Source organism: Schistocerca gregaria, chromosome 11 (assembly GCF_023897955.1).
Source record: "Schistocerca gregaria isolate iqSchGreg1 chromosome 11, iqSchGreg1.2, whole genome shotgun sequence".
NCBI lineage: Eukaryota > Metazoa > Arthropoda > Insecta > Orthoptera > Acrididae > Schistocerca > Schistocerca gregaria.
This window is the reverse complement of record NC_064930.1, coordinates 79295680-79439858: the sequence shown is the minus strand read 5'-3', so window position 1 is coordinate 79439858 and position 144179 is coordinate 79295680. Positions and strand designations below refer to the sequence as shown.

The 144179-nt window shown below is 42.9% G+C and overlaps 1 protein-coding gene and 1 non-coding gene across 2 annotated transcripts; one reads left to right on the top strand and one right to left on the bottom strand.

The window, feature by feature from the left end:
• Positions 1–36297: 36297 nt before the first annotated feature.
• LOC126295145 (speckle-type POZ protein-like) lies at positions 36298–134747 on the top strand. The gene is made up of 5 exons (XM_049987431.1): positions 36298–36388; positions 76499–76621; positions 102750–102866; positions 120733–121309; positions 134452–134747. Exons 1-5 carry the CDS (start codon positions 36355–36357, stop codon positions 134480–134482), a joined length of 882 nt encoding a protein of 293 aa, XP_049843388.1. The 5' UTR covers positions 36298–36354; the 3' UTR covers positions 134483–134747.
• Trnas-uga (transfer RNA serine (anticodon UGA)) lies at positions 38251–38325 on the bottom strand. The gene has a single exon. It is a non-coding gene; the product is annotated as a tRNA-Ser (tRNA).
• Positions 134748–144179: the final 9432 nt, after the last annotated feature.

The following is a 144179-nucleotide window of genomic DNA, read 5'->3' as shown; positions in this document are numbered from 1 at the left end:
GCCGTGCGGATAAGATGCCTGTCATCTCGACTGGTAGTGATACGAGGCCATTGGGATCCAGCACGCTGTTCCGTATTACCCTCCTGAACCCACCGATTCCATATTCTGCTAACAGTCATTGGATCTCGACCAACGCAAGCAGCAATGTCGCAATACGATAAACCGCAATCGCGATAGGCTACAATCCGACCTTTATCAAAGTAGGAAACGTGATGCTACGCATTTGTCCTCCTTACACGAGGCATCACAACAGCGTTGCACCAGGCAACGCCGGTCAACTGCTGTTTGTGTATGAGAAACCGGTTGGAAACTTGCCTCATGTCAGCACGTTGTACGTGTCGCCACCGGTGCCAGCCTTGTGGGAATGCTCTGAAAAGTTAATCATTTTCATATCACAACATCTCCTCCCTGTCGGTTAATTTTCGCGTCTGTAGCACGTCATCTTCGTGGTGTAGCAATTTTAATGGCCAGTAGTGTAATAAACTTAATATACCACTGTTTCAGAATTCTGTCGCAATTGTGTGTGCTCAACATGTTGGTGAGGTGAGACTGTGTAATCTCCGCTGAGGTTTGGCAAAAGAAGCAAATTTTAACTGGGCAACCAAACAAAGTTGTAGGTTTTACTCGAAATTCACCACTGGTGACGCTTCTCTGAAATTGTTTTTCGAGGAACAGACAGCAAGCATTCAAATAATTGGTAAACCCAGCTGGGCAACGGATCCACTTCCTTCAGTGCTTAGCCACAAATACACCTTGTAGTAACATCAGTAGAACATTACGTAGGTAATCCGCATACATTGCGCCATTTAGATTGCCATCGATAAAATGAGGGCCAATTATCCTTCCTCCCATAATGCTGTACCATACATTAACCCACCAAGGTCGCTGATGTTCCACTTGTCGCAGCCATCATGGATTTTACGTTGCCCAATAGTGCACATTATGCCAGTTTACATTACCGATGATGGTGAATGACTTTGCCACTAAATAGAATGCATGCAAAAAACCTGTGATCATCCCGTAATTTCTCTTGTGCCCAGTGGCAGAACTGTACACAATGTTCGAAGTCGTCGCCATCCAGTTCCTGGTGTATATAAATATGGTACGAGTGCAGTCAATGTTGATCTAACATTCTCAACACCAACATTTTTGAGATTCGCAATTCTCACTCAGTTTGTTTGCTACTGATGTACGGATTAGTCGCAACAGCATCTGAAACACCTACTTGGGCATCATCATTTGTTGCAGGTCGTGGTTGACATTTCACATATGGCTGAACACTTCCTGTTTCCTTAAATAACGTAACTATCCGGCGAACGGTCCGGACACTTGGATGATGTCGTCCAGGATACCGAGCAGCACACATAGCACATGCCTGTTGGGCATTTTGATCACAATAGCCATACATCAACAAGATATCGACCTTTTCCACAATTGGTAAATGGTCCATCTTAACCCAGGTAATGTATCACGAAACACTGGCAGAATGTTACGTGATACCAAGTACTTAAACATTTGTGACTATTACAGCACCATCTATCACAAAGCGAAAAAAGAGGTCCATATTTCTTTACATACTACACAAATATTGCTATTTTAAAAAAAACGCAGTTGATATCTGTTTGACCTATGGCAGCGCCATCTAGCAGGCCAACCATAGCACCATCTGGTTTCCCCTTTCAAGATAGACAAGTTTCATTCTTTGTAGTTTTTTCATTTGATGCTTATTTCGTGAGATATTTGGCCTGGTCACTACCAATGGATGTATAGAAACCAAGCAGATACTAAATCTTTTAAAATGGTCACCATGCAAAAAATGTGAGCTTCAATTTAAAACGGCGCTTCCCCTCCAGTGCTCGGCATTTCCCCTACAGCGCCTGCCTGCAACCCCCACCACTGCCGCCCTCGCCACACTGCCGACTGCACATCTACTGCCGACAGTATTCTGTGTGGTGTCTACCTCACCTCTCCTGCGCATTTAGACGCAAACGCCAGCTGTGTGGCGTTGTCATGCATACTGTTGTGCTCTCTCTTGCAAGTTTTTCTGTCGTTTGGCTACAGTACATGATGGGATAGTGGCCTTCTCTCTCGTACATGCTTATCAGCCATCTGCAGTACATGTCACCATCACCACCATGGTGGAATTTACAGACTGAAGCTTATGATTGATTGGCTGCATTAAAAAAAACATAAGAGGCTGATTTAGAAAGGAACTGAAGAATGTTTCTGACCATAAGTGTCGTGGCATGTCTCTCGATTATGTTTATGTGCCAACTTTGTTGTATTACAATTTACTTTTGTTTACTGCACATCAAAAGTGGCTGAGGGTTTCTGAAAACGTTGGCTACACGGACTGACTCATATGGTAATAATATATGCAAAGTCCGTTTGTTACCAGCGACATTCCATGCTTCAGCACATTTTTCTCCATTCTCTTCTCCTGCATCTGCGAGGTACCACACTTCTTTTCAGGTCAATGCACTGTTCCCATCAATATCATACCACATAGTAGTAACGGTGGCGTGTCTTTCCACCCACTTTAAGCAATGATGTCGTAAAAAAATTTATATTCGCGCAAATAAAGTTGACACTCGGCGCCATCTGGCTCATGGGGGAGAACTGTAAATGGGAAACGCCTTTACGTGTGTCCCACCAGCTACCACATTGAGTCTCAAACTTCTGTGGCCCTAGTGCATCATAGAGTAGCTAGCATGTCTCGTGAATTGTATTAGACACCAATGATGGGGAAAGAGCTGTAGCAAATTTAACCTTTGAGGAAGTCACCCATTGCTAGAAATCTGAGACCATTTTTAGTACGTTCCTTTGCAGAAATGCTCTTCCCCATGTGTCATTGTAGCTGATTTTGTCTTTCTTGATGTCTGGCAATATATCGTTCCTAAAAGGAATAGGAATTAAAATCTGCCGAGGACAAATAAAAATTTGAGGTTTGCCAATGACATTGTAATTCTGTCAGAGACAGCAAAGGACCTGAAAAAGCAGCTGAACGGTATGGACAGTGCCTTGAATGGAGGATATAAGATGAACATCAACAAAAGCAAAAGGACGATGATGGAATGTAGTCGAATTAAATCAGATGTTGCTGAGCGTATTAGAAAATGAAACACTTAAAGTAGTTAACGAGTTTTGCTATTTGGAGTAATAACTCAGGGTGGTCAAGTAGAGAGGATGCAAAGTTTAGATTAGCTATGGCAAGGGAAGCGTTTCTTAAGAAGAGAAATTTGTTAACAACGAGTATAGATTTAAGTTTCAGGAATTATCGGCATGTATGGAAGTGAAACGTGGAAAATAAACAGTTTAGACAAGAAGAGAATAGAAGCTTTCGAAATGTGGTGCTACAGAAGAATGCTGAAGATTAGATGGGTAGATCACATAACTAATGAGCAGATACTGAATAGAACTGGGGAGGAGTTTGTGGTACAATTTGACTAGAAGAAGGGATCGGTTGGTAGGACATGTTCTGAAGCATCAAGGGGTCACCAAGTTAGAGCTGGAGGGCAGCGTGGAGGGTAAAAATGGTAGAAGGAGACCAAGAGATGAATACACTAAGCAGATTCAGAAGGATGTGGGCTGTAGTTGGTACTGGGAAATGGAAAAGCTTGCACAGGGTAGAGTAGCATGGAGAGCTGCATCAAACCTGGCACAGGACTGAAGACCACAACAACAAGAAAAGATTTCGATAACTGCATATCTTGCCACAGCTCTTTGATCTAAGAAGTATGATTGTGACAGTGACTGTTCAAATGGTTCAAATGGCTCTGAGCACTATGGGACTTAACTTCTGAGGTCATCAGTCCCCTAGAACTTAGAACTACTTAAACCTAACTAACCTAAGGACATCACACACATCCATGCCCGAGGCAGGATTCGAACCTGCGACCGTAGCGGTCTTGCGGTTCCAGACTGTAGCGACTAGAACCGCTCGGCCACTCCGGCCGGGGACAATAACTGTATTCGTTAATCCCAGTGCTGCTCTTTTTTCGGTTTACGTTCGTGTTCACAACTGCAACATCTACTGCTATACTACTGACAGTTACAGGTCTTCAATCCGTTTTTGCACGGAACATGGCTGCAACTAACACACTAGCCGCGCAAGATTTTAGAACTGATCCAATTCGACACGCCATGCTTACGAGCAGATGCATCCCGCTCACTCGCATGGTTAAAACGGGAAATGTGAGGGCCCTTTATTCGTGAATCGCCATCTGAAATGCATTTTGGAACGTTATGGAGTTCCATTCCGTCAACTGAATGAAGTGAATGGGATATTGACTAGGAGCATTTATCCAAAACTCGGTATGTGCATATTTCTCGATTTCCTGAAAGCATTTGACAAGGTACCCCATTGCAGGCTGTTAACAAAGGTACGAGTGTATGGAATTAGTTCAGAGATATTTGAGTGGCTCAAAGACTTCTCAAATAATAGAAGCCAGAATGTTGCCTTTGACGACAGGTGTTCATCAGAAACAAGGGTATCGTCAGGAGTGGCTCAGGGAAGTGTGCTAGGACCACTGTTGTTCTCTGTATACATAAATGATTTGGCGGGCAGGATGGGCTGTATCTACAGTAGTTTCCTGATGATGCCATGCCGTGTCCGGTAAGGTGCCGAGTGACTGTAGGAAGATACGACTTAGACAATGTTTCCATTTGGTGTGACAAATAGCAGTTAGGACAAAATGTGGAAACATATAAGTTAATGCGGATAAATAGGAAGGTCAAAACTCTAATGTTCGGGTACAGTATTATGAGGGTGAATCAAAAGAAAACCTTATTTTTAAAAAATATTATTTATTGCGCTGAAGTGGTACAGAGCTGTATCACTTTTAAACATAATCTCCCCCACGCTCAATGCAAGTCCGCCAGTGCTTACAAAGTGCGTATATCGCTTTAGAAAAATTCTTTTGGTAGTCTGCACACCCACTTGCGCACTGCATGGCGTACCTCTTCATCAGAACGGAACTTCTTTCCTCCCATTGCGTCTCTGAGTGGTCCAAACAAATGGAAATCACTTGGGGCAAAGTCTGGTGAGTATGTTGGATGAGGAAGGCACTCAAAATGCAGGTCTGTGATACTGTACGGGCAGTGTGGGGCCTCGCATTGTCATGTTGGAAAAGGACACCTGCTGGCAGCAATCCACGTCGCTTTGATTTGATCGCAGGCCCCAGATGACCTTTTAGGAGATCTGTGAACGATGCATTGGTGACGGTGGTCCCTCTAGACACGTAATGCTCCAAAATGACGCCTTTTTCGTCCCAAAAGAGAGTCAGCATAACCTTCCCTGCTGATGGTTCTGTTCGAAACTTTTTTGGTTTTGGTGATGAGGAATGGCGCCATTCCATGCTCGCTCTCTTCGTTTCCGGTTGGTAGAAGTCAACCCAGGTTTCGTTCCCAGTAACGATTCTTGCAAGGAAGCCGTCACCTTCTCGGTGAAAGAGCCCAAAATGTCTTCACAAACATCGACACGTCGTTCTCTCATTTAAGAAATCAGCTGCCGTGGCACCCATCTTGCAGACACTTTGTGAAACTGGAGCACATCGTGCACAATGTGCTGTGCTGACCCGTGACTAATCTGTAGACATGCTGAAGTGTCATTGAATGTCACTCGGCGGTTTTCCTTCACTACGGCTCCAACTACTGCAATGTTCTGAGGAGCCACAACTCGTTGTGCCTGACCTGGACGAGGATCATCTCCCACTGAAGTCACACCATTTGCGAACTTCCTACTCCATACGTAGACTTGCTGCTGTGACAAATATGCGTCACCGTACTGAACCTTCATTCGTCGACGAATTTCAATAGGTTTCACACCTTCACGACCGAAAAACCGAATAACCGTACGCTGTTCTTCCCTGGTGCAAGTCGCAAGTGGGGCGGCCATCTTTATAGTGATACTGAGACGGTGTGTGTGCATCTGCACTATGCTGCCACCTACAGGCCATTCTGCACGGTGTTTGTAGCAGGCTTACCAACTTACAGGATAACGGCGCGAAAATTCGATTTGTTGTTACAAATTTAAGGTTTTCATTTGACTCACCCTCGTACTAACGTCCTGCTTGGCAAAGTCAAGTCGTCTAAATATCTGAGTGCAACGTCGTAAAGCGATATGAGGTGGAACGTAGCATGTGGGAACTGTGGTACGAACGGCGAATGGTCGACTTCCGTTTATTGGAAGAATTTTAGGAGAGAGTCGTTCATCTGTAAAGGAAACGGCATATAGGACGCTGGTGCGACCTGTTCTTGAGTACTGCTCGAGTGTTTGGGATCCGTACCAGGTAGGATTGCAGGAAGACATCCAAGCAGTTCAGAGGCGGGCTGCATGATTTGTTACCGATACGTTGGAACAACACGTAAGTGTTTTGGAGATGCTTCGGGAACTCAAAGGCGGCGTTCATTTCGGGAAACAATATTGAGAAAATTTAGACAACCGGCCTCTGAAGCTGACTGCCGAGCGATTCCGCTCTCGCCAACATGCATTGTACCTATGGACCACGAAGGTAGGAGAAATTAGGACTCGTACGGAGGCGTATACAGTCGCTTTTCCAATGCTGTATTTGCTGGGTGGACCAGGAGGGGAAATGACAAGTTGTCACCTTGCGGTGGCTTGCGGAATATCTACGTGGAGGAGATGCAAAAAATTTCACAATTGAGTTTGGCATGGTAGCGGCGTAATGCTGGCCTTTTGCATCAACCCCTGAACGAAGTTTTATCAAAAGCCGACTACTGCTGTGTGTACGAACGCTCCAAATCACAAGGTTTTGGCAAAACACGGAATAAGCATTCTTACAGTTACAATAAAACTCGACAAGTACAATGTAATTACTTTCTAGTGTGTCCGCTCTCTTTCTGCAGCAATCAATCAACGGTAATGGAGTACATTGGTAGCCTTAAGCGTTGTTACTCATTGTTGCAGCAATGTCTACCGGCGGGAACAGATTTCCAACCAGACTTCACTGGCGCCGTAACACCTGCATCTTACTTTTACACGAATATTCACCTGACGCTCATGTGTACGTCTACAAAAGAAGTTTTGTAAGTGGGAGCTGAATAGATGGCGATTCTAGTGATCCAGGAAATGGCATACAGATCAAAGAACGCTCCGGTGGTAGAAAATGCCGATTCAAGAAGGGCTACCGCGGACATGAAACGCAAAGCAAAAAGTGTATGTAGGGACTTATCATTAAATGCAATCATAGTCTTGGGGTTTGGCCTTGAAGAGCTAAAGGAACGAAACAGTCCATTGCTGCTGATCACTGCTACGAAGATGCTTCCCTCTTCCACCATCATGTAACATCATTCAATAAAATGGATCGAGATAAGTTCCTGTTATAATTTCTTACTACACTATGTGATCAAAAGTATCCGGACACCCCCAAAAACATACGATTTTCATATTGGGTGCATTTTGCTGCCACCTACTGCGAGGTACTTCATATAAGCAATTTCAGTAGTCATTAGATATCGCCAGAGAGCAGAATGGGCCGCTCTGCGCAACTCACGGACTTCGAACGTGGTCAGGTGACTGGGTGTCACTTGTGTCATACGTCTGTACGAGAGGCATCCACTCTCCTAAACATCCCTAGGTCCTCTGCGATATGTGATAGTGAAGTGGAAACGTGAAGGGACACGTACAGCACAAAAGCGTACAGGCCGACCTCGTCTGTTGACTGACAGAGACCGCCGAGAGTTGAAGAGGGTCGTAATGTGTAATAGGCAGACATCTATCCAGACCGTCACACAGGAATTCCAAACTGCATCAGGATCCACTGCAAGTACTATGACAGTTAGGCAGGAGGTGAGGAAACTTGGATTTCACGGTCGAGCAGCTGCTCACAAGCGCACATCACGTCGGTAAATGTATAACGACGCCTCGCTTGGTGTAAGGAGCGTAAACGTTGGAGGATTGGACAGTGGAAAAACGTTGTGTGGAGTGACGAATCACGGTACATGATGTGGCAGGGTTGGGTACGGCGAATGCCCGGTGAACGTCATCTGCCAACGTGTGTAGTGCTTAACAGTAAAATTCGAAGGCGGCGGTGTTATGGTGAGGTCGTATTTTTCATGGACGGGGCTTGCACTCCCGTTGTTTTGTGTGGCACTATCACAGCACAGGCCTACACTGATGTTCTCAGCACCTTTTTGCTTCTCACTGTCGAAGAGCAATTCGGGGATGGCGATTGCATCTTTCAACACGATCGAGCACCTGTTCATAATGCACGGCCCCTCGCGGAGTGGTTACATGACGATAACATCCCTGTAATGGACTGGCCTGCACAGAGTCCTGACCTCAGTCGTATAGAACACGTTCGGCATGTTTTGGAATACTGACTTCGTGCCAGGCCCCACCGATCGACATCGATACCTCTCCTCAGTGCAGCACTCCGTGAAGAATGGGCTGCCGTTCCCCATGAAACCTTCCAGCACCCCACTGAACGCATGGCTGGGAGAGTGGAAGCTGTCATAAAGGCAAAGCGTGGGCCAACGCCATATGGAATTCCAGCATTACCGATGGAGGGCGCCACAAACTTTTAAGTCAGTTTCAGCCAGGTGTCCGGGCACTTTTGATCACATAGTGTTTTTCTTCACTTCAGTGCAGAGTAATGGATACTCAGAATGCAAAAAGGAAGAAATCGGTGACAGTGCAGTATACCATTCGAAAAAGGTAGAGTGAAGTTGCAACTGTTAGTACTGCCACTTTCCAACGATTATCTGGCACGTCAAAGGATAGTTTGCCCTACCTAGGAAGCAGTTTCCATGAAGGAAGAAGGTTGCGATACTAAAGGAGAGTAGGGATCACTTTATTGTCATTATGAAACAAAAGGTGTAAACTTACAGAGAGGCACTATGTGTGAGCAGGTGATACATACTCCGGATATCAGGTATAAGTTGACATCCTGAGACAAAAGCAACCATCCCATCCAACAGTACTAACATCTACACTTTTACTAAAACAAAATATGGGACGCAAAGAAAAGGAGAAATATGTCTCTGCTTTGCTAAAGTATTTTGAAATTCCTGATAGTGCAAACGGGTTTTCTAAAGATGAACTTGACGAATAGTGTATAGATGTAAGAGGGAAAACTTGACAACAACAATGTGTTTGTAACACACAAATCTTTTCGTATTGTTCATTTCGTACTTCGTGTACTATTGATAATAATGATACAAGCTACACAAATTATGTCACAATAATTATCACTGATACTATTGTATTATGACACTGTATTTCTGTTATTGTTCTTTGTATTCCCAATGAATTCAAAAACCACAAATTTAAAAACATGCTACATAATGCACTCAAAAATATGCATTTTACAACAATGCACGCATTAATAAGCGATATAGCATATAAAAAATTTTGCTGTGGAAAAAAATACACGGAATTAAAGAAGGCAGCATAACTGACACCGGCAATAATTGTAAGCATTTATCGATTTTTGAAAACTTTTGTTGTTGTGGTCTTCAGTCCTGAGACTGGTTTGATACAGCTCTCCATGCTACTCTATCCTGTGCAAGCTTCTTCATCTCCCAGTACCTAGTGCAACCTCCATCCTTCTGAATCTGCTTAGTGTATTCATCTCTTGGTCTCCCTCTACCATTTTTACCCTCCACACTGCTCTCCAGTACTAAATTGGTGATCCCTTGATGCCTCACAACATGTCCTACCAACCGATCCCTTCTTCTGGTCTAGTTGTGCCACAAACTTCTCTTCTCCCCAATCCTATTCAATACTTCCTCATTAGTTATGTCATCTACCCATCTAATCTTCAGCATTCTTCTGTAGCACCACATTTCGAAAGCTTCTATTCTCTTCTTGCCCAAATATTTATCGTCCATGTTTCACTTCCATACATGGCTACACTCCATACAAATACTTTCATAAATGACTTCCTGACACTTAAATCTATACTCGATGTTAACAAATTTCTCTTCTTCAGAAACGCTTTCCTTGCCATTGCCAATCTACATTTTATATCTTCTCTACTTTGACGATCATCAGTTATTTTGCTCCCCAAATAGCAAAACTCCTTTACTACTTTAAGTGTCTCATTTCCTAATCTAATTCCCTCAGCAGCACCCGACTTAATTAGACTACATTCCATTATCCTCGTTTTGCTTTTGTTGATGTTCATCTTATATCCTCCTTTCAAGACACTATCCATTCCATTCAACTACTCTTCCAAGTCCTTTGCTGTCTCTTACAGAATTACGATGTCATCGGCGAACCTCAAAGTTTTTATTTCTTCTCCATGGATTTGAAAACTGAGACTGGAAAAAATCACAAATCGTTCAAATGGCTCTGAGCACTATGGGACTTAACATCTGAGGTCATCAGTTCCCTAGAACTTAGAACTACGTAAGCCTAACTAAGCTAAGGACGTCACACACATCCATGCCCGATGCAGGATTCGAACCTGCGACAGTAGCGGTCACGCGGTTCCACACTGAAGCGCCTAGAACCGCTCGGTCACGGCGGCTGGCGGAAAATCACACATTAATATACTGTCATACAAATATCTAGCAGTCGCATTTACCGCAGTGTGGAAGAGAGCGACCGAATTAGGGAGCTGTGCGGTAAGCCCGGATCAGCGATACTTCCGAACCGGGGCAAAAACTTGATACTGTACTGCATCCGCCTCCCCCCCGAGCGTTTGAGATAGGACGTAAATTTTTTTTAAAAAACATAGATTTTTCGAAAATATGTTCATCTTTCTGAGCGTTTGCTGCATAAAACATATATGTTCGAGGAAGTGTAAGAATGTTTTTCCGTCTTAAAGTGTGCCACTCGTCTTCATACTCCATTCCCCTGCCGCACATGACTGTATTTCGCTCTGTGGAATTCAAAAGTGTGGACTTTGTAATGGAAGCCATCAAAGCTGCACTACTGGCCATTAAAATTGCTACACCACGAAGGTGACGTGCTACAGACGCGAAATTTAACCCACAGGAAGAAGATGCTGTGCTATGCAAATGATTAGCTTTTCAGAGCATTCACACAAGGTTGGCGCCGGTGGCGACACCTACAACGTGCTGACACGAGGAAAGTTTCCAACTGATTTCTCATACACAAACAGCAGTTGACCGGCGTTGCCTGGTGAAACGTTGTTGTGATGCCTCGTGTAAAGAGGAGAAATGCGTACCATCACGTTTCCGACTTTGATAAAGGTCGGAATTGTAGCCTGTCGCGATTGCGGTTTATCGTACCGCGACATTGCTGCCCGCGTTGGTCGAGATCCAATGACTGTTATCAGAATATGGAATCGGTGGGTTCAGGAGGGTAATACGGAACGCCGTACTGGATCCCGACGGCCTCGTATCACTAGCAGTCGAGATGACAGGCATCTTATCCGCACGGCTGTAAGGGATCGTGGAGCCACGTCTCGACCCCTTAGTCAACAGATGGGGACGTTTGCAAGACAACAACCATCTGCACGAACAGTTCGACGACGTTTTGCAACAGCACGGACTGTCAGCTCGGAGACCACGGCTGCGGTTACCCTCGACTCTGCATCACAGACAGGAGCGCCTGCGATGGTGTACTCGACGACGTACCTGGGTGCACGAATGGCAAAACGACATTTTTTCGGATGAATCCAGATTCTGTTTACAGCATCACGATGGTCGCACCCGTATGTGGCGACACCGCGGTGAACGCACATGGCAAGCGTGTATTCGTCATCGCCGTACTGGCGTATCACCCAGCGTGATGGTATGGGGTGCCATTGGTTACACGTTTCGGTCACCTCTTGTTCGTACTGACGGCACTTTGAACAGTGGAAGTTACGTTCCAGATGTGTTAAGACCCGTGCTCTACCCTTCATTCGATCCCTGCGAAACCCTACATTTCAGCAGGATAATGCACGACCGCAAGTTGCAGGTCCTGTACGGGCCTTTCTGGATACAGAAAATGTTCGACTGCTGCCCTGACAAAACATTCTCCAGATCTCTCACCAAATGAAAACGTCTGGTCAATGGTGGCCGAGCAACTGGCTCGTCACAATACGCCAGTCACTACTCTTGATGAACTGTGGTATCGTGTTGAAGCTGCATGGGCAGCTGTACCTGTACACGCCATCCAAGCTCTGTTTGACTCAATGCCCAGGCGCTTCAAATCCGTTATTACGGACAGAGGTGGTGGTTCTGGGTACTGATTTCTCAGGATCTATGCAACCAAACTGCTTGAAAATGTAATCACATGTCAGTTCCAGTATAATATGGTTTGTCCAATGAATACCCGTTTATCATCTGCATTTCTTCTTGGTGTAACAGTTTTAATGGCCAGTAGTGTAGATTGACGCCAGTGCTAATTAAAATGTCCTGTGGTGCCTCTGCTGTTCTCAGTCGGCCGGTTTGACATCCTGACACCCTTAAAAAAAAAGCTCACAGTTAATACTCGGTGGCATTATTTGCGGAAGGGGAATAAGAAATCGTCAGAAAATTTGCACTTTTTTATTGCGTATTAGCTAATAACTTTGTCCTCTGTATGACATAAAATTAAATATAGGAAACATAAACGTTTTTGCTACATAACAAATCAAAGTAAAAAGTTGTTAACACGAATAGTACCTGCGACTGGTGTGGTTTCTGCATTTGATTACGTCTATTTTTTCACTGTCTGCTACATCAGACGAAATAGACATTTCTAATATTGCGGTAATTGTAACATACGCCACATAAGCGAGACTGTTTTGGCTCAAATGGCCATCTTTATGTACCTGAGTTACAGAAATAACACGACGGTACACAATCGACGAAGTACCAATGTCAAGTGACTATTATGCCTTATACATCCAAAACGTTTTGTGATAAGAAACAAAACAAAAAATGCTTCAAATGGCTCTGGGCACTATGGGACTTAACATCTGAGGTCATCAGCCCCCTAGAACCTAGAACTACTTAAACCTAACTAACCTAAGGACATCACACACATCGATGCCCGAGGCAGGATTCGAACCTGCGACCGTAGCGGTCGCGCGGTTCCATACTGAAGCGCGTAGAACCGCTCGATCTTACCGGCCGGCGTTAACAAACAGTTTCACCTTTCATTTATACGTTCCAGTTTCTCAACCATCAGATCGAAAATAATACTAGTACGAAATTTTTGTATAAATTTGGAATCGTCACATTCTTCCTTATAATCTGTGTGTTGTCCCGGTTTTTTCTGCTTCCTCATTCTAACAAACAATCCCGTCATCACTAATTTTGTAACTGTTTCTGGCGTTGCCAAAACTTGTTCTCCAGTTAACTTCACTATCCTTGCCAGAATCAGCGAAACAGTTATCTCGTGTTTATTCTCCGGTTAGGATTATTATGTGTTCGTACGCCGCGTTTTCTGCGCTATTGCGAGAATAGAACTCAAAGCGACTGCTAACTGGGGACTGTACAACTGGTACGGTAGTGTAGGATTTGGCAAAAATTTTCTATCAAAATTTTGTTTTCTTGGATACACCTAGATATATCCATAATTGAAACGGACGACTTGGGACGTCAGCTAGTACAATATATGTTAAAAAATGACGGAATTCCTCCAGCTGTATGTGTTGGTTTTATTAGCAAGTAGTTTCGATGTTGTTACACCATCTTCAGGCCCAAACTTGTTGACAGTAACCGTATGTAGTCAGTGGTGAGATAGGCGTGTTCCATCACGTATATCTCACCACTGCCTACATACGGTTACTGTTAACAAGTTTGGGCCTGAAGATGATGTAACAACATCGAAACTACTTGCCAATAAAACCAACACATACAGCTGGAGGAATTTCGTCATTTTTTGACATATAGAAGGTAATATGTGATCTTTCTGATCTGTTATTCCTGTTATAATCCGTTCATCATAAGAATAAACCTGATGTAACCAAACACAAACATGATGACTGATCAGAAGCCGTAGCAGACGTACACTGGTGTTGTTACGCTCTTGGAAGTAGGTCCTACTTATGTATTACATATATTATTACTAAGTTACGTTAAATGAAACTTAAAGATATTCAAATGTAGTAACGGCCATCAATGTTTCTCTTAATCACGATTTAGCTACCTAGTTTTTATTTCAAACATTGTGTACATTCACTGCCTGTGCAGTGTTGTCCTCTGACTGTCGCGCTGTTGCTGCGCAGAATGAAAATGGCTGAGGCTGCTTTTTGCTCAGTAGTGAAACACGCGCGTGGAACACGGTTAAAAAGTGGCGAGAAACAGGCTGTTCGTAATGTTTTTCATAAATATACGGAGATAATCGGCGTTGAAGTTTCCCCAGCGCTGTATACAATACAGTTTATAAAAACAAATAGGATAACTGAAAGTATAGCTTAACCGGTGCCGGCACGGTAACTCAGCGTGTTCGGTCAGTGAGTTAGCTGCACTCTGTAATGAAAATACTGAGTTAATGGGTCAACGACGAATTAAAACGGGTGTCTTGCAACGTCCGCCACGAGCAATTACAACGAACGAAAGCGAACAAAATGGGATTACCGTAATGGAAAGTGAACGAAATACGCTTATACATTCTCACCAATACCAAATTGTTTTCTTGTTCCATTTGAAATACGTACATCTCGTAATTATAAAACTCATCAAATTTTTTTTTATGGGCAATGCAGGTCTTCTTGTTTCTAATTACATATTGGACGCGAGATTCCTGTTTCCATTTCAAACACAAATTCTTCATTATCGATTTTTATGGAAGACTGTTCATACACGTTGTTTAAATTAAGGAAACTCAATAATTTATTTTTTAAGGCAAAAATGAAAAACCAAATCCTCTTTATTTGGACTACGTCCATCATTTTATACCACAGAGGTACAAAAGTATCGTAGAAACATGAAAAACAATCATTTTGACAGCATCGAGCACATCATAAAAATGCTGCATTTTTAGATTTGCCACTGTACGATAACAATATGAACCTAACAGAACTGATCTGGAGCCGAGCTGCGGGATTTGACCCGACAAGTAACGAGACTGTTAAGACGTCAGACGTACCGGAACTAACGCACGCAGCTTTTTCACACGTCTCTGCCGAATGCTGGCGGGATATAGAACGGCTCGTCATAAAAGGAGAAGAGAAAATGGTGCGCCTAGTTAACATCGTGGATTATGTTGTTGACAGGCTCATTGTCAACGTAGCAGGTGACATTTCCGAAACTGAAACGTATTTCCGGGATTAGTATAAGGAAGGAGATAAGAGATGTTCAAAATATGTGTGAAATCTTATGGGACTTAGCTGCTAAGGCCATCAGTCCCTAAGCTTACACACTACTTAACCTAAATTATCTTAAGGACAAACACACACACCCATGCCAGAGCGAGGACTCGAACCTCCGCCGGGACCAGCCGCACAGTCCATGACTGCAGCGCTTTAGACCGCTCGGCTAATCCCGCGCGGCGGATAAGAGATTACCAGACGAGTGACTGTAAATAATACCTTCAGTGGTTTCAGTGTTTAACTTTACGGTGAAGTCTATCAATTCTGTCTTACGTTACACACACCTTAGGCAGAAAAATTACCCTGTGGTTAAGTCAGCAATTTTCATCGCCCTTTTTTTTAATTACAGAAGTACGTCAGCTAAAAACGATAAAATGTTGCCGCTTTCGTCTAGTCATCTAAGGAGCATACTGAGGAAGATTTGCAGTGTATTATTTCATTCTGCTTGAAAATTAAATGACATTCGAAGCTATATTGCTCCTCTGCTCGTCTCTTTTTACGTGTGAACTGCAGCTGGCCCCGCCACTGCAAGCTAGCTGTACCAGCTGACCGGCCAGTGCTGTCCAAGTTAAATGCACCGGTAGAGCTGTTGTCCCGTATTATCGATGAGTCGATATGCGCGTAAAGCACAGCACAAAACGTACTCTTTAATATCATACTTGACAGTAGTGATGGGCTAAACTGCGATTTTCCGATATCAGTGATTTCTGTGAATGCTGCTTTTCAGTATCTGCTATTCTTAATTGTGATTTGTCGCAGTTAAGAGTCGCAGTTAAGGAACGTAGGTTGCGTATCCCTCCGCCACTGCTATTTCTGCTACTTCCGCGATTTCTGCGACTTCTGCGATTTTTCTGACTTCTGCTACTTCTGCGATTTCTGTGACTTCTGCTACTTCTGCGATTTCTGTGACTTCTGCGATTTTTGCGACTTACCACCGTATGAAAAAGTTACATCTGCCCACACAGAAAATTGCATCTCAACAAATCTGTCATTGGTAAGTAAGTTTTACGTTTGTTCTTCCGTTGGCTTTAATTATGTATTAAAGAAACAACTGTGAAAATATTAATAGTGTAATTAATATGTAAGTAGCCATACAGTAGCGTAATAGTTCGTGTTTAGAAAATGAATTCTAACATATTGTTATGTTCACAGGTACCCGAACTACATTTCAGTCACTCAGTAAATTGATAACTGAAAATATCATTGTCACCAGATCTGGAGAAATTGCCACTGCGTCTTTAGACCGTTTTCGTCAGACGAGAGGAAAGTTTCTAAGTGTTTCGATGGACTTGATTACTTCAGTGAGATCGTTCTTGCAAATGTGAAATATACCCCATTGAGTGGCTTTCATTACAGCAAATATTAGCAATCTACTCTGTCAATTATATTTCTTGTAATTAGTGACAGCAAAAATTGTTTAATAATCCTTGTGATTTTGCAGACACAGTTCTGACTCTTGATTACTGGTTGCTGTACGTATCTATCCACATCAAGGCAATTGAGAGAGACTTGTGAAGATTCAAGGCAGCTCTTAGAGGATTTGCAGTTTAAAAGTGACATAATTGTGAAATAAGTGTGCAGATGAGTGATTAAACTGTGTTTTATTGAATTTATTATGCGATTTTAAAGAAATAATAAATGTTAAATACAGTGATTGAATAATGAAAATCTCATTTTCCACATGTCCTATACCCGTAATTTTCCGCCACATATTTACTGGTAAACACTAGTTGAAGAGTGACATGTCGCCCCCCCCCCCCTTTCTCCACCATCTTGGTGTGACACTGACCTGTAGCATAGCCCGAGGTATAGAATATGCATTTTGAAGCTGTTGATATGAAAGTGGGAAGTACAGATCTTCCAGTTAAATCAGGAATAGCTTAAGTGCAGTACTTGAAAGTAACACAGGAAAAGCTAACTTATGTAGGTGGTTGTAGTGTCGGCAAAAAGTTCGTGTGTGTGAAGTTGCCATGTAGAACACCAGGGGCAAAACTTTTATCCCGAGTCTTGAACTGTGCCGGAATAAAAGTGAGGCATTCATATGACTCAATAATGCTGTTTTCATTTCACTACACTTATGCAGAGGTCTGAGTTCTGCTGTGTTAACATTGCAAAGTCCTGTAGACATGTGGAGTATTAACCAAAATTGTCACATTGGAAGCAGAATCACATCTGTTACGTTACTTGATATTTTCAGGAGAAAAAGGCAATGTTGCTTCTTATTAATATAATACATTCAGAGTCACAGCTGTGTTTGACCAATCATAACTGATGCTGATTTTGCATGTCGTAATATAATGTGAAGGGCTTATTTCATAGTGGTACAAGTCCATTACCTCCACTTTTCTGTCTATAATGCTTCTGAAATTAATGATCCAAACAAACATTAATAAAGGTTCATTTCTAGCAAGAAGCCATATGCTTCAATATTTCTGGTATCTCAACTATTGATTTTTCAGCGCTCATTTAACTTTACGACTCCGTATCTCAAAATGAACAAAAATGGACTTGTACCACTAATGAAATAAGTCCTTCATACGCACACACAGCACACCGATCTCTTGAGGCACAAGGCTCTTATAACGAAGTACGTACGTCGTTCAACAGATGGCACTAGGAAAAGAATGTTAACTGCGCTTTTTAGTTGCTACTTGTGACTCTTAGTTGCGATTTGTCACGGAAATCGCAGTTTGACTCGGTAGCGAATAGCATAGTATGAGCTTTGCTCAACAGATGGCACTGCTAACTGCGCTTTTTAGTTGCTACTTGCGACTCTTAGTTGCGACTTGTCACGGAAATCACAGTTAGACTCGATAGCGTGTCGCAGTTAGATTTTGTAAAGTTGTTGCTGTGATATCGTTGTTGTTGTTGTTGTCTTCAGTCCTGAGACTGGTTTGATGCAGCTCTCCATGCTACTCTATCCTGTGCAAGCTGCTTCATCTCCCAGTACCTACTGCAACCTACATCCTTCTGAATCTGCTTAGTGTACTCATCTCTCGGTCTCCCTCTACGATTTTTACCCTCCACGCTGCCCTCCAATGCTAAATTTGTGATCCCTTGATGCCTCAAAACATGTCCTACTAACCGATCCCTGCTTCTAGTCAAGTTTTGCCACAAACTTCTCTTCTCCCCAATCCTATTCAATACCTCCTCATTAGTTACGTGATCTATCCACCTTATCTTCAGTATTCTTCTGTAGCACCACATTTCGAAAGCTTCTATTCTCTTCTTGTCCAAACTAGTTATCGTCCATGTTTCACTTCCATACATGGCTACACTCCAAACAAATACTTTCAGAAACGACTTCCTGATACATAAATCTATATTCGATGTTAACGAATTTCTCTTCTTCAGAAATGCTTTCCTTGCCATTGCCAGTCTACATTTTATATCCTCTCTACTTCGACCATCATCAGTTATTTTACTTCCTAAATAGCAAAACTCCTTTACTACTTTAAGTGTCTCATTTCCTAATCTAATTCCCTCAGCATCACCCGATTTAATTTGACTACATTCCATTATCCCCATTTTGTTTTTGTTAATGTTCATCTTATATCCTCCTTTCAAGACACTGTCCATTCCGTTCAACTGCTCTTCCAAGTCCTTTGCCGTCTCTGACAGAATTACAATGTCATCGGCGAACCTCAAAGTTTTTACTTCGTCTCCATGAATTTTAATACCTACTCCAAATTTTTCTTTTGTTTCCTTTACTGCTTGCTCAATATACAGATTGAATAACATCGGGGAGAGGCTACAACCCTGTCTCACTCCTTTCCCAACCACTGCTTCCCTTTCATGCCCCTCGACTCTTATTACTGCCATCTGGTTTCTGTACAAATTATAAATAGCCTTTCGCTCCCTGTATTTTACCCCTGCCACCTTTAGAATTTGAAAAAGAGTATTCCAGTCAACATTGTCAAAAGCTTTCTCTAAGTCTACAAATGCTAGAAACGTAGGTTTGCCTTTTCTTAATCTTTCTTCTAAGATAAGTCGTAAGGTCAGTATTGCCTCACGTGTTCCAACATTTCGACGGAATCCAAACTGATCCTCCCCGAGGTCTGCATCTACCAGTTTTTCCATTCGTCTGTAAAGAATTCGCGTTAGTATTTTGCAGCCGTGGCTTATTAAACTGATAGTTCGGTAATTTTCACATCTGTCAGCACCTGCTTTCTTTGGGATTTGAATTATTATATTCTTCTTGAAGTCTGAGGGTATTTCGCCTGTCTCATACATCTTGCTCACCAGCTGGTAGATATCTGTGACTTCTCAATCACTGTGATTTCTAACAGATACGCGATTTCCTGCCCACCACTACTTGACAGTACTCGAGACAGGTTGGCTGTAGTCCCATGTGATACGGAAATACAATAAAGTTCCAGCAAACACGGAAGAATGGATAGTGCAATGTTTACATCAGGTTTATTCTTATGATGAACGGATTATAGTCGGTTATTTCGACTCTGGTAAACTGAATCTATGGATTTCGCTAACAATTACAATGACGCTGACCATTGGCACACCCAATCAACCATATGAACAAACCGCGATCATTCGGCTGAGCTGGTGCTGCCCCGTCCCGTTTTTTATTTCTAGATGCGGCGGGGATTCCCCTGGCAGACACATCGCCTGCACTATGCTCCAGATGGGAAGCGTTTCAAAATTATATGCGTAACCGATACACTGACGTGTGCTGCATACTAGGCGCTTTGTGAAACAATTTTTTTCTACATGTACATCATACTCCGCTACCCACCTAATGGTGTGTGGCGGAGAGTACTTTCGGTACCACTGTCTGATACCTTCGACCCTGTTCCACTCGCGAACAGTGCGGTCAGACTCTGTATTGGCTCTAATTTCTCTAATTTTCTCCTCGTGGTCAACACGTGAGATTCATGTTGGGAGAACTAATATGTTGTCCAACTCCTCCGGAAAAGTGCTGTCCCGAAATTTCAGTAACAAATCTATCCGCGATGCACGACGCCTCTCCTGTAACGTCTACCAGTGGATATTACAATATATTGATAATTTTTACTTATCGACCGTCTGACAGCAACTGAATAACACACAATTTTAGTGCGATACGCGTTTTGCCTTTATTTTCTGCAAGGCATCATCAGTGGCCTGGAATATGTACATACGTTTGCTTTTTAATTTACATTTTTGTCACTGTACATATAGGTTATAAGCAGTCCTGGTGGTTGGTATTTCCTATTAAGTAGTAATGTTTTGAACTGTACTTACAGGTTGCGTGGACAATTTTTTACATATTACTCTCCTGTTGCATTTTTGTTGTTGTTCTCCTTGTAAAGAGTGCCAATTTGCGTTTTTTCCCCCACATTCCACAGCACTACGAACTAAACGCTTGTTTCAATGCAATGTTTTGGTTTCTGTTGCCGACTGTCAAATGTTTTTGCCAAAGACCGAATGTTATTGCCAAACTTTCGAGCGTAATTACTGAAGTATCTGCAATCTGTTCGTGTATGCATTTGTGTGTGTGTTTTTTGGTATATATATATATATATATATATATATATATATATATATATATATATATATATATATAATGAAAGGAGAAAATATAAAAATGCAGTAAATGAAGCAGGCAAAAAGGAATACAGACATCTCAAAAATGAGATCGACAGGAAGTGCAAAATGTCTAAGCAGGGATGGCTAGAGGACAAATGTAAGGATGTAGACGCTTATTTCACTAGCGGTAAGGTAGATACTGCCTACAGGAAAATTAAAGAGACCTTTGGAGATAAGAGAACCACTTGTATGAATATCAAGAGCTCAGATGGAAACCCAGTTCTAAGCAAAGAAGGGATAGCAGAAAGGTGGAAGGAGTATATAGAGGGTCTATGCAAGGGCGATGTGCTTGAGGACAATATTATGGAAATGGAAGAGAATGTAGATGAAGATGAAATGGGAGGTACGATACTGCATGAAGAGTTTGACAGAGCACTGAAAGAGTTGAGTCGAAACAAGGCCCCTGGAGTAGACAACATTCCATTGGAACTACTGACGGCCTTGGGAGAGCCAATCCTCACAAAAATCTACCATCTGGTGAGCAAGATGTATGAGACAGGTGAAATACCCTCAGACATCAAGAAGAATATAATAATTCCAATCCCAAAGAAAGCAGGTGCTGACAGATGTGAAAATTACCGAACTATCAGTTTAATGAGTCACAGCTGCAAAATACTAACGCGAATTCTGTACAGATGAATGGAAAAACTAGTAGAAGCCGACTTCGGGGAAGATCAGTTTGGATTCCGTAGAAATGTTGGAACACGTGAGGCAATACTGTCCCTACGACTTACCTTAGAAGGTAGTTTAAGGAAGGCCAAACCTACGTTTCTAGCATTTGTAGACTTAGAGAAAGCTTTTGACAATGTTGATTGGAATACTCTCTTTCAAATTCTGAAGGTAGCAGGGGTAAAATGCAGGGAGCGAAAGGCTATTTACAATTTGTACAGAAACCAGATGGCAGTTATAAGAGTGGAGGGGCATGAAAGGGAAGCAGTGGTTGGGAAGGGAGTGAGACAGGGTTGTAGCCTCTCCCCTATTTTATTCAATCTGTATATTGAGCAAGCAGTGAAGGAACAAAATAAAACTTCGGAGTAGGTATTAAAATCCATGGAGAAGAAATAAAAATGTTGAGGTCTGCCGATGACATCGTAATTCTGTCAGAGTCAGCAAAGGACTTGGAAAAGCAGTTGAACGGAATGGATAGTGTCTTGAAAGGAGGATATAAGATGAACATCAACAAAAGCAAAACGAGGATAATGGAATGTAGTCGAATTAAGTCGGGTGATGCTGAGGGAATTGGATTAGGAAATGAGACACTTAAAGTAGTAAAGGAGTTTTGCTATTTGGGAAGTAGAGACGATATAAAATGTAGACTGGCAATGGCAAGGAAAGCATTTCTGAAGAAGAGAAATTTGTTAACATCGAGTATAGATTTAAGAGTCAGGAAGCCATTTATGAAAGTATTTGTATGGAGTGTAGCCATGTATGGAAGTGAAACATGGACGATAAAGAGTTTGGACAAGAAGAGAATAGAAGCTTTCGAAATGTGGTGCTACAGAAGAATGCTGAAGATTAGATGGGTAGATCACATAACTAATGAGGAAGTATTGAATAGAATTGGGGAGAAGAAAAGTTTGTGGCACAACTTGACCAGAAGAAGGGATCGGTTGGTAGGACATGTTCTGAGGCATCAAGGGATCACCAATTTAGTATTGGAGGGCAGCGTGGAGGATAAAAATCGTAGAGGGAGACCAAGAGATGAATACACTAAACAGATTCAGAAGGATGTAGGCTGCACTAGGTACGGGGAGATGAAGAAGCTTGCGTTAGATATAGCATGGAGAGCTGCATCCACCCAGTCTCAGGACTGAAGACCACAACAATATATATATATATATATATATATATATATATATATTGTGGGCTCTGCTTGTGTGTGTGTGTGTGTGTGTGTGTGTGTGTGTGTGTGTGTGTGGCAGAGGGTCCATAAGTAAAAATTATCAATATACCGTAATATTACACGCAACTGAGGAAGACAGGACTGCAAAAGTTGAAAATGTCTACCAGTGGAGTTTGTTTAGCATCTCCGTAACACTCCCTTGCCAGCAAAACCATCCCGTGACGAAACACTCCGCACGTCGTTGGATCTTCTCTATCAGCCCTACCCGATAGTGGTCCCAGATAAATGAACAGTAGTCAAGAATCGGGGGAACTACCACCTTATAAGTCACTTCTTTCGTAGATGAGCTACATTTCCTTAAGATTCTTCTGATGAATCTATTGTCTGCTTTTCCCACTGTTTCATAAGGTCATTCCACTTAAGGTCGCTCCGGATAGTTACGCCTAGATATTTTAGGGCAGACGCTGTCTTCAGCTGTTTGTCATCAATACTGTAGCTGTACAGTAGTGGATTTCTTTTCCTATGTATGCGCAGAGTGTTACATTTATTCATGTTCAGGATCAACTGCCACAGCCTGCACCATTCATCAATTCTCTGAAGGTCGTTGTGCAAATTCTTGCTATCTTCTACATCTGCATCTACATCTACGTGATTACTCTGCTATTCACAATAAAGTGGATGGCAGAGGGTTCAATGAACCACCTTCAAGCTGTCTCCCTACCGTTCCACTATCGAACGGCACGCGGGAAAAACGAGCACTTAAATTTTTCTGGGCAAGCCCCGATTTCTCTTATTTTATCGTGATGATCATTTCTCCCTATGTAGGTGGGTGCCAACAGAATGTTCTTGCAATCGGAGGGGAAAACTGATGATTGAAATTTCATGAGAAGATGCCGTCGCAACGAAAAAGTTTTTGTTTTAATGATTGCCACTCCAACTCACGTATCATGTCTGTGGCCTTATCTCCCCTATTTCGCGATAATACAAAACGAGCTGCCCTTCTTTGTACTTTTCCGATGTCATCCGTCAGTCCCACCTGATGCGGATCCCACACCGCACAGCAGTACTCAAGAACAGGGCGGACAAGCGTGGTGTAAGCAGTCTCTTTAGTAGACCTGTTGCGCCTTCTAAGTGTTCTGCCGGTGAATGGCACTCTCTGGTTTGCTCTACCCACAATATTATCTATGTGATCGTTCCAATTTAGGTTATTTGTAATTGTAATCCCTAAGTATTTAGTTGAATTTACAGCCTTCAGATTTGTGTGACTTATCGGGTTGCTACTTTGGCACAGACAACTGCATCAGCGAATAGCCTTAAAGAGCGCCCGACGCTTTCTACTAGATCATTTATAAATATATATATTGTAAACAGCAACAGTCTTATCACACTTCCCTGCGCTACCCCGAACATTACCTTTACATCTGTCGATTTAGTTACCTCAAGAGCCACGGTTTGAGTTGTATCTTCAAGAAAGTCTTGACTCCAATCGCAGGTCTGCTCCGATACTCCATAAGTTCGAATTTTTTCATTAAACGGCAATGCGGGACGGTGTCAAATGCCTTTCTGAAATCGTACCCAGTTTTCGGTCGTGCGGTAGCGTTATCGCTTCTCGCGCCCGGTTTCCCGGGTTCGATTCCCGGCAGGGTGAGAGATTTTCTCTGCCTCGTGATGACTTGGTGTTGTGTGCTGCCTTTAGGTTAATTAGGTTTCAGTAGTTCTAAGTTCTATGGGACTGATGACCATAGCTGTTAAGTCCCATAGTGCTCAGAGCCATTTGTACCATTTTTAGCCTTACTGAAATCAAGAAACACGGCATCAACCTCAGCGCCGTTGTCCACTGTGCTGTGGATCTCACGGGGGAACAGAGTTTCGCAGGACCTCTGTTTGCGGAATCCAAGTTGATTTTTATACAGGAGGTGTTCATTTTCCAAAAACGTCATAATTCTTGACATGCTATTTTTTCCTAGTCGTTAGGTGCCTTTAGTTGCTCAAGAAACCTGCGACAGATTACTGCTAGAAGGGGAGCAAGTTCTTTGGCATAATCTTTGTACAATCTTACAGCTATCTCATCTGGTCCTGAAGCCTTTCCACTACTAAGCGATTGTAGCTGCTTTTCAGTTCCGCGATCAGTTATATCAAGATCTGCCGTTTCGATGATCGTACGACTATTGAAAGGAGGGACAGTGTTACAATCTTCCGCGGTGAAACAAATTCGGAAGATCGAAATCAGTATTTCGGCCTTCTCTCTGTTATCTTCCGTGTCGGTGCTGGTGTGGTCACTGAGAGAATGAGTACATGATTCTGACACACTTACTGATTTTACATACGACCAAAATCTATCAGGGTTTTTACTCAGATCGGTCGACAACGTCTTACTTTCGAAATCATTGAACGCTTCTCTCGTTGCTCTCCTTACGCTCATTTTCGCTTCGTTCAGATTTTGTTTGCCAGCTGGGTTTCTACTTGGCTTGAATCTGAGATGAAGTGCTCTTAGTTTACGCAGTGCTCTTCTAACACGACTATCCCTTAAAACCTTACTCTGAACATGCTAGTCTAGGGCGTATTGAACGATGCCTTTGAATTTTTTCCATGTGTTCTCCACATCTTCGTGCTCATCACCGAATATTCGATGCTGACACCTGAGATATTCTGAAATTTGTATCCTGGCACCCTTGCTGAGCAAATATATGTTCCTACCTTTCCATGTAGGACCCATCGTTATAGATGCTGTCACAGCCTTATGGTCACTGATACCTTCCTCTAAGTTAAGTTGCCAGGAGGTGTAAGATGTTAACCCTCACGAGTTGGTTCTCTAACTATCTGCTCAAGATAATTTTCAGACAAGCCATCCGGAACAATGACACACGAATCGTTGTATCTGACAATAGTTTTGATGGCATAACACTTCCGATCTATACCTGGCAAGTTGATGTTACCCCCCCCCCCCCCCATGGTCAGGCAAATTACTAATGATATTCTGCAAAATTCTGTCTGAACCACTTTATAACTACAGATCCTGACCCAGGTGGTGTATAAAAGTATACAATCACCATTTTTGACCTTTCTTTGATAATCATTTCGCCCAGATTGATTCACACTCGGAACTCGTCAGGAATATGGATTTGGCGCCCCCTGAAATCGCCGCCCAAGGCAGATACACTGGTTGCCCCCCCCTCCCCCCCTCCCCCCCTCCCCCGCCCCATCCAGATCCGGGCCTGCGAAGCTGGTATTACACTGTCAAATTTCTTTGTCAAAAATCTTTCTCAAAGATATTTGATGGTGTAATAGGAACTTTGTCAAATGTCGTGCAATATTTGATGAAATCTGGGGCCTCGCTGTAGATTTGATCAAAGAAATCGCTTGTCTTCTCTTCACTGCAATGTGACATGTTACCACGTGCAGCGCTAGCACCGCTGCAGCGTTCTGTCGTCTGTAGTGTGTTTCTAAACATTGGCGGTAAATACAATTGGTGTGTGTGTCGACAACTACAACATTAATAGAGATGAATGGAGCTGATGAGGCACCCTGAATACAAAAATAGATTAAGAAGACTATAGACCACAGCTGACCTAACCTAACCTAACCTAACATAACCTAACCTAACATACCATCTCCTGTAGCAAGGAATCGGAGTACTACAGGGAGCCTGCCTTCTGAAGATGTAGCAGCTCTTAAGTGAATATTGTGCTTCGTGATATGAGGATACACTTCGCTCAGTAAATACTGAAATGTATGCTCATCCATTCTTAAGTAATTGATGTACTACTTGACATCTTCCACTGTAACCTCACATAACAAGTTTTGTTGAATGCTTTTATCGTGTCGTCGTAAAACCCACGGCTCCACCCAAATTAGATTAGTTTTTCGTTCCATAGATCCGTGCTTAGGAGATCCTCGTGGATGTCGAATATGTCAGTTTATTTAACCTGAAACAACAATGCTAATACTATGAATAAATACAATACATCATTTGTTTCTCTTACAAAATTCGTCAGTGGAGTAGAAGGAGTTGGCCACTAGTAAGTGTTTCAGGCTCCTTTTAAACTGATCTTTATTTGTAACTAAGTTTTTTATGTTTGCTGGCAAACTATTGAAGATGAGTGTTCCTGAGTAGTGGAGCCCTTTCTGAACTAAAGTAAGTGCTTTTAAGTCCTTGTGCACATCAGTTTTGTTCCTGGTATTGTATGTATGAACTGAGCTGTTTTTTTTTGGAAAAAGAGATATATTATTTAGGACAAATTTCATTATGGAGTAAATATACTAAGAGGCAGTAGTTAGTGTACCCAGTTCTTTGAAGAGGTTTCTGTAGAACATCGGTAAATTGACTCCACAAATAATATGTATTACACACTTTTGGACCCTGAAAACTTTTGTTTGACTTAAAGGTCTACCCCAAAATATTATACCATATGACATTATGGAATGAAAGTAGGCAAAGTATGGCAGCGTTTTGATTTTTATGTTGCCTTAGTCTGCCAACACTCGAATTGCAAATACATATTTGTTAAAGCGTTTCTGCAGTTCTGTGGTGTGCTCCTCCCAAATGAATTTATTATCAAGTTGTAATTCCAGGAATTTAAGACTGTCAACCTCGTATGTATGGTTCCTTTTTTTTCCCCACTTCTCTTCCGCATATGCACACAGTGAAACTGTGGTACATGTAACTGCTATGGTTAATAACAAGATGTTGTTGTCAGCCATCCTGAACTTTGACGAAAAATATGATGACCGTGTAATACCCCTTCTAGCGCTACATCAAAGATCTTTATCAAATATATTTGACGGAATATTTGATCACATCTTTGATCAAATCTTTGACAAAGAAATTTGATAGTGTAATACCGGCCTTTTAAGCGGTGTGGAGCTCGTGTGAACTTGTTACAGGACTGTGAAACCAGAGCAGTTGCCAGCGGGCGCGTGCGCATGCGCAGATGTGAACTCGCTTAGGCCGGTATTACACTATGAAATTTCTTTGTCCAATATCTTTGTACAATATCTTTGTCAAAGATATTTGTTGGTGTAATAGGGACTTTGTCAAATGCCGTCCAATATTTGATCAAATCTAGGGCTTCACTGTAGATTTGATCAAAGAAATCGCTTGTCTTCTGTTCACTGCAATGTGACATGTTACCACATGGAGCGCTAGCATCGCTGCAGCGTTCTGTCGTCTGTAGTGTTTTTATAAACATTGCCGGTAAATACAATTGGTGTGTGCCGACAACTACAAAATTAATAGAGATGTATGAAGCTGATGAGGCGCTTTACAACGTGAGGCACCCTGAATACAAAAATAGATTAAGGAGATTGGAGACCTGACTTGACCTAACCTAACCTAACATAACATAACCCTTTCCCGCAGCAAGGAATCGGAGTGTTACAGTGAGCCTGCCTTCTGAAGATGTAGCAGTTCTTAAGTGAATATTGTGCTTTGTGATATGAGGATACACTTCAGTGAGCACATACAGAAATGTATGCTCATCCATTCTTAAGTAATTGATGTACTATTTGACGTCTTTCACTGTAAGCTCAGGTAACAAGTTTCGTTGAATGCTTTTATCGTGTCGTCGTCAAAGATCTTTGTCAAATATATTTGACAGAATATTTGATCAAATCTTTGACAAAGACGTTTGATAGTGTAATACCGGCCTTATGAGCATCGCCTTCCCCCCGCTTCTGGGTACTTACTTGAAGCGTGGCTCTTTGCCGTACGAGCAGTAGCAGCGAGTAGCCAGATGCAACCCGGAAAAAATTATTCCGGCGCGCCCAAGCTGCCGGATTCGCGCATGCGCAGAGCAAGCTGAGTTATACGAGCGCTGGGTGAGGGGGCGACTTTCTCCACGTGAGCCGTGTGTATGTTCCGTGATATTGCTGGTCTCTCTTCGTTTACAGCTCCCACGTCAAATGAAACCATAACAGATTTCTGTGGCCGGGAGCCATCAAGTTAATTAATATGGATTCTCGTAATCATGAAAGACCAAAATAAGTTAGAAGTTTCAATTTTCTGATTTTAATTTATTTCCACGTTGAAATGAAATGAAGTGAGCGTATGGCATCGTTCGCCGGGTGGTCCCATACGGGGCAGTTCGGGTGCCATGTGCAAGTCTTATTTCAGCCGACGCCACATTGGGCGACTTACGCGCCGATGATGAGGTTGAAATGATGATGAGAGCAACACGACACGCAGACCGCGAGCGGAGAATATCTCCAACCCGGCCGGGAATCGAACCCTGGCCCGCTTGCATGAGAGGCGAGCACGTTACCACCCAGCTAAGCAGACGGACTATTTCCACGTTATTAGCAAATCAACCATTAATGTCTTAATGAAGCTATTTCTGTCAGTTTTCTAGAGAAATTTGCTTCTATTAATTTTTTTCCGCTCAGGCAGTTAGTTTATTTGAAAACTAAGTGTTTCATTCCGCACTATTTGCTACTTTCAATTTCGTTCAATTCCAAGTGCAAATTTTCATTTTCTCGGTTGAATGACATTATAACATAATAAAGAACCAACATGTGAATAGAGCAGTGGACCAATAAAATCTCAAGAACCACAAAGAAAAGCTGAATATCAGGTACTTCAGAGTCAGCATCTGGACATAGAAATGTGCAATTAGAGAGGAATGAAGCATTTTAGTGTGGTTCATGAAATTCCGATGCTGGCTGGAGTTGTCTCTGATGTCCTGTTCCTTTTATGACACTGTAAGATCTCTTAATGCTATATGGGTACGAACACACGTAAACACTAACTTGAAGCTGACGAAGCAGGCAAATTTGGTCAGCAGTTTTGAACTAAATATTTTGTTTCAAATATAATGACAGCTGTAGCAGAATTTACAAATCCGCCTTCTGCGAAAGTGTTTTTCGATCACAAGGCACTTGTCTAGTACATCCTCTAGACCTGAAGTTATTTCTTAATTTGTGTTGCTTACATCTTAAATTTATACAGGGTGTTACAATTGGTACGGCCACACTTTCAGGAAACATTCCTGAAACACAAATAAAGAAAAAATGTTATGTGGACATGTGTCCGGAAACGCTTAATTCCATGTTAGAGCTCATTTTAGTTTCGTCAGTATGTACTTCAACGTGATCAAATTGTAAATTTTCACTATCGACATGTGTGGGCTCACGAGAATCCCCACGCAGTTGTGCAATCACGTCATCAACACAGATTTTCTGTGAACGTTTGCGCAGACATTGTTGGTGATGTCTCGATTTGGTCCCCAAGTTCTTCCACCTACGCTCAATGGAGCACGTTATCACGATTTCATACGGGATACTCTACCTGTGCTGCTAGAACATGTGCCTTTACAAGTACGACACAACATGTGGTTCATGCACGATGGAGCTCCTGCACATTTCAGTCGAAGTGTTCGTACGCTTCTCAACAACAGATTCGGTGACCGACGGATTGGTAGAGGCGGACCAATTCCGTGGCCTCCACGCTCTCCTGACCTCAACCCTCTCGACTTTCATTTATGGGGGCATTTGAAAGCTCTTGTCTACGCAACCCCGGTACCAAATGTAGAGACTCTTCGTGCTCGTATTGTGGACGGCTGTGATACAATACGCCATTGTCCAGGGCTGCATCAGCGCATCAGGGATTCCGTGCGACGGAGGGTGGATGTATGTATCCTCGCTAACGGAGGACATTTTGAACATTTCCTGTAACAAAGTGTTTGAAGTCACGCTGGTACCTTCTGTTGCTGTGTGTTTCCATTCCATGATTAATGTGATTTGACCTTTATTGTATGATTATATGATAGCGGAACAAACACTGGTAGCAGTTACTTCTGTAAAATATCTGGGAGTATGAGTGCGGAACGATTTGAAATGGAATGATGATATAAAATTAATTGTTGGTAAGGCGGGTACCAGGTTGAGATTCATTGGGACAGTCCTTAGAAAATGTAGTCCATCAACAAAGGAGGTGGCTTACAAAACACTCGTTCGACCTATACTTGAGTATTGCTCATCAGTGTGGGATCCGTACCAGACCGGGTTGACGGAGGAGATAGAGAAGATCCAAAGAAGAGCGGCGCGTTTCGTCACAGGGTTACTTGGTAAGCGTGACAGCGTTACGGAGATGTTTAGCAAACTCGAGTGGCAGACTCTGCAAGAGAGGCGCTCTGCATCGCGGTGTAGCTTGCTCGCTAGGTTTCGAGAGGGTGCGTTTCTGGATGAGGTATCGAATATATTGCTTCCCCCTACTTACACCTCCCGAGGAGATCACGAGTGTAAAATCAGAGAGATACGAGCGCGCACGGAGGCTTTCCGGCAGTCTTTCTTCCGGCGAACCGTACGCGACTGGAACTGGAAAGGGAGGTAATGACAGTGGCACGTAAAGTGCCCCACGCCACACACCGCCGTTGGGTGGCTTGCAAAGTATGAATGTAGATGTAGATGTAGATGCTTTGAAGAGAAGTAATAAAATGAGCTCTAACATGGAAAGTAAGCGTTTCGGACACATGTCCACATAACATATTTTCTTTCTTTGTGTGTGAGGAATGTTTCCTGAAAGTTTGGCCGTACCTTTTTGTAACACCCTGTAGAATGCCATTCTATGCTAAATAGTAGACTGGCAGCATACCGTGTATTATGGTGCAATCTCCCTACATAACTTTATATTTATTCCTGTAGTAGTTTCTTTGCCCCACAAACAACCTTGTTAATTTTTTACGCATTTTGAAACAATCATGAAATTTAGTGTCCTTTATTCTGGTGCAAGTTACTCAAGGAACTGTTTTTCTTTCCTTCTATTTTTTCTTTTTTGCTAGAATTTTGTATTCTTTCTTACTAGCTTTTTGAAGTGCTGTGTAGATGTAAACCTGATTGAAAATGCTACAAAACAATATTGCAGAGTGTGAATTAAAAAATCTGTCATGCACCACATAGCAAAATGTTATGGTATTGTATTGTATGTTTACCTGGGGTCTGGAAACGACGGAGAGACGCCGTCTCCACCGCAGCCGCAGTGGTCGACAACCCCACGCCGACTACCACAGTCCACTTCACCCCTCCGCCACCCCACACCGAACCCAGGGTTATTGTGTGGTTCGCTCAGATAGTGTCAGACCATCTATGTTGTGACGCACATGAGGGTCTCAGCGGCAGCAATAAGTTGCTTATTTTTGTAATCAACATCACTGAAATCCCACAAACACCTATTCAAAGCATATACAGGGTGAGTCACCTAACGTTACCGCTGGATATATTTCGTAAACCACATCAAATACTGACGAACCGATTCCACAGACCGAAACGTGAGGAGAGGGGCTAGTGTACTTGGTTAATACAAACCATACAAAAATGCACGGAAGTATGGATCAAAATGGTTCAAATGGCTCTGAGCACTATGGGACTTAACATCTATGGTCATCAGTCCCCTAGAACTTAGAACTACTTAAACCTAACTAACCTAAGGACAGCACACGAGGCAGAGAAAATCCCTGACCCCGCCGGGAATCGAACCCGGGAACCCCGGCGTGGGAAGCGAGAACGCTACCGCACGACCACGAGACGTGGGCACGGATGTACGGTTTTTAACAAAAACCTACGTTTTTTTTTACATGGAACCCCGTTAGTTTTGTTAGCACATCTGAACATATAAACAAATACGTAATCAGTGCCGTTTGTTGCATTGTAAAATGTTAATTACGTCCGGAGATACTGTAACCTAGAGTTGACGGTTGAGTACCGCTCCTCTGCTGTTCGATCGTGTGTATCGGAGAGCACCGAGTTACGTAGGGATCCAAAGGGAACGGCGATGGACCTTAGGTACAGAAGAGACTGGAACAGCACATTACGTCCACATGCTAACACCTTTTTATTGGTCTTTTTCACTGACGCACATGTACATTACCGTGCTAATCTGTCCTGTGCAAGCTCCTTCATCTCCCAGTACCTACTGCAACCTACATCCTTCTGAATCTGCTCAGTGTATTCATCTCTTGGTCTCCCTCTACGATTTTTACCCTCCACACTGCCCTCCAATGCTAAATTTGTGAACCCCTGATGCCTCAGGTCACGTCCTACCAATCGATCCTTTCTTCTAGTCAAGTTGTGCCACAAACTTCTCCCCAATCCTATTCAATACCTCCTCATTAGTTACCTGATCTAGCGACCTAATCTTCAACATTCTTCTGTAGCACCACATTTCGAAAGCTTCTATTCTCTTCTTGTCTAAACTCTTTATCGTCCATGTTCCACTTCCATACATGGCTACACTCCATACAAATACTTTTCAGAAATAACTTCCTAACATTTAAATCTATACTCGATGTTAACAAATTTCTCTTCTTCAGAAACGCTTTCCTTGCCGTTGCCAGTCTACATTTTATATCCTCTCTACTTCGGCCATCATCAGTTATTTTGCTCCCCAAATAGCAAAACACCTTTACTACTTTAAGTGTCTCATTTCCTAATCTAATTCCCTCAGCATCACCCGACTTAATTCGACTACATTCCATTATCCTCGTTTTGCTTTTATTGATGTACCTTTTATATCCTCCTTTCAAGACACTGTCCATTCCGTTCAACAACTCTTCCAAGTCCTTTGGTGTCTCTGACAGAATTACAATGTCATCGGCGAACCTCAAAGTTTTTATTTCTTCTCCCTGGATTTTAATACCTACTCCGAATTTTTCTTTCGTTTCCTTCACTGCTTGCTCAATATACAGATTGAATAGCATCGGGGAGAGGCTTCCTGCTTGCAGGAAATAGAAATTAATCCTAAAAGCTGCAAGTTACCTGCAGATACTTCTCGCGTGGTGTTCACACTGGAAGCGGAAAACGTGCAGCAAGTCACTTCCGCAATAAATTGCTACGGTCGCAAGTCGACTTGGCGATATGTTTACACTCGCAAATCGCGCGGCAAATTCCTCCGCGCTAGTAAATTGCTGCCATAACTTGCTAGTGTAAACCGAGCGTTAGCTGCGCATGCGCAGTACGGCCTGTTGTCTGGAGCTCAAACGAACCGTGGTAGTGGGTGCGGGAGCGGGCGATACAGTGAGAGCGGCTAGCATTCATCTCACGCTAGGTGAGGGGAGCCCTGTTTCACGAGTTGTCCTATCGAGTGTTGTGTGCATTCTGTATATATCGACTGTTGTGTGCGTCTCGAATCTGCACTGTTATTTGTTTATGTGCTTTCATTGCTTTCCGAAATTCCTTCACCAGGGAAGACGAATGGAATATTCCAGAATTTGAAACACGAACATCTGCTAGCATGAGTTTCTTAGAAGTAGATACCTTAGGGGTTGCGAAGCAACTCAAATCGCTTGATACGGGCAAGTCTTCAGGTCCAGATTGTATACCGATTAGGTTCCTTTCAGATTACGCTGATACTATAGCTCCCTACTTAGCACTCATATACAACCGCTCGCTCAACGATAGAACTGTACCTACAGATTGGAAAATTGCGCAGGTCGCACCAGTGTTCAAGAAGGGTAGTAGGAGTAATCCATTTAACTACAGACCTATATCATTGACGTCGGTTTGCAGTAGGCTTTTGGAGCATATACTGTATTCAAACATTATGAATCACCTCGAAGGGAACGATCTATTGACACGTAATCAGCATGGCTTCAGAAAACATCGCTCTTGTGCAACGCAGCTAGCTCTTTATTCGCACAAAGTAATGGCCGCTATCGACAGGGGATCTCAAGTTGATTCCGTATTTCTAGATTTCCGGAAAGCTTTTGACACCGTTCCTTACAAGCGACTTCTAATCAAGCTGCGGAGCTATGGGGTATCGTCTCAGTTGTGCGACTGGATTCGTGATTTCCTGTCAGGAAGGTCGCAGTTCGTAGTAATAGACGGCAAATCATCGAGTAAAACTGAAGTGATATCAGGTGTTCCCCAGGGAAGCGTCCTGGGACCTCTACTGTTCCTGATCTATATAAATGACCTGGGTGACAACCTGAGCAGTTCTCTTAGACTGTTCGCAGATGATGCTGTAATTTACCGTCTAGTAAGGTCATCCGAAGACCAGTATCAGCTGCAAAGCGATTTAGAAAAGATTGCTGTATGGTGTGTCAGGTGGCAGTTGACGCTAAATAACGAAAAGTGTGAGATGATCCACATGAGTTCCAAAAGAAATCCGTTGGAATTCGATTACTCGATAAATAGTACAATTCTCAAGGCTGTCAATTCAACTAAGTACCTGGGTGTTAAAATTACGAACAACTTCAGTTGGAAGGACCACATAGATAATATTGTCGGGAAGGCGAGCCAAAGGTTGCGTTTCATTGGCAGGACACTTAGAAGATGCAACAAGTCCACTAAAGAGAGAGCTTACACTACACTCGTTCGTCCTCTGTTAGAATATTGCTGCGCGGTGTGGGATCCTTACCAGGTGGGATTGACGGAGGACATCGAAACGGTGCAAAAAAGGGCAGCTCTTTTTGTATTATCACGTAATAGGGGAGAGAGTGTGGCAGATATGATACACGAGTTGGGATGGAATCATTACAGCATAGACGTTTTTCGTCGCGGCGAGACCTTTTTACGAAATTTCAGTCACCAACTTTCTCTTCCGAATGCGAAAATATTTTGTTGAGCCCAACCTACATAGGTAGGAATGATCATCAAAATAAAATAATAGAAATCAGAGCTCGAACAGAAAGGTTTAGGTGTTCGTTTTTCCCGCTCGCTGTTCGGGAGTGGAATAGTAGAGAGATAGTATAATTGTGGTTCGATGAACCCTCTGCCAAGCACTTAAATGTGAATTGCAGAGTAGTCATGTAGATGTAGATGTATGGTTGTGTGTTGCTAGTGTGTACGTCATTCTGAACACGGGCTCTAACGGAGATGGGAGAACTTTCGAGCAGATCCATGAAGATAGTCTGAAAGATTTCACTATCTTTCTTAGTTGATTCACAACACGAAGGCAAAATTAAATGCAACTAGATGGTTTAATGTTTCTAGCAACATTCGGAATTATCTTCAGAACCACTTCAATTTCTCAGTTTAACGTTTCTGCGCACATGAATTATGTGGAATTCATTGGATTTTATAAAAATAAGGAACACTTTAATTTCTTCCTATTTCACGTTTTTATCCACATGATTTATTCAATATTAATCGGATTGAAAACATGACGAGACACTTTTTTAACTTTCGTTATGGTTATGACTCCTTCATTCAGATATTTGTTATGTTCACGAAACACACAATAACATCCCACATTCTTTGGATTGCACCTTAATAATTAATTACTTCCCTTTTCTGTTTACACGATTTATGCACGATTCATTGGATTTTTGAATGACAAGCTTTTTTTTATTTCGTTATGGCTCCTTCGCTCAGACATTAATTATGTTCATGAAATACACAATAACAGCGCAAATTATTGGGATTACATTTAACAATTCATTCAGCTGGGATGAACGTAACAGGTAACTCCGGTCACTTCGCTCGTACACACGTATTTACATTTAGCTTTCACGTTATCGGTACAACTGCAAAGATCGATATACGTTCTCATGTAGTCGATTTAGGATAGTTACGTCACGATGACGTAGCGTTACGTCATTATGAGGTAGCGTTCTCCTCACCTAGCGTGAGACGAATGCTACCCTGAGAGAGCTGACAACGTAGCGCACCGGCGTGTGACGTCACACGTTGGCCTCGAGCTGCCGCTAGAGCAGTTGCGGCACAGCAGTGGACTCGCTCTGCAGTTGCTGGCGAGAGGTACAGCTGTGCAGCTGAAGCATGTGCGCGGAGCCAGCTGAGCGGAAGGCAGAAGGTGAGTGCTCACAGCGGCAGCCTTCTAACAACACCTGTCCGGAAAGCTCCCGGACCATCAAGAGGCGTGATTTTCATGTAACTATAGGACCTTACACATGCGCCAGCCGACTCACCGACCAATTTCGTGTGCTGCCTGCACGTGTCCCGAAGCGAATGGACTCTGCGATTACAGCACCACAGTCACAAACGACGTACTTTTATCGGGAGTCTGCCTAAAAAAAAAAATAAAGGTAGGCGCCCTATAGGCTTCTCAGACCCACGTAAACGATCAAACGTTTTGACAAAACCGCTCTTGTCTAGTATCAACGAAACAAAAACGAGGATAATGGAACGTAGTCAAATGAAATCAGCTGATGCTGAGGGAATCAGATTAGGATATGAGGCGCTTAAAGTAGTAGATGAGTTTCTAGAATGAAATTTTCACTCTACAGTGGAGTGTGCGCTGATATGAAACTTCCTGGCAGATCAAAACTGTGTGCCGGACCGAGACTCGAACTCGGGACTTTTGCCTTCCGCGGGCAAGTGCTCTACCATCTGAGCTACCGTAGCACGACTCACGCCCCGTCCTCACAGCTTTACTTCTGCCAGTACCTCGTCTCCTACCTTCCAAACATTACAGAAGCTCTCCTGTGGTAGAGCACTTGCCCGCGAAAGGCAAAGGTCCCGAGTTCGAGTCTCGGTCCGGCACACAGTTTTAATCTGGCAGGAAGTTTCAACGTCTGCAATCTTGTCAGCCTTCCCGTCAATCAAAAATTCCCGTCAAACTCGTTCTATGCTTGGAAAGCACGTCAAACAGCAGCGTACACCGTCAAATGTTCAGGAAGCACGGTCGAGTTTGACAAAATGTGACTGTTTGCAGAGGCCTTTACTAGAGGAAATAGGGATTTATGAACAGAAAAACGTTCCCCATTTGTCTTCCTGTCACTATGTTATTCACGCGAGCACAATAATTTTTACTATTTAAAACACGTGCTACCCAAGCACGACTCACTCACCGTCCTCAAAGCTTTACTTCTGCCAGTACCTCGTTTCCTACCTCTCCTGCGAACCTTGCAGAACCAGCACTCCTGAAAGAAAGGATATTGGGGAGGTAGGAGACGAAGTACTGGTAGAAGTAAAGCTGTGAGGATGGGGCGTGAGTCGTGCTTGGGTAGCTCAGATGGTAGAGCACTTGGCCGCGAATGGCAAAGGTCCCGAGTTCGAGTCTCGGTCCGGCACACAGTTTTAATCTGCCAGGAAGTTCCATATCAGCGCACACTCCGCTGTAGAGTAAAAATTTCATTGCATACGTTGTTTGTGTAGATGAATCGCCGCATTTGTTTAGTGAAAAGCTGATAAGTTTATCTCACTGTTTCGTCTAGGCAAATTACCATCAAGGATAAAAACGAAACAGCACTGACAATTACCAAAATGGTAGACGTGTCATGATGTTGTAATGTTGTGTCAGCCGCACTGCCTTTTTTTAAAACCAGTTTGTGTCTGATTTTAGTCTGAGAAGCTCAGTAATGTATGTAAATACCGTAAATGTAAATTTCATTCAAAAGTACCTTAAGTCAAGTGAAGCACAGCTGGATAGCAACAAACTCTTTAGCGCGCAATCGCCGCAACGATAGTAGTTTTGAGTATGGACTCAAAAAAAAAATTATTAGAAAAAGAGAACTGTTAATCTGTGTATCTTGTGGAAAGAGGGCGTATTGCTAGGCCGTCGCCCAGAACGTATTGTTGCATTTAATGAAAATTGATATTTTAACGATAAAACCGAGTGAAGTATGGGTAAGAGTTGCCAAACATTTATGTATACAAATTTTCTGGAAGTGAAGAATAGAAATATCTTGAAACTTCCTGGCAGACTAAAACTGTGTGCCCGACCGAGACTCGAACTCGGGACCTTTGCCTTTCACGGGCAAGTGCTCTACCAACTGAGCTACCGAAGCACGACTCACGCCCTGTACTCACAGCTTTACTTCTGCCAGTTTTACGCTTCTACACACTTTTTATCTGCCAAGAAGTTTCATATCAGCGCACACTCCGCTGCAGAGTGAGAATCTCATTCTGGCAACATCCCCCAGGCTGTGGCTAAGCCATGTCTCCGCAGTATCCTTTCTTTCAGGAGTGCTAGTTCTACAGATTTCGCAGGAGAGCTTCTATAAAGTTTGGAAGGTAGGAGACGAGATACTGGCAGAAGTAAAGCTGTGAGTACCGGACGTGAGTCGTGCTTCGGTAGCTCAGTTGGTAGAGCACTTGTCCGCGAAAGGCAAAGGCCCCGAGTTCGAGTCTCAGTCGGGCACACAGTTTTAATCTGCCAGGAAGTTTCATATCAGCGCACACTCCGCTGCAGAGTGAAAATCTCATTCCCGAAATATCTTGTTTTTGGAAAAGGTGGTCAACTTCATCGACGTCGCAGTCAATCAGTCGACAGCCATTGTAGGGGACAAAGTTCACTAAAGTACAGGGAACGAAATGCATTCTCTGTGGTTTAATAGCTTCTCATAATTTCTTACTTACAGTAATTGGATTATGTTCTTGTACAACAGTATATTGCTAAACTCCACTGACCTATTTAGATGTAGCAGGACGTGTAGTTTGAAGGGTGTTTGAGTTTTTCACAAGAAAAGCAGATTTTTGTTTGATCTTATTTGCTTACAGCAGTGGTCCCCTAGGTATGAAAAGCTACGAAGGCTTGGACTCAAAGCTATCCGCAATACGGCCAAGTATTTTAAACCTTAAAGAACAATAACTTCCTCTAAAATGTAATACGCCACCAACTGGGGCAGAAGCTGATCACGAAAGGAGGCAGCAACCAAAATTCAGGTACCAGTTACGACTTAACAAGCAAAAATCTCAATCAAAAATCTCTCTCTCTCTCTCTCTCTCTCTCTCTCTCTCTCTCTCTCTCTCTCTCTCACACACACACACACACACACACACACACACACACACTCCAAACACATATATAAATATTCATATTAAAAAAAAGTCATTTTATAATGTCTTTCCCAGACCTATATTACGCAGGAAGGGATAAGAAGAAAAATCGTTAGTTTACGCATAACATACAATCGGGAATGCAATGAAATCAAAGAAATTGAAATACTCCGGTTCTTCCGTGGACGATGTGGGCTGCATGTCCCTGTGTTGTGGTATTTCTTCGAAATGTCGTCAAAGGAGCAAGTAGAAGAGAATACATTTTCGCGTTCATGTGTCATGTTTTTCCCTGTGAGGACGAAGTAATGCTAGACAAGTTATTGAACGTTTCACTGCTCCAACCGCAGAGAGTTACGTAATCATCAGGTTCTGAGTGTAACATTTCCGTTAAGTTTTCATGTGTGCGTTTCTCTCTCATGCTAAAACTGTTCCTTCGCCCAGCAGTTTGTATTAGTTCTTTTTTGTTTAGAAATGCTTTATCTCCATTTGCAGCCTTTCTCACTGGTGCCAAAATACAGTATGGGCGTACACGAAAAGCATCTTATCCACGTGTGTTCTAGTTGACAATCTTCCTTCTAAGTGTACGAGCTTGTTTGATATATCTGTGGCGAGAGACTAAGCGAATTTGACACAGACGTTTCCTCTTTTACATGGGCCCCTACAAGTTTTAAAGTTTAATTGCCCACTCGAAGAATGCTGATGCAATCACCGCGTTTCCGGAGTAAAATTTCCTTTAGCAGATTTTCGTGGGTAAATCTCTCACGTCAAACCATTCCCTAGACCAGCGTCTCGAAACGCAGTACCAAAGTCAGTATCAGGTCTGCTTTGTCCGTATTTGTGGCCGTTCCCGCTGCTGTCAAAATACGGACACAAACAGCGCCTGTTTCAAAGTGACGTTCAAATGACGAAGTTTGTATGTATGTGTACGGATTTTTCATAGATTAGCGGTTACACAAGTACGAATTTGACAAACAAATTCGTTCCTTTACAAAAGCGAAGCAAGTTTATCTGTGTAGCACGAGTAATGGAAGGCAGATTTCAGACGACCGAACAGATCAAAACGAAAATTTCTGTTCCGAAACTGACAATGTTGAGTGTTTATGGAAAAAGTTAAAGCCAATCGTAAAATGCTTTTTAGACAGGTACGTGCCGAGTAAAACTACGAGGAACGGGAAAAACCCACCGTGGTTCAACAACAAAGTTAGGAAACTACTGCGAAAGCAAAGAGAGCTTCACTGCAAGTTCAAACGCAGCCAAAACCTCTCAGACAAACAGAAGTTAGCGTGAAGCGTGCAGTGAGTTCGAAAGTAAAATTCTATGTACCGACTTGACAGAAAATCCTAGGAAGTTCTGGTCTTACGTTAAATCAGTAAGTGGCTCGAAACAGCATATCCAGACACTCCGGGATGATGATCATGGCATTGAAACAGAGGTTGACACGCGGAAAGCTGAAATACTAAACACCTTTTTACAAAGCTGTTTCACAGAGGAAGACCGCACTGCAGTTCCTTCTCTAAACCCTCGCACAAACGAAAAAATGGCTGACATCGAAATAAGTGTCCCAGGAATAGAAAAGCAACTGGAATCACTCAACAGAGGAAAGTCCACTGGACCTGACGAGATACCAATTCAATTCTACACAGATATGCTCGAAACAACTTGCCCCCCTTCTAACAGCCGTGTACCGCAAGTCTCTAGAGGAACGGAAGGTTCCAAATGATTGGAAAAGAGCACAGGTTGTCCCAGTCTTCAAGAAGGGTCGTAGAGCAGATGCGCAAAACTATAGACCTATATCTCTGACGTAAAATTGTTGTAGAATTTTAGAACATGTTTTTTGCTCACGTATCATGTCGTTTCTGGAAACCCAGAATTTAATCTGTAGGAATCAACATGTATTCCGGAAACAGCGATCGTGTGAGACCCAACTCGCTTTATTTGTTCATGAGACCCAGAAAATATTAGATACAGGCTCCTAGGTAGATGCTATTTTCCTTTACTTCCGGAAGGCGTTCGATACAGTCCCGCACTGTCGCCTGATAAACAAACAAAGTAAGAGCCCACGGAATATCAGACCAGCTGTGTGGCTGGATTGAAGAGTTTTTAGCAAACAGAACACAGCATGTTGTTCTCAATGAATAGACGTCTACAGACGTTAAAGTAACCTCTGGCGTGCCACAGGGGAGTGTTATGGGACCATTGCTTTTCACAATATATATAAATGACCTAGTAGATAGTGTCGGAAGTTCCGTGCGGCTTTTCGCGGATGATGCTGTAGTATACAGAGAAGTTGCAGCATTAGAAAATTGTAGCGAACTGCAGGAAGATGTGCAGCGGATATGCACTTGGTGCAGGGAGTGGCAACTGACCCTTAACATAGACAAATGTAATGTATTGCGAATACATAGAAAGAAGGATCCTTTATTGTAAGATTGTATGATAGCGGAACAAAAACTGGTAGCAGTTACTTCTGTAAAATATCTGGGAGTATGCGTGCAGAACGATTTGAAGTGGAATGATCATATAAAATTAATTGTTGGTAAGGCGTGTACCAGGTTGAGATTCATTGGGACAGTCCTTAGAAAATGTAGTCCATCAACAAATGAGGTGGCTTAGAAAACACTCGTTCGACCTTTACTTGAGTGTTGCTCGTCAGTGTGGGATCCGTACCAGGTCGGGTTGACGGAGGAGATACAGAAGGTCCAAAGAAGAGCGGCGCGTTTCGTCACAGGGTTATTTGGTAACCGTGATAGTGTTATGGAGATGTTTAGCAAACTCAAGTGGCAGACTCTGCAAGAGAGGCGCTCTGCATCGCGGTGTAGCTTGCACGCCAGGTTTCGAGAGGGTGCGTTTCTGGATGAGGTACGAATATATTGCTTCCCCTTACTTATACCTCCCGAGGAGATCACGAATGTAAAATCAGAGAGATTCGAGCGCGCACGGAGGCTTTCCGGCAGTCGTTCTTCCCTCAAACCGTACGCGACTGGAACTGGAAAGGGAGGTAATGACAGTGGCACGTAAAGTGCCCTTCGCCACCCACCGGTGGGTGGCTTGCGGAGTACAAATGTAGATGTAGACGTAGAAAACGAGAATAATGGAATATAGTCGAATTAAGTCGGGTGAAGCTGAGGGAGTTCGATTAGGAAATGAGAGAATTAGTTAAGGAGCTTTGCTATTTGGGGAGCAAAATAACTGACGGTCGAAGTGGAGAGGATATAAAATGTAGACTGGCAATGGCAAGGGATGCGTTTCTGAAGAAGAGAAATTTCTTACCATCGAGTGTAGATTTAAGTGCCAGTAAGTCGTTTATGAAAGTATTTGTATAGGTTGTAGCCATGTACAGAAGTGAAACGTGGACGATAAAAAGTTTGGACAAGAAGAGGATAGAAGCTTTCGAAATGTGGTGCTACAGAAGAATGCTGAAGATTAGATGGATAGATCACATAACTAATGAGGAGGTATTGAACAGAATTGGGGAGGAGTTTGTGGCACAACTTGACAAGAAGAAGGGACCGGTTGGTAGGACATGTTTTGAGGCATCGAGGGATCTCAAATTTGGCATCGGAGGGCAGTGTGGAGGGAGACCAAGAGATGAGTACACTAAGCAGATTCAGAAGGATTTAGGCTGTAGTATGCACTGGGAGATGAAGAAGCTTGCACAGGATAGAGTAGCATGGAGAGCTGCATCAAACCAGTCTGAGGACAGAAGACGACGACGACGACAACAACAACAACAACAACAACAACAACAACAACAACGGTGCCGTTAATACGACGCACGTGACCTCGTTAAAGTAACCTGCTTATTGTTGACATATGTCGAATAAGCGAGAGGAGAGGGAAGTGATGTGAAAAGTGTTGTTTCTATATCCACTTAATTCCACTTTTACTGTATTTGTATCTATAGCAAATGTAACTGGAACTTCAAAACAAGTGCTTGTTTGCTTATAGGTATCGGTACTGCTTCTTGTTCGTCACAGCTTTGAACTCGAACGCACAGAATTTGCATCTTGCGGATATCAATAAAGTGAATGATTATTGAAATATCAAAGAAATAGAATGGCATAGAGCTATACCACTACAGCGCATTAGTTTAACTGTAATTTACACATCTTCTCACTTTGAAATCTTAGAAGGTGAATAAGACAGCCAACCCGCTGCAATAAATGGTGGTTTTTAATTAACCTAAACCATGGTTTCGACGGATTCGTGGACATGAGCTTATCTCTCTCAACGAAGTTTTTTATTCTTGTGCCGGCCGATGTGGACGAGCGGTTCTAGGTGCTTCAGTCTGGAACCACGCGACCGCTACGGTCGCAGGTTCGAATCCTGCCTCGGGCATGGATGTGTGTGATGTCCTTAGGTTAGCTAGGTTTAAGGGGGGGGGGGGGGGGGGGTAGGACGTCAAACGGGCCGACTTGGAGCAGGAGAGGCACCACAGGACATTTTAATTTCCACTGTCTATAATTTTACAAAAAAATTCATAGAACTTTGTCAGCATTACCAGGAAGGATTTAGGATTCACTCTCATTGCAGTGGAAGTTCGAAAGCATAAAATAATTTTTTTTACGTGTGAAATTTCATTATTTTTTCACTTACTAATGGCTGCATTTCTTGCTGTAGGTACACTTTTCTTCATAAGTTAGAGAGATTCTTCGATGAATTTTGCACAGCATACATACCATAGTTACAGGTGTATGAAACTCTAGAATTTATTTAATTTATGAAAAAGCGAATGATGTGTTGTATTTAAAACTTAATGTTTAGAAAAACACAAATTTTGTAGTTCATTACCTCAATTTTTATCGAAGTTTTTAATAGATTTGTAAAATTCTAGAGTTTCATACACCTTTGAGTATGGTTTGTATGCTGTGCAAAATTCATCGAACCATCTCTCTTACTTATGAAGAAAAGTGTACCTATAGCAACAAATGCTGCCACTAGTACGTTTTCGAACTTCCACTGCTATGCGTGTGAATTCTGAATCCTGAAAGTATAGACAGTGGAAATTAAAATGTCCTGTGGTGCCTCTCCTGCTACAAGTCGGACCGTTTGACGTCCTGCCCCCCCCCCCCTCCCCCCCATTAGTAGTTGTAAGTTGTAGGGGACTGATGACCTCAGATGTTAAGTCCCATAGTGCTCAGAGCCGCAAAACTCCAACTGAGAACTTGTTAAAGGGTTCTGCAGCAAACCGAAGTTAGGGCTATTCAAAAATGATTCAAATTGCTCTGAGCACTATGCGACTTAACTTCTGAGGTCATCAGTCGCCTATGACTTAGAACTACTTAAACCTAACGAACCTAAGGACATCACACACATCCATGCCCGAGGCAGGATTCGAACCTGCGACCGTAGCGGTCGCGCGGTCCCAGACTGTAGCGGCTAGAACCGCTCGGCAACCCCGGCCGGCAGGGATATTGTTCCGTAATTTTGTGGGTCCGTTCTTTTACCCTTCTTACTTACTGGAGTCACCTGCGATTTTTTTCAGTCCCTTAGGACTTTGTGCTGGGCGAGAGATTCACGATAAATGCAGGCTAGATAAGGGGCCAGTGCTGTAAAGTAAAGTTTGTAAAATAGAATTAGGATTCCACGCAGACCTAGTGATCTATTTGCTTTCACATCTCTGTTTTTTCTACGATGCTTCCTACTGTGTCGTCCATACGGGAGTCTGTCCGATAGTGAAATGACGGTACGTTTGTACGTTTCTTGTGCGAGAAAGTGAAACGTCTCTGCGAAGTCGTTTCATACGATACTTGTCGAATTCTGTACAACTTATTCACGTTACTACCTGGTTTTAGCTCAATTCATGAGCTCTTCCAGAAAGACTGAGCACGCAAATAAGGCCTATTGAATGTTATATGTGTGTGTTTTAATGTGGGGGTTTCGGTTTTGTTTTTTTGGGAAACGCGGAGTTGGTCATCGTCTGCTGAGGGCGGACGATGTTGCTTCTCGTTCGAAGGAGAGCACAGGATGACCAACTTAGGTTTCCAGTACCTGAACAGAGAGGTTTACCCATCTTAGCCGAAGGCTGTTTCTGTGTGTGAGGTTGGTGACGGAGGGCTACCCCTCTGGTAGCTTCCGCCGCACGGGGAGCTAGGTATAATGAAGTGAGAGAAAGCGGCTCTCTTCGGTGAACGCTTGCTGAGTACGGATCGTAGCTCTTAAGGGGGGTTTCAGGTGATAGGAAGCAGATGGAGTTAGGACTTCGTTATGTTTAAGTGTTCAAATACTTAAGAACTTCAGCTCATCAGAAGCGTGTGAAGCGAGTTATTTTTTTAAATGACCTTTAATCTTATATTTTGTGGAAATTGCTTTTGTCTTTGAGCGTCGATTTTGTGCCACTTGTTTGGTAATCAATGACCCTTCTGGTCCAGCACGGCACCGCAGTAGGCTTTATTTTAACAGTTTGCTTGTTTAATCAGCTGTAATTTCTGCAAGAATGTCTGTTGTTTCGTGCGCTGTCTACAAAGCAGCACAACAGCTTGAGTCAGAATGCATCACGTGCTCTAGTTTGGCCTTTTGCAAGCAGCAGACACAGTTAGTATGTTGAATAATTACGCACAACCTCGTGCATTGGTTAAACCCCTGTCCAGTATAGTGCACGCGTAGAATCGTAACACGAATCTCACTGAGATATTTTTATGGTATGAATGCAAAGGAGATGATAGTATCATTGTCTCCCACACCTGTATTCTGTGTATCTTCTTGCTGTAGTTAAATTGTGCTCTGTTTCATTCTCACGTAATTCTTACTTAAATATTTCGAGTCAGGCAGCAGTTATGTGTAGTTAGGATGTGCAACCAAATATTTAGTTACGATAAATAATCTACGAGAAAGATAAATTCTTTGGTGTCGATCTTACCCCCTTACCCTGATTTCCAATCCTGAATTAATCAAGTTGCTTCATGCACGACATGGAGTGCTATTTATCTGGCCGCTTAAAAAAATTTGAGTACTTCTAATTAAATTATTAAAGTAATTAAACTAATAATTTTCCAGCTCCGTTTTTTCTAGATGGTTAGGAAATGCTTGGGTTGGTGGCGTCCCTTAATTCCTTGAATGTGAAATTTAAAACTTCACCCTTCGTTTTGCTGTCTTCCACTGCCACAACAGACCGGTCAACAAGGGGTTGAATGGAAACTTTAAGCCCCCCCACACACGCGCTACTCCATGCTTACTCAAGCGTGATCGAATTGCTCTCGCCTCCACACGACTCAAGCACGCACGTAGAAGCATCAGTTTCCACGGTCCCCGGGTTCGATTCCCGGCGGGGTCCGGGATTTTCTCTGCCTCGTGATAACCGAGTGTTGTGTGATGTCCTTAGGTTACTTAGGTTTAAGTAGTTCTAAGTTCTAGGGGACTGATGACCTCAGATGTTAAGTCCCATAGTGCTCATAGCCATTTGAACTATAGCATCAGTTTGTTTACCACACAACAGGTCTGTAAACTTCATTTGCTGCAGCCCCTTATTTGTAAGTGCCGTAACGTTTCCTTTTTCCTCCTCTCCAATTCGTTCGTATTGTATTAATTTCTTAATAACAGTCTTTACAGACGAATGGAAAATCTCGTTGAAGCCGACCTCGGGGAAGATAAGTTTGGATTCCGTGGAAATGTTGGGACACGTAAGGCAATACTGACCCTACGACTTATCTTAGAAGAAAGATTAAGGAAAGGCAAACCTACGTTTCTAGAATTTGTAGACTTAGAGAAAGCTTTTGACAATGTTGACTGGAATACTCTCTTTCAAATCCTGAAGGTGGCTGGGGTAAAATACAGGGAGCGAAAGGCTATTTACATTTTTTACGGAAACCAGATGGCAGTTATAAGAGTCGAGGGACGTAAAAGGGAAGCAGTGGTTGGGAAGGGAGTAAGACAGGGTTGCAGCCTCTCCCCGATGTTATTCAATCTGTATATTGAGCAAGCAGTAAAGGAAACAAAAGAAAAATTAGGAGTAGGTATTAAAATCCATGGAAAACAAATAAAAATTTTGAGGTTCGCCGATGACATTGTAATTCTGTGAGACAGCAAAGGACTTAGAAGAGCAGTTGAACGGAATGGATAGTGTCTTGAAAAGAGGATATAAGATGAACATCAACGAAAGCAAAATGAGGATAATAGAACGTAGTCGAATTAAGTCGGGTGATGCTGAGGGAATTAGATTAGGAAATGAGACATAGTAGTAAAAGAGTTTTGCTATTTGGGAAGCAAAATAACTGATGATGGTCGTAGTAGAGAGGATATAAAATGTAGACTGGCAATGGCAAGAAAAGCGTTTCTGGAGAAGAGAAATTCGTTAACATCGAGTAGAGATTTAAGTGTCAGGAAGTCGTTTCTGAAAGTATTTGTATGGAGTGTAGCCATGTATGGAAGTGAAACGTGGACGATAAATAGTTTGGACAAGAAGAGAACAAAAGCTTTTGAAATGCGGTGCAACAGAAGAATGCTGAAGATTAGATGGGTAGATCACATAACTAATGAGGAGGTACTGAATAGGATTGGGGAGAAGAGAAGTTTGTGGGACAACTTGCCAAGAAGAAGGGACTGGTTGGTAGGACATGTTCTGAGGCTTCACGGGACCACCAATTTAGCATTGGAGGGCAGCGTGGAGGGTAAAAATCGTAGAGGGAGACCAAGAGATGAATACACTAAGCAGGTTCAGAAGGATGTAGGTTGCAGTAGGTACTGGGAGATGAAGAAGGTTGCACAGGATAGAGTAGCACAGAGAGCTGCAGCAAACCAGTCTCAGGACTGAAGACAACAACAACAACAACAACAACAGTATCTTTAGTTGATGATGGCTCTATTTCTTTGTATTTTATGAGAAGTACCACAAATAACGCGTCTCTTTTCATTTTATCGTGATATTCTTTACTTTTGATATTCCATAAACATAGGTGTCTTTCGTAGCACCAAATAAATTCCTCCAACATTTCCAGGTCCGAGATCAGAACGAAGAAGGGACCGACAGAAAATCTGGATAAATGCGCCCTCTCCAGAGTCTGTGTCCGAATGGCAGATGTGTGCTCCATTTTAAATCACGCCTAATGCCTATTCCCAGATAATTTATGGAATTAACTGCTTCCAGTTGCTGACCTGCTGTATTGTAGCTAAATAAGGCATTTTTCTTTCTATGTATTCACAGCACTTTACACTTGTCTACATTGAGATTCAATTTCCATTCCCTGCACCATGCGTCAATTCGTCGCAAATACTCCTGCATTTCAGTACAATTTTCCGTTGTTACACCCTCTCGATGTACTACAACATCTTCCGCAATAAACCTCAGTGAACTTCCGATGTTATCCACAAGGTCATTTATGTGTATTGTGAACAGCAACGGTCCTACAACACTCCCCTGCGCCACACCTGAAATCAATCTTACTTCGGAAGACTTCTCTCCATTGAGAATGACAAGCTGCATTCTGTTATTTAGAAACTCTTCAATCCAATCACACAATTGGTCTGATAGTCCATATGCTCTTACTTTGTTCGTTAAACGACTGTGGGGAACTATATCGAACGCCTTGCGGAAGTCAAGAAACACGGCATCTACCTGTGAAACCGTGTCTATGGCCCTCTGAGTCTCATGGACGAATAAATTGAGCTGTTTGCGATACTTTATCCTAGACACGGTCAAGTAAGCTTGCACAAGCTACGTTCCTACGTTTCTAGCGTTTGTAGAGTTAGAGAAAGCTTTTGACGATGTTGACTGGAATACACTCTTGCAAATCCTGAAAATGGCAGGGGTAAAATACAGGGAGCGAAAGGCTATTTACAATTTGTACAGAAACCAGATGGCAGTTATAAGAGTCGAGGGACATGAAAGGGAAGCAGTGGTTGGGAAGGGAGTGAGACAGGGTTGCAGCCACTCCCCGATTTTATTCAATCTGTATATTGAGCAAGCAGTGAAGGAAACAAAATAAAACTTCGGAGTAGGTATTAAAATCCATGGAGAAGAAATAAAAATGTTGAGGTCTGCCGATGACATTGTAATTCTGTCAGAGACAGCAAAGGACTTGGAAGAGCAGTTGAACGGAATGGATAGTGTCTTGAAAGGAGGATATAAGATGAACATCAACAAAAGCAAAACGAGGATAATGGAATGTAGTCGAATTAAGTCGGGTGATGCTGAGGGAATTAGATTAGGAAATGAGACACTTAAAGTAGTAAACGAGTTTTGCTATTTGGGGAGCAAAATAACTGATGATGGTCGAAGTAGAGCGGATATAAAATGTAGACTGGCAATGGCAAGGAAAGTGTTTCTGAAGAATACAAATTTGTTAACATCGAAAATAGATTTTAGTGTCATGAAGTCGTTTCTGAAAGTAGTGGTATGGAGTGTAGCCATGTATGGAAGTGAAACATGGACGATAAATAGTTTGGACAAGAAGAGAATAGATGCTTTCAAAATGTGGCGCTACAGAAGAATGTTAAAGATTAGATGGTTAGATCACATAACTAATGAGGAGGTATTGAACAGGATTGGGGAGAAGTTTGTGGCACAACTTGACTACAAGACTACAGTCTGGAACTGAGCGACTGCTGTGGTCGCAGGTTCGAATCCTGCCTTGGGAATGGATGTGTGTAATGTCCTTAGGTTAGTTAGGTTTACTTAGTTGTAAGTTCTAGGCGACTGATGACCTCAGAAGTTAAGTCTCATAGTGCTTAGAGCCATCTGAACCATTTGACTATAAGAAGGGATCGGTTGGTAGGACATGTTCTGAGGCATCAAGGGATCACCAATTTAGTATTGGAGGGCAGCATGGAGGGTAAAAATCGCAGAGGGAGTCGAAGAGATGAATACACTAAGCCGTGCAGTGCGGTAGGTACTGGGAGATGAAGAAACTTGCACAAGATAGAGTAGCATGGAGAGCTGCATCAAACCAGTCTCTGGACTGGAGACAACAACAACAACAACAACATTATTCCAACGAGTAGAGAAGTAATGAAAAGCTCGAAACAGATGAGGCACTCTAACTTGTGGCATCCAGGGTTTAAAAATAGACAAAGTAGAATGCAAAGGTTAGGCCTTTTTATTTTAGAGAGTGCCCACATCCTCTATTCAGGCTTGCTGAAAAGCTTCCTGAATGTTTCCAGATGTAGAGGTGGGCGTCTGTAGCTGTGTTTGCGGATATGAAGTCGCTGCAGCATATCCCACCAGCACACGACTAACAGCATTCAGTGTGCTCCCTGCTCACCCCCACCCAGTCGAGGCAAGGTTATTAACACTTTGCTGACCAGCGACTCCACAGTACGTCGTGAGCATAGTACCGCACAGTGGCCGGTGATAGCACTTTAGCATCTTTTCGTTATGTTGGTGTTTTGTTTAGGTTACAATAAGTTCACATTGTTCAACTGGCTGTAAGCACTATGGGACTTAACTTCTGAAGTCATCAGTCCCCTAGAACTTAGAACTACTTAAACCTAACTAACCTAAGGACATCACACACATCCACGCTCGAGTCAGGGTTGGAACCTGCGACCGTAGCAGCAGCGCGGTTCCAGACCGAAGCGCCTAGAACCGGTCACAGATGCCGGTCTACACCAAGTTACAAACTTCAACAAGTTTGTTTTTGTAAGCACTTGTGCACTTTCATCATGGCAGACGAAAAAGACGATACGATTATTTACGATGAATGAGCGGACTTCTTGTCTGACGTTCCGGAGAACTTGGCCGATTGGGAAGAAGGCATTGAATATCAAAAAAATGAAAGTGAAGCAGAATCGTCGGAAGATAGTGAAATACTTCCAAGAAGAATTGGCGAACGCTATGGTTGCCAGCTGATTCGGATGCAGACGAAGAAGACAGACTATGATTTATTGAGGACCAATAATAAATTTTAAGGATCTCCGGGCCCACACAAATTTCCCAAAGATACACAGAGCGTCGTGGCTATCGTGGAATTATATATTGCGAACGATCTTTTGAATATATTAGCAACGATACCAACCAGTATTACACTCAAAATTGCAATGAAAAGAAACTGGATAAAAGCGCCAAATTTGTCGACCCGTACTTAGAAAATGGTTTGGGTTTGCTAGCCTTATGGGAATTATAATAAAAAAGCAAGGATCGATGATTACTGGTCAACGAATCCGTTGATGGACACACCGATATTTGGCAAAACGATGTCCCTCATCTGATTCAGACATATTTTTACATTTTACCGACAACAACAATAAACCGGATAATGACGACCGATTTTTCAAAGTGCAGTTCGAAATTGATTATTTTTCCAAAAAGTTTAAAGAAACTTTTAATCTAAGTCAAAACGTCTCAATTGATGAAGGAATGATACCGTGGCGCGTGGACAGTTAAATTTTAAAGTCTACAACCCGTCGAAAATTACCAAATACGGCGTACCCATACGAGTGCTGTGTGCTTCGAGTAAGAGATACATATCCTCGTTCAAGATAAATTCCGGCGCTGGACAACCTTTAGCAAAAACAATGGTGGAACTATTGACACCTTCTTATGCAAAGTGGCATCACCTATACATGGATAATTATTATAGCAGTGTAGAACTTGCAGAGAGGTTACTTTAAAAGAAAATTCGTGTTTGTGGAACGATAGGGCAAAATAGAGGATTTCCGGAAAAACTAAAGCCCGCAAAATTCAGTGTGTTTGAAGCTTGTCATCAACGGAAAGGTGACAAGCGACCGGCGACAAGGTAAGTAATAAAAATATAAGAAAAAGTAAAAAATGGCTCTGAGTACTATAGGACTTAACTTCTGAGGTCATCAGTCCCCTAGAACTTAGAACTACTTAAACCTAACTAACCTCAGGACATCACATACATCCATGCCCGAGGCAGTATTCGAACCTCCGACCGTAGCGGTCACGCGATTCCAGACTGTAGCGCCTAGAACCGCACGGCCACTTAGGCCGGCGGTAAGTAATTCGAATTAGCGCTGCAGGCGCCAAGCGAATAAATTTGTGCGAGACGTGCGGACGGCAAAGTGTTCAAAAGAGTCGAAGGAACACGCCAGCTGAACTTTGAGACCATATTTACAAACACCACAGATTCGTCAAATGGGTGTAGCGACGCCAGCGCTTCGAGCGGTTAGATTTCACTGCACAGATGTCGAACGACTTGTGATCAAATATACAGCGAGGCTCTAGATTTGATCATGTTTCTTTGACGAAAGGCTAGGTTTGATGAAGTTCCCTATTACATTGTTTGACAAATATATGAGATCAACTTCGACAGAGAAATATGATAGTGTAATACCGTCCTTAGCGCTGTCGTGAAAACGTCCCATGGAGGCACAAAAAACGAAGGGAGTTGTCACTGCAGCACAAACTTGAAGCCGACTTCCGCCATCTTGCATAGCCCATAGATTAGGGTGACCAAACGTCCCGGAAAACCGGGATGTCCCGGTTTTCATCCCTGTGTTCTGGTGTCCCGAAAAATTGTTTCTGGACGCTCAAAAGTCCCGGAATTCAGTTTTTAAATACATCTCGTGAAACTTTCTCAAATTTTTGGGATTTCGCTATATTAAAGGAAATACAACACAAGAAATTAATATATTTTAACTTATTTGTCTAAAACTTCCATTGTCCCATACTAGTAATCACAGTATCAGTATTGACACACTCAGGCAATAATTTACTTTGGGCGGTACTTTGGCCAACAAGTAGTAAGTTGTATTATTGTAACAGAGCTATGAAACCGTCCGATTGTCGCGCCACTTACACACTCATTGTCAGAACAGAGTAGCAGTTGATGTTTTGTCAGACAAACTGCAATAGTTTTTTCTCATATTGGTGGTATTACTGCTGCAGTACTGTGAAACGCAATGCCGGAACGTGCCTGCAAGTTCAGTGACTGTCATTCCAAGGAATGGAATTTCATTAAGAAAGATCGTTTTTGATTACGAAGCAGCGTGTTCCGCATGTAACTGTTTTACTAGTATAAGTAATGGTGGACGTTCCGACATAGTTGATCACATCAGGTCAAAGAAACACATTAACAGATACAGTGCACCGAGCTGCAGTAAAACTCTACAAAATTATTTTGTGAAACATCAGTCAAGTGAAGAGACGAAAGTTCGAGCAGCCGAGCTTACACTAGCCTACCACACGGTAAAACATCACCAAACTTATAGATCTAGTGATTTACTAATAAGCTTAACAGCATTATGTTTGATGATTCTTCCATTGCAAAAAAGTTTAGTTCAGCAACAACTAAAGTGTCAGCCTTAGTGAAAGGAGTTATTGCTCCCCAGAGTGTAAAGAAAAGCCTTGAATGCTTCAAAAAGTCTTCTTTCTACGGGATATCCACTGATGCCAGCAATCATAAGGCCACTAAAATATTTCCGTTTGTGGTTCAGTTTTTCGATATTAATCAGGGAATTCAGACTAAACTTTTGAAGGTGAGTTCCCTGCCTAATGAAACATCTGACAAAATTTCAAGATTTTTGTATGAATACTATCGAAATGTTTGATCTTGAGAAAAATAAATGTGTGGCATTTTGTGGAGACAACGCCAACACAAACTTTGGTGGTTTAAAAAGACAAGGCAAATGCAGCGTATTTACCAAATTCAAGGCAACATTGCATGAAAACATTGAAGGCATAGGGTGCCCTGCACATGTTTTACACAATAGCGTGCAGACATCTGCTGACAGTTTAAGCTGTGGTATTGAAACTATCGTCATGAAGGTATACTCGCACTTTTACATATATAATTGTAGAACAGAGAGGCTTAAGGAGTTCTGTGATTATGTGGGAACTGAACATATGAAAGTAATGTGTCACTCGAAAACTCGCTGGTTATCACTGTTTCCAGCAGTTGAAAGAGTAATCCGCCTGTTTGAACCGTTGAAAGATTTTTTCCTAAATGAAGACAAAGCCCCGAAAATATTGGTTGTTTTTCAGTAACCCTTTAAGTGAAGCCTACTTATGGCTTAGCACTTTGCAGCTTGGGATAAAGGAAATTGAGGGAAGCACGAAAAGTGTAATAGAGGTAAACGATGTTTTGAAAAATACTCTGTAAACTGTTACTAAGAGGAGAGAACAGCAGTTCATTTCTTTTAATGTTAAATCGGTCCCTAAAAGAGCAGAAGTATCAGAAGCAGCGGAAAGGAGTTTTAGAGAAGAAGTTAACAAGCTTTATGACAGTTGTGTAGAATATCTAAGCAAGTGGAGCGCCTCATATCTATCCTCATGGCCGGTGTTTGGTTGGATGTTACTGAAGAGAGTGCCAAAATGCGAAAATGTTGAAGAGACAGTTTCTTATTTGAAGAGTAAAGATATTGAAATCGATATTTCCATTCTCTTTTATCAGTTCGGCGTACTGACAAACTTTGTTGAAGAAAGTCTTCACAAGTGGAATGATGAAGAAAAAAACTATTGGAATGTCATGAGAAGTGGGTGAGTTTTTTTAAAAGCTGTGACTGTCTTCAACATTACTCTCAGATGGTAATAATTGCAAGGTATTTATTTGCAATTCCAGCCCATAATGCCAATGTGGAAGAATATTTTCGTTCATGAATATCCAGTGGACTGATGAAAGAAAAAGAATGGAGATGGACTCTCTTGAAGCAATCCTGCAGATCCTGTACAACTACAAAATGGATTGTGCCGAGTTTTATGACTTTGTCTCGAAGAACAAAGACATGATCAAGAAGGCTGGAGGCAGTGAAAAATACCCTTTTCTCCAAGGACAGTGAATTCCATCTACAAGTGCTCAGTAATATTAAAGCTCATGTCAACATTAATTGTTTAAAAGTTGAATGGCTGTAAAATTTTGTAAAAACGTAATAATTTCTTTATTACTGTATACGTTTATTAAATGTCATTAATTATGCAGATAATCTAGATTATATTAATCTTTTGTATCCTCTTATTAGTTATAATAATCGGGTTAACAAAATGTATCAACAAAACATTAATATTTAAAATCAAGAAACCTGGGTACATGTGGAATGAGGTGTCCATTGGCACTCAGGTGAATGTGTTACGGTTTTCACCGAAAATAATTTGGTCACCCTACCATAGATTCACTGCATCCCAGCTTGCGTCGTTTTCTGGTGTACTAATCGATCCGATCATAACCTAAAGCTTAAAGAAATCACATTTAATTTGCAACTGCAGCCATCCAGGCAGTATCCTGTGGTGTACACTCGATTTATGATCGCGCTATTTCTTTTTATTGTTTCCTGCCGTTTTCATTTCCTCCCGAACCGAAAAACGCTCCGATATCCGAATCACACAGTCACATCGCTTACACAACGCTCCCAAAACCTCATTTCCTAAACCGATTTTCCAATACCGCTTCTAGTGGTCATGTAAACGCATCAAAATCGCACAATTGAAAGGAAACAGCTCTGTCACTATTTTTAACGAATTAACCGGGTTTCAACACTGCTAGGAGTGTCTTCCTCAGAATTCAAATCAAAGAATGGTCTGTAACATGGTCACAGAATTATGGCTAAAAACGTAGAATACAGAGTATAAGTAGAGAATCATCGTGAAAGACTGGCAGTACTTATGTCATTTATAAAAATAATAAATATGCCAAAAGGGCATTAGTCGCAAAGATATTTAAGATAAATTGTGATGGCGAGCCCTAAGCGCTGCTCATTACCTACGCAGTTACAGGTTTGCAACCTGCATATTTATTATTTTATAAATGACCTAAGCACTGCCAGTGTTTCACGATGATTCTGTACTTATACTCTGTATTCTACGTTTTTAGTCATAATGTCACCATGTTACAGACCATTCTTTGATTTGAATTCTGAGGAAGACACTCCTAGCAGTTACCAAACCCGGTTACATCGTTAAAAATAGCGACCAAGGGCTGTTTTCTTTCAATTGTAATTATTCACGGTCTCTGAACGTGCAGTTACGTAGAAAATTTTACTTCAAAATCGATTGTGAGAATCCGCTTCCAGTTGCCGGTTTTCCAGTTCCGCAATCGATTTTCGCTGCCATGTAAAAGCAACCGGTTTTGAAACCTGCTTGGGCTGTCAGGTTCCGTCTTGTTTTTGAAAATTTTCGGAGAGTCTTTTCGTATAGCGAGGAATGAGAAGAGATATTAAACCTAAGGAGTTTACACCTCGTCTAACTAAAAAGAAATAGCGATTGTGCTGACAAACTGTAACAGCTGTTTTCCAGAAGCCCTGTTTAACTGGGCTAGCAAATTCGCTTCAACGTGAACATGTAAACACGACAGCGAAAAAACTGTTTCGGAAATTCGGCTTCAGTCTTTCGGGAGTTGTGTGTCATGCAAACACACGGCTGCGTGACCTCGCTTATTGCAGGTGCAGTTATCTCGAGCTCCAAATCTCATCCTTCCGATAATTATTCATGGTTCACATTTCCTCACTCTACAAACGATATTCTGCCTAGAACAACCAGAGAAAGCTGTCATGTTTATCTGAGTTTTGTCTATGTATATATAGTGTGTGTGTGTAAGCGCGCGCGCTCTTTGTTTCCTTTCTGAAGAAGGATTTGGCCGAAGACTTTTGTGAACATAGTTTTCGTCGAGCCTGCCCATTGCTCGGCAAGTGAGTAGCAAACTGCCGTCCGCTGTGGCCGAGCGGTTCCAGGCGTTTCATTCTGGGACCGCGTGACCGCTACGATCGCAAGTACGACTCCTGCCTCGGGCATGGATGTGTGTGATGTCCTTACGTTAGTTAGGTTTAAGTAGTTCTAAGTTCTAGGGGACTGATGTCCTCAGAAGTTAAGTCCCATAGTGGTCAGAGCTAAACCACCTCCGAGGTGGTGATGAAGTAGGGACTTCCGTACACCCATTTCACGAGTGTACCCTGAATATCACGAATCCGATAAAACGTCAAGTCTCCGACGTCGCTGCAGCTGGAAAAAGGTCCTGCAAGAACGGCAGCAACTTTCTGCAGATTTCAATGCTGGACCATCAACAAAGCGTGCGAACCGTTCAACGATACATCACCGATATGGGCTTTCAGAGCTGAAATCCCACTCGTGTACCCTTGATGACTGCATGAGACAAACCTTTACGCCTTGCCTGCACCTGTCAACACAGACATTGATGACTGGAAACTTGTTGCCTGTTCGGACGAGCCTCGATTCAAATTGTATCGAGCGGATGGACGCTTACTGGTACGGAGAAAATCTCATGAATCCGTGGAACCTGCATGTCAGCAGCGGAATGTTGAAGATGGTGGTGGCTCTGCAATGGTGTGGGGCGTGTGCAGTTTGAGTTACATGAGACCCCTGTTACGTCTAGACATGTCTAGATACGGAGATGCTAGACAAACTCCAGTGGAACACTGTGCAGGAGACACGCTCAGAAGCTCGGTATGGGCTTTTGTTGAATTTTCGAGAACATACATTCACCGAGGAGTCAAGCAGTATATTGCTCCCTCGCGAAGAGACCGTGAGGATAAAATCAGAGAGATTAGAGCCCACACAGATGCATGCCGACAATCCTTTTCACGAACAATACGAGACTGGAATAGATGGGAGAACCGATGCAGGTACTCAAGGTACCCTCCGCCACCCGCCGTCAGGTGGCTTGCGGAGTATAGATGTAGATGTAGACTGACAGGTTACACGTGCATAAGCATCCTGTCTCATCGCCTGCATCCATTCGCGCCCACTGTGCATTCCGACAGCGTTGGGCTATTCCAGTGGGCCAGTGCGACATCCCACACTTCCAGAATTGCCATAGAGTGGCCCCAGGAACACTCTTCTGAGTTAAAACACTTCCGCTGGTCAGCAAACTCCCCACAGATGAACATATTGATTATTGCAATGTTCTGCTCAGAAGTGAAATCCACCCTGCCGTACTCCTATGGATTTATGGACAGCCCGGCAGGACTGATGCTATCCATTTCCTCCAGCACTTGTTCAGACGTAACGTCGTTTTACGGCACTTCTGCATGCTCGTGAGGGCCCTCATCGACATTAGGTTTCTTTGGCTCTTGATTGTTTATACAACCGCCAGCAGTTTGGTCCCATCCTATTTCTAATTTATCAGATCACATTTTTTTCGCTGTAGGGAGCTCAGTGAAGTGGGTAACGAAATAGTTTGGATGTATCAATGATTGATAGCGTCTTACGGGGCACTTATAACTTTAAAATAAGCGGTGGCTAGTTTTATAGTTATGCAATTGAACAATCTGATCATCTAAAGGCTGTCAAATCATTTGAGTAGTACAACTGGTAGATAAATTAATCTGTGTAAAAATGTGTATGTGTCATAGATTAAACTTTTCCTTCGAATGTACACTACTGGCCATTAAAATTGCTACTCCAAGAAGGAATGCAAATGATAAACGGGTATTATGCTAGAACTGACACGTCATTACATTTTCACGCAGTTTTGGTGCATAGATCCTGAGAAATCAGTACCCGGAACAACCACCTTTGACCGTAATAACGACCTTGATGCGCCTGGGCAATAAGTCAAACAGCTTGAATGGCGTGTACAGGTACAGCTGCCTATGCAGCTTCAACACGATACCACAGTTCATCAAGAGTAGTGACTGGCGTATTGTGACGAGCCACCATTGACCAGACGTTTACAATTGGTGAGAGATCTGGAGAATGTGCTGGGCAGGGCAGCAGTCGAACGTTTTCTGTACCCAGAAAGGCGCGTACAGGACGTGCAACATCCGGTCGTGCATTATCCTCCTGAAATGTAGGGTTTTGCACCGATCGAATGAAGGTTAGAGCCACGGGTCGTAACACATCTGAAATGTAACGTCCGCTGTTCAAAGTGCCGTCAATGCGAACAAGAGGTGACCGAGACGTGTAACCAATGGCACTCCATACCATCACGCCGGATGATATGGTATTGGCAATGACGAATACACGCTTTTAATGTGCGTTCACCGCGATGTCGGCAAACACGGATGCGACCATCGTGATGCTGTAAACAGAGCCTGGATTCATCCGAAAAAATGAGTTTTTGCCATTCGTGCACCCAGGTTCGTCGTCGAGTACACCATCGCAGGCGCTCCTGTCTGTCCTGCACCGTCAAGGGTAACCGCAGCCACGGTCTCCGAGCTGATAGTCCGTGCTGCTGCAAACGTCGTCGAACTGTTCGTGCAGACGGTTGTTGTCTTGCAAACGTCTCCATCTGTTGACTCTGGGATCGAGATGTGGCTGCAAGATCCGTTGGAGCCGTGCGGATAAGATGCCTGTCATCTCGACTGCTAGTGATACGAGGCCGTTGGGATCCACCACGGCGTTCCGTATTGCCCTCCTGAACCCACCGATTCCATATTCTGCTAACAGTCATTGGATGTCGACCGAGGCGAGCAGCAATGTCGCGATACGATAAACCGCAATCGCGATGGGCTGCAATCCGACCTTTATCAAAGTTGGAAACGTGATGGTACGCATTTCTCCTCCTTACACGAGGCATCACAACAACGTTTCACGAGGCAACGCCGGTCAACTGCTGTTTGTGTACGAGATATCGGTTGGAAGCTTTCCTCAAGTCAGCTCGTTGTAGGTGTCGCCACCGACGCCAGCCTTGTGTGAATGCTCTGAAAAGCTAATGATTTGCATATTACAGCACCTTCTTCCTGTCGGTTAAATTTCGCGTCTATAGTGCGTCATCTTCGTGGTGTAGCAATTTTAATGGCCAGTAGTGTAATTAAACAAGTGACGCAAAGTTTAATTTTTCCAGGCGTACGGAGTCCCTCCTCGCCGTTAGTTTATGATTCGATTTTTGTGGATTTTGTCTTGACTTTAGTAACAACATTTATGATAATCCTCCTTTAACAGGAACAATGATGTACATCATCATAATACCGGAAAGTAATGGACAATTACGTCACATTAAGATTGTCTGTAGCTCAAACACTGTTTCACAATAAGGCAGCAAAAAGTTCTGAGCATATAAAATTGCCTGACAGACACAAAGTAAAATTTGAAACTAAACTTTGGGTTGGAAACTGTGGCGTTGATAGTTAACGATGCCACGACGCAGGTGCCCGCTCTCGTTAGTTAACACTACGGGAGAAGACTAAACCCATCACAGGGCCCTCTAGCTGACGCTGTGGAGCTCATGGAGAGCTGTGCTGATTTCAGCCTCATTTCATCAAGAGCAGACGGCCTGGAAATATCGCTTGTACTACCTTGTGGGCTGGCTTGCTATTAGACTTTGTATTAGTTACGTTCAGTTAAAGTTTGGTCAGCAACGAGTATTTGTTAGTTTTGAGATTATACAGAGCACTCATAGTAACTTCACAGGATTAGACATGGACTACAGCTTCACACCTAAGTGCTCATCCTAGCCAAAGTTACGTATGCAATTGACACATGGGTCACTCCAAAAGAAATGCGCAATATTTTTGTAAAAATACAGTTTTCATTCTGCACGTGTGAAAGTTTTACAGTGTGTAGATACATGCTTCCCGCTTGTTTTCAAACTTAGTTCAACCTGTTCCCGTGAGTGGCGCCGTCACAGCACGTCTTCAAGATGGCTGCTACACTTGACGTTCGTCAGAAGCAATGTGCTGTCATAGAATTCCAGTGCTGTGAAAACGAGACAGCGGGAAACAGTTCGATGCTTCCCGCTTGTTTTCAAACTTAGTTCAACCTGTTCCCGTGAGTGGCGCCGTCACAGCACGTCTTCAAGATGGCTGCTACACTTGACGTTCGTCAGAAGCAACGTGCTGTCATAGAATTACAGTGCTGTGGAAACGAGTCAGCGGGAAACAGTTCGTAGTAATGGATGGAAAGTCATGGAGTAAAACAGAAGTAATATTCGACGTTCCTCAAGCAGGTGTTATAGGCCCTCTATTGTTCCTGAGCTATATTAAGGACATAGGAGAAAATCTCAGTAGCCGTATTAGATTGTTTGCAGATGATGCTGTCGTTCACCATCTTGTAAAGTAATCAGATGATCAAAACGAATTGCAAAATGATGTAGATAAGATATCCGTATGTCGCGAAAAGTGGCAATTGACCCTGAATAAAGAAAAGTGTGAAGTTATTCACATGAGTACTAAAAGAAATCAGCTAAATTTCGATTACGCGACAAGTGACTCAAATCTGAGGGCTGTAAATTAAACTAAATACTTAGGGATTACAATTACAAATAACGTAAATTGGAACGATCACATAGATAATATTGTAGGTAGAGCAAACCAAAGACTGCGATTCATCGGCAGAACACTTAGAAGGTGCAACACCGAGCGAGGTGGCGCAGTGGTTAGCACACTGGACTCGCATTCGGGAGGACGACGGTTCAATCCCGTCTCCGGCCATCCTGATTTAGGTTTTCCCTGATTTCCCTAAACCGTTTCAGGCAAATGCCGGGATGGTTCCTTTGAAAGGGAACGGCCGATCTCCTTCCCAATCCTTCCCTAACCCGAGCTTGCGCTCCGTCTCTAATGACCCCGTTGTCGACGAGACGTTAAACACTAACAACCACTAGAAGGTGCAACAGGTCTACCAAAGAGACTGCTTACACCACGCTTGTCCGCCCTATTCTGGAGTACTGCTGTGCGGTGTGGGATCCGCATCAGGCGGGACTGACGGATGACATCGAAAAGGTACAAAGAAGGGCAGCTCGTTTTGTATTATCGCGAAATAGGGGAGATAGTGTCACAGACATGATACGTGAATTGGAGGGTAAATCATTAAAACAAAGGCGTTTTTCGTTGCGGCGGCATCTCCTCATGAAATTTCAATCATTAGTTTTCTCCTCCAATTGCGAATACATTCTGTTGGCACCCACCTACATAGGGAGAAATGATCATCAAGATAAAATAAGAGAAACAGGGCTCGCACAGAAAAAATTACGTGCTCATTTTTCCCGCGTGCCGTTCGAGAGTGGAACAGTAGAGAGACAGCATGAAGGTGGTTCATTGAACCCTCTGGCAGGCACTTTATTGTAAATAGAGTAATCACGTAGATGTAGATGAGGATTGTCCTCGCAGCGGCAAGCCTCGGTACTGCACACACTCCAGACAATGTGTATAAAGTTAACGAATTGGTGACTGCTGACAGACCCATCACAGTGAACGAATTGTCACGCTACGTTAGGATAGGGGAAGGAAGTATTTGCAAAATACTGAGCGTGTAGCCGTTAAAAAAGGTTTGTGCCAGGTGGGCTGCCAGGGTATTGACAGTGGCTCACAAAGAAACAAGAAAAACGGTATGCAGCGAACTTTTGGAACATTACAAGAATGGTGAAGATGAATTTCTTGGAAGAATTGTGACGGGTGATGAAACATGGCTCCACCATTTTTCACCAGAAACGAAGAGGCAATGATTGTAGTGGCATCATGCAAATTCACCCGAGAAAAAAAAAAGAAGAATCAAGCTTTGTCAGGACTGGCTCTCCCAAGGCCGTCAGTAGTTCTAATGGAATGTTGTCTACTCCGAGGGCCTTGTTTCGACTCAGGTCTTTCAGTGCTCTGTCAAACTCTTCACGTAGTATCGTATCTCCCATTTCATCTTCATCTACATCCTCTTCCATTTCCATAATATTGTCCTCAAATACATCGCCCTTGTATAGACCGTCTATATATTCCTTCCACCTTTCTGCTTTCCCTTGTTTCCCTAAAACTGGGTTCCCATCTGAGCTCTTGATATTCATACAAGTGGTTCTCTTTTCTCCAAAGGTCACTTTAATTTTCCTGTAGGCAGTCTCTACCTTACCCCTAGCCGTATATGCCTCTACATCCTTAGCTTTTGTCCCTTAGCTATCCCTGCTTAGCCATTTTTCACTTCCTGTCGATCTCATTTTTGAGACGTTTGTATTCCTTTTTGCCTGCTCGTTGGAATATTAATTCTATTAATTAAAAATTATTCATACATAAAAATAGTTCTTATTCCACATATAGTGTACTGAACATTTATTTACCTTCAGATATTCTTCCTTCAGTGTCTTATAAATCGCTTCACATGTTCCTGGAATTACTTTGGTTAATGTGCTCTGTGATGTCAGGTTGCTGTATTGTAAACTAGAGCAGCTGTCCTTTGCATCAAGAAATCACACTGTGTCAGTGAGTCTGTCTTCTGCACATGTTGCATTTCTGAAGTATTCTTAGAAAATACAGAAATGTACTCTCATCCATTCTCGCAACAAATTTTGCTGAATGCTTTTATCATTTCGACGTAAAACTCACGGCTTCACTCAAGTATGTTTCAGTTTTCTCTGCCATTCTCTTCCAAATGCAATTGTCATACAAGCAACTGCAGCGAATAGCCGGAACCGCGCTGCTGCTACAGTTGCAGGTTCGTGTCCCATCGTGCTTCGAGCCACTTTTGCTGCGCCTAACGAGAAGTTGTTGTCGTGCGCCATCTTGAACTTTGACGAAAAAGATGGCGACAATGTAATTTGCCCCATTAGCGCCACGTCAAAGGTTGTAGTCAAAGAAATTTGACGAATGTTTGACCCTATTACTTTGTCAAAGACATATGACAATATATTATCGGCCCAAGCACGGCACAATATGTGTGTGTGTGTGTGTGTGTGTGTGTGTGTGTGTGTGCGGAAGGCTGTCTTTAATCTATAGGAGGCCCTGGGCACATTACGATATGGCGGCTTTATGACTTTGACACAGCGCTATTTTGTCAAAATAGACAAAGAAAGTAAATAAGCGAGGCTCTAGATGTATTGTTATATGGTTAGTGCTTAGAAATCTATGTTGACTGAAGAGGTATCCTTCTAGATTTGAGATGGGCAACATCGTTAATCACTTCTTCAAAATCTACAGTTTTAATTCTTTTCAGTTTGGAGAAGGAGCGTTTCGTACTGCGGTTGTTTGCCATCATGCATATTCTCAATGCAATTTCTACATTTGGAAATGTCTCCAATTTTGTTTTCTTTCCAAAGGTGATATATTTCAAATATACTATTAGTTCCCTCATTTTTACTATGAGCAATTGACAAATATACTGTTAAATGCAGACGTTCCGTTTCCAACTCTTGCTCATTCACATGCTCATAATAAATTTCAGCAAATTATTTGTGACTTTATCTCAGCTATTCGGAAATCAGAGTTTTCAAGCGAAAAAATAAACCGAAACGTCGACTGGTGTTCTCATACGAACGTAATCGCTGTTTTAGATTAACGCTCAGGGTATCAGTTATGGGAAGAAAGGTTTCTACTTTGAATTTCTCTTTTCCATTCACTTGGACTGACTGTGCAGAGCCATCAGAAAAACTCTGGCGTGAGCTTCTACCGTTTGTTCTTCGAGGTAGGTCCTTGTAATCAGATTCCGGGTTTCTTTCTTTAGCAGTCGATTCGAAGTCTCAGCCGGCCGGAGTGGCCGAGCGGTTCTAGGCGCTACAGTCTGGAGCCGCGCGACCTCTCCGGTCGCAGGTTCGAATCCTGCCTCGGGCATGGATGTGTGTGATGTCCTTAGGTTAGTGAGGTTTAAGTAGTTCTAAGTTCTAGGGGACTGATGACCACAGATGTTAAGTCCCATAGTGCTCAGAGCCATTTGAACCATTTCTCAAATTTTTCCCTGACGTTAATGATAAAATCAAGTGGAGCAAACACATTAGTTGCACCGTGCGGTGTTTGTTTCTTTCTGAAGATAATTACTTGTTTCGTCTATTCTTTCCAATATAGAGCTCCAAATTTACGTTAGTGAATTTTTGCCTTTCCATTTTTCTGGACAGACTAAGGGCTTCGTCTCTAGTTTCTAATGCCTGGTCTGTTTTTTCTGCGATAGACATTCATGCAAGGCGCTTGCTGCATTAACTCGAGCTGAGTATCAGGTTTGTCAAACCCTTTTAACAATATTTTTTGAACCGAAATGTTATGTCAATATATTCCATCGGTGGGTAGATCTCGACAAAAAGTTGTACACTCTCTGAACCATTTTAAAAAACTTCGTTACTCTGTTACAGACCCAGAAGCTTGGACACCTACCAACTTTTCTGAATGTCTCGCACATGGTAAAAATGTGGCAAATTCACATCTCTCCTTGATTGTTGCTTGTAGACCAGTATACTTCACCGACATATTTGAATCATTGTTGTAGCTTTATCTTCTGCAATCTTTTATGCAAATATCATGGTTCTATACAAAATTCAAGATGGTGTCCGCTAAATACTCAGGCTTATAGTCTTTAATAGGTATGAATTTCAGGAACCTTTCAACAGGAATACGTTATTTTACGTATCTAATTATAAACGTTAGCTGTTCAACATGAGACAGATCGGGTGTTCTGTCAACGGTAATGGAAAAATATTTTGCTAATTTAACTTCATTTATAATTGTTTTTAGGACCTGTTTCCCCATTACGTCAATAAACTCAATACAGATATTCGCTGATAAATAAGAAGTGTCACCTTTTCCAGGATTCCCAAATTGTTATAAATGTTCTGTAAGAAATTGATCGAATTCACTCAATAATTTCCATTGTTGGGAGATCCTAGGCTTTCATTGTCACTTCGGAATGGAAGACCTCTCGAAGCCAAAACTTTTATGACAGCTATACAATCCGTTTAAGTACATTTCTTCAGTAATCGTATTCTTTTAGATGTTGAGATAACAGGTCTATATCTATTCTCCCAACGGCATTACTTCGTGCCTGATAAGTCATCATAGATTGCCTATATTATCTGCGTTTTCTTCCTCGCAGCCGGTTTTAACAGATAACCTTTACATCACTAAAGTTGTACCTGCGGTCTATCGGCTGTGCTACCTACTCAGAGATTAAGATTACGCGAAATAATGTCATTCAAGATGTCACCTTCACAGATACTGCAGCTGGTAAGGTGTCTCTCATACCCAATATAATAATGATATGAATCAGATTATGCATTCGTTTTCGAGGCTTGCAGTAGCCTGCCGGGGTGGCCGAGCGGCTCTAGGCGCTACAGTCTGGAACGCTACGGTCGCAGGTTCGAATCCTGCATCGGGCATGGATGTGTGTGATGTCCTTAGGTTAGTTAGGTTTAAGTAGTTCTAAGTTCTAGGCGACTGATGACCTCAGAAGTTGAGTCCCATAGTGCTCAGAGCCATTTGAACGATTTTTTTTTTTTTTTTTTAGGTTTGCAGTAACAATAAAGAAGGATTTAGGACAGACATTCAGATATGTTGCAATTGATTTATGATCAGAGTGCTTTACCATGGTCAATTGTATGTCTGCTTTGACTTGTAGTTCAGAAAACTAGTTCACGTTAATACCACGCAATATCCAAAATGCGAAATATGTTGTACATGCTGAAGTTCTGTAATTGTATCGTGTACAAAAATTTAAAGAACACTTTAAAACAACAAAAACGAAGGACGAAAACAAAGGAGAGTTTTTCATTTATTTTGCTTATGATGTATTAAAGTTGCGAGTTCCATACCTTCAATGTGGACCAAGTCGCAACGAGGAGCACAGATTTGGGTCCAAGGAGCAGGTTTTAAAGCCGAACCAGCCGGTTTTCCGTTACATCGGTTATTTTCAACCTACTCCTTAAAAATTGCTCGAACTTTCTGAAATAACCGGTTTTCGGTTTTTTTATTGCTGTTATTTCCAAAGATAAATCGAACAAAGATAGAAAGATTATAAGATTCCCTCAGACTTTTGCATTATAGATATCAAGATACACAGTATCAAACTATTAAATAAAATACGTAAATAAAGGGAACAGTTAGTTCACCCACGATACACAGCTTTTCTCGAGGAATCCTCCTAGCGATTCTAAGGTTTTAAAACTCTGCTAGAACTCACGTCGTAATGTAGGTTTGAGCACTACGAATAGTCAGTACTAAAGTGTGAAAACACAGGTTGAAGTACCTCTCTTTTTCTTGTTAATTTGTCCGTTTATAAGGGCTACAAGCAGGGAAAGGCATATTATGTAGACACCGGTAGTAGATCAACTACTTTCTACTTTTATCATAAACTGTGGATGAATTGTTAGTTTCTAGTTTTCTCATCATATGATGTCTAGAGTTCTTTGTGGCCTCTCACGTTTTCAGTCTTCCAAAGCAAATATAGAATTGTACTTCACTGATAGCCCACTTCGCAAAATACTTGGTGATCAAAAAGTCAGTATAAATTTGAAAACTTAATAAACCATGGAATAATGTAGATATGTAGATAGAGAGGTAAAAATTGACACACTTGCTTGGAATGACATGGGGTTTTATTAGAACCGCCCCCAAAAAAACAATTGCTAGACGCGTGAAAGATCTCTTGCGCGCGTCGTTTGGTGGTGATCGTGTGCTCAGCCGCCACTTTCGTCATGCTCGGCCTCCCAGGTCCCCAGACCTCAGTCCGTGCGATTATTAGCTTTGGGGTTACCGGAAGTCGCAAGTGTATCGTGATCGACCGACATCTCTAGGGATGCCGAAAGACAACATCCGACGCCAATGCCTCACCGTAACTCCGGACATGCTTTACAGTGCTGTTCACAACATTATTCCTCGACTACAGCTATTGTTGAGCAATGATGGCGGACATATTCAGCATTTCCTGTGAAGAACATCATATTTGCTTTGTCTTAATTTGTTATGCTAATTATTGCTATTCTGATCAGATGAAGCGCCATCTGTCGGACATTTTTTGAACAATTGTATTTGTTTGGTTCTAATAAAACCCCGTGTCATTCCAAGCATGTGTGTCAATTTGTGCCTCTCTATCTACATTATTCCGTGATTTATTCAGTTTTCAAATTTATACTGACTTTTTGATCACCTGGGCCTTTCAGACTAGGGGTGGTGCCATTCTGCAATACATCTGATGTCCAACGGCGACGGCGAAGTGCGGCATGTATTGGCCACTGCGTGTGTAGACGCACCGTCTAAGAGACCATGCCACGGGGTAACAGACTCATTACTGTCTCAGCAATGCCCTACAAAGTCTTACGCCGTGCGTTTGTTGCTGGTTTCTGGCAGCTTTGTTGTGTGTGTATTCTGTATTAAACCGGGGACGCAGAAACGACAGGCTTCGACCTGCCACAGCCCTCAGTGGTTCAGAACCCCACAACAGCCCACAGCAGTCCACCCACCCCACCGCCGCCCCACACCGAACCCAGGGTGGGTTGGGGACCCAGTGGACCTCCCTGGGAATGTCTCATACCAGACGAGTGTAACCCCAGGTTTTTGCGTGGTAATCATGGTGTACGTGTATGTGGAGACAGTGTTTGGGCAGCAGTCGGCGACATGCTGTAACTGAGGCAGAATAAGGGGAACCAGCCCGCATTCGCCGAGGGAGATAGAAAATCGCCTTCAAAACCATCCACAGGCTGGCCGGCACACCAAACCCCGACGCCAATCCGCCGGGCGGATTCGTACCGCGGACCGGCACGCCTTACCGCTCGGGAAGCAACGCGTTAGACCGCACGGCTAGCCGGGCGAGCTTTTTTTTATAAGAGGTGGAGCCCCTCCACGCCCACACCGGCATGATGGCCAACACATCTACATCTACATCCATACTCCGCAAGCCACCTAACGGTGTGTGGCGGAGGGTACCCTGAGTACCTCTATCGGTTCTCCCTTCTATTCCAGTCTCGTATTGTCCGTGGAAAGAAGGATTGTCGGTGTGCTTCTGCGTCGGCTGTAATCTCTCTGGTCTTATCCTCACGATCTCTTCGCGAGATATACGTAGGAGGGAGCAATATACTGCTTGACTCTTCGGTGAAGGTATGTTCTCGAAAATTTAACAAAAGCACTTACCGAGCTACTGAGCGTCTCTCCTGCAGAGTCTTCCACTGGAGTTTATCTATCATTTCCGTAACGCTTTCGCGATTACTAAATGATCCTGTAACGAAGCGCGCTGCTCTCCGTCGGATCTCCTCTATCTCTTCTATCAACCCCACCTGGTACGGATCCCACACTGCTGAGCAGTATTCAAGCAGTGGGCGAACAAGCGTACTGTAACCTACTTCCTTTGTTTTCGGATTGCATTTCCTTAGGATTCTTCCAATGAATCTCAGTCTGGCATCTGCTTTACCGACGATCAACTTTATATGATCATTCCATTTTAAATCACTCCTAATGCGTACTCCCAGATAATTTATGGAATTAACTGCTTCCAGTTGCTGACCTGCTATTTTGTAGCTAAATGATAAGGGACCTATCTTTCTATGTATTCGCATCACATTACACTTGTCTACATTGGGATTCAATTGCCATTCCGTGCACCATGCGTCAATTCGCTGCAGATCCTCCTGCATTTCAGTACAATTTTCCATTGTTACAACCTCTCTATATAGTACACCATCATCTGCAAAAAGCCTCAGTGAACTTCCAATGTCATCCACAAGGTCATTTATGTATAATGTGAATAGCAATGGTCCTACGACACTCCCCTGCGGCACACCTGAAATCACTCTTACTTCGGAAGACTTCTCTCTATCGAGAATGACATGCTGCGTTATGTTATCTAGGAACTCCTCAATCCAACCACACAATTGGTCTGATAGTCCATATGCTCTTACTTTGTTCATTGAACGACTGTGGGGAACTGTATCGAACGCCTTGCGGAAGTCAAGTAACACGGCATCTATCTGTGAACCCGTGTCTATGGCCCTCTGAGTTTCGTGGACGAATAGCGCGAGCTGGGTTTCACACTACCGTCTTTTTCGAAACACATGCTGATTCCTGCAGACTAGATTTCTAGTCTCCAGGAAAGCCATTATACTCGAACATAATACGTGTTCCAAAATTCTACAACTGATCGACGTTAGAGATATAGGTCTATAGTTCTGCACATCTGTTCGACGTCCCTTCTTGAAAACGGGGATGACCTGTGCCCTTTTCCAATCCTTTGGAACGCTTCGCTCTTCTAGAGACCTACGGTACACCGCTGCAAGAAGGGGGGCAAGTTCCTTCGCGTACTCTGTGAAAAATCGAACTGGTATCCCATCAGGTGCAGCGGCCTTTCTTCTTTTGAGCTATTTTAATTGTTTCTCCATCTCTCTGTCGTCTATTTCGATATCTACCATTTTGTCATCTGTGCGACAATCTAGGGAAGGAACTACAGTGCAGTCTTCCTCTGTGAAACAGCTTTGGAAAAAGACATTTAGTATTTCGGCCTTTAGTCTGTCATCCTCTGTTTCAGTACCATTTTGGCCACAGTGTGTCTGGACATTTTGTTTCGACCCACCTACCGCTTTGACATAAGACCAAAATTTCTTAGGATTTTCTGCCAAGTCAGTACATACAACTTGACTTTCGAACTCATTGAACGCCTCTCGCATAGCCCTCCTCATACTACATTTCGTTTCGTGTAATTTTTGTTTGCCTGCAAGGCTTTGGCTACGCTTATGTTTGCTGTGAAGTTCCCTTTGCTTCCGCAGCAGTTTTCTAACTCGGTTGTTGTACCACGGTGGCTCTTTTCCATCTCTTACCATCTTGCTTGGCACATACTCATCTAACGCATATTGTACGATAGGTCTACTGCTATCTTTGCATAAGGGTAAGATTCACTAAAGTGATGTGTCGCAGGGTGTGGGTACTGCAGTGTTTGTGTACGTCTGGTTAGGGTTAACCATTAATACGCATTCATCTGGCGATAGATTGGTCGAAATCGAACGAAGGGTAGCTGTTTCAAGGGCAGAGGAAAAGAAGTGCCGAGACAAGAGCCAAGGGAAAAAAACCTCAGCGATAGTTAAATGGCTCTGAGCACTATGGGACTCAACATCTTAGGTGATAAGTCCCCTAGAACTTAGAACTACTTAAACCTAACTAACCTAAGGACATCACACACACCCATGCCCGAGGCAGGATTCGAACCTGCGACCGTAGCAGTCGCGCGGTTCCGGACTGATCGCGTAGAACCGCTCGGCCACCGCGGCCGGCAGTGGCCTGTTGGTCGCCTCTAAATAGCAGCTGGTAATTACCAGTCAGTGTTGCTGATATGCAGGGGATTACCGACGTTTGTCGCTGTTTGCGTATGTTACCTTACCATAGGTGGCTATGCCCCAGCTAGCAGTGTCTTTGGAAGCTTGTGCTTCAACCTGTGGTTGTGATATCCGCCGGGCGGGCTGTCAGCATTGTTACTAAAATACCTCTGATTTCTCTTCCCATTTTCTAGTATATCGGAATATTTCAAAGCAATGGCAATTTTGCGAATAAAAGTGACTGCCTTTTCTAACGAAGAAGGTTTATTTAAAAACCAAAAACATTAGCTCTGCTGCTATAGTTAGCTGATATTTCTTCATCCAGATGCCAAGTTCGTTTTGTTGCCGATGATACGGATATTGCAATAAATAGCATATCAAGCGTAGTCTCAGAAAGATCAGCTAATAAAATATTTGTGGACCTTAATCACTGGTTCCTAGCCAATTCTATGCCACTAAACTTTGAAAAAACACACTATGTGCACTTCAGAACTTGTAAGAGGTGTCCCACGAGTATATTCCCAACATACAATGACAAGCAGATAGAAGTGGACTGTGTTAAATTCTTAGGATTACAGCTTCATAATAAGTGCATCTGGGAGGAGCATACCACAGAACTGCTGAAGCGTCTTGACAAATCTCTATTTGCAATGCGAATTGTGTCAGACATAGGGGATATAGAAATTAAAAAGCTGGCATACTATGTCATAGGGGATTATTTTTTGGGGTAATTCATCAAGTTTTCTGGGCACAAAAACGTGCTGTAAGAGTTATATGTGGTGTGAACTCAAGAAGCCTGTTTAGGGAGCTAGGGATACTAACTACTGCTTCCCAATATATTTATTCTTTAATGGAATTTGTAATTAAAAATATATCACTTTTTCAAACCAACAGCTCAATTCATGGATCAGTACTAGAAATAAGAATAATCTTCACAAGGATTTAAAGTCACTTAGTCTTGTACAAAAAGGTGTGCATTATTCAGGAACACCCATTTTCAATAACTTGCCGGCAGCCATAAAAAGCTTAACAACCAGTGAAATTCAGTTTAAGAGAAGGCTAAAGGATTTGTTGGTGGCCAACTCTTCCTACTCCGTTGATGAATTTCTCAGTAAAACCATCTGATTTGTGTGTGTATAACTTCTGCACCATTTCAGTGCAGTAATGTGTTCATTGTAATTAAGTATTATAGTAGTTGTATTACATGTTTATTACGTTATAAATAAATAAATAAACTTTTTTATTCTAAATTCAGTGCATTCGTATTTGTAAAATGACTTTCTTGTAGTGTTTATTAAAAAATGACGGTCATTTCACTTGGGACCTGTGAAATGGTACATTAGCTTATTTGTTTTAGTTGTAAATATTTGCCATCTATTGTCTTTCTGACATGTTCTACATACTGGAGGACCTCCTCACTACGGATCAATTGAAATGAAAGTAAGTCTAATTTAAAATCTAATCAACCGTTTATTAGTAAAAGAAGCACATGTTATCACTGAGACCAAACAGATACCGAAAAATTCCCGTTATTCACGACTAAAATACCGGTATCGGTTTTAACTGATCGGTTTTTCCCGTCCCTACAAGGGATACTCCAAGTTGGGGCGTACATCAAATTCTCATGCATACGAGAGTGGTGCGAGAAGTTCTTGGAATTACCAAGAGAGGTCAGAATTAGCGCAACGAGTTGTTGACGTGATATTCAGTGGTTTGTTGCCTGTAAACACGGGCCACGTCAGTGCTTAAGCTGTGGCGGTGACGTGGTTCTGTTGTTGTTCCTGCGTGGTGATCCGCGAACATGGAAAAAATCGAGTTTCGAGCAGTGATTGAGTACTTGGTAAAGAAAGGTCAAAGACCCTGCTCCTTCATATGCAGCCACTGCCAAGTGCAAAAATGAATGTAAATTTGGTCGGGAGAGCTTAGATGGTGATCCACGCAGTGGTTGGCCAAGATGTGTCACTACTCCAGAAATCATTGCAAAAGTGCACAAAATGGTAACGGAGGATCGCCGATTGAAAGTGCGTGAAACTGTTCAGGCTTGCCAGATGTCATCGGAAAGGGTATATCACACTTTAACTGAAGAATTAGAAATGAAAAAATTACCTGCAAAGATGGGTGCCGCGACTCTTGGCGCTGGATCAAAGACGCAGGAGAACGGACATCTCGGAACAACGTTTCGCTCGTTTTAGGAGAAACGAACGAGATTTTTTGCCGGTTTGTGACCACAGATGAAACTTGGGTAAGCCGGCCGCAGTGGCCGTGCGGTTCTAGGCGCTACAGTCTGGAGCCGAGCGACCGCTACAGTCGCAGGTTCGAATCCTGCCTCGGGCATGGGTGTGTGGGATGTCCTTAGGTTAGTTAGGTTTAATTAGTTCTAAGTTCAAGGCGACTGATGACCTCAGAAGTTAAGTCGCATAGTGCTCAGAGCCATGTGAACCATTTTGAAACTTGGGTGCACTGCTATACCCCAGAGAGAAAACTACAATCAAAGCAGTAGAAACATGCTGATTCACCGCCACCAGAGAAAGCAAAGATAATTCCTTCTGCGGGAAAGGCCATGGCGCCAGTGTTCTGGGATGTGAAGGGGATTCTGCTTGTAGGTTATCTCCCTATCGCACAAACAATTACTGGAGAATACTCAGATAATGTCCTGTACAATCGCTACAGAAGATACGCGAAAAAAAGCCAGGTTTATCAAGGAAGAAAGTCTCCTTCAATGAAGACAATGCACGCCCGCACACATGCGCCATCGCCGTGGCAGTACAACACAAACTAAGGTATGAATTGTTGCCGCCACCTCCCCCCTCCCCCCCCCCCCCCCCCTTATTCACCTCATATGGCTCCGTCAGACTCCCATATCTTCCCAAAACTGAAATTTTTCTCGGCGTATGAAGATTAACTTCAAACAAAGCACGGATAGCTGGAGTTGACAACCACTTTGCAGACCTGGAGGAAACTCATTTTCGAGATGGGATCAGGCACTCGAACATCGTTGGACCAAGTCCATTAATCTACTAGGAGTTGTTGTTGTTGTGGTCTTCAGTCCTGAGACTGGTTTGATGCAGCTCTCCATGCTGCCCTATCCTGTGCAAACTGCTTCATCTCCCAGTACCCACTGCAACCTACATCCTTCTGAATCTGCTTAGTGTATTCATATCTTGGTCTCACTCTACGACTTCTACCCGCCACGCTGCCCTCCAAAGCTAAATTTGTGATCCCTTGATGCCTCAGAACATGTCCTACCAACCGATCCCTTCTTCTTGTCAAGTTGTGCCACAAACTTCTCTTCTCCCCAATCCTATTCAATACCTCCTCATTAGTTATGTGATCTACCAATCTAATCTTCAGCATACTTCTGTAGCACCTCATTTCAAAAGGTTTTATTCTCTTCTTGTCCAAACTATTTGTCGTCCACGTCTCACTTCCATACATGGCTACACTCCATACAAATACTTTCAGAAACGACTTCCTGATCATTAAATCTATACTCGATGTTAACAAATTTCTCTTTTTAAGAAACGCTTTCCTTCCCATTGCCAGTCTACATTTTATATCCTCCCTACTCTGACCATCATCAGTTATTTTGCTTCCCAAATAGCAAAACTCCTTTACTACTTTAAGTGTCTCATTTCCTAATCTAATTCCCTCAGCATCACCCGACTTAATTCGACTACATTCCATTATCCTCGTTTTACTTTTGTTGATGTTCATCTTATATCCTCCTTTCAAGACACTATCCATTCCGTTCAACTGCTCTTCCAAGTCCTTTTCTATCTGTTAGAATTACAATGTCATCGGCGAACCTCAAAGTTTTTATTTCTTCTCCACGGATTTTAATACCTACGCCGAATATTTCTTTTGTTTCCTATACTGCTTGCTCAATATACAGATTGAATAACATCGGGGAGAGGCTACAACCCTGTCTCACTCCTTGCCGAACCACTGCTTCCCTTTCATGTCCCTCGACTCTTATGACTGCCATCTGGTTTCTGTACAAATTGTAAATAGCCTTTCGCTCCCTGTATTTTACCCTTGCCACCTTTAGAATTTGAAAGAGAGTATTCCAGTCAACATTGTCAAAAGCTTTCTCTATGTCTACAAATGCTAGAAACGTAGGTTTGCTTTTCCTTAATCCTTCTTCTAAGATAAGTCGTAAGGTCAGTATTGCCTCACGTGTTCCAGTGTTTCTACAGAATCCAAACTGATCTTCCCCGAGGTCGTTTTCTACCAGTTTTTCCATTCGTCTGTAAAGAATTCGCGTTAGTATTTTGCAGCTGTGACTTATTAAACTGATAGTTTGGTAATTTTCAAATCTGTCAACACCTGCTTTCTTTGGGATTGGAATTATTATATTCTTCTTGAAGTCTTAGGGTATTTCACCTGTCTCATACATCTTGCTCACCAGATGGTAGACTTTTGTCAGGACTGTCTCTCCCAAGGCAATCAGTGGTTCTATTGGAATCTTCTCTACTCCCGAGGCCTTGTTTCGCCTCAGGTCTTTCAGTACTCTGTCAAACTCTTCACATAGTATCGTATCTCCCATTTCATCTTCATCTACATCCTCTTCCATTTCCATAATATTGACCTCAAGTACATCGCCCTTGTATAGACCGTCTACATACTCGTTCCACGTTTCTGCTTTCCCTTCTTTGCTTAGAACTGGGTTTCCACTGAGCTCTTGATATTCACACAAGTTGTTCTCTTTTCTCCAAAGGTCTCTTTAATGTTCCTGTAGACAGTATGTTTCTTACCCCTAGTGAGATAACCCTCTACAAGTCTACATCCTTACATTTGTCCTCTAGCCATCCCTGCTTAGCCATTTTGCACTTCCTGTCAATCTTATTTTTGAGACGTCTGTATTCCTTTTTGCCTGCTTCATTTACTGCATTCTTATATTTCCTCCTTTCATCAATTAAGTTCAATATTTCTTCTGTTATCCAAGGATTTCTACTAGCCCTCGTCTTTTAGCCTACTTGATCCTCTGCTGCCTTCTCTACTTCATCCCTCATAGCTACCCATTCTTCTTCTACTGTACTTCTTTCTCCCATTCCTGTCAATTGCTCCCTTGTGCTCTCCCTGAAACTCTGTACAACCTCTGGTTCTCTCAGTTTATCCAGGTCCCATCTCCTTAAATTCCCACCTTTTTGCAGTTTCTTCAGTTTTAATCTACAGTTCATAACCAACAGATTGTGGTCAGAGTCCACATCTGCCCCAGGAAATGTCTTGCAAGACTACATTGAAAAATAAAAAAAGTTTCAGTGTTGTACGTACTTTTTTCTATTCTGTTTTGGGAACTTTTCAAATCACCCTTGTATTAGGCAACTGTGAAGTAAAATATAAAATTCGCCAAATCCTGAAAATACGTACTGGAGAGGGTAAACGCCAGGTAAAAGAGAGATGTGCAGAAATTCTACGGCCGGCCTCTGTTGCAGATGGTGACTCGGACTCAGGAGGGTTTGGCGCCACCGTCGCTGCCACTGCCTTTGTGTTGGTGTTGCTCTGGCTCTCCACGCCGGTGGAGGAGAGACCGAAGGCCTCGTCTTGGGTACAGACAGGTATGTAATTGTGGTGTGCGTACTGTAAGACCTTCAGTACACACACCATCAGATCATTTGTCTTGTCACTCTAACGAAGTAGGCGAGTGTCAGCAATATGTCTCGTGTCTTATCGTGGCGTGTTTATCTTCTGCCGTTAGGTCAGACGATAGAGATGCCACTTGCACGCTTAGAGTAGCAGATTGACGGTGACCAACTTCAATCAGAACTTGATTAATTTTCACACACATTTATTAAAATAATAACAGGCATAAAAATTACTTATCTTGGTTCTGGATGCTATTTACAATTGTCAATCTGAAGTTCCTTTGGTCTTGGTATGTTAACCTTACTCTCACATATCTTTGATACTTGAGAAAAGTGTCTATACATTTATCTACACGGATATGTACAGGAATATGATAATCTCCTTAGGTGCAGACTTAAACTTGACTAAAGACTGGTACAGACAAATGCAGACTGAGTAACCGGAGGTCTGTACAGTCGTTATAATACATCACGCATTCAGGTATCACTGTGCGAGTGTGATCTGCGAGGAGAATAGGTTCTACATTAGCAGCAATCTCATTGGCTGCGTTACATATTAATACGCGGATCGGCGGAAGCAGAATTTGGTCCGTCTCTAAGGCAGCGCCATCTCGTAGTGCGGACATGGACGAGCGCTGCGCCTGCGCTGTTGTGCTTAGCGGGGCGCGTTCTGTTGGAAAACTGTGTACGCGCTGACTACGTGGAACTATGTACACAACAGATATCTATGTAGAGAGGCTATCCATCGTAGAGGTAAGAAAAGACGGGAGCTGGCATTACGTCACAAACTTGAAGCCGATGTCCGCCATCATAAATAGCACTCCACCACATTCTTACTCCCATAGTCGACAGCGGTAACACTTCCCCGTGACATCATTCTTGACTGTGTCGTATTACCACAGCAAATACGCATTCGCAAACAGAAAAACGTTCGAAATTCCTTGCTGACGCTACACTGTGTGATCAAAAGTATCCGGACACCTGGCTGAAAATGACTTAAAATTTCATGGCGCCCTCCATAGGTAATGCTGGTATTCAATATGTTGTTGGCCCACCCTTTGCCTTAATGAACGCTTCAACTCTCGCAGGCATACGTTCAGTGAGGTGCTGCAAGGTTTCTTGGGGAATGACAGCCCATTCTGCACGGAGTGCTGCCCTGACGAGAGGTATCGATGTCGGTTGCTGAGGACTGGCATGAAGTTGGCATTCCAAAACATCCCACAGGCGGTCTACAGGATTCACGTCGAGACTCTGTGCAGGCCAGTCCATTACAGGGATGTTATTGTCGTGCAACCACTCCGCCACAGGCCGTGCATTATGAACAGGTGCTCGATCGTGTTGAAAGATGCAATCACCAATTGCTCTTCAACAGAGGGAAGCAAGAAGATGCTTAAAACATCAATGCAGGCCTGTGCTGTGAGAGGGCCGGCGCGGCATGAGCCGAGCGGTCTGAGGCGCTGCAGTCATGGACTGTGCGACTGATTCCGGCGCAGGTTCGAGTCCTCCCTCGGGCATGGGTGTGTGTGTTTGTCCTTAGGATAATTTAAGTTAAGTACTGTGTAAGGTTGGGGACTGATGACCTTAGCAGTTAAGTCCCATAAGATTTCCCACACATTTGAAAACTTTTTGCTGCTGTGAGAGTGCTACGGAAAACAACGTGTGCAAGCCCCCTCCACGAAAAACACGACCACAGCATAACACCACAGCCTCTGAGTTTTACTGTCGGCACTACACACGCTGGCAGATGACGTTCGCCGGGCATTCGCCGTACCCACACCCTGCCATCGGATCGCCGCCTTATGTGAGGTGATTCGTCACTCCACACAGCGTTTTTCCACTGTTTGATCGTCCAATGTTTACGCTCCTTACACCGAGCGAGGCGTCGTTTGGCGTTCACCGGCGTGGTGTGTGGCTTTTGAGCAGCCGCTCGACCATGAAATGAAAGTTTTCTCACATCCCGCCTGAGTGTCAAAGTACTTGCTGTGGATCCTGATGCAGTTTGGAATTCCTGTGCGACGGTCTGGATAGATGCCTGCCTATTACACATTACGACACTCTTCAAATGTCAGTCCGAAGCCTCTGTCAGTCAACAGATGAAGTCGGCCGATATGATTTTGTGCTGTACTTGTCCATTCAAGTTTCCACTTCACTATCACATCGGAAACAGTGGACCTAGGGATGTTTAGGAGTGTGGAAATCTCGCGCACAGACGTATGACACAAATGATACCCAATCACCTGACCACGTTCGAAGTCCGTGAGTTCCGCAGATTACTCCATTCTGCTCACGATGTCGAATGACTACTCAGGCCGCTGATATGGAGAACCTGGCAGTAGGTGGCAGCATAATGCACCTAATATGAAACACGTATTTTTTGGTGGGTGTCCGCATACTTTTGATCACCTAGTGTATCTTCATGTCGAGGTGGTACCCGCGTGGCCAGGAGAATTCTCAGACCTGCCCCCTATAGAACGCGTGTTCGGAGCTCAGTCAGCTCCGCCTCAGTGTCAGAATGCGGGATACTAAGGACCAGTTAAAACAGTTGTCGGAAAGCCCCCCCCCCCCCTCAGGAGAGGATACGGCAGCTCACTGTCAGCCTTCCAGTGTGGGCTAGAGACAGTGCGACATCGTCCTGGTAAGTGGGGTCATACTGCCGAGTTGTTGTTGTTGTTGTGGTCTTCAGTCCTGAGACTGGTTTGATGCAGCTCTCCATGCTACCCTGTCCTGTGCAAGCTTCTTCATCTCCCAGTACCTGCTGCAACCTACATCCTTCTGAATCTGCTTAGTGTACTCATCTCTCGGTCTCCCTCTACGATTTTTACCCTCCACGCTGCCCTCCAGTGCTAAATTTGTGATCCCTTGACGCCTCAAAACATGTCCTACCAACCGATCCCTTCTTCTAGTCAAGTTGTGCCACAAATTTCTATTCTCCCCAATGCTATTCAATACCTCCTCGTTAGTTACGTGATCTATCCACCTTATCTTCAGCATTCTTCTGTAACACCACATTTCGAAAGCTTCTATTCTCTTATTGTCCAAACTATTTATCATCCATGTTTCACTTCCATACATGGCTACACTCCATACAAATACTTTCAGAAACGACTTCCTGATACATAAATCTACACTCGATGTTAACAAATTTCTCTTCTCCACAAACGCTTTCCTTGCCATTGCCAGTCTACATTTTATATCCTCCCTACTTCGACCATCATCAGTTATTTTACTTCCTAAATAGCAAAACTCCTTCACTACTTTAAGTGTCTCACTTCCTAATCTAATTCCCTCAGCATCACCCGACTTTATTCGGCTACATTCCATTATCCTCGTTTTGCTTTTGTTAATGTTCATCTTATATCCTCCTTTCAAGACACTATCCATTCCGTTCAAGTGCTCTTCCAAGTCCTTTGCTTTCTCTGACAGAATTACAATGTCATCGGCGAACCTCAAAGTTTTTACTTCTTCTCCATGAATTTTAATACGTACTCCGAATATTTCTTTTGTTTCCTTTACTGCTTGCTCAATATACAGATTGAATAACATCGGCGAGAGGCTACAACCCTGTCTCACTGCTTCCCTTTCATGCCCCTCGACTCTTATAACTGCCATCTGGTTTCTGTACAAATTGTAAATAGCCTTTCGCTCGCTGTACTTTACCCCTGGCGATACCTTTGTAAAATTTGCCCAATTTTGTAGTCACTAAAATAACCTCACATTCCCTCTCAATCCATTACATTTCATCTCCTATCCTTCTCCTCTTCTTGGTGCTTCGCATTTTTTGAAAGGCTTGTATTCAGGGTGACTCACGAAGATACGCAAATATTCTAGAAGTAAAACTAAAGAAGAAAGCTCATATAAATATGTTGTTGTTGTTGTCTTCAGTCCTGAGACTGGTTTGATGCAGCTCTCCATGCTACTCTATCCTGTGCAAGTTGCTTCATCTCCCAGTACCTACTGCAACCTACATCCTTCTGAATCTGCTTAGTGTACTCATCTCTCGGTCTCCCTCTACGATTTTTACCCTCCACGCTGCCCTCCAATGCTAAATTTGTGATCCCTTGATGCCTCAAAACATGTCCTACCAACCGATCCCTTCTTCTAGTCAAGTTGTGCCACAAACTTCTCTTCTCCCCAATCCTATTCAATACTTCCTCATTAGTTATGTGATCTACCCATCTAATTTTCAGCATTCTTCTGTAGCACCACATTTCGAAAGCTTCTATTCTCTTCTTGTCCAAACTATTTGTCGTCCATGTTTCACTTCCATACATGGCTACACTCCATACATACACTTTCAGAAAAGACTTCCTGGCACTTAAATCTATACTCGATATTAACAAATTTCTTTTCTTCAGAAACGCTTTCCTTGCCATTGCCATTCTACATTTTATATCCTCTCTACTTCGACCATCATCAGTTATTTTGCTCCCCAAGTAGCAAAAATCCTTTACTACTTTAAGTGTCTCATTTCCTAGTCTAATTCCCTCAGCATCACCCGACTTAATTCGACTACATTCCATTATCCTCGTTTTGCTGTTGTTGATTTTCATCTTATATACTCCTCTCAAGACACTGTCCATTCCGTTCAACTGCTCTTCCAAGTCCTTTGCCGTCTCTGACAGAATTACAATGTCATCGGCGAACCTCAAAGTTTTTACTTCGTCTCCATGAATTTTAATACCTACTCCAAATTTTTCTTTTGTTTCCTTTACTGCTTGCTCAATATACAGATTGAATAACATCGGGGAGAGGCTACAACCCTGTCTCACTCCTTTCCCAACCATTGCTTCCCTTTCATGCCCCTCGACTCTTATTACTGCCATCTGGTTTCTGTACAAATTATAAATAGCCTTTCGCTCCCTGTATTTTACCCCTGCCACCTTTAGAATTTGAAAAAGAGTATTCCAGTCAACATTGTCAAAAGCTTTCTCTAAGTCTACAAATGCTAGAAACGTAGGTTTGCCTTTTCTTAATCTTTCTTCTAAGATAAGTCGTAAGGTCAGTATTGCCTCACGTGTTCCAACATTTCGACGGAATCCAAACTGATCATCCCCGAGGTCTGCATCTACCAGTTTTTCCATTCGTCTGTAAAGAATTCGCGTTAGTATTTTGCAGCCGTGGCTTATTAAACTGATAGTTCGGTAATTTTCACATCTGTCAGCACCTGCTTTCTTTGGGATTGGAATTATTATATTCTTCTTGAAGTCTGTCTCATACATCTTGCTCACCAGCTGGTAGAGTTTTGTCATGACTGGCTCTCCCAAGGCCGTCAGTAGTTCTAATGGAATGTTGTCTACTCCGGGGGCCTTGTTTCGACTCAGGTCTTTCAGTGCTCTGTCAAACTCTTCACGCAGTATCGTATCTCCCATTTCGTCTTCATCTACATCCTCTTCTATTTCCATAATATTGTCCTCAAGTACATCGCCCTTGTATAAACCTTCTATATACTCCTTCCACCTTTCTGCCTTCCCTTCTTTGCTTAGAACTGGCCTGCCATCTGAGCTCTTGATATTCATACACGTGGTTGTCTTCTCTCCAAAGGTCTCTTTAATTTTCCTGTGGGCAGTATCTATCTTACCCCTAGTGAGATAAGCTTCTACATCCTTACATTTGTCCTCTAGCCATCCCTGTTTAGCCATTTTGCACTTCCTGTCGATCTCATTTTTGAGACGTTTGTATTCCTTTTTGCCTGCTTCATTTACTGAATTTTTATATTTTCTCCTTTCATCAATTAAATTCAATATTTCTTCTGTTACCCAAGGATTTTTAGCAGCCCTCGTCTTTGTACCTACTTTATCCTCTGCTGCCTTCACTACTACATCCCTCAGAGCTACCCATTCTTCTTCTACTGTATTTCTTTCCCCTATTCCTGTCAGTTGTTCCCTTATGCTCTCTCTGAAACTCTGTACAACCTCTGGTTCTTTCAGTTTATCCAGGTCCCATCTCCTTAATTTCCCACATTTTTGCAGTTTCTTCAGTTTTAATCTACAGGTCATAACCAATAGATTGTGGTCAGAGTCCACATCTGCCCCTGGAAATGTCTTACAACTTAAAACCTGGTTCCTAAATCTCTGTTTTACCATTATATAATCTATCTGATACCTTTTAGTATCTCCAGGGTTCTTCCACATATACAACCTTCTTTCATGATTCTTAAACCAAGTGTTAGCTATGATTAAGTTGTGCTCTGTGCAAAATTCTACTAGGCGGCTTCCTCTTTCATTTCTTAGCCCCAATCCATATTCACCTACTATGTTTCCTTCTCTCCCTTTTCCTACACTCGAATTCCAGTCACCCATTACTATTAAATTTTCGTCTCCCTTCACTATCTGAATAATTTCTTTTATTTCATCGTACATTTCTTCAATTTCTTCATCATCTGCAGAGCTAGTTGGCATATAAACTTGTACTACTGTAGTAGGTGTGGGCTTCGTATCTATCTTGGCCACAATAATGCGTTCACTATGCTGTTTGTAGTAGCTTACCCGCATTCCTATTTTCCTATTCATTATTAAACCTACTCCTGCATTACCCCTATTTGATTTTGTGTTTATAACCCTGTAGTCACCTGACCAGAAGTCTTGTTCCTCCTGCCACCGAACCTCACTAATTCCCACTATATCTAACTTTAACCTATCCATTTCCCTTTTTAAATTTTCTAACCTACCTGCCCGATAAAGGGATCTGACATTCCACGCTCCGATCCGTAGAACGCCAGTTTTCTTTCTCCTGATAACGACATCCTCCTGAGTAGTCCCCGCCCGGAGATCCGAATGGGGGACTATTTTACCTCCGGAATATTTTACCCAAGAGGATGCCATCATCATTTAATCATACAGTAAAGCTGCATGTCCTCGGGAAAAATTACGGCTGTAGTTTCCCCTTGCTTTCAGCCGTTCGCAGTACCAGCACAGCAAGGCCGTTTTGGTTAATGTTGCAAGGCCAGATCAGTCAATCATCCAGACTGTTGCCCCTGCAACTACTGAAAAGGCTGCTGCCCCTCTTCAGGAACCACACGTTTGTCTGGCCTCTCAACAGATACCCCTCCGTTGTGGTTGCACCTACGGTACGGCCATCTGTATCGCTGAGGCACGCAAGCCTCCCCACCAACGGCAAGGTCCATGATTCATGGGGGGGCATATAAATATAGGTCTGCAAATTTTTGAGTTAAGACTAATAAAAAGATGGTTCAAATGGCTCTGAGCACTATGGGAGTTAACTTCTGAGGTCATCAGTCCCCTTAGAACTACTTAAACCTAACTAAACTAAGGAGATCACATACATTCATGCCCGAGGCAGGATTCGAACTCGCGACCGTAGCGGTCGCGCGGTTCCAGACTGTTGCGCCTAGAACCGCTCGGCCATCTCGGCCGGCGACTAATAAAAGATTTTGCTCGAAATTCAGTAACTTCGCTGTATGAAGCCATCGCAAAACTACACGAGGTCCAAGTAAAGCACGATTTCCATTTATTTTGTTGTTACTGGTCTGGTGAGCCTAATAAAACATGTCCCAGGTGTGTATCTGCAGTAGTTTTTCAGAACATCCAGAGAAGCAAAGATTATTGTACAAGTAAATTTATTTAGTCTTCTGAAACGAGCAACATCATCTGTTCATACACACGCGACTAAATGCATTGAACCATTTACTGTGAATATGCTGTGAAATTGTTAGTACACTGTCCAACTTCAACACTGAGCTCTGTTTTTCCGCTTTAACATGAACTCAGGTTTGCTTTTGTATTAATAAAAGCAGATTATCTAACATACTCATACAGTTTCACTTAACGTTATTACCATCATTTCGCCAAAATTAAATTCTCTACACCTTCTGTTGAAAGCTTTGTGCTATTGTCTGGAATTTAAGAAACAAATTGAGCCAAGTAGTCAATAAATTAAAAATCTTACGGAATTACTTCATTGCTTCTCTGGATGTTCTGGAAAACTACTGCAGATACGTATCTTGGACATGTTTTATTAGCTTCACCAGATCAGTAACAACAAAATAACTGGAAATTGTGCTTTACTTCGGCCTCACATAATTTGGCGATGGCTTCATGTTAGCAGAGTTGCTAAATTTCAGGTAAAATCTCTTACTGGCCATAACTTCGTAGCTAAACATAAGCGGACCATTGTTTGTATGAACTTTTTTCTTTAAATATTTGCATATTTTCGTGAATTACACTGCTTTCCCATTTTTCTTATCGCTTAAGCTTCCGTACCGTTAAGCGGAAGATTTTTCCTATAGTGAGGTGGTTGTAGCTCACATTTGCCCTTCTTTCCCCATTGCATTTGTAACAGTGACCTTTTGTAAACAGAACTCTACCTACTGTACGCTGAATTTATGCACAGTACTAATCTGTCAGCATATGTATTAATAATTTTATACGGAACGTACACCTGTAAATTTTTATACTTTTAATACCCCTGTAGAAGAATTTTCATACTTACTTTATTATAAAATGCTTCTGTTAAACACAACCAAGGTGCGCTTCTTATGCGCATGGGTTTAGCGCCCTCTGTAGCCCAAGTTTTCGTGGTCTCCTGAGTCTGTATATTTGCAGTAGTTGGCCTTAATTCTCTGACATAAGGTACATGTAACTTAGGCAAATATTTTATCTTGTGGCTCCCATTGCATCATGTGATGTAATACGTGAGTACATTTATTTCATAAATATTTCTCTTAACATTTTATTATGGTAATAAAAATTATTTTGTAACTGGTGTAGACATTTTTAGGTTCAATACGTCTGAAGACGGCATTTTGACAAATACCGAAACCGTCGTCAAGGGATGATAAAACTTTATTTGCAACTGGTTAGCTGATTTTTCAGTCTAGTTTGAATACAGTGTTGCTGTTTCGCAGGCATGTTTAAGATTTTATAGAGAGGCATCAAGAGTGATGAATTTTGAGAAAAACCAACACGTTTCTCTGGTTGCCATGTCAAAATTTGCTACTTTTGCCAAAACACTGTGGAATTTACACCGTCTTACCTCACTGACAAGTTGTGCAGACATAACTGCAAGAGTGTTCTGAAAAAGCTGTTTATTAACTTTATTAAGTGAGGAGCTGACGAAAAGTAAGGTCAGTAGGTTGTCAATAAGCACGTTCTCAGGATAAAATAAACGTGTAATGTCTTCACTTACTTTGTTGCAAAACTCATAGCATTTTCGTTTCTCTAGCTATTGACTGAAAATTGCATTCCTTCATCGAAAATGTCTAATTTATACAATAACACGGTAGGTAATGAAGTTTTGCATAATAAGCATGCAGCAAAATACTCTCCTCTCTGGATGATATTATTTTCCAAAATCTTATCTCGGTATCTCAAATCGTTTATGAAATATGAGTAATGTTGATATTTTACTCTGACTTTATCGCTGGCGTGGCGCGATTGCAAATGAATGCGATACGTCAGATCAATTTTCTCGAGATTGGTGACAGAGGACCTCCACCACAGTCTAAAGACAAATTCAATATGTTAGTTAGTTTTCCTACGCAGCAACATATTATGTAATATGTAACAGACGCAAAATCATAGCGACCTCTATTTTTCATTACAAACTTTTTTAAAATTTCGCGCAGTTCAAAAATGGTTCAAATGGCTCTGAGCACTATGGGACTTAACACCTGAGGTCATCAGTCCCCTAGAACTTAGAACTACTTAAATCTAACTAACCTAAGGACATCACACACATCCATGCCCGGGGAAGAATTCGAACCTGCGACCGGACTGAAGCGCCTAGAACCGCTTGGCCACCGAGACCGGTTTTCGCGCAGCGTCTTAGTTCCACGTAAATATCGCAGTTGTCCATTAACGAAATGATTGGCACGGCATCAAGAACCTGACATTTAGAGCTACAAGTAGAGAAAAAATGAATTTTTTTTTATCGAGTAGTTTCTGTAAAGATTGCAGGGTGTGCGCCTCCGGCCGCCCAGCGGTTCGGTCGAAAATTGGTCACTGTGGATCGGCCACCATATGCTACGCGGGCTACAACTCAACCGGTACACTACAACCACGAAGGACAATCTTTTAAGAAAAAAAAATTATTACTGCAAAATTATGAATAAAAATATACATAGATACTCGTGTGTGTTTATACGTTACTTACTCGAATATAATAGTTGGAGGTGAAGCTTCGCTTGTAAATTTCAAGTCCTCCAAACAACTCTCAGTAGCAAGGTTGTTGTTGTTGTTGTGGTCTTCAGTCCTGAGACTGGTTTGATGCAGCTCTCCATGCTACTCTATCCTGTGCAAGCTTCTTCATCTCCCAGTACCTACTGCAGCCTACATCCTTCTGAATCTGCTTAGTGTATTCACCTCTTGGTCTCCCTCTGCGATTTTTACCCTCCACGCTGCCCTCCAATACTATACTGATGAGCCCTTGATGCCTCAGAACATGTCCTACCAACCGATCCCTTCTTCTAGTCAAGTTGTGCCACAAACTTCTCTTCTCCCCAATCCTATTCAATACTTCCTCATTAGTTATGTGATCTACCCATCTAATTTTCAGCATTCTTCTGTAGCACCACATTTCGAAAGCTTCTATTCTCTTCTTGTCCAAACTATTTGTCGTCCATGTTTCACTTCCATACATGGCTACACTCCATACACACACTTTCAGAAAAGACTTCCTGGCACTTAAATCTATACTCGATATTAACAAATTTCTTTTCTTCAGAAACGCTTTCCTTGCCATTGCCATTCTACATTTTATATCCTCTCTACTTCGACCATCATCAGTTATTTTGCTCCCCAAGTAGCAAAAATCCTTTACTACTTTAAGTGTCTCATTTCCTAGTCTAATTCCCTCAGCATCACCCGACTTAATTCGACTACATTCCATTATCCTCGTTTTGCTGTTGTTGATTTTCATCTTATATACTCCTCTCAAGACACTGTCCATTCCATTCAACTGCTCTTCCAAGTCCTTTGCTGTCTCTGACAGAATTACAATGTCATCGGCGAACCTCAAAGTTTTTATTTCTTCTCTACGGATTTTAATACCTACTCCGAATTTTTCTTTTGTTTTCTTTACTGCTTTCTCAATATACAGATTGAATAACTTTGGGTAGAGGCTACAACCTTGTCTTACTCCCTTCCCAACCACTGCTTCCCTTTCATGTCCCTCGGCTCTTATAACTGCCATCTGGTTTCTGTACAAATTGTAAATAGCCTTTCGCTCCCTGTATTTTACCCTTGCCACCTTCAGAATTTGAAAGAAAGTATTCCAGTCAACATTGTCAAAAGCTTTCTCCAAGTCTACAAATGCTAGAAACGTAGGTTTGCCTTTCCTTAATCTTTCTTCTAAGATAAGTCGTAAGGTCAGTATTGCCTCACGTGTTCCAGTGTTTCTACGGAATCCAAACTGATCTTCCCCGAGGTCGGCTTCTACTAGTTTTTCCATTCGTCTGTAAAGAATTCGTTTTAGTATTTTGCAGCTGTGGCTTATTAAACTGATTGTTTGGTAAACTGATTGTTTGGTAATTTTCACATCTGTCAACACCTGTTTTCGTTGGGACTGGAATTATTATATTCTTCTTGAAGTCTGACGGTATTTCGCCTGTTTCATACATCTTGCTCACCAGATGGTAGAGTTTTGTCAGGACTGGCTCTCCCAAGGCCGTCAGTAGTTCCAATGGAATCTTGTCTATTCCGGGGGCCTTGTTTCGACTCAGGTCTTTCAGTGCCCTGTCAAACTCTTCACGCAGTATCGTATCTCTCATTTCATCTTCATCTACATTCTCTTCCATTTCCGTAATATTGTCCTCAAGTACATCGCCCTTGTCTAGACCCTCTATATACTCCTTCCATCTTTCTGCTTTCCCTTCTTTGCTTAAAACAGGGTTTCCATCTGAGCTCTTGACGTTCATACAAGTGGTTCTCTTATATCCAAAGGCCTATTTAATTTTCGTGTAGGCAGTATCTATCTTACCCCTAGTGAGATAACCCTATACATCCTTACATTTGTCCTCTAGCCATCCCTGCTTAGCCATTTTGCACTTCCTGTCGATCTCATTATTGAGACGTTTGTATTCGTTTTTGCCTGCATCATTTATTGCATTTTTATATTTTCTCCTTTCGTCAATTAAATTCAATATTTCTTCTGTTACCCAAGGATTTCTACTAGCCCTCGTCTTTTTACCTAGTTGATCCTCTGCTGCCTTCACTACTTCATCAATCAGAGCTACCCATTCTTCTTCTACTGTATTTCTTTCCCCCATTCCTGTCAATTGCTCCCTTATGCTCTCCCTGAAACTCTGTACAACCTCTGGTTCTTTTAGTTTATCCTGGTCCCATCTCCTTAAATTCCCACCTTTTTGCAGTTTCTTCAGTTTTAATCTACAGGTCATAACCAATAGATTGTCGTCAGGGTCCACATCTGCCCCTGGAAATCTCTTACAATTTAAAACCTGGTTCCTAAATCTGTCTTACTATTATATAATCTATGATACCTTGTAGTATCTCCAGGGTTCTTCCATGTATACAACCTTCTTTCATGATTCTTAAACCAAGTGTTAGCTGTGATTAAGTTGTGCTCTGTACAAAATTATACCAGGTGGCTTCCTGTTTCATTTCTTAGCTGCAATCCATATCCACCTACAACGTGTCCTTCTCTTCCTTTTCCTACTGTCGAATTCCAGTCACCCATGACTATTAAATTCACTATCTGAATAATTTCTTTGGTTTGATCATACATTTCATCAATTTCTTCGTCATCTGCAGAGCTAGTTGGCATATAAACTTGTACTACTGTAGTAGGTGTGGGCTTCGTATCTATCTTTGCCACAATAATGCATTCACTATGCTGTTTGTAGTAGCTTACCCGCATTCATATTTTCCTACTCCTGCATTACCCCTATTTGATTTTGTATTTATAACCCTGTAGTCACCTGACAAGAAGGCTTGTTCCTCCTGCCACCGAACTTCACTAATTCCCACTATATCTAACTTTAACTTATCCATTTCCCTTTTTAAATTTTCTAAACTACCTGCCCGATTAAGGGATCTGACATTCCACGCTCCGACCAGTAGAACGCCAGTTTTCTTTCTCCTGATAACGACATCCTCCTGAGTAGTCCCCGCCCGGAGATCCGAATGGGGGACTATTTTACCTCCGGAATATTTTATCCAAGAGGACGCCATCATCATTTAATCATACAGTAAAGCTGCATGTTCTCGGGAAAAATTACGGCCGTAGTTTCCCAATGGCTTTCAGCCGTTCGCAGTACCAGCACAGCAAGGCCGTTTTGTTTAGTGTTACAAGACCAGATCAGTCAATCATCCAGACTGTTGCTCCTGCAACTATTGAAAAGGCTGCTGCCCCTCTTCAGGAACCACACGTTTGTCTGGCCTCTCAACAGATAGCCCTCCGTTGTGGTTGCACCTACGGTACGGCCATCTGTACCGCTGAGGCACGCAAGCCTCCCCACCAACGGCAATGTCCATGGTTCATGGGCGGGAGTAGCAAGGTACAGAAGCGTAATAGATAAGCGCTAACTTCATGAAATTGTCTCGCGTCTCTGTAGGGTGTAATGAGGGGAGACTGTGAAAACTCCACCGTGTTTTGGCAAAAGAAGCAAATTTTGACATGGCAACCAGAGAAACGTGTAGGTTTTTTTTCAAAATGTGCTACTCTTGATGCTCCTCTGTAGAAAACTTAACATGCCTGCGAAACAGCAACTGTGTATTTAAAATAGACTGAAAAATCAGCCAACCAGTTACAAATAAAGGTTTAATGTCCCTTGACCATGGTTTCGATATTTGTAAAAATACCTACTTCAGACGTATTGACCCTAAAAATATGTACACCAGTTACAAAATAATTTTTATAGCCGTAATAAAATATTAGGAGAAATATTTTTGAAATGCCTCGGACCTTTGGAGGTGACGGAGCCCCACCTCTAACTGACAAACCAGAGACTCTATGATACGACTTGGCAAACAAATGGTAATGAGATGGGGAGCTATTAATATCAATGGGGGCTACTCTGGGAAGAAGGTAGAGCTGGCAGAGACTGCAAGTAAGATGGGGCTGGACGTTTTAGCTGTTAGTGACATTCGGATAAGGGGTGAGAAAGAAGAGGAAGTGGGAGAATACAAGGTCCACCTGTCAGGAGTCGAAGCAGGAATAGCACAATGGGGTGTAGGGCTTTACACCAGGAAAGAAATGGAACCCAGCGTAGTTGCAGTAAGGTATGTAAACGAACGACTAATGTGGATAGATTTGGCAGTGTCTAGCAAGAAAACTAGGATTGTGTCAGTATATTCGCATTGTGAAGGGACAGATCAAGATAAGATGGATAGTTTTTATGAGGCACTCAGTGATGTAGTTGTTAGAGTAAAGGACAAGGACAGTGTTCTGCTCATGGGGGATTTTAATGCCAGGATTGGAAATCGAATAGAAGGGTATGAAATGGTTATGGGTAAATTTGGAGAGGATATGGAGGCCAGGAGGAATGGGAAACAACTCTTGGATTTCTGTGCCAGTATGGGCTTAGTGAACACCAACTCCTTTTTTAAACAAGAACATTCTCCGGTATACTTGGGAAGGCAGGGGAACCAGATCAGTCATTGCCTATATAATAACAGATCAGGAATTCAGGAAGGCTGTGAGGGACACACGTGTATTCAGGGTATTCTTTGATGACACTGATCACTATTTAATCTGCAGTGAAATTGGGATTGTGAACCCGAAAGTGCAGGAGGTCAGGTCCATATGTAGGAGGATAAGAGTGGAGAAACTTCAGGATAAGGAAATCAGGCACAAGTACATAACAGCGATCTCAGAAAGGTACCAGTTAGTAGAATGTAGTCAGTTGTAGTCATTGGAAAAGTAATGGATAAGGTAGAGGGACACAGTACTACAAGTGGCTAAAGAATGTCTGGGAACAGTAGTGTGTGAAAGTAGGATGAAGCAAACAGCTTGGTGGAATGACACAGTCAAGGCAGCCTGTAAAAGGAAAAAGAAGGCCTATCAAAAATGGCAACATACTAGAACTCAGGTAGACAGAGAAAGTTATGTTGAAGAAAGAAAAAAAGCCAAACAGATAATTGCAGCATCCAAGAAGAAATCTTGGGAAGACTGTGGAAACAGGTTGGAGACTATGGGTCAAGTTGCTGGAAAACCATTCTGGAGTGTAATTAGCACTCTTCGAAAGGGAGGTAAGAAGGAAATGACAAGTATTTTGGACAGGTCAGGAAAACTGCTGGTGAACCTGTGGCTGCCTTGGGCAGATGGAGGGAATATTTTGAAGAGTTGCTCAATGTAGGTGAAAATACGATCAGTAATGTTTCAGATTTCGCGGTAGAATGGGATAGGAATGATGATGGAAATAGGATCACATTTGAGGAAGTGGAGAAAATGGTCAATTGATTGCAGTGCAATAAAGCAGCTGGGGTGGATGAAATTAAGTCGGAACTCATCAAATACAGTGAAACGTCGGGTCTTAAATGGCTACACAGGTTAATTGAAATGGCCTGGGAGTCGGGGCAGGTTCCATCAGACTGGACAAAAGCAGTAATCACACCAATCTTTAAACATGGAAACAGAAAAGATTGTAACAACTACAGAGGCATCTCTTTAATCAGCGTTGTGGGTAAAATCTTCTCAGGTATTGTTGAAATGAAAGAGCGAGTATTAGTTGAGGACCAATTGGATGAAAATCAGTGTGGGTTTAGCCCTCTTAGAGGTTGTCACGACCAGATCTTTAGCTTACGGCAAATAATGGAGAAGTGTTACGAGTGGAACAGGGAATTGTATGTATGTTTTATACATCTAGAAAAGGCATATGACTGGATTCCTAGGAGGGGGTTATTGTCTGTTCTACGAGATTATGGAATAGGAGGAAAACTTTTGCAAGCAATTAAAGGACTTTACATGGATAGTCAGGCAGCAGTTAAGAGTTGACGCTAAATTGAGTTCATGGTTCAGAGTAGTTTCAGGGGTAAGACAAGGCTGCAACCTGTCTCCACTGTTGTTCATATTATTTATGGATCATATGTTGAAAACAATAGACTGGCTGGGTGAGATTAAGATATGTGAACACAAAATAAGCAGTCTTACATATGTGGATGACTTAGTTGTGATGGCAGATTCGATTGAAAGTTTGCAAAGTAATATTTCAGAGCTAGATCAGAAATGTAAGGACTATGGTATGAAGATTAGCATCTCCAAAACGAAAGTAATGTCAGTGGGAAAGAAATATAAACGGATTGAGTGCCAAATAGGAGGAACAAAGTTAGAACAGGTGGACGGTTTCAAGTACTTAGGATGCATTTTCTCACAGGATGGCAACATAGTGAAAGAACTGGAAGCGAGGTGTAGCAAATCTAATGCAGTGAGCTCTCAGCTACGATCTACTCTCTTCTGCAAGAAGGAAGTCAGTACCAAGACTAAGTTATCTGTGCACCGTTCAATCTTTCGACCAACTTTGTTGTATGGGAGCGAAAGCTGGGTGGATTCAGGTTACCTTATCAACAAGGTTGAGGTTACGGATATGAAAGTAGCTAGGACGATTGCAGGTACTAGTAGATGGGAACAATGGCAGGAGGGTGTCGACAATGAGGAAATCAAAGAAAAACTGGGAATGAACTCTACAGATGTAGCAGTCAGGGCGAACAGGTTTAGATGGTGGGGTCATGTTACGCATATGGGAGAAGCAAGGTTACCTAAGAGACTCATGGGTTCAGCAGTAGAGTGTAGGAGGAGTCGGGGCAGACCAAGGAGAAGGTACCTGGATTCGGTTAAGAATGATTTTGAAGTAATAGGTTTAACATCAGAAGAGGCACTAATGTTAGCACTGAATAGAGGATCGTGGAGGAATTTTATAAGGGGGCTATGCTCCAGACTGAACGCTGAAAGGCATAATCAGTCTTAAATGATGATGATGATGATATTTATGAAGTAAATGTACTCACTTATTGCACCACATGATGCAGTGGGCGCCACAAGATAAAATATTTGCGTAAGTTACATGTACCTTATGTCAGGGACGTAAGGCCAACTGCTACAAATATACAGACTCAGGAGGCCAGGAAAACTTGGGCTACAGAGGGCGTTAAATACATGCGCATAAAAACCGCACCTTGGTTGTGATGAAGAACAGCATTTTATAATAAAGTATGAAAAATCCACAAGGGTATTAAAAATATAAAAATTTACAGCTGTACATTCCCTATAAAATCATTAATACATTTGCTGACAATAGTATTGGACATAAATTCAGCGTGCAGAAGGCAGATTTGTGTTTTCAAAAGATCACTGTTACGAATTCAGTGCGGAAAGAAGAGCAAATAGGAGCTAAAACAACTTCACTATAGGAAAAAACTTTTGCTTAACACTACGGAAGCTTAAGCGATAAGAAAAATGGGAAAGCAGTGGGCGATATATACATGCGCGTAAGCACTGCAGCTTTCTGGAGTTATGAAGCATAATTTTACATTAAAGCAATATGAGAATTTCTTGTAGAGGGCCGCTAACAGATGCTGCAGTTTGAGATTTACATTAAATACAAAATCCGTAATACATTTATGCACCACTGTGATACTGTGCATAGCTTTAGTGTGCAGAAGATAACGGTTAACAAAGTATACTTCTTTTACCGAAAAGGTGAAGGATATAATGAATGGATAAAGTTGTTACAACAAAAAATGTTGCATCACAACATAAAAAGAGTATCATATGTTAGACTGTACCAGTACCCTTTTCTTGATATATGAACTGTGGGAACATGTTGGTAAGGTCACGAATAATGAAACCCAGTGATACTGGATAGTTATCCTCTGATATTACAAGCCTGTACACGAACATGCCGATTGAAATCGTTGAGAAGAAATTATTACTGCATAAAAAGTTAATTGAAAGGCAAATTATCGAACTGATGAGTTTGTTAAAGGTGGTGCTCCAGTACAGTTTTTAGCTTTTAACGGTAAATTGTATGTTCAATTCTTTGGCCTTGCGATGGGTAGTTTCTTAGCTGGAATCCTCGCTGACGTTTTCATGGGCTCCCTTGAAGAAGGCTTTTTTCAAAACCAAGTCAGAATTAGTGAGTAAAATATCATTTTATGCGCGGTATGTAGACGACCTAATTTTTGCATTTGATGGAACTGACCAAGAAGTAGATTTGTTATTTTACACCTTCAGTGGATTCCACGAGAAAATTAAATTCACAAGGGAAATTCAAAACGAGAACGGTGACCCAAATTTCCTTGATCTGAAATTAGTCGTACAGAATGGCAGCGTCACTTTCGATACTCATCGTAAGACAGCGTACTCTGATAATATTATTCCATCACACTCTTCCCACCCTCAGACTCATACGGTTGCGTTTTTCCATTCATCATTAAATCGTGTTTCAACACCACAACTTTCCCATACGATTTTCAGAAAGAATGGTTAGAAACAAGACGTAGTCGACCAAATACTTAGCAACAAAAAGACAAATAAAAAAATTTTCAACACTACTTGATAAACTGAAGAATAATGAACAGGGAAATAGCAAGTTTATTCAGATACTATTTCTAGGTAATGTGTCCTACAAGATTAGCCGTCTTCATACTAGAAAATATGTTGTAAAGCTACTTTCTCTACGAACAATAGTCTGAAGAAAAATTTAATACATACATTAAAAACCGAAGAAGATCCTTTCACTAATTGGGGCGTCTACAAAATCGTCTGTAAAGATGGGCCTAGCTATTACATAGGGCAGACGGTTAGAGTTACTAAAGCCAGATATAAGGACCACGTGTTGTGTAAGAAAGGGGGAAAATGTGCATAACTCATTTTCTGAACACTTACTTATTTCAGATCATTCTCAAAGGGAATTAGAAGAAGCCATAGTTTTACATACACAAATAGGAGGCTTTAAATCAGATTCGTTAGAATAACTTGAAATTTATAAACATCTTGCTAAGGGAGACGGTAACATTTGAACGACCACTTGCAACTCGCGATTAAGAACTTCGTTGATGGATTTAAACCGCTGCTCACCATCACGTAATACATGGATACGATCTCCGCCAATGTTGATCATGACTTTTTCTCAAAAAATACTTCTCTGCTGTTGAGCTCTTGACAATATCAATGAGATTCATTTTCCGTGGCCTTATCGACGCATGTTGGTGCAATTCATATACAATAATATGATATTGGTAAAGTTTAACAGAAGATTCTCGTTTTACATTGTAACTTTTTACATTGTGATGTAACTTTTTACATTGTGATGTAACTTTTTACATTGTGATGTAACTTTTTACATTGTGATGTAACTTTTTACATTGTGATGTAACTTTTTACATTGTGATGTAACTTTTTACATTGTGATGTAACTTTTTACGTTGTGGTGTAACTTTTTTACGTTGTGGTGTAACTTTTTTACGTTGTGGTGTAACTTTTTTATGTTGTGGTGTAACTTTTTTATGTTGTGGTGTAAATTTTTACATTGTTGTGGTGTAAATTTTTACATTGTTGTGGTGTAAATTTTTACATTGTTGTGGTGTAAATTTTTTTACATTGTGGTGGTGTAACTTTTTTTACATTATGGTGGTGTAACTTTTTTTACATTGTGGTGGTGTAACTTTTTTTACATTGTGGTGGTGTAACTTTTTTTACATTATGGTGGTGTAACTTGTTTTACATTGTGGTGGTGTAACTTTTTTTACATTGTGGTGGTGTAACTTTTTTTACATTGTGGTGTAACTTTTTTACGTTGTGGTGTAACTTTATCCATTCATTATGTCATTTGGCTTTTTTGTATCAGAAGGTACCTACTACACACTAAAGCAACATAAATGTATTACAGATTTTACATTTACTGTTAAAAATGAACATAAAGTCCAAGTTCTTGACCATGTATGGACTCGATGTTCATCTTGAACCTTTATTATAAGCTTCACTGCTTTGTGTTTATAGATTGCGATTCAGGACATCCTGTTTTATGGCGCTATACGATAAACTCGTTGGTTCGAAAAAGGGTATGGGGCCTGAAGATAGCAAAATGAGTTGCCGAAACGGGTTGCGTTCGAAATAAAATATCTCAAAGTGTACGGCTATTGATAAAGTTTATTGAATTTGGAAGTCTATACCAGCTGATGTCCCCTGGCCATAATGGACCGACAGAGATGGTAAAAAATGGTATTTCCGAAAATGCAAAATCCGTGTCCAACACAAAGCCGTGCCGAGTATCTACTTGCATAAAGGCCAGAGATACGCAACACGTTATTGACTTGACCAGTTAGTGAAGCTCTTTCTCTTCAATGCTGTTGTTGTTATTGTTGTGGTCATCAGTACACATTTTTGACACGACCTGCATTTTCGGAAATACTATTTCTGACGACGTTACGATGATATGAAAATGGGTTCCTGCCCAAAACTAGCCATCTAGTGAATAAAAAAAGTGAAATTTGGAACTTTGGCTGGTTTTTCGTTGTACTGAGTTAAATGTTTACTCGACGCTAACAAATTTCTCTCCTTCAGAAACCCTTTTCTTACCACTGCCAGTCTACATTTATATCCTTTCTACGTCGCCATCATCATTTTGCCGCCGAAGTAGCAAAGCGTAAATCGTAAATTTTTTTCTGAAACTATAGTGATTTGTTTGTCTGTGCGTGTTGTGTAATCTTACCCTCCCAAACATCACTATTAAATTTCTCTTAGTGTCTTCATTAGTTTCAAAAGTTTTGAGAGGTATAAGGTAAAAATAAAAACATTTTTTACGTATCTTCATTTTCTCTTCTTTGTTGTTGCCACCAGTTGTTGCGTCTAGGGGTACATTCTTGTGGCAGAAATTTTGATTTACCGTTGTGGGTTCCTGATGACGAAATAACGGATGAAGATGTGCTTGTATATTTCTTGAATTTTATTCTTTGTCACGTTATTAAATATCACACCGTTTTTACCATTTCCACTTCTATCAAACTACAAATTGCTTTATTAGTCACACAATCAAAAACACACATGTCTCCATCAGAGACATGTCAACTACTATTAACATTCTGCGGTACTCACAGTATTCCAAAGAGTTTACAAAGCAAGAGAGTATGCATACTCTCTTGACAAAACAGAAATCTTCGCTAAAATCTGTCATTATTTTGTAAATGAGTTCAGAAATAAACTGTACAATTATTGTCAGATCGCGCAATTAATAATACGAATTTTAAGTTTACCAGAAATTTAGTAATTTCAAAAATTTTTTAAAGATGGATAATTTTGACTGCAGATACAGAGTGTAACAAATTACGAGGGTAAGTCAATTATAAACCGCAAAGTAGTTATAAAATTTTATTGTAATCAAACAGGAAACTGCGAAGAGCATCATTTTTCGACATAGTCTCTCCATGCGCTTTAGCGCACTAGGTCCTTCGTTGTAGAAGCTTCCTGATGCCCTCATAAGAGAAGGTTCTCGGTTGAGCTGCAAGCCAGGAATGCGCCGCTTCTTTCACTGCTTCGTCCGAGGCGAGTCGACGGCCTCTTAATGCCTGTTTGAGTGGACCAGACAAGTGATAGTCAGAAGCGGCAAGATCGGCAGTGTATGGAGGGTAATCCAGTACTTCAAATTTGAGTTTCTGGAGCGTTTCAGCAGAGTGGGCAATGTCGTGCAACAACGCAACACATTCTGACACAAATACTCGGCGTTTGCTTAGAATTGCAGACTTTACCCTGGCAGTAAGCATCTCACTGTAACGTACACTTTTTATTGTTATGCCCCTTTCCCTATAATGTTCCAGTACTGGACCTTGTGCGTCCCGAAAAACCCTAAGCATCAGTTTTCTTGCGGACGGTTGGGTCCTGAACTTTTTCTTGCACAGCGAATTTGGATGTTTCCATTCCTTACTCTGCCGTTTACTCTCCGGCTCGTAATGATGGATCCATGTATCGTCACCAGTAATGATCCTGCCTAAGAAGTTTTCCCCTTCGTTACCACAGCGACCCAAATGTGTTTTTGCAGACGTCCAAGCGCGTTTGCTTACGCTACTGTGTGAGTTGTTTTGAGACCTATCTTGCACAAACTTCATGAAACCCAAGTCTGTTAGGGCTAATTTCGTGACCAATTTGCAGACGATGTGCCACTTCGTGAATAGTTAATCGTCTGTCGTGCGTAACGCTCGTGCGACTGTTTCGGAATTTGTCAATCCATTCGTAGACACTCCGTAGTGGCAAAACACTGTTCCCGTACTGTGCCGAATGTCTTCGATGAATTTCGGCCCCTGATACGCCTTCAGACCACAAAAGCGGATCACTGAACGTTGGCTCTTCTTCGGCACAGACAGACAGCGCAGCAGCCATGATTAACAACACGGCAGCGATAAAGAAACTAACCTAGCAGCTTGAAAATTGCAAAGATGTAACAACAAATAAACAAAGCATGCGTCATAAACGTAAAACGACAGTACTACCAAAATAAACAATAACAGAATTGCGGATAAATATTGACTTACCCTCGTAATTTCTTTTTATGTATTTTAGTCTGAAATTTAATACATCGTATACAGAATCAGGGAAACAGCCGAGAATGTTCACCTATACAAGAATCGTTAGTATATATACAGGGTGGTCCATTGGTCGTGACCAGGTCAAATATCTCACGAAATAAGCGTCAAACGAAAAAACTACACAGAGCGAAACTCCAACTTGAAGGGGGAAACCAGATGGCGCTATGGCTGACCCGCTAGATGGCGCTGCCATAGGTCAAACGGATATCAACTGCGTTTTTAAAAATAAGAACCCCAACTTTTTATTACATATTCGTGTAGTACGTAAAGAAATATGAATGTTTTAGTTGGACCACTTTTTTCGCTTTGTGATAGATAGATAGATAGATGGCGCTGTAATAGTCACAAACATATGGCTCACAATTTTAGACGAACAGTTGGTAATAAGTAAGCGTTTTTAATCAAAAATACAGAACGTAGGTACGTTTGAACATTTTATTTCGGTTGTTCCAATGTGATACGTATACCTTTGTGAACTTATCATTTCTGAAAACGAATGCTGTTACAGCGTGATTACCTGTAAACACGACATTAATACAATAAATGCTCAAAATGATGTCCGTCAACCTAAAAGCATTTGGCAATACGTGTACCGACATTCCTCTCAACAGCGAGTAGTTCGCCTTCTGTAATGTTCGCACATGCATTGACAATGCGCTGACGCATGTTGTCAGGCGTCGTCGGTGGATCACTGTAGCAAATATCCTTCAATTTTCCCCACAGAAAGAAATCCGGGGACGTCAGATCCGGTGAACGTGCGGGCCACGGTATGGTGCTTCGACGACCAATCCACCTGTTATGAAATATGCTATTCCATATCGCTTCAACCGCACGCGAGCTATGAGCCGGATATCCATCATGTTGGAAGTACATCACTATTGTCTTGCAGTGAAACATAATGTAGTAACATCGGTAGAACTTTACGTGGGGAATCAGCATACATTGCACCATTTAGATTGCCATCGATAAAGTGGGGGCCAATTATCCTTCCTCCCATAATGCCGCACCATACATTAACCCGCCAAGGTCGGTGATGCTCCACTTGTCGCAGCCACAGTGGATTTTCCGTTGCCCAATAGTGCATATTATGCCCGGTTTACGTTACATCTGTTGGTGAATGACGCTTCGTCGCTAAACAGAACCCGTACAAAAAATCTGTCATAGTCCCGTAATTTCTCTTGTGCCCTGTGGGAGAACTGTACACGACGTTCAAAGTCGTCGCCATGCAATTCCTGGTGCACAGAAATATGGCACAGGTGCAAATCGATGTTGATGTAGCATTCTCAACACCGACGTTTTTGAGATTCCCGATTCTCGTGGAATTTGTCTGCTACTGATGTGTGGATTAGCCGCGACAGCAGCTAAAACGCCTACTTGGTCATATTCATTTGTTGCAGGTCATGGTTGACGTTTCACATGTCGCTGGACACTTCCTGTTTCCTTAAATAACGTAACTATTCGGCGAACGGTCCGGACACTTGGATGATGTCGTCCAGGACACCGAGCAGCATACATAGCACACGCCCGTTGTGCATTTTGATCACAATAGCCAAACATCAACACATTATCAACTTTTTCCGCAATTGGTGAACGGTCCATTTTAACACGAGTAATGTATCACGAAGCAAATACCGTCTCCCCTGCGGAATGTTACTTGATACCGCGTACTTATACGTTTGTAACTATTACAGCGCCACCTGTCATAAAACGAAAAAAGTGGTCGTACTACACGAATATGTAATAAAAATGGGGGTTCCTATTTAAAGAAACGCAGTTGACATCCGTTTGACCTATGGCAGCGGCATCTAACGGGCCAACCATAGCGCCATCTGGTTTCCTCCTTCAAGGTAGACGAGTTTCGTTCTTTGGTTTTTTCGTTTGATGCTTATTTCGTGGGATATTTGGCGCGGTCACTATCAATGGACCACCTTGTATATATCGATTTTTTATATATAAAAAAGGTAATGTTAGGGGTGTCCCATTACAATGTACATCACATCTACCGATTTCCGTCCCATTCCAATAATTCCTTCAGAATCCGTTCCTTTTTTTTTTTTTTTAATTCTGCTGTCGATCAAAAGTTGTCTCAAAAACGGTCTCTGACAAAAACATCAAACCGAGGCACACACTGTCGACCATTTGACAAAACTCGTAAAGCTTCGAGAGACTGTTTGATCGTTTATTCGGAGCTTTAGGCTGTGGTAGTACCTCAGAGGATTCGCAGCTCGTGGTCTTGCGCGCGGGGTCCCGTGTTCCATTCTCGGCGAGGCCAGGGACTTTCCTTGCGTCGAGATGACTGGGTGGTGTTGTGTCGTCTTCATCATTATCTACGTCTACATCCATACTCCGCAATCCATACGGTGTGTGGCGGAGGGTACGTCGTACCACAGTTAGCATCTTCTCTTCCTGTTCCACTCCCAAACAGAACGAGGGAAAAATGACTGCCTCTATGCCCCTGTACGGGCCCTAATCTCTCTTATCTTATCTTTGTGGTCTTTCTGCGAAATGTAAGTTGGTGGCAGTAAAATTGTACTGCAGTCAGCCTCAAATGCTGGTTCTCTAAATTTCCTAAGTAGCGATTCACGCCTCCTTTCCTCTAGAGACTCCTACCCGAGTTCCTGAAGCATTTCCGTAACACTCGCTTGATGATCAAACCTACCAGTAACAAATCTAGCAGCCCGCCCCTGAATTGCTTCGATGTCCTCCCTCAGTCCGACCTGACAGGGATCCCAATCGCTCGAGCAGTACTCAAGAATAGGTCGTATTAGTGTTTTATAAGCGGCCTTCTTTCCAGGTGAACCACATCTTCCCAAAATTCTACCAATGAACCGAAGACGACTAACCGCCTTCCCCACAACTGCCATTACACGCTTGTCCCACTTGATATCGCTCTGCAATGTTACGCCCAAATATTTAATCGACGTGACTGTGTCAAGCGCTACACTACTAATGGAGTATTCAAAGATTACGGGATTCTTTTTCCTATTCATCTGCATTAATTTACATTTATCTATATTTAGAGTTAGCTGCCATTCTTCACACCAATCCTGTCCAAGTCATCTTGTATCCTCCTACAGTCACTCCACGACGACACCTTCCCGTACACCACAGCATCATCAGCAAACAGCCGCACATTGCTATCCACCCTATCCAAAAGATCATTATGTAGATGGAAAACAACAGCGGACCTACCACGCTTCCTTGGGGCACCCCAGATAATACCCTCACCTCCGATGAACACTCACCATCGAGGACAACGTACTGGGTTCTATTACTTAAGAAGTCTTCAAGCCACTCACATACTTGGGAACCAATCCCATATGCTCGTATCTTAGTTAGGAGTCTGCAGTGGAGCACCGAGTCAAAAAGTTTCCGGAAGTCAAGGAATATGGCATCCGTCTGATACCCTTCGTCCATCATCGAGCCTCATTCCTGTCGGAGGAAGGCAATGCCAAACCAAATCCTGTCGGATGTTGCCTAGTCGGCGGTGCTGGTCTCACGCATCTTCCCCCCACCCTCCTCGGAGTAGGTGACCTCCATCATCATCATCATCATCATCATCATCAGTACCTTGGAGCCTGCGCAACTGAGACTCGCTGTTGTTGTTGCAGAAGAGCAGCAGACGGACAGCTACTTCTCAGCCGCCGGCAACGCAGCAGTCGGCGCCCTTCTCGTACTGCTGCTGCAGCGGCTCTGGCTGTTGCTCAAGTTGGTGCGTCTCTCCTGCGGTAAGTCCTGTATGGTAAGCAGAAGGGCGAGGAGACGATCACTCACACCGAATCTACGATATTTTTTCGGAACCGGGTCAAAAACTTGATAGTGGCGAGTCGCAGCGGCCCGTCCCCTTCCCACACCCGCGTTTGATATAGGATGTCAGAAGTTTAAAAAAAATCTATTTTTCATAACAATATGTTCATTTTGTAGAGCACATCTTTCTGAAGAGTTTGATATATACACTACTGGCCATTAAAATTGCTACACCACGAAGATGACGTGCTACAGACGCGAAATTTAACCGACGGGAAGAAGATGGTGTGATATGCAAATGATTAGCTTTTCAGAGCATTCACACAAGGTTGGACACACATAAAACCTGCTGACATGAGGAAAGTTTGCAACCGATTTCTCATACACAAACAGCACTTGACAGGCGTTGCCTGATGAAACGTTGTTGTGATGTCTCGCGTAACGAGGAGAAATGCGTACCATCAGGTTTCCGACATTGATAAAGCTCGGCTTGTAGCCTATCGCGATTCCGGTTTATCGTATCGCGACATTGCTGCTCGCGTTCGTCGAGATCCAATGACTGTTAGCAGAATATGGAATCGGTGGGTTCAGGAGGGTAATACGGAACGCCGTGCTGGATCCCAACGGCCTCGTATCACTAGCAGTCGAGATGACAGGCATCTTATCCGCACGGCTGTAACGGATCGTGGAGCCACAGATGGGGACGTTTGCGAGACGACAACCATCTGCACGAACAGTTCGACGACGTTTGCAGCAGCACAGACTATCAGCTCGGAGATCGTGGCTGCGGCTACCCTTGACGCTACATCACAGACACGAGCTCCTGCGATGGTGTACTCGACGACGAACCTGGGTGCACCAATGGCCAAACGTTATTTTTTCGGATGAATCCAGGTTCTGTTTACAGCATCGTAATGGTCGCATCTGTGTTAGGCGACATCGCGGTAAACGCACATTGGAAGCGTGTATTCGCCATCGCCATACTGGCGTATCACCCGGCGTGATGGTATGATATTGGTTACTCTTCTCCGTCACCTCTTTTTCGCACTGACGGCACTTTTGAACAGTGAACGTTACATTTCAGATGTGTCACGATCCGTGGCTCTACCCTTCATTCGATCCCTGCGAAAACCCACCTTTCAGCAGCATAATGCACGACTGCATGTTGCAGGTCCTGTACGGGCCTTTCTGGATACAGAAAATGTTCGACTGCTGCCCTGGCCAGCACATTCTCCAGATGTCTCACCAATTGAAAACGTCTGGTCAATAATGGCCGAGCAACTGGCTCGTCACAATAGGCCAGTCACTACTCTTGACGAACTGTGGTATCGTGTTGAAGCTGCATGGGCAGCTGTACCTGTACAAGCCATCCGAGCTCTGTTTGACTCAATGCCCAGGCGTATCAGGGCCGTTATTACGGCCGTAGGTGGTTGTTCTGGGTAGTGATTTCTCCGGATCTATTCACTCAAATTGCGTGAAAATGTAATCACATGTCATTTGTAGTATAATATATTTGTCCAAGGAATACCCGCATATCATCTGCATCTCATCCTGGTGTAGCAGTTTTAATGGCCAGTGTGATCAAAAGCATGACACCTGAATGAAAATGACGTACAAGCTTGCAGCGCCCTCCATCTGTAATGCTGGAATTCAGTATGGTGTTGGTCCACCCTTAGCGTTGATGACAGCTTCCACTCTCGCAGTCATACGTTCAATCAGGTGCTGGAAGGCATCTTGGGGAATCGCAGCCCACTCTCAAACCGTTCGAATAAAGTGATACCATCGACTTGGCGTCTTCCTCCAAGTGCAAACACTTTGATATGATGGGGGCTCTCCGTATAAGTAGTTCGCATCTTTTAGGGAGTTTCGACCGAGCGAGGTGGCGCAGTGGTTAGCACACTGGACTCGCATTCGGGAGGACGACGGTTCAATCCCGCGTCCGGCCGTCCTGATTTAGGTTTTCCGTGATTTCCCTAAATCGCTCCAGGAAATGCCGGGATGGTTCCTCTGAAAGGGCACGGCCGACTTCCTTCCCTTTCCTTTCGTAATCCGATGAGACCGATGACCTCGCTGTCTGGTCTCCTCCCCCGAACAACCAACCAGCCAACCAACCAGTGAGTTTCGATGTATCTCTTTTTGCAAAGCTATCTCTTGCTGTTTCCTTGGCTGATTGGTAAACAGTTTCAGAATCACTGCCTTGTTTTGATGCGCTCTTTCCTCAAAAAGAAGTTTCGCAGCACCGCGGTTTCCAGAACTCCTGAAGATAGACGCTCACTGTGGATATTGTATCGCATATACATTCCCTTTGGCTATTGTCACTAAACCTGCGTCATGGACTGTGCGGCTGGTCCCGGCGGAGGTTCGAGTCCTTCCTCGGGCATGGGTGTGTGTGTTTGTTCTCAGGATAATGTAGGTTAAGTAGTGTGTAAGCTTAGGGACTGATGACCTTAGCAGTCCCATAAGATTTCACGCACATTTGAACAACTAAACCCACCCAAATATGTAAACAACCATGCATGAGCACCGCGTATGAGATGGAGGGGTCCGACAGCCGATCAGTTCCAGTCATTCCACGAGGAAGGAGGTACACGGCTCGTGTTGTCCGTAGTTCAACCATGCCTACATGGTCAATACAGCGCATCGATCGCGTCCGGATTCTTACTATGTGCCAGGAAGGGCTCTGAACAAGGGCTGTGTGCAGGCATCTCGGAGTGAACCAAAGCGATGTTCGAACATGGAGGACATACAGAGGGACAGGAACTGTCGATGACATGTCTCGCTCAGGCCGCCCAAGGGCTATTACTGCAGTGGATGACCGCTACCTACGGATTATGCCTCGGAGGTACCCTGACAGCAACGCCACCATGTCGAATAACGCTTTTCGTGCAGCCACAGGATGTCGTGTTACGACTCAAACTGTGCGCAATAGGCTGCATGATGCGCAACTTCACTTCCGACGTCCGTGGCGAGGTCCATCTTTGCAACCACGACACCATGCAGCGCGTCAAATGGGCCGAACAACACGCCGAATGTACCGCTCAGGATTGGCATCACGTTCTCTTCACCAACGAGTCTCTCATATGCCCTCAACCAGATAATCGTCGGAGACGAGTTTAGAGGCAACCTGGTCAGGCTTAATGCCTCACATACTGTCCATATCAAAAAGCTTGTTTACGTTGACCTTGTTAAAAGCTTGTCTTCAAGCCACTGAGTTAGGCTTTGTAAGAATGTAGTCTGATTCATGAACGATGGCACTTCACGTAGGTCAACGTTTGGATTGGGAATGCAGTTTTGCTGATTCCGAGCAACAGCTGCAGGACGCGCATATGCAGGATGATTGAGAAAACGTTTACAAAGTGACATGGCACATTGGGGATACAACACTCAGAGCACACTCGGTCATCATTCATGCCGTGGAAACATTGCTAGCTACGTGCACTGCAAAATATCTGAGATGCAGTTGATTTGTGACACAGCTAGCGGCAGTGGATGAGAAGCTGTGTGATTTTTGCGTGGTAAATATCCTGATAGAAAGGTGCCACGACACACATTATGCGCCACCTGCCTCACCAGTTATGTGAAACCAGGTCTCTCCATGTGCACAAGCTGGATGATGGTCGTTGCAAACTAACAGACAGTTGCAGAGAAAGAAAGTGTTATCGAAAGGGTGCACCATAAACATCAACAAATACATGCCACTCACTGCCAAGCGGTTGGTCGGTCGGTCGGTCGGTCTGTCTGTCTGTCTCGAGTGACGTATCTGAACGGCCTCGTCCACCTCGGCAGAGCCAGACGGATGTCTCTGAAATACATCATTCATCTTTGAGAGGGTGCTCTGTTCAATGTAGCGTGAATGTCAGGCGTTTCTCGATGCACCTGGACAACACTTTGAGCATCTCCTATAGCGGGCATCCATTTGTAGCATGTGACTAAATAACTCAACGCCATTTAACAGCTGTGGATGGCCTGAAAAAGACAAATTTGTTAACATAGAGTATACAGGTAGATTTAAGTGTCAGGAAGTCGTTCCTAAAGGTATTTGGGTGGAGTGGAAGTGTGGAAGTGAAACATGGACGATAAATAGTTTGGACAAGAAGAGAATAGAAGCTTTCGAAATGTGGTGCTACAGAAGAATGATGAAGATTAGATTGGTAGATCACATAACTAATGAAGACGTATTGAATAGAACTGAGGAGTTTGTGGGACAACTGGACCAGAAGGAGGGATCGGTTGGTGGGACATGTTCTGAGGCATCAAGGGATCACAAATTTAGCATTGGAGGGCAGCGTGGAGGGTAAAAGTCGTAGAGGGAGACCAAGAGATGAATACACTGAGCAGATTCAGAAGGATGTAGGTTGCAGTAGGTACGGGGAGATGAAGAAGCTTGCACAGGGTAGAGTAGCATGGAGAGCTGCATCAAACCAGTCTCAGGACTGAAGACCACAACAACAGATGGCCTCGTGATCTCTGGTTCCTACGCGATTACTGATCTGTTGTATGCCCGATGGCCATGTCATTTTGTAAAAGTTTCTTCGAATCACCTTGTGGAGAGGCTCTCAGCTTGAAAAAAGCGTGTAGCCTGCAAATTATATCTCTCCACCCCTTATGTAGAATTTGTCACTTACCAGCATCATCAGCCATGACAACTCTCAACAAATGAAATAAATATTCACTAAATAAGTCGCAATACTTTAAAGAGGGGGATGTCTACCTGTAAAAGGTCGGGTGATATGGGAAGATTTAAGTTAGATTTAATCATGGCCAGACAGAGGTTCCGAAATCATATACTGGAGTCTAAAGCTTACCCAGTAGCAGATAGAGAATCAGATCACAATGTAGTAGTGATGAAGAGTAGGCTGAAGTTTAAGAGATCAGTCAAGAAGGACCAATACACAAAGAAATGTGATATGGAAGTACTAACGAATGACGAGATGTGCTTGAAGTTCTGTAAGGCTATAGACACAGAAATAAGGAATAGCTCAGAAGGCAGTACAGCTAAAGAGGAATGGACATCTCTGAAAAGGGCAATCACAGAAGATGGAAAGCAAAACATAGGCGCAAAGAAGGTAAATGCGAAGAACCCATGGGTAACAGAAGAAATACTTCAGTTGATCGATGAAAGAAGAAAGTGAAAAATGTTCAGGGAAACTCAGGAATACAGAAATACAAGTCGCTGAGGAATTAAATAAATAAGAAGTGCCGAGAAGCTAAGACGAAATGGCTACATGATACATGTAAAGACATCGAAAATGAATTGTTTGTCGGAAAGGACTGACTCACCATATAGGAAAGTCAAAACAACCTTCGCTAAAATTAAAACCAAGGGTGGTAACATTAAGACAGCAAGGGGAATTCCCCTGTTAAATGCAGAGGAGAGAGCGGATAGCGGGAAAGAGTGCGTTGTATGAGGAGCAAGGTTTGTGTGGTGTTATGGAAGAAGAAACAGGAGTCGATTTAGGAGGGGATCGAGTACCAGAATCAGAATTTAAGAGAGCTTTGGAGGACTTAAGAGCAAATAACGCAGAATTTCTAAAATAACTGTGGGAGATGTCAAGAAAACGACTATTCACGTTGGTGTGAGTGTGGCGACATACCATCTGACTTTCCGAAAAATATCATCCACACAATTCCGAAGATTGCAACAGCACATGCATCTATGTTGGTGACCAGAGTAATATACAGGAGAATGGAAGAGGAGATTTAGGATGTTAGATGACGATCAGTTTGGCTTTAGGAAAGGTAAAGGGTCCAGTCAGGCAGTTCTAATGTTGCGGTTGATAATGGAAGCAAGAAAAATGTGGACACGTTCATAGGATCTGTCGACCTGGAAAAGACGTAAGACTATGCAAAATGGTGCAAGATATTTGAAATTCTGAGAAATATAGGGGTAAGCTATAGGGAGAGATGGGTAATATACAATATGTAAGAGAGGCAAGAGGGGATAATAAGGGTGTAAGACCAAGAACGAAGTGGTCGGATTAAAAGGGTGTAAGGCAGGGATGTAGTCTTTCGCAAGTACTGATCTATCTCCACATCGAAGCAGCAACGGTGGAAATAAGAGAGATTCAGTAGTGGGATTAAAATCCAAGGTCAAAGAAGATAAGGAGATAATTCAGAGGCTTCATTGACCAGCATACAGGTTGGCTGGCAGCTTTTCTAGGAGCTCTTTGCGGTGTGGGGGAGTAGCCATGTATGTGAAAAATGGCATCCCATTTGAGTCAATTGATGTTTCAAAGGACTGCACTGAAAAGGTGTTTGAATGTTGGGCAGGTGTGGTTAAATTTAGTGGAGCTGAACTTCTAACTGTTGGTATTTATAGATCCCCAGGCCGATTTCACAACATTTTTGCTAAAGCTATAGGAGGTTCTTGGTTCACTTTATAAGAAATACAAAAAGTTAGTTATATGTGGTGACTTCAGTATTAATTGTATAAGTGATTGTGCAAGGAAAAGGATGCTGGTAGACCTCCTTAATTCAAATAATCTTATGGGAACAGTAGAACAACCATAGACAACATTTTTATTCATTCCACATTACTAGAAGGGCGTTCTGTCAGCAAAAAAGTGAATGGCCTTTCGGATCATGACGCACAAATCTTAACTCTAAAAGATTTTTGTTGTGCGACACATGTTAAATATAGTTATCAACTCCAGAATGAGATTTTCACTCTGCAGCGGAGTGTGCGCTGATATGAAACTTCCTGGCAGATTAAAACTGTGTGCCCGACCGAGACTCGAACTCGGGACCTTTGCCTTTCGCGGGCAAGTGCTCTACCACACACAGTTTTAATCTGCCAGGAAGTTTCATAGTTATCAACTGTTTAGGAAATCTGATCCAGTTGCTACAGAGACCTTTGTAAACCTTATCAAGGAACAAGAGTGGTAAGATGTTTATAGTGCTGATACAATAGACGATAAATATAACGCTTTTCTAAAAAATTTCTCGTGGTCTTTGAAAGTTGCTCTCCATTAGAATGTTCAAAACAGGGTACTAGCGCAAACAGGCAGCCTGACTAGAGGAATAAGAATATCTTGTAGAACAAAGTGGCAATTATATCAAAACGTCAGAAACAGTCAAAATCTAAATGCAGCAGCCCATTACAAACAGTATTGTAAGGTGCTGAAAAACGTTATTAGGAAGGCAAAAAGTATGCTGTATGCAGATAGAATAGCTAAGTCTCAGGATAAAATTAAAACCATATGGTCAGTCATAAAGGAAGTGGCTGGTCTGCAGAGACAGGTAGAGGATATAGAATCAGTGCATAGTGGGTATGTCCGTGTTACTGATAAGTCGCATACAGATACAGCATTTAATAACCACTTTCTGAATACAGAAGGTGAACTAAATAGAAACCTAGTCCCAAAAGGGAATCGTATAGCGCTCTTAGAAAAAAGTGTTCAGAGACTGTTACCTGAAATGCTCCTCCATGATACTGACAAAAGGTAGATTGAGTTAATAATTAAATCACTAAAGACCAAGAACACTCATGGATATGGTGGGGCTTCTAGCAGAGTACTGAAGTATTGTTCTGTGTATGTTAGCGCAGTACTTAGCCATACCTGTAACTTTTCCTTTAGGAGTGGTAGGTTTCCTGACCGATTAAAGTACTCGGTAGTGAAGCCACTTTATAAAAAGGGAGACAAGGGTAATGTTGACAATCATAGACCTATTTCTATGCCTTCGGTGTTTGCTAAAGTTATCGAGAAAGTTGTATATACAAGGTTACTGGAGCATTTAAATTCACATAATTTGCTGTCAAATGTACAGTTTGGTTTTAGAAATGGTTTAACAACTGAAAGCGCTATATTCTCTTTTCTCTGTGAGGTTTTGGACGGATTGAATAAAAGGTTGCGAACGCTAGGAGTTTTCTTTGATTTAACGAAGGCTTTTGACTGTGTTGACCAGAAAATAGTACTGCAGAAGTTGGACCATTATGGAGTAAGGGGAGTAGCTAACAATTGGTTCGCCTCTTACTTTAAGAACAGAAAGCAGAAGGTAATTCTCCGCAATATTGAGAGTGGTTGTGATGTTCAGTCCCAATGGGCCACTGTTAAGTGGGGCGTTCCCCAAGGGTCGGTGCTGGGGCCACTGCTGTTTCTTATTTATATAAATGATATGCCTTGTAGTATTACAGGCGATTCAAAAATATTTCTGTTTGCTGATGACACCAGCTTGGAAGTGGAGGATCTTGTGTGTAATATTGAAACATTATGAAATAAAGTAGTTCATGAAATAAGTTCATGGCTTGTGGAAAATAATTTGATGCTAAATCACAGTAAGACTCAGTTTTTACAGTTTCTAACTCACAATTCAACAAGAACTGATCTTTTGATCAGACAGAATGGGCATATTATAAGCTAGACGGAACAGTTCAAGTTCCTAGGCGTTAGGATAGATAGTAAGCTGTTGTGGCAAGCCCATGTTCAGGATCTTGTTCAGAAACTAAATGCTGCTTTATTTACCATTAGAACAGTATCTGAAATAAGTGGCAGTTCAACACGAAAAGTAGTCTACTTTGCATATTTTCATACGCTTATGTCGTATGGTATTATTTTTTTGGGGTAATTCTTCTGGTTAAAAAAGGGTTTTTTTGGCTCAAAAACGGGCTGTTCGAGCTACATGTGGTGTAAGTTCGAGAACATCTTGTCGACCCCTATTCAATAGTCTGGGAATTCTGACATTGCCCTCACAGTATATATTTTCTTTAATGTCGTTTGCTGTTAGCAATATTAGCTTATTCCCAAGAGTTAGCAGCTTTCACTCAGTTAATACCAGGCAGAAATCCAATATGCATGTGGAATGCACTTCCTTGACTCTTGTGCAGAAAGGAGTGCAGTATTCTGCTGCATCCATTTTCAATAAGCTACCACAAGAACTCAAAAATCTTAGAAGTAGTCCAAACACTTTTAAGTCTAAACTAAAGAGTTTCCTCATGGCTCACTCCTTCTATTCTGTCGAGGAGCTCCTGGAAGAGCTGAACAATTAAGCAAATTGCAGTGTTACATTGTTGATTTTCTTTATTTAAACTTACGACTTGTCGCCTGAACATGTTTCCTATATTTCATTTTATGTGTTTCTGCTATCGCGTTATAATTTCATGTATTGACACGTCTGCATGGTCATGGAGACTTCTCCTTAATTTGGTACGATGGAACAATAAGTAAAGATTCGCTGATGACGTTGCTATCCTCAGTGAAACTGAACAATCTGATGAGTAAGGAATATGGACTGAGAGTAAATCGAAGAAAGACGAAAGTAACGAGGAGTGGCAGAAATGAGAACAGCGAGAAACTTAATATGACGATTGATGGTCACGAAGCAGATGACGTTAAGGCATTCTACTCCCAAGCAAAGTAACCAGTGATGGCCTCATCAAGGAGGGCATCAAAGGCAGGTCAGCTCGGGCAGAAACGGGATTCCTGGCCAAGAGAAGTCTACTAGTATCAAACGTAGCCTTAGTTTGAGGAAGAAATTTGTGAGAATTGTATGTCAGTGAAACGTGGACTGTGGGAAAACCGGAACAGGAAAGAATCGAAGCTTTTGAGATGTGGTGCTGCAGACGAAAGTTGATAATTAGGTGGACTGATAAGGTAAGGAATGAGAAGGTTCTGTGCAGAAAAACAGAGGAAAGGAACATGTGGAAAACTCTGACAAGGAGAGGATGATAGGAGATGGGTTAAGACATCTACATCTACATCTACATCCGTACTCCGCAAGCCACCTGACGGTGTGTGGCGGAGGGTACCCTGAGTACCTCTATCTGTTCTCCCTTCTATTCCAGTCTCGTATTGTACGTGGAAAGAAGGATTGTCGGTATGCTTCTGTGTGGGCTCTAATGTCTCTGATTTTATCCTCATGGTCTCTTCGCGAGATATACGTAGGAGGGAGCAATATACTGCTTGACTCTTCGGTGAAGGTATGTTCTCGAAACTTCAACAAAAGCCCGTACCGAGCTACTGAGCGTCTCTCCTGCAGAGTCTTCCACTGGAGTTTACCTATCATCTCCGTAACGCTTTCGCAATTACTAAATGATCCTGTAACGAAGCGCGCTGCTCTCCGTTGGATCTTCTCTATCTCTTCTATCAACCCTACCTGGTGCGGATCCCACACTGCTGAGCAGTATTCAAGCATTGGGCGAACTAGCGTACTGTAACCTACTTCCTTTGTTGTCGGATTGCATTTCCTTAGGATTCTTCCAATGAATCTCAGTCTGGCATCTGCTTTACCGACGATCAACTTTATATGATCATTCCATTTTAAATCGCTTCTAATGCGTACTCCCAGATAATTTATGGAATTAACTGCTTCCAGTTTCTGACCTGCTATTTTGTAGCTAAATGATAAGGGATCTATCTTTCTATGTATTCGCATCACATTACACTTCGCTACATTGAGATTCAATTGCCATTCCGTGCACCATGCGTCAATTCGCTGCAGGCGAATCACGGCGATTACTTCCATGGTGCTAGAGGGAGCTGTAGAGGGCAAAAACTGTAGATAAAGACATAGACTCGAGTACATCCAGCAAATATCTGAGGACATAGGTTGCAAGTGCTACCAACTGAGGCTGGCGCAGGAGTGGAAATTGTGGCGGACCACATCAAATCAGTCAGAAGACTGATGACTCAACAAATAAAGTTGATGCTTAATACTCGAAGCGGCTAGAACATTCACAACAAGGCGATCAGAATCCTCCTTGGCTGTTCAAGAATGTGTGTCGTCTGGTGCGCATAACGAACCTACAACTCGACCGCGGTCTCGCTTGACTCCAACTATGCCATGCTGTTTGTAATCGGCTTGCTTACTTGAATAGTAACATGTTTCCAGCGGGCAGAATTCGTGGGAGGTTTCGATTCCCGGCCGGGTTGGAGATTTCCTCCGCCCGTGTGCTGGTTGTAGTGCTGTCATCATCTCATCATTAGTCGCCCAATGTGGTGTCACCTGAGGTACACTATGTGATCAACAGTAGCCGGACACCTGACTGAAGATGAATTACAACTTCGTGACGCCCTCCATCGGTAATGCTGGAATGGTGTTAACGGATGAATAAAGAGATTGATTGATTGATTGATTGGTGTTGGCACATCCTTAGCCTTGATGACAGCTTCCTCTCTCGCAGGCATACGTTCAATCAGCTGCTGGAAGGTTTCTAGGGAACTGGCAGACCATTCTTCACGGAGTGCTGCACTGAGGAGAGGTATCGATGTCGGTCGGTGAGGCCTTGCACCAAGTCGGCTTTCCAAAACATCCCAAAGCTGTTCTATAGGATTCAGGTCAGGACTCTGTGCAGGCCAGTCAATAACAGGGATGTTATTGTCGTGTAAGCACTCCGCCACAGGCCGTGCATTATGAAAAGCTGCTCGATTGTGTTCAAAGATTCAGTCGTAATCCCCAAATTGCTCTTCAACACTGGGAAGCAAGAAAGTGCTTAAAACATCAATGTAGTAGGCCTGTGCTGTGATAGTGCCACGCAAGACAACAAGGGTTGCAAGCCCCCTCCATGAAAAACGCGACCACACCGTAACAAAAAAATGGCTCTGAGCACTATGGGAAAACTTCTTAGGTCATAAGTCCCCTAGAACTTAGAACTGCTTAAACCTAACTAACCTAAGGACATCACACACATCCATGCCCGAGGCAGGATTCGAACCTGCGTCCGTAGCGGTCGCGCGGTTCCAGACTGTAGCGCCTAGAACCGCTCGGTCACTCTGGCCGGCCCACACCATAACATCACCTCCTCCGAATTTTACTGCTGGCACTACACACGCTGGCAGATGACGTTCGCCGAGCATTCACCATACCCACACCCTGCCATCGCATCGCCACACTGTGTACCGTGATTCGTCACTCCACACAACTTTTTTTCCGCTGTTCAATCGTCCAATGTTTAGGCTCTTTACAATCGAGGCGTCGTTTGGCATTTACCGGCGTGTGTGTGACTTGTGAGCAGCCGCTCGACCATGAAATCCAACTTTTCTCCCCTCCCGTCCAACTCTCATAGTTCTTGCAGTGCGTCCTCGTGCAGTTTGGAATTCCTTCAACTGCCGGCGGTCTCTGATAGTCAGCAGACGAGGTCGGCCTGTAAGCTTTTGTGCTGTACGTGTCCCTTAACTTCTCCACTTCACTATGACATCGGAAACAGTGGACCTAGGGATGTTTAGGAGTGTGGAAACAGACGTACGACACAAGTGACACCCAGTCACCTGAGCACGTCCGAAGTCTGTGAGTTCTGCGGATCGCCCCATTCTGCTCCCTCACGATGTCTAATGACTACTGAGGTCGCTGGCCGGAGTGGCTGAGCGGTTCTAGGCGCTACAGTCTGGAGCCGAGCGACCGCTACGGTTGCAGGTTCAAATCCTGCCTCGGGCATGGGTGTGTGTGGTGTCCTTAGGTTAGTTAGGTTTAATTAGTTCTAAGTTCTAGGCGACTGATGACCTCAGAAGTGAAGTCCCATAGTGCTCAGAGCTATTTGAACCATTTTTGACCACTGAGGTCGCTGATTAGGAGCACCTTGCAGTAGGTGGCAGCAAAATGCACGTCATATGAAAAACGTATGTTTCTGAGGGTGTCCGCATACTTTTGATTTCATAGTGTACGACTTGAACACGGCGGCCGAACGTAGCCGCATAGGATCTCCTGGCCAGCAGTGCTACGCGATCGTTTCATTTCATTTCCGACTGTTTTCGAAAAGTTGCGATATTCTGCTGCAATCTTCCAGCTGGAAGGCTAATCTTCATAGGTCATTCACTGTAAATCCATAAAATCGCTTTTAACTTCAAAAACATAACCAAGAATTTTTTGACATGTACGTTATTGAACACTACATAAGATTTTTACAAAGAGCTCTTTTCTTACGCGTATTTCGTGAAACGTGGAAGTGCATCGTTTCTGTACAAGAGGGAATCTTTTCATCGTTACTGCACCAGTTGCATTTTCGATTGCAGCAGGGCCCAAGTTCTTTGCTTGAAATACTAGCTTTAATTGTAATTCAAATACGGCTTTGGAGATAGATAAATAAGTAACTGTTGTTACTTTCTTTACTACTGTTATATCTGAAGAAAATAATCAACTGGAGCAGTAATCGGAAAGATAGATAATATCCAAGCTTCTTGAAACTACACTCCTGGAAATGGAAAAAAGAACACATTGACACCGGTGTGTCAGACCCACCATACTTGCTCCGGACACTGCGAGAGGGCTGTACAAGCAATGATCACACGCACGGCACAGCGGACACACCAGGAACCGCGGTGTTGGCCGTCGAATGGCGCTAGCTGCGCAGCATTTGTGCACCGCCGCCGTCAGTGTCAGCCAGTTTGCCGTGGCATACGGAGCTCCATCGCAGTCTTTAACACTGGTAGCATGCCGCGACAGCGTGGACGTGAACCGTATGTGCAGTTGACGGACTTTGAGCGAGGGCGTATAGTGGGCATGCGGGAGGCCGGGTGGACGTACCGCCGAATTGCTCAACACGTGGGGCGTGAGGTCTCCACAGTACATCGATGTTGTCTCCAGTGGTCGGCAGAAGGTGCACGTGCCCGTCGACCTGGGACCGGACCGCAGCGACGCTCGGATGCACGCCAAGACCGTAGGATCCTAGTGCCGTAGGGGACCGCACCGCCACTTCCCAGCAAATTAGAGACACTGTTGCTCCTGGGGTATCGACGAGGACCATTCGCAACCGCCTCCATGAAGCTGGGCTACGGTCCCGCACACCGTTAGGCCGTCTTCCGCTCACGCCCCAACATCGTGCAGCCCGCCTCCAGTGGTGTCGCGACAGGCATGAATGGAGGAACGAATGGTGACTTGTCGTCTTCAGCGATGAGAGTCGCTTCTGCCTTGGTGCCAATGATGGTCGTATGCGTGTTTGGCGCCGTGAAGGTGAGCGCCACAATCAGGACTGCATACGACCAAGGCACACAGGGCCAACACCCGGCATCATGGTGTGGGGAGCGATCTCCTACACTGGCCGTACACCTCTGGTGATCGTCGAGGGGACACTGAATAGTGCATGGTACATCCAAACCGTCATCGAACCCATCGTTCTACCATTCCTAGACCGGCAAGGGAACTTGCTGTTCCAACAGGACAATGCACGTCCGCATGTATCCCGTGCCACCCAACGTGCTCTAGAAGGTGTAAGTCAACTACCCTGGCCAGCAAGATCTCCGGATCTGTCCCCCATTGAGCATGTTTGGGACTGGATGAAGCGTCGTCTCACGCGGTCTGCACGTCCAGCACGAACGCTGGTCCAACTGAGGCGCCAGGTGGAAATGGCATGGCAAGCCGTTCCACAGGACTACATCCAGCATTTCTACGATCGTCCCCAAGGGAGAATAGCAGCCTGCATTGCTGCGAAAGGTGGATATACACTGTACTAGTGCCGACAATGTGCATGCTCTGTTGGCTGTGTCTATGTGCCTGTGGTTCTGTCAGTGTGATCATGTGATGTATCTGACCCCAGGAATATGTCAATAAAGTTTCCCCTTCCTGGGACAATGAATTCACGGTGTTCTTATTTCAATTTCCAGGAGTGTATTTTGTGAGTTGGAAGGTTCGCATTAAAAAAAAAAAGTGTGTGTAATCTTATGGGACTTAACTCCTAAGGTCATCAGTCCTTAAGCTCACAGACTACTTAACCTAAATTATCCTAAGGACAAACACACACACCCACGTCCAAGGGAGAACTCGAACCTCCGCTGCAACTAGCTGCACAGTCCACGACTGCAGCCCCTAAGATCGCTCGGCTAATCCCTCATTAAAGTTGAGTTGATTTAAAACCATTCATTATTATCTAAAACTAAACTCTGCCCGAACAGACCATGAAGTCCCAACGGTGGCGACCGGCGTCACTGGATACGGATATGGAGGGGCATGTGGTCAGCACACCGCTCTCCCAGCAGTATGTCAGTTTATGAGACCGGAGCCGCTACTTATCAATCGAGTAGCTCCACAGTTCTCCCTTCAAGGGCTGAGTGCACCCCGCTTGCCAACAGCACTGGGCAGACCGGATGGTCACCCATCCGAGTGCCAGCCCAGCCTGACAGCGCTTAACTTCAGTGATCTAACGGGAACCGGTGTTACCACTACGGCAACGCTGTTGGCTCGTTATTATCTATTCAGAGAATAGAATACCCATCACTGTCTTACACGATCACACTTCCCGTGATGATGATGATGAGTCCCATACTCCGTTTACCGAGCGTAGGGGAGCGACGCGGGAGACCCGCGCCGCCATACTAGGCAAGGTCCTAGTGGAGGTGGTTTGCCATTGCCTTCCTCCGACCGTAATGGGGATGATTGATGATGATGATGAAGACGACACAAACACCCAGTCATCACGAGGCAGGTGAAAAATCCCTGACCCCGCCGGGAATCGAACCCGGGACCCCGTGCTCGGGAAGCGAGAACGCTACCGCGAGACCACGAGCGTATGTTGTTGAAAATTCATTAGTCCCTGCCGAGAATTGTTTGACAGTTATTAACGGTACTCGGCGATCCCGTTGTGTAGGTGGAGACGCAGGTCGCCAGTAAATTGCAGGCCATATTCAGGACTCTGTGTAGAAGCTGGGGAAACTGATGCAGTGCAGTTCAGTTACTATACGGTTCAACGATGCAGCAGATCACATCAGTCAACAGTAAAATTACATCTTGATGTATCACAAGGCCGTGATGCAGATTCGTCGGCAAACGTTACGAATCAAATGTCCGAAATACTGAAGAGTCAATGAAACTGGTACCCGTCGGCATCATAATGCCTTACACGAAATCCACTGGAGCCACTGATGCCCACATGAATGTTCACCAGAGCGTAATGGATCCGCTGCCAGCTTCTCCCCACCCTGGAGTACCGGTGACGGGGAGCTGTTCCTCTGGAAGACGTGGATTCGCACCCTTTCCTTTGGCGTGGCAGAGGAGGTATCAGGATTCATCAGACCGTGCAATGCTCTGCCCCTGCGTCAATGTTCCAGTGCCTTTGGCCACGTGGCCAATTCAGTCACAGTTGCCGATGTCACGGTGTTAACGTTGGCACACGTACGGGTCCTCGGCTGCAGTTACGAGTGACCGGTGCATTCTGTGCTCGGATACACTCGTGCCCTGCTCAGCTTTGAAGTCTGATGTCAGTTCCACCACAGTTCGTTGCCTCTCCTGTTTTACCAGTCTGACCAGCCTACGACGTCAGATGCCTGTAACGAGAGGTGGCCACGCAACCCCACATCTGGATGTGGTTTCATCTCGGTTTCGCCACGTGGTAAACGCACTCCTCAGACACCCGACAAGTCACGGATTTTCCGAAATGCTCGTGCCGAGCTTCCAGGCCATCACAATCTGTCCTCGACCAAAATCGGGTAGACAGCACTGCCATTAATACTACGAGCCGTGCGTGTGTCTAGCACTTGTTCCTAGCAGCCAACGGCTGATGAGTGTATGAGGATTCCGTTTTTACAGATGAGGGATGGAACCCTAAAAAATAAGACATTTTACACGACTTAAGAGACTCTTTTTACAGTAAACTACGAGGGCTATCCACAAAGTACATTACGTTTTGGAATTAAAAATAAATAAAGTATTGGAAATTCTTTTTATTATATACAGATGAAAGCCACTTAAATTAAGGCACTTATCGTAGCGATGGACGAGCTCGCAAATTCCTTCGTCGTAAAATTCGGCCGCCTGCGCCTTCAACCACGTGGTTGCCTCTTCTCGAAGCTGTGCGTCGTCATCAAAACGCTGCATAGCCAACCACTTCTTCATTTGCTGGGAATAAGTGGAAGTCGCTCGGTGCCAGGTCGGGACTGTACGGCGGATGAGAAAACAACTCCCACTTAAAAGATTCGAGAACTCCACGAGTGGCATTTGCCGTGTGGGCCCGGGCGTTGTCGTGAAGCGGAAAGATCTTTGATTCCAACTTTCCCCTGCGCTTGTTTTGTATTGCTCTTCTGAGGTTGTGCACAGTTTGGCAATACCTTTTGAGAGTTTATTGTAGTGCCACTTTCCAGGAAATCCACAAAAATCACACCTTTTCTGTCCCAAAAGATAGTCGCCATCACCTTCCTTGCAGACATTGTCTGCACGCATTTATTGCGTTTTTGGGGGGAATTTGTGTGCCCCCACTGCATTGACTGCAATTTTGTCTCGCAGTTCACACGCTTAACCCATGTTTCGTCACCAGTAACGATACGACCGAGTAATGAGTCGCCATCTTTCTCGTAAGCGTCCAAAAACGTTAACGCTGCAAGCCATTCGTTGACTTGGTGTCCATCTTGCACAAAACGTATGGTAACCAAGCTTTTCGGTATTGATTTCGTGCAGCAAACTTCGTGAAAATTGTGGAAAACACATAGAGAGTTCAGTTAATGTGAAATTACGGTTTTCACGGACCGCGGCATCGACTTTTTCGACAAGTTCGTCAGTCACTATGATGGGTCTTCCACTTCGCTCTTCGTCGTGAACGTTAGTTCGGCCATTTTTAAATTTTATGACCCATTGACGCACTCCACCTTCAGCGATTATGTTGTCCCCATACACTTCACAAAGCTGCCGATAGATTTCTATCGGTGTACAGTTTTTTGCAGTCAGAAACCTTATTACAGCACGCACTTCACACTTCGCGGCATTTTCAACTAACGCTGACATTTCAAACTGTCACAGTAGCTCCACGGAGTACAGCACGAACCTCTCACTAGCACGGCCGGATGCCGACTGAGCGGCGGAATGCCATGACACCAAGATGGCCGCGCTAGCCCCGCCCCTAGCGGACACAGACGAAAACGTAATGTACTTTGTGGATAGCCCTCGTATATTCCTGTAAGACTGAGATGTGGTAACACTGTGATAACGTTTCAGAGCCAGCCAACACGCCATCTGCAGCCGTACACCAGAAGACCCTGGCAGCGGACCTGGGCGCGCTCCTTCAGTCTGGAGACTCTGCAGACGTCGTCATAACCGTGGGGGACACCACGCTGAGGGCACACCGGGCTATCCTGGTGGCCAGGAGTCCCGTGTTCGCGGCCATGATGGCCCACGACTGTCTGGAATCTAGCAGTGGCCACATCACCGTCACCGACATCGAGCCGGAGGTGCTGAACCAGCTGCTGGTGTTCTTGTACACGGACGAGGCTCAGTTGGACCCCCGACTGGTCTTGAAACTCCTAGTAGCCGCCGACAAGTACCAGGTGCACACTTTGAAGGCACAGTGCGAGTACGTAGTCTCCCGGAACCTGCGCGTGGGGAATGTGGTGGCGTGTGCGGTGCTCGCCATACAGCACTCGTGCTCGTGTCTCACGGAGTCCTCCGTGCGCTTCATTGCGGCCCACCTCAAGCAGGTGATGGCCAGCGAGGGGTGGGCGATGGCTGTGCGGAGGCACCCGGAGTGCATGGTGGAGGTCAGTCGCCTGGTTGCAGCAGTTTCCTCAGACACCAGGTGTGTACTCCCAACTATCTTCACTTTCGTATTGTGCCTTTCCTATGTCAGACATACACTACTGGTCATTAAAATTGCTACCCCAAGAACAAATGCAGATGATAAACGGGTATTCATTGAACAAATATATTATACTAGAACTGACATGTAATAACATTTTCACGCAATTTGGGTGCATAGATCCTGAGAAATCAGTACCCAGAACAACCACCTCTGGCCGTAATAACGGCCTTGATACGCTTGCGCATTGAGTCAACCTTCTGTACAGGTACAGCTGCCCACGCAGCTTCAACACGATACCACAGTTCATCTAGAGTAGTGACTGGCGTATTGTGACGAGCCAGTTGCTCGGGCGCCATTGACCTGACGTTTTCAGTTGGTGAGAGATCTGTAGAATGTGCTGGCCAGCAGTCTAACATTTTCTGTATCCAGAAAGGCCCGTACAGGACCTGCAACATGCGGTCGTGCACTATCCTGCTGAATTGTAGGGTCTCGCAGGGATCGAATGAAGGGTAGAGCGACGGGTCATAACACATCTGAAATGTAACGTCCACTGTTCAAAGTGCCGTCAATGCGAACAAGAGGTGACCGAGACGTGTAACCAATGGCACCCCATACCATCACAGCGCGTGATACGCCAGTATGGCGATGACGAATACACGCTTCCAATGAGCGTTCACCGCGATGTAGCCAAACACAGATGCGACCATCAAGATGCTATGAACACAACCTCAATTCATCCGAAAAAATGGCGTTTTACCATTCGTGCACCCAGGTTCGTCGTCGACTACACCATCGCAGGATCTCGTGTCTGTGATGCAGAATCAAGGGTAACCGCAGCCACGGTCTCCGAGCTGATAGTCCGTGCTGCTGCAAACGTCGTCGAACTGTTCGTGCAGATGGTTGTTGTCTTGCAAACGTCCCCATCTGTTGGCTCAGGGATCGAGACGTGGCTGCACGATCCGTTACAGCCATGCGGATAAGTTGCCTGTCATCTCGACTGCTAGTGATACGAGGCCGTTGGGATCCAGCACGGCGTTCCGTATTACCCTCCTGAACCCACCGACTCCATATTCTGCTAACAGTCATTGGATCTCGACCAACGCGAGCAGCAATGTCGCGATACGATAAACCGCACTCGCGATACGTTTACAATCCGACCTTTATCAAAGTCGGAAACGTGACGGTACGCATTTCTTCTCCTTACACGAGCCATCGCAACAACGTTTCACCAGGCAACGCCGGTTAACTGCTGTTTTTGTATGAGAAATCGGTTGGAAACTTTCCTCATGTCAGCACATTGTATATGTCGCCACCGGCGCCAACCTAGTGTGAATGCTCTGAAAAGCTAATCGTTTACATATCACAGCATCTTCTTCCTGTCGGTTAAATGTCGCGTCTGTAGCACGTCATCTTCGTGGTGTAGCAATTTTAATGGCCAGTAGTGTACATACACAGGCATTTTCTAAAACTGCTAGCTTGCTTACTCACAATCCGTCATAATTTCAAAACCACTGATAAGTGTTCGAAGCAGTGGGTAACAACCAGTAACTTTAAAAGCTGAATTTTTAGTGGAACTACAGAGTAATTGTGAGTATCTAACTTAGTAATTAAAGTACCTTAAAAATAAATTCATTGCATTTTGTTTAGGCAGCCTACTCTCTAGTTTTGTTGGCATTAAATAGCACAGTTTTATTTTCAGGTTACAATCTTTTGTGAAGTTATGTACAAATATGGAAAAGAAACGAAAGGTTGACAGTAAAAGTACAATTTTTAAAGAGCAGTGGGGATGTCAATATTTCGTGGTGGAGTCAAGCGACAAACCAATGTGTATTATTTGCAATGAAGCGATATCGGTCTTCAAGGAATACAGTATAAAACGTCACTGTGACACTGAGCACTCTCAGAATTACTCCAAAGTTTACAGGATGCGAACGATTAGAAATGTTAGAGCTTCTGAAACGCCAGCTAAAAACGCAGCTCCGACAATGTCGCGGTGTATTGGTCGCGATAGGTCTCGAAACTCAGTTGTTGGCAGTATAGGTAGCACCTCAAATATTTGGCGGGCCGGATACCGGAGATGTCCGGCCAGGTCACTCGGGCCGTACTTTGGAGACTCCTGGTCTACAACAATATATGGTTTAGCGTCATGAATCAACAGGGAGAGTAAGTGGAGTCGGTCCGAGAACATTTCTCCACACAAGTGTCATATCGTTTGCCATCCCTCTGCCATCCTGTCCCCTGTCTCCCTCGTTCATTAGCTCCTTGGGCTCTCGGTAACATCTGCAGAAACAAATTTCATGTGGTGAGCGTGGAAATGAGTTTCTTCGCTACTAATTATGATACATCCTGGGTGCAGATTTTGCAATAGGAGCGCCCCAAGCGGTCGATTGTATCACTCGACTTTACTCCAGCCCTGTCAGAACAACACGGAGGATAACCAGTACTACAGCAGCGACTGACCAGTGCTGCTGCAGGCAGGCTGGGGCGCAAGCAAGAACTGTTGCTGGAATACTGGTTATCCTTCGTGTTTTACAGTCCCTGTTAACAATTACGAGGATTGGAACTTAAATAGTGGCAACTATTTATTGACAACCGATGCAAAAGAGTTACATGTTTGCACCTGTTACTGTCCTTCGAAGTCGTCACCATCGACTACACCTACATTTATACTCCGCAAGCCACCCAACAGTATGTGGCGGAGGGCACTTTACGTGCCACTCTCATTACCTCCCTTTCCTGTTCCAGTCACGTATGGTTCGCGGGAAGAACGACTGCCGGAAAGCCTCCGTGCGCGCTCGAATCTCTCTAATTTTACATTCGTGATCTCCTCGGGAGGTATAAGCAGGGGGAAGCAATATATTCGTTACCTCATCCAGAAACGCACCCTCTCGAAACATGGCGAGCAAGCTCTACCGCGATGCAGAGCGCCTCTCTTGCAGAGTCTGCCACTCGAGTTTGCTAAACATCTCCGTAATGCTATCACGCTTACCAAATAACCCTGTGACGAAACGCCCCGCTCTTCTTTGGACCTTCTCTATCTCCTCTGTCAACCCGACCTGGTACGGATCCCACACTGATGAGCAGTACTCGAGTACAGGTCGAACGAGTGTTTTGTAATCCACCTCCTTTGTTGATGGACTACATTTTCTAAGGACTCTCCCAATGAATCTCAAACTGGTACACGCCTTACCGACAATTAATTTTATATGATCATTCCACTTCAAATCGTTCCGCACGTATACTCCCAGATATTTTACAAAAGTAACTGCTACCAGTGTTTGTTCCGCTATCATATAATCATACAATAAAGGATCCTTTTTTTCCTATGTTTTCGCAATACATTACATTTGTCTATGTAAAGGGTCAGTTGTCACTCCCTGCACCAAGTACCTATCCGCTGCAGATCTTCCTGCATTTCGCTGCAATGTTCTAATGCTGCAACTTCTCTGCATACTACAGCATCATCCGCGAGAAGCCGCATGGAACTTCAGACGCTACCTACTAGGTCATTTATGTATGTTGCGTAGAACCCGTTGCCAGCGATGTGGAAGGCGTAGTATACTGTTAGCAGAGCCTGTTCTGTTGATGGTCCGAATGGAGCGGTCTAAAGTTATGGTGATTCTCGTGTACGACTGTACAAATGGTTCAGATGGCTCTGAGAAGTATGGGACTTAACATCTGAGGTCATCAGTCCCCTAGAAGTTAGAACTACTTCAAGCTAATTAACCTCAGGAGATCACAACATCCATGCTCGAGGCAGGATTCGAACCTGCGACCGTAGCCGTCGCGTGGTTCCAGACTCAAGCGCCTAGAACCACTCGGCCACACCGTTCGGCTGTGATGCTGTTATCCTAACGCATTACGTACCTCCACGGGAGACTGTCAGTGCACAGCATTACTGTTCGTTTTTGGAGCATCACCTGCGACCAGCTTTGCGAAAGAAGCGGCGACACTTTCTGCGCAACCGCGGTTTGAAGTGCCGTGTCACGGATTGCGCTGCCCTCCTGCCGGAGGTTCGAGTCCTCCCTCGCGCATGCGTGTGTGTGTGTGTGTTGTTCTTAGCCAGCCGATGTGGCCGAGCGGTTCTACGCGCTTCAGTCTGGAACCGCCCGCCCGCTACGGTCGCAGGTTCGAGTCCTGCCTCGGGCATGGATGTGCGTGATGTCCTTAGGTTAGTTGGGTTTAAGTAGTTCTAAGTTCTAGGGAACTGATGACCTCAGATGTTAAGTCCCATAGTGCTCAGAAACATTTTCTTGTTCTTAGCATAAGTTAGTTCAAATTAGTTTCAGAAGTGTGTAAGTCTAGGGACCGATGACCTAAGCAGTTTGTTCCCTTAGGAACTGACACACATCTGAACATTTGAACGCGCCGGCGCATACAGCGCAAGCTGTGGCTGCTCTGTGAGGTCGATGGGACTGGGAAGTGCTGTACCATTCATCATACCACCCCGGACTTAATTCCTCGTGACTTTGATTCGATTCCAAAGATGAAGGCACCACTTCGTACCATTCGCTGCGAAACTATTCCAGAGATTCGACAGGCAGTAGACCGCTCCATTCGCACCTTAAACAGAACAGGCTCTGCTAACGGTATACCACGCCTGTCACATCGCTGGCAACGGGTTCTGCACAACGCTGGTGACAGTAACAGGTGCAAACATGTAACTATTTTGTATTGGTTGCGATAAACTGTTGCCACTATTTAAGTTCCAACCCTCGTACCTGTAAAAGGTAACCGTTTTGTCGAAAGGACACATTGTACTCCGCTTTAAAATCGTTTTGTTTACAACAAGAAACAAAAAAATTGCATTCCGTACAGAGTGGTTGTCACATGAAATATATGATTAGCAATATTTGTCTGGGATGACTCCAGCTACAGATTACAAAAATCAGGTTCGCAATATCTCCTGAAACTCAAGAGAAAATGCACCTGATGAATGTTATGTGAGACACGTGTTATACACACAGAGGTGACAAAAGTCATGGGGTACTTCCTAATATTGCCGGACCTCCTTTTGCCCAGTTAACTGGAGAATGTCTACGTGCCACGCGCACAAGAAGTCGTAGGAATCCCCCGCAGAAACACTTAGCCATGCTGCCTCTACAGCCACCCATAACTGTTGCTGGTGCAGCATTTCGTGCATTAACTGACCTCTCGATTATGTACCCTAAGTGATCAGTGGGATGTATGTCGAATTGTCCAGAGTGTTCTTAAAAGCAATCTCAAACAACTGTAATAGTCACTATTAAAAGCAGTTTTGATCCCCCATTTGTTTGTTCTAGTAACTGGTTTCGACCACGCCTGTGGCCATCTTCATACTTGTCAAATACAAAATCTGCCCAGAGGGGTACTTACATTAAAGAAAATTACATCTGTATGTCTATCTGTATCCGAATCCCGCTCCAGCTATCGCCAGGTCTGGGTGCTGATGAGTCCTCTCCATTTGGCTCGTTCCTCCCACCACTTTTCTTCCTCCACTTGCTGCCAGGTCACACCTCTCCTTTCTACAGATATTCTCACTCCCATTTTCCACCGTGTCCTTGGGCGCCCTCTAGGTCTTTTCCCATCCATCTTTTGTTCTACCATAATTTTGGGGAGTCTCTACCCATGCATCAACATGCCCATACCATCTTAATCTCTTTCTTTCGATTTCTCCTCTCATACTTTCTTGTTTGAGGTCCTTTCTAATCTCTACATTCCTTACTCTGTCCATTCTTGTTTTTCCCTTAACTGCTCTGAGAAATTTCATTTCCCCTGCTTGCAATCTGCTCCAGTCCCTTTCTGTCATTGTCCATGTTTCTCCACCATAGGTGACAATAGGGATGTAATAATTGTTATACATAAGGAGTTTTGCTCTTTCTGACACCTTCTTATTCCAAATCAGATGTTTTATTGTTTACATACAACTACTAAGTTATAAAACGATCAATTACCTAAGTGCTATATGAGCAGCAAGCAGCCTTCTTGTAAATCACTGCTAGAAAGAGCAGTGCACATCTTACTTATATACTAGAGGCTCCGCCTACTTTTAACAAAATGTCATCGCTAACCGATGGGTTAAAAGTCAAATAACAACGAAAACTTTCGCAATTAAAGTAACAATGGCAAGAATGAAACATAAAAATACGTGGAACTTAGCTGGTTTAACAGCTATTGTCAGATAAAATATGTAAAAATATTAAACCTAAAATTAAAATTAAAATCGTTACAACAGTACGTGGGTTGCCGTCTCTGGGCCTGTTGGAGAACCATTTAGAAGCTTCTGGTTGCCATATTTAGTATAGACGGGGTAGCATTCATCTTACGGTAGGTGAGGAGAACACTACGTCAAAGTGACGTAACACTACGTCATCGTAACGTAAATAACCTAAATCGACTACATGAGTGCGTATATCGATCTTTGCGGTTGTACCGATAACGTCAAAGCTGAATGTAAATACATGTGTACAAACGAAGTGTCAGGAGTTATCTGTTACGCTCATCCCAGTTGAATTAATTATTAAGCTGTAATCCCACCAATTTGGGATGGTATTATGTGTTTGAGGAACATAATGAATGTCTGAACGAAGGAACCATAATGAAAGTAAAAAAAAAAACTTTTAGTCAATTTTTTTTAAAAATCCGATAAACCGTGCATAAATCGTGTGCATAGAAACGTGAAATAATTAATTATTAAGCTGCAATCCAAAGAATGTGGGATGTTATTGTGTGTTTCATGAACATAACGGAAATCTGAATGAAGGAATCATAACCATGACGCAAGTGTCTAAGCATATTTTAGTCCGATTAATCGTGCATAAATCATGTGGATAAAAACATGAAATAGGGAGAAATTAAAGTGTTTCGTATTTTTATAAAAGCCAATGAATTGTACATAATTCATGTGGGCAGAAACGTTAAACTGAGAAACTGAAGTTCGAAGTAATTCCGAATGGTGCTGGAAATATTAAACCATCTAGTTCCATTTAATTTTGCCTTCGTGTTGTAAATCAGCTAAGGACAATGAACAGTGCAGATTCACGACGCACGCAACAGTCCATGTATACAGAATGCACACAACAGTCGATAGGAAACACATGATGATAGGACAACTCGTGAAACTCACGATGACGCGTGCCTACGTCACGTTGATGTAGGGCTCTCCTCACCTAGCGTGAAATGAATGCTACCCGTATAGACGCCATTGCAAAGATGTGGCAACAGGTTACTCTCCAACGAGGTTGTTGTAATATCGGTAGAAAGACGTTCCATGTCATGGAAGCGATAGACGCTCTAGCAGGGCGCTTTCCATTAAGGCGGCTGCAAAAATCGTTAACTGACGTGTTGTAGTAAATGCAGCACAGATATAATTTCAAGGTGTAACAAGAGCATCCATTTGTATAGATTATTCGATAGATAATAATTAGTTCTTGCAGACGAAACTGAGAAAGAACGTAATCTAGAGGGCACAGTACTTGTGTATATTCTTAAAAATACTGCCTATGACGCTCCTATATATATTACAAATGTTACATGTGACAATATTAAAGGCCATTCCAATGTTTTGTTTTACATGACAGTCGTATAAACAAAAGTATAGTTAAAGTAAAAAAATAGTACTAGAAGACTAAGAATAAAACAATGACACTGTAAGGTACGAAATTAACAGGTACCTGTGACAAACACTGAACCACGTGACATGCATTATTGGTCAATAAAATATATGCACAACATTATATACATACTAACAGTTTGTGTTAACTTTTGTTTCTTCATAAAATGTAAACGAAAAGGAAAAACTGAAGTGACTAAAACTTATGAGACAGACTGTTACTATAGAATAAGATCACTTTCACATAAGTATATAAAAACTGTTTATGAAACAAACATAGAAACATAAATCGTGTGTATACCGTTAGTCAGAAAGCAGAGGGAATTTAAAATTCAATACTACGAGCCGTAGTATCAGAATATTAAAAGGATCTGAATTTGCATGATGCAGTCTTAAAGCGAGACCGAAGTAAACATTCTACAAACAGATTGTCAGTCATAAAATAATATTTGGCAAAATAATTAAGGTTACAAAATATAAAATGTTTTATGAAGGTTTCAAAAATTTATTAACAAATGAGAGATGGAAGAGTGAGCATTCTAAAGCAAATAGTCAGAAAGCTCAAGGGAAAGTTTGTCTTTGAATTGAAGCTGCTCATTTAAAACAGATAATGGTTTACTTTTATAAAGTGAATATGTTTCAATTTCTTCTTAAGTATTTAGCAGAAGCCCTTTTGGTACATTATGTAATATTTTCTAATTGTTTGAAATGTAACCCTCAGGGTGTATGACATGCACTGCTCTATCGAGAAGTTATTTACCTCCAGGAAGAGACTCCTGCTCATACAGCATTTTCGTAATTAATCGTTTTGACTTTATAGTTGTATATAATTTTCTTTAATGTATGTAGCCCTCTGGTCACATTTTGTATCTGAGTTGTAGCTCTGAAGATGACCGTAGGTGTGGTCGAAACCGGTTTGTGGTCAAGACTGTATTTAATAGTAACTATTAGCAATGACTTTGATCACTGTCTACTCCCAGGTATTCAAAATTGACAAACAACTGTGATCCAGTGCCATAGTGCATTGTCATCCACAAAAATTCCACCTTTTTTGTGAACATGAACTCTGTGAACGGCTGAAAGTGGTTTCCAGGTAGCTGAACATAACCATTTCCAATCAATGCTGGTTCACTTGAACCAGATGACCCACTCCATTCCGTGTAAACACGGCCCACACCATTATGGAGCGACCACCAGCTTTTGCAGTGTCTTGTTGACAACTTGAATCCATGGCTTCATAGGATCTGCACCACACTTGAACCCTACCATCAGCTCCTAGCAACTGAAACTCATCTGAGCAGGCCACGTTCCTCCAGTCATCTAGGATACCACTGATACGGTCAAGAACCCAGGATAGGCGCTGCCGGCGATGTCGTGCTCTTAGCAAAGCCAATAACGCCGGTCGTTTGCTGCCGTAGTCCATTATCCCAAAATTTGCTGCACTTTCCTACTGGATATGTTAGTCATACATCCGACAATGACTTCTGCCGTTATTTCACGCAGTGTTGCGTGTCTGTTAGCACTGACAACTATGATAACGGTGATACTATCGGTCATTAAGTGAAGGACGTCGGCCAGAGCTTTGTCCTTGGTGAGAGGTAATACCTGAAATTTGGCCTTCTCAACACACTCTCAATAATGTGGCTCTCATAATATTGACTTCCCTAACATTTTCCACTGTCACTAGGGTGTAACATATATACTGCCTACAGGCAAATTATAGAGACCTTTGGAGAAAGCAGAACCACTTCTACCAATATCAAGAGCTCAAATGGAAAACCCAGTTCTAAGCAAAGAAGGGAAAGCAGAAAGCTGGAAAGTGTATATAGAGGGTCTACAGAAGGGCGATGTACTTGAGGACAATATTAAAGAAATGGAAGAGGACGTAGATGAAGATGAAATGGGAGATACGATATTGCGTGAAGAATTTGACAGAGCACTGAAAGACCTGAGTCCAAACAAGGCCCTGGGAGTAGACGACATTCCATTAGAACTACTGATAGCCTTGGGAGAGCCAGTCCTGACGAAACTCCACCATCTGTTGAGCAAGATGTATGAGACAGGCGAAATATCCTCAGACTTCAAGAACAATTCCAGTCCCAAAGAAAGCAGGTGTTGACAGGTATGAAAATTAGCAAACTGTGAGTTTAATAAGCCACAGCTGCAAAACACTAACACGAATTCTTTACAGATGAATCGAAAAACTGGTAGAAGCTGACATCGGGGAAGATCAGTTCGGATTCCGTAGAAATGTTGGAACACGTGAGGCAATACTGACCCTCCGACTCATCTTAGAAGAAAGATTAAGGGAAGGTAAACCTACGTTTCTAGCATTTGTAGACGCAGAGAAAGCTATTGACAATCTTGACTGCAACACTCTCTTTCAAATTCTGAACGTGGCAGGAATGAAATTCAGTGAGCGAAAGGCTATTTACAATTTGTACAGAAACCAGATGGCAGTTATAAGGGTCGAAGGGAGTAAAGGGGAAGCAGTGGTTGGGAAAGGAGTGAGACAGGGCTGTAGCGTATCTCCGATGTTATTCAATCTGTATATTGAGCAAGCAGTAAACAAAACAAAAGAAAAATCCGTGGAGAAGAAATAAAAACTTTGCGGTTTGCCGATGACATTGTAATTCTGTCAGAGACAGCAAAGGACTTGGAAGAGCAGTTGAACGGAATGGATAGTGTCTTGAAAGGAGGATATAAGATGAACATCAACAAAAGCAAAACGAGGATAATGGAATGAAGTCGAATAAATTCGGGTGATGTTGAGGGAATTAGATTAGGAAATGAGACGCTTAAAGTAGTAAATGACTTTTGCTATTTGGGGAGCAAAATAACTGATGATCGAGGTAGAGAATATATAAAATGTAGACTGGCAATGACAAGGAAAGCGTTTCTGAAGGAGAGAAATTTGTTAACATCGAGTAAAGTGGCAGTAAGTCGTTTCTGAAAGTATTTGTATGGAGTGTAGCCATGTATGCAAGTGAAACTTGGGCGATAAATAGTTTAGACAAGAAGAGAATAGAAGCTTTCGAAATGTGGTGCTGCAGAAGAATGCTGAAGATTAGATGGGTAGATCATGTAACTAATGAGGTGGTACTGAATGAATTGCGGAGAAGAGGAATTTGTGGCACAACTTGACGAGAAGAAGGGATCGGTTGGTAGGACATCAAAGGATCAACAATTTAGTATTGGAGGGAAGTGTGGAGGGAAAAAATCGCAGAGGGAGACCAAGAGATGAATACACTAAGCAGATTCAGAAGGATGTAGGTTGCAGTAGGTACTGGGAGAAGCAGCAGCTTGCACAGGATAGAGCAGCATGGAGAGCTGCATCAAACCAGTCTCTGGACTGAAAACAACAACAACATCATTTTCCAAACTGGAATGTTCCATGTGTCCTGCTCCAAGTACCATTCCCTGTTCTGTTCAAAGTCTATAAATTCCCACTGTGCAACCGTAATCACATCGGATCATTTTCACATGAATTACCTGAGTAAAAAACACAGCTCCACCAGTGCACTGTCATTTTACTGCATACCTTGTGTACTCATTATTACGGCCATTTTTATGTGCATACTGCTGTCTCATCACTTTTGTCACCCAATGTACACTAAAATTTGATGCACATGTACAACTAATGAAAGTTATTCCTCACACTGAAAAGTACAGGGTGTTCACTTAAAAGAGAATGTCCTCCAGATCTCTTCATTAAGCTTGTTTCACAACTTACTTGCCCGATAAGCGTTTGTGTAGTGACTGTTGATCTGTAAGAGGATCTGCATGGTACAAGTTGGCACCACATTCTTTCTACTTCATTTAGTCTCTAATTTAAAATACAGGGTGTTACAAAAAGGTACGGCGAAACTTGCAGGAAACATTCGTCACTCACAAATAAAGACAAGATGTTATGTGGACATGTGTCCGGAAACGCTTAATTTCCATGTTAGAGCTCACTTTAGTTTCGTCAGTATGTACTGTACTTCCTCGATTCACCGCCAGTTGGCCCAATTGAAGGAAGGTAATGTTGACTTCGGTGCTTGTGTTGACATGCGACTCATTGCTCTACAGTACTAGCATCGAGCACATCAGTACGTAGCATCAACAGGTTAGTGTTCATCACGAACGTGGTTTTGCAGTCAGTGGAATGTTTACAAGTGCGGACTTGGCAGATGCCCGTTTGATGTACGGATTATCACGGGGCAATAGCCGTGGCGCGGTACGTTTGTATCGAGACAGATTTCCAGAACGGAGGTGTCCCGACAGGAAGACGTTCGAAGCAATTGATCGGTGTCTTAGGGAGCGCGGAACAATCCAGCCTACGACTCGCGACTGGGGAAGACCTAGAACGACGAGGACACCTGCAATGGACGAGCCAATTATCGTGCAGTTGGCGATAACCCTAATGTCAGCGTCAGAGAAGTTGCTGCTGTACGAGGTAACGTTGACCACGTCACTGTATGGAGAGTGCTACGGGAGAACCAGTTGTTTCCGTACCGTGTACAGCGTGTGCAGGCACTATCAGCAGCTGATTGGCCTCCACGGGTACACTTCTGCGAATGGTTCATCCGACAATGTGTCAATCCTCATTTCAGTGCAAATGTTCTCTTTACGGATGAGGCTTCATCCCAACGTCATCAAATTATAAATTTTCACAATCGACATGTGTGGGCTGACGAGAATCCGCACGCAATTGTGAAATCACGTCATCGACACAGATTTTCTGTGAACGTTTGGGCAGGCATTGTTGGTGATGTCTGGATTGGGCCCCATGTTCTTCCACCTACGCTCAATGGAGCACGTTATCATGATTTCATACGGGATACTCTACCTGTGCTGCTAGAACATATGCCTTTACAAGTACGACACAACATGTGGTTCATGCACGATGGAGCTCCTGCACATTTCAGTCCAAGTGTTGGTACGCTTCTCAACAACAGATTCGGTGACCGACGGATTGGTAGAGGCGGACCAATTCCGTGGCCTCCACGCTCTCCTGACCTCAACCCTCTTGACTTTCATTTATGGGGGCATTTGAAAGCTCTTGTCTACGCAACCCCGGTACCAAATGTAGAGACTCTTCGCGCTCGTACTGTGGACGGCTGTGATACAATACGCCACTCTCCAAGGCTGCATCAGCGCATCAGGGATTCCGTGCGACGGAGGGTGGATGCATGTATCCTCGCTAACCGAGGACATTTTGAACATTTCCTGTAAGAAAGTGTTTGAACTCCCGCTGGTACGTTCTGTTTCTGTGTGTTTCCATTCCATGATTAATGCGATTTGAAGAGAAGTAGTAAAATGACATCTAACATGGAAAATATGCGTTTCCGGACACATGTCCACATAACATATTTTCTTTCTTTGTGTGTGAGGAATGTTTCCTGAAAGTTTGGCCGTACCTTTTTGTAACTCCCTGTATATATAAAAATTAGGTGCACATGTGGTACAAAATATTTACCATGTCCAACTAAATATGAAACAAAATAATAAAAAATGATTGCAGTGAAAATTGTAATTAAATCTTACATTTTTTACCCACGATTAGCGCACGATCAGCTAGCAGATCTGCTAGGTGACTTCAAGTGAAGGATCGTGGTTCTCACCTGGTGTGGAGCAGTGAGGATCGAAGGAGCCATTGTTGTCACCACCAATGACCATGAGGTTTCCAACAACAGTGTGATTTGCGTTTGGACACTCTGCCTGCTGACCTGTTTGATGTGGCTCACCATTTCTTCGCCACTGTATTCAAGCTCTCCATGTCAGAGTAGCACCTACACTGTTGACTCTGTAATAGTTTTTTTGTCAGTCATTATATACATAACATTAAACTGTACAAAATGAGCTATTTATTTTTATTTTTATCATAACTGTTTTGAATTCTGCAACAGGTTTCATGGCTCTATTCTTGTTGTCACATTAGAACTAAGCATAAAAATGAACTTATATGTTACGCCTAATGTGATTTGTATGACGTATACAGGGTGTTTCCATAAGTGTGTGCAAAGGTGTAACATGACATAGAGAATGCTCCGCTGAACAGTTTGAGGTAGGGAACTTGGGACTGGGGAAGCCAGCTTACAGAGGTAAGAAAGTGAACTTGTCTACCACTTATGAAGATGGCATCTGTGATTACGGACATGTCTAAAAGAATAGATGCCATTGGTGACTGTGCAGCACTCTAGAGCGAAATTACAAATAAATCATTACCATTAGCTGCTGATGGGCGTTGATATACATCATTGGAGACAGTTGAAAATGTGTGCCCCGAATGGGATTTGAACCTGGGATTTCCTGCTTAAATGGGAGATGCTCTATCTATCTGAGCCACCGAGGGCATAGAGGATATGTCGCCGGCACGCTCCCCATGGACCCACATTCTCAACTACATTCGTAGTGCCCCTCCCATTATACCCAATACTCATGGAAGACAATCCACCGAGTCCCATAAGAGTCAGGCACCACACCGAAGGAGGTCATCAACCGATTAGCCTTAAACGATATGAAGATGGCATCTGTTATTCGGACATGTCCATTCTAATGAATGGATTTGATTCATAGCACCTTCTGCTATTCACAGACATACAGAACAATACAATGGAGCAGCACTGGAGCTCACTGACATGCACCTTATCTATGGGGAAGTACATTTCAATGCTTTCAATGCTGAAAGGCTGTACAGGGAACGATTTCCTAAAATCGTTTCTTAAAGATACTTGTGTGTGAGAAGGAATTAGTTGCCGGAATTGTAGCTGCCAGTGATGTGATTCGAAATACACCAAGGTTATTTCTCATGGCGTGTCAGAACCTTGTTTGTCAATGTCAGCTTGCATTGACGTTGATAGCCATCAGTTTCAGCACATTTTGTAAAATACAGTACAAGTGTTACGTTCATTATGTCAATAATGGTGTTTGCAGTTACTGGTAACTAAGGTAAGTAAAAAAATAGACAGTAATGTGATTTTATTCTGATTATTTTCTTAAGTGAGCCTGATATCACATGCAGGCAAAGTCTTGCAGACGACGCTCAACGGAAGGCTAATGAAAAGCTGAATTGCGTACTAGATGAACAATTTGGTTTCAGGCAAGAAGTGGGAACCAGCGATACCATTGGGGGATGAGAGTGATAGGGGACAGGTACGCAGAGAAGAAACGGAAGGTGTACATTGTGTTCGTTGATCTTGAGAAGGTTCTTAGCTGTGTCAGATAGGACAAACTGATGGAAATCCTAAGGAAACATGCAGTTGATTGGAGGGACAAATGGCTAATTAGAAATTTATACTTCAACCAGAGAGCAAGAATAGGAGGTGTGATGAGTGAGGAAATTGATTTGGCGAGAGGTGTAAGACAAGGTTGTTGTTTATCACCAACACTGTTCGATATCTGTCTGGAGGAAATCATTAATGAAAGTTTTGATGGAAGGAGAGGAGTTTGTATAGGGGCTCAGAGAGTGGAATATACAAGATTTGCAGACGACATGGTTGTGATGGCAGAGTGTGCAAGAGAGATAGAACAAATGTTAGATGATCTAAACACAAAATGAGAAGTATATGGAATGAAGATTAACAAGAAGAAAACGAAAAGCATGGTAATTGAAGGAAAGGGGAGAAATTGCCATATGAAAATCAGGGGATAGGAAATAGAGCAAGTGAGTAACTTCAGTTACTTGGGATATGTATTGCTCAACAGAAATTTGGAACAGAATTGCAGTGGCAAAAGAGGGCTTCAAGAGGATACAGAAATTACTTTGAAGACCGCTAAACAAAGGTCTGAGGAAAAAACTTGCCAAGTGTTACATCTGGAGTGTTGCACTGTATGGTGTGGAGACCTGGTCATTGAGGAAGGAATAGAAAAGAAGATTGGAGTTACTTGAGATGTGGATATGGAGAAGAATGGAAAAAGCGAAATGGGAAGACAGAGTAAGGAATGAAGAAGTATTAAGAAGAGTAGGAGAAGAAATGGAGATGGATTGGACATTGTTTGAGGAGGGACTTTTTATTGAGGGAAGGAATAGAAGGAATGGTGGATTGATAATGGGGAAGAGGTTAAAGAAGATATAAAATGCTGGACAATATCAAAGGTGGCAAATATTCAGAAATGAAAAGACTGGCTGTGGACAGACAAAAGTGGAAGAGGCTTAACCCACGGCAAGACCTGCCGTGAGGCAGAATACAATACTACTACTACTACTACTACTACCACTCTTAAGCCAACTTCTCGGACTCCAGGTCTCCTACCTCAAATTGTTCAGTGAAGCGTCCTCTGGCGTGTTAAATTTTTGCACGCTCTTATGGAAACAACCTGGCAGTCAGGGAAAATAGTAATGGTGTCTGTGGCTTGGATTTAAATAGATTTTGTGAAAAAATAGCTTTTTCCACTCTTGAGTATTTCATGTTGTTTGGCATTAAATATTTCAACTCTTTTCCACAGATACCGTTTTTACCGCCAATAGCGCTTAAAAGTGCTTCTACGAGGGGCGTTTGAAAAGTCCGTGCAAAAATAAAAACTACTTTCGTGTTTGGGGTAAACCTTTTTTATGTCTCGACATAGTCTCCTTTTATACACTTCGTCCAACGGTAGTCAAATTTGTTGATCCCTTCCAAATAATACGAATTGCCCAAGGGTTCAAAATAACTATTAGTTGCTGCAATCACCACCTCATTTGTCCCGCCAGCCATTTCTTCAGATTCGGGAACAAAGTAGTCCGAGCGAGCCAAGTCTGGAGATTATGGGGGATGTGAAACGAGTTGGAGTCCTATTCCCATTAATTTGGCGACCACAATTGCTGAGGTGTGTGCGGTCCAATCGCCGGCGTTTTTCTTGCAGCTCGGTTTTCAAACGGTCCAATGACGATGAATAATATACACCTGTAATAGTTTTACCCCTTTCCAGATAGTCGATGAGGATTATCCCTTGCGAATCCCAAAAGACAGTTGCCATAACCCTTCCGGCCGAAGGAATGGTCTTCGCCTTCTTTGGTGCAGATTATCCCTTGGTAACCCATTGTATACATTGTTGTTTGGCCTTGGGAGTATAGTAATGTATCCATGTTTCATCCACAGTGACGAAACGACGCTTAAAGTCCTGCGGATTCATGCTGAACAGCTGCAAACGATCCTTGCAACACTTCACACGATTCCGTTTTTGGTCGAGGATGAACAATCGCGGAACCCATCTTGCGGATAGCTTTCTCACGTCTAAATGTTTATGCAAAATATTATGTACCCATTCATTCGAGATGCCCACAGCATTAGCAATCTCACGCACCGTAACTCTTCCGTCATCCATCACCATGTCATGGATTTTATCAATCATTCCTGGAGTCGTAACCTTCACAGGGCGTCCAGAACGTTCAGCATCACTCGTGCCCATATCGCCACTCCGAAAATTTTGAAACCACTTATAAACTGTTCTAATCGAAGGAGCAGAGTCACCGTAATGTTTATCAAGCTTCTCTTTAGTCTCTTGAGGCGTTTTGCCTTTCATAAAGTAATGTTTAATCTTCATGATAAAGGATGACAGCCAAAACAGTTGTAGGATAATCCTTGGCTGTCATCCTTTATCGTGAAGACTTTCAACAGTTGCCATGTTTAAAATCTTGAAGTAATGTTTAATCACCTTACATCATCCATTTTTTGACAATCACTTGACTGCCTTGAGTCACGTGACCTTGACACGCACTGGTGGTGTCATCTGTTGGACGTTGCACAGACTTTTCAAACGCCCCTCGTATTGCAGGCCCACATAATCAAAATTGTTGTTGCATGTTAGAGACTGCCTTCTACTGCAATCTTCAAAAGCTATGCTAAATGTGTGTTTACATCTGTGTGCCTTGCAGCTAGTCACCGTGTGGCTGTAGCCTGCCGCACACGGAACCAGAAGCACCCAGTGTGAACACAGGTGTGAATGCAATCACTCGCACCCCCACATGTTGAGGAACAGGCATGGACCTACATGCGTGCCTCTGCTTCTGTGTTGGGCAAGCACAGGCACACGGCGACTAGGCGCGAGTCGCACACGTGTAAACACACCTTAAGAGTGAAGCTCAGAGTGTGAACGCTTTTGAGGTTTCCACAACAGTTGAACCAGTGATAATTTCAATCAAATGTACAAAGGCTACGCTGGGAAGTGATGCCAAACGCTCCAAAATTTGAAACTGTGTACTGGACCAGGTGTACAGCGCAGAATCTGTTCTGCAGAGGTCTTGCATTCAAGTCTTAGCCAAGCACTCAGTTTTAACCCACCAGAAAGTTTCATATCAACCAACACACTCCACTGCAGATCTAAAATACATTCTGGAAAGTCTGGTAGCACTTCTCAGATCAATTGGCTGTTCTCATGGCGATGTTAACGGGTATTAAAAAGATTTATAGTCAAGCTGAAACCAATAACTGCAAAATAGACAGATGAGGTAAAGCTACTATTAAGCAAGCTGAAGCGTTGAATAAGCGTGCTGAAGGGGTTAACAAGCAGTTTTAGACAGTAATAACCGAGACTCTTCGCTAATGTGTTATTAATTCAGGCAGAAACTGATTTTCTCTTTGCTCACCTATCAGCTGGGGACAGTACATGGTCAGATAACAGACTGAGGAGTGCAGTTGAAATCCCATGAGACTTACCAACAGTGCGGGCAACTAGCTCACACAGAAAAATTTGGAGACTGAAAATTTAAGAAAAACACAAGATCAAAAACCGGAAACTACAGGAAACCAAAATACACACTGAGATTTGATAACAAAATAATCCACAAACAGAGAATGCAAGGTAGACATGTGGCATACAGAATAAAAATACACTACAGAACAGGTTAAAAACCAGCGTAGATTGTGATTCGGTATATGTGGGACAGATAGATAGAAATTTCAGAACAAGACACATTTAAGAGTAGGCATAGCTGGTAGTTAAAGGCTCTGAGGTGGAGTTGCCCAAAATACACATTACGAGGTGCATTCAAGTTCTAAGGCCTCCGATTTTTTTTCTCTGGACAGGAAAAGGACAGAAACATACGCATTGTTTTAAAATGAGGCCACGTTCATTGTCAATACATCCCAGAGATGGCAGCACCGTATGGCAGATGGAATTTTACCGCCAGCGGCGAAAATGAGAACTGTTTTAAATACTTAAAATGGCGACGTTTTCCTTACTTGAACAGCATGCAATCATTCGTTTTCTGAATTTGCGTGGTGTGAAACCAATTGAAATTGATCGACAGTTGAAGGAGACATGTGGTGATGGAGTTATGGATGTGTCGAAAGTGCATTGGTGGGTGCGACACTTTAATGAAGGCAGAACATTCTGTGACGACAAACCGAAACAACCTCGGGCTTGGACAAGCCAATCTGACGACACGATCGAGAAAATGGAGAGAATTGTTTTGGGGGATCGCCGAATGACTGTTGAACAGATCGCCTCCAGAGTTGGCATTTCTGTGGGTTCTGTGCACACAATCCTGCACGACGACCTGAAAATGTGAAAAGTGTCCTCCAGGTGGGTGCCACAAATGCTGACGGACGACCACACGGCTGCCCGTGTGGCATGTTGCCCAGCAATGTTGACGCACAACGACAGCATGAATGTGACTTTCTTTTCGTCGGTTGTGATAATGGATGAGACGAGGATGCCATTTTTCAATCCAGAAACAAAGCGCCAGTCAGCTCAATGGAAGCACACAGATTCACCGCCACCAAAAAAATTTCGGTTAACTGGCAGTGCTGAAAAAATGATGGTGTCCATGTTCTGCGTTCCAAAGGGCACTACGGTAACAGGTGCATCCTACGAAATTGTTTTGAAGAACAAATTCCTTCCTGCACTGCAACAAAAACGTCCGGGAAGGGCTGTGCGTGTGCTGTTTCACCAAGACAACACACCCGCACATCGAGCTAACGTTACGCAACAGTTTCTTCGTGATAACAACTCTGAAGTGATTCCTCGTGCTCCCTACTCACCTGACCTGGCTCCTAGTGACTTTTGGCTCTTTCCAACAATGAAAGACACTCTCCGTGGCCGCACATTCACCAGCCGTGCTGGTATTGCCTCAGCGATTTTCCAGTGGTCCAAACAGACTCCTAAAGAAGCCTTCGCCGCTGCTATGGAATCATGGCGTCAGCGTTTAAAAAATGTGTACGTCTGCAGGGTGATTACGTCGAGAAGTAACGCCAGTTTCATCGATTTCGGGTGAGTAGTTAATTAGAAAAAAAATTGGAGGCCTTAGAACTTGAATGCACCTCGTAAAATCCATTTCTCGCTAATGAATTACAGGATTTATATTTTCACATGGCATTTCACATACTTCCCAGACAAATTTACACAACAAGAGTGAAAATTTTGAAACAGTTGATACTGACTAACGTTTTTTGGACAGAATGTAGTTAAGACTGCACTATGAAACGCCGGTAGCTTTTGTGGGTGAGCGTCTACAGAGTACACCTAATAGGGGCATCTCGAAGTCTCAGTCCCATCAGCCTGCCCATCATACACCTTGTGTATGTCGTGTCCACATCGTGGGGATAACTTGCAAGACGCTGTGTTGTATTTCTTTCTAATCAGTTGAAGCCCCTATTTGGTGGGTTTTATTCCATTTCATTGGTGAAGTCATCACTTCACGCTACCCTTCTTTCCAGTTCCTAGTACCTCCACCCACCACCCCATGAGTATTTTTCTACTCACCTCCCCCTCATCCCTGCCCCACCTCATCTGCTATTTCCCTGTCCTTCGTGGCCTCCTCACCGCCCTCTCCTATCTGTCCATCCCCAGTCCATCCAGCATGGTTAGAATATTTGTTATTTATGATAAGGTCTTGGTTGTTTTGATATTGCCCACCTGTGGTATCAGTTAGCTTAAGTTGATTGCTTAGTTTGAAAAATAATTAATAAATGCACATCGTTTTCCTTTAAAATGATGGCCTTTACATTGCTGTCACTTGATGGAATATTTAAAACATTGTATCCTGCGTACCTTATGTTCATTGTACATGTCCCATGATAGGATTTATTTATAAAGTATGATATGTTTTATATTTTTCAATTGACAATATCATGCTTATTGTGAAAAAAAACAGACGTAATTGGTATGGGATATTTACATTGTTTTGTACACTGTAAACACTATGCCATGGTATGCTTTGATCGCCCATATGGGGCGAGGGGAATGAAATTAGGGGCTCAGGCACAAAACGTGGGAACTGACATTTTAGTAGTTTGGAGATATTAGAATATAACGTTTCATAAAAATATATAAACTATATATACTATGTTATCTCTTTTCCTCAAGTTTTCACTAAGTATTTCAACATTACGAGGGGTAGGACGTCAAACGGGCTGAATTGGGGCAGAAGAGGCACCACAGGACATTTAAATTTCCACTGTATATACTTTTACAAATAAATTCATAAAACTTTGTCAGTATGACCAGGAAGGATTCAGGATTCACACTCATAGTACTGGAAGTTCAAAAACATAACGAAGTAATTTTTTTACATGTGAAATTTCATCATTTTTTCACCTACTATTGGCTGTCTTTGTTGCTAAAGGTACACTTCTGTTCATAAGTTAGAGTGATGAATTTTGCACAGAATAGAAATCATACTTACAGGTGTATAAAACTAGAATTTTCCAAATCTGTTAAAAACTGTGGTAAAAATTGAGGTAATTAACTATAAAACTGGAGTTTTTCTAGACATTAAGTTAAAAATGTAACAGCTCATTCATTTTTTCATAAAGTAAATAAATTCTAGAGTTTCATACACCTGTAAGTATGGTTTGTATGCTGAGAAAAATTCATCAAAGAATCTCTTACTTGTGAAAAAAGTGTACCCATAGCAACAAATGCAGCCAATAATAAGTAAAAAAAATGATGAAATTTCACATGTAAAAAGATTCATTTCGTTATGTTATTGAACTTTCATTGCTAAAAGTGCGGATCCTGAATCCTTCCTGGTCATTCTGACTTAGTTTTATGAATTTATTTGTAAAAGTATAGACAGTGGAAATTAAAATGTCCTGTGGTGCCTCTTCTGCCCCAATTCAGCCCGTTTGACGTCCTACCCGACCTTAAGGAATGCACTGGTAAGGTTAAAAAATCAAAATAAGTTTTTTTATCGGAAAAAAGAAGCAATGCATAACACATTGACAAAAATATATGGTAGGTACCATGTTATTCATTGCTTTAGAAATGTTAATATCCCATAGGAAAATTTGACATTATTAAGTTAGTTGGTAATAATTTAAGCCACTATATTAATGACACAATATAATGTAATTAAATTTAACAGTTTTAATGACTGGAAACACTAATAGTGGTATTCAAATTTCACTGTCACTGCTCTCATCGTTTGCCTTGTATTCCACAGCTGTATTTAATGTCTTGTAAGAAGCATGATGTACTGCTGGTATGTATGGTAAACAAGATAGATAATCATTCAATTTGGTTGTGTCAATGGGTTTTGGACTTCTGTGTGGGATTGGAAGAGGACATTTGAAGCCTTCGAGGAACTGTACTGGACGACCTCTTCACCTTAGTGATACAGTATCCATTTCACCACCGTACAAATTACATACTTTCATTTTTCCGGTTCCTGTCTTGACGACTACACCTTTGCAATATTTCTACTTCCAAACTTTTCACCTGAGCCTGATTTACAAGTCTGATCAAACTTGATCTGCAAGTTTGAATTCTTTTCAAAATCACCTTTAGTTGTAAGGTACACAATCATAGGTTTCTTCTTCTGACACTTCAAGACCTCTATCCACTCCTTAGGCGAGAATACATACTGACAGTGATTCTGAAATATTCTGTGAAAGGAATTTTCACTTACTGCAACAGTAAGGTATTTATGCAACAGAAAAGCCCTAAGATTTGGAATATTTTCCACAGAAATTTGGAGAGCTGTAAAAATATACCGAAATAAAACATCAATATTCTGTTCCACAGATATTTGTAATAATGGGATATCAAACTTTGTGCGAAAATACATTAACTTTGTACTGTCAAATTTTTCAAAAAAGGAAAATTTGTACTCATCTTGTTGAATACATTTGTTATTTATTATTAAAAACGAATAACTTCAACAAGCATGAAAACGTATGTGTTTATCCATCTAATACTCCCTAACAACTGTGCCAAATTAAGTTACTGTACTCTGAAAACTTTGGACGTTATAAGGGTTTTTATTTTTTTCTCGCCAAAGTATTCCAACTTTGTGTACATCCACCATTAATTATACTGGCAGAGTTTATGACAAAGCAAGAAGTGTCAGACATGGAGTGAGTGACCACACTG

What these genes read in the sequence shown, in the direction of transcription:
- LOC126295145 (XM_049987431.1), top strand. Translation starts at nt 36,355, where the DNA reads ATGTGCGCGGAGCCAGCTGAGCGGAAGGCAGAAG. An exon ending in AGCTGAGCGGAAGGCAGAAG is followed by an intron (nt 36,389 to 76,498) that starts GTGAGTGCTCAC and finishes CCTCTGTTGCAG; the next exon opens with ATGGTGACTCGGACTCAGGA. An exon ending in CTCGTCTTGGGTACAGACAG is followed by an intron (nt 76,622 to 102,749) that starts GTATGTAATTGT and finishes TTGTTGTTGCAG; the next exon opens with AAGAGCAGCAGACGGACAGC.